At 38.9% G+C, this 123,463-nt stretch overlaps 4 protein-coding genes and 2 long non-coding RNA genes across 9 annotated transcripts; 1 reads left to right on the top strand and 5 right to left on the bottom strand.

The window, feature by feature from the left end:
* The first annotated feature begins 2,944 nt into the window (after positions 1-2,944).
* On the top strand, positions 2,945-4,620 carry sod3a (superoxide dismutase 3, extracellular a). The gene is made up of 2 exons (XM_079867592.1): positions 2,945-3,078; positions 3,822-4,620. The coding sequence occupies exon 2, from the start codon at positions 3,837-3,839 to the stop codon at positions 4,488-4,490; it is 654 nt and encodes a 217-aa protein (XP_079723718.1). The 5' UTR covers positions 2,945-3,078; positions 3,822-3,836; the 3' UTR covers positions 4,491-4,620.
* A 10,532-nt stretch (positions 4,621-15,152) lies between these two features.
* ccdc149a (coiled-coil domain containing 149a) lies at positions 15,153-33,034 on the bottom strand. Of its 3 annotated transcripts, none has more exons than XM_079865439.1 (12): positions 32,511-33,034; positions 31,306-31,467; positions 31,165-31,203; positions 30,959-31,066; positions 29,319-29,435; positions 28,976-29,148; positions 25,698-25,770; positions 25,482-25,566; positions 25,201-25,345; positions 24,508-24,584; positions 18,220-18,321; positions 15,153-17,091 (listed from the first exon to the last, which is right to left on the bottom strand). In XM_079865439.1, the coding sequence occupies exons 1-12, from the start codon at positions 32,559-32,561 to the stop codon at positions 16,580-16,582; spliced, it is 1,644 nt and encodes a 547-aa protein (XP_079721565.1). In that variant the 5' UTR covers positions 32,562-33,034; the 3' UTR covers positions 15,153-16,579. The 3 variants fall into 3 exon arrangements, with proteins under 3 accessions (XP_079721565.1, XP_079721566.1, XP_079721567.1); XM_079865440.1 differs by having other exon boundaries at positions 29,349-29,435; positions 32,511-32,691; XM_079865441.1 differs by lacking the exon at positions 18,220-18,321 and having other exon boundaries at positions 15,159-17,091.
* On the bottom strand, positions 32,850-79,517 carry LOC307155080 (uncharacterized protein). The gene is made up of 7 exons (XM_079865435.1): positions 79,343-79,517; positions 64,182-66,162; positions 63,947-64,110; positions 35,094-35,314; positions 34,740-34,869; positions 34,411-34,511; positions 32,850-34,184 (listed from the first exon to the last, which is right to left on the bottom strand). Exons 2-7 carry the CDS (start codon positions 66,136-66,138, stop codon positions 34,052-34,054), a joined length of 2,706 nt encoding a protein of 901 aa, XP_079721561.1. The 5' UTR covers positions 66,139-66,162; positions 79,343-79,517; the 3' UTR covers positions 32,850-34,051.
* A 4,276-nt stretch (positions 79,518-83,793) lies between these two features.
* Positions 83,794-84,510, bottom strand: LOC307155086. The gene is made up of 3 exons (XR_013820459.1): positions 84,435-84,510; positions 84,111-84,211; positions 83,794-84,017 (listed from the first exon to the last, which is right to left on the bottom strand). It is a non-coding gene; the product is annotated as an uncharacterized lncRNA (long non-coding RNA).
* Positions 84,511-84,896: 386 nt separating this feature from the next.
* Positions 84,897-85,621, bottom strand: LOC307155084. Its single transcript, XR_013820458.1, has 3 exons — positions 85,381-85,621; positions 85,139-85,302; positions 84,897-84,965 (listed from the first exon to the last, which is right to left on the bottom strand). It is a non-coding gene; the product is annotated as an uncharacterized lncRNA (long non-coding RNA).
* Positions 85,622-117,628: 32,007 nt separating this feature from the next.
* LOC307155501 (uncharacterized protein) lies at positions 117,629-123,134 on the bottom strand. 2 transcript variants are annotated; one of them, XM_079866185.1, is made up of 7 exons: positions 122,992-123,134; positions 119,521-121,522; positions 119,279-119,442; positions 118,883-119,103; positions 118,575-118,704; positions 118,277-118,377; positions 117,629-118,183 (listed from the first exon to the last, which is right to left on the bottom strand). In XM_079866185.1, the coding sequence occupies exons 2-7, from the start codon at positions 121,496-121,498 to the stop codon at positions 118,045-118,047; spliced, it is 2,733 nt and encodes a 910-aa protein (XP_079722311.1). In that variant the 5' UTR covers positions 121,499-121,522; positions 122,992-123,134; the 3' UTR covers positions 117,629-118,044. The 2 variants fall into 2 exon arrangements, with proteins under 2 accessions (XP_079722311.1, XP_079722312.1); XM_079866186.1 differs by having other exon boundaries at positions 119,521-123,017.
* Positions 123,135-123,463: the final 329 nt, after the last annotated feature.

Genomic DNA, 123,463 nt, shown 5'->3' with positions numbered 1-123,463 from the left:
GGTTCCCGTAGTGACCGCTCACGTGGTGTTTGCATACTTTACCACAGCTGAAGTGAAATAAATGCAATATTATTATCACCCATGAGTGCAAAATGAATGGGAGTCTATGGGGCTAGACGGCTAAATTTGTCTCTTTCACCCGATTGCCGTTGAGAAATCTCAGATTTGATTGTAGGTTTTGAAAGTTCAACATGGGTTATAGGTCGAAAGTTGAATGAACGAGTACTTATGTCCTTTCGATTTCTTACAGGTTGAGTTGTTGTTGCCCATAACACGCTAGCATTCTGCTAATGAACGCTGATTGGTCAGTGAAGGACTGATTATGACCAGAGATACCGCTTGATGGCATCCTGTGTGTGTGTGTGTGTGTGTGTATTTTCAGCGTGGCCTTTTAAAACAACAAAACAAAAACGTACTCTTCTAGCACGTGTATTTACCTGTGTCAGCTGTGTTGTCGATGCCTCGAGAGAAAAGAAAGTGCAGAGCGCGAAAGTGACTGAAGGATTGCCGTAAAGCAGTATCTCTGGTCGTACGATGTGTATGATGTCACTGACATTTTAAAAGACTTTTTAAAGCAAATAAGTGACTCTAAAAAATCTAACACCCAGCAATGTGTCATTTCTTTGCATCTCCTTTCGAATACAACATTCAAATTACTAGACAAAAAAATATATCCTGAGAAAAGTGGATTTTGAGGGGTATAGTCCCAGCTCGATGGTGTTTTAAGCCCCCAATGGCTCCTTAGAGGCAGCTAACCCTACCCTCAACCTTAAACCTACCCATCCCCTCGCTGCCTGGAAGGCGCCGTTGGGGGCATAAAACACCAAAGACCTATAGTCCCATAGACCTCCATTCTGCACTCATCCTGTGAGCGCCCTCATATGGAACCAGAGTGGAACTGCAACCAGTTCAGAAGCCGGAAGTTTACTGAGAGTGAAAGTTCTCCCCTTATTAGACATTCTCTGCCACAGCTGAAGTGAAATAAATGCAGTATTTGCCAAATAATACACAGATGTTTCAGAGACATTTTCATTCAATACTTTATGTACTGCTTCATTCAGCGTCTGTTTGAACAAGAATAAAGTTCAACATAAGCTACTATCAATGAAGTGGAGTCTACGTTTTTTAATCAGTTTTAATTTGATAAACATGACACAATATAACATCGCAACTACATGAAAAGAGTGTTTACTGTTACAAAAAACTGATTTGTGAGCTTTAGAGGAACTAAAGGTGTTTGAATAAACACGAAACACACGTGATCGTTGTCATGCGGTGAATCCAGCCAATAGTGGAACAGCTGTGTCGTCATCAGAGCTCGTGTAGCCCAGTGCCGCTGCTCTTGAGAAGCTGCGCTGACTGAGTTCCTCGGCTACTCTCGAATCGCTCTCGCAGTACTTTGATGGCATACGTCACAGTCACGTGGCGTCGGCGCTGTGTCAAGTCGGACAAAATTTCTAACCGGCATGCACTGCTTCAAGTCAGCCGCCGATCGGTCTGCGCAGAGCTGCATGAAGTCGAACAAGCCTGAAGCCTCGCTTTCTTACCAGTCACGCGAATGCATCACTTTGCGTGTCGGAATGTTTGAACCCAGACCATAGCTCTACAGGTTTTTGAAAGTTTAAGTCAATTTACTAAAAAAAAAAAAGAAGAAAAATTACAATATAAATAAGCCTATAGCCTATGTTACATGATCATATATTCTGACACATAAACAGCATATAGAAACCATAAAATAATTATACCAACATTTACTTGCATCAAGCAACTCTGTTGGTATTTTTATAATTAGTATTAATATAATTGTTACATTTATTTTATTGCTACACTTTAATATGAGAATTATATTATCAGAAAACTGAACATTTCGCATTGTCAGGCTTTTATTTGTGCTTAATGGGTAAAACAACGGCGCTGCGCACTCAGCTGCTCATTAACATGGCTGCAATATATTTGACCTGCCACAAGATAGCGCTGTTTTCGACACTCTTGATGCTTAGCATCTTTTCCCGAACATTCAGGGGAAAGCCACGGTGCTTCATTTGCCCACCCCTACCTTAAAGTTAACAAATTAAGAAAAGAAAAACAAAAAGTGGCCCACTATACCTAGCCTGGTCCTACCAGACTCTCGTACATTTCATTTGTACAGGGAGTCTGGCCACTCTCCATTGACAAGCGTTAACTTCCTTGAAGACGGGTACTCTGTTAAAGTTTAAAACTATCGGATCCACCGAGAGCCACTCTGGATCTGCCATAACCAATCGCTAACGTTTGGTCGTGACGTATGTCTATAACTCAAACTAGCGCACCTCAACGTCATCGTTCTCAGCCACTCCCTCTGTTCGCTGATTGGACCGCCAAAAAATTGGCCGGAGAAAACCCAAGAATATACCGTAAATCCAGACGGAGTACTTAAGGAAAATGAAAATGAGCGGAAGTACGTAGGAGGGCGGAGCCAGGCTACACTTTAACTGCATTCACTATACTAAAAGGGGATTTTAACATCGATGCCATAGAATAATCATCATAAATAACAGTCCAATTCCATGTGAAATATAGGCTTGTCTGGATTGGGACAGAGTCTGTAGAAATGGTTTCTTGAAAAATAACAACTTATGTGAGATGAATATCTGCTATAAGAAGTGATGTCAACCATGAAATTCATGTGTAACTGAATACTAACTGAGAACTAATGAGTCACAGTTGAGTTACCAAATGAAGAGGAGAGGAATCTATAACACAACTTCTTTTAATAAACACAAAACAATGAAGCAAATCTACACTGGAGAACACATTGTGCAATGCAAGACAAAGAACTGAATAAACTGAGTGTTATATATACACAGACAAACAAAGGGAGCTAAATGAAACACAGGTGAACTTAATTAGTGACTAACAGACTATCATGGTTAACTTGTAGCTCCACATGAGCTCCTAAAAGAGCAGCCAAAAGTGTGATTGCAAAGGAACATTCTCTCAACCCCAGTTCAGGACTGCACACGGATTAAGTGTTGTAGTATTTTTGTGACTGCAATATTCAGGCTCCACACGGATTGAGGACAACTTTTCAGCTATACGGTGATGCACCTTTGCTGTTTTAGGCTTGTTCTTTTTTCTCCATTCTTGCAAACTGACTTGATTTAATACAACTAAAAAAAGTTAAAGCAAAATTATAGATATTGTCTTTTTATTTTAACTGTCCTTGTACACTACTTGTACTTTAAAAAGCATGTTACATGTTATTGAAAATAAACCTATAAAAAATATACTTAAGTGCAAGAATGTAATGTTTTCAGACTTGATTGCATGTTTATGCATATTTTAAATGTATATTACACAGTCCTCTGTTTGACTGAAGTACATCTTTATTTGTAATCCATTTCATAATTACTTGTATTGTCTTTGAAATATGGTTAAAGTGTACTGATATTTACTGTGCATTTATGGTCAACTAAAATATATTCTAATATAATTTCTATTTAAACTTATGTAATGCATTTAAAAATATACATGCAATGAAACATGAAGTTGCAAGTACATTTAAGAAATGCATATAGCAATTCAAAAATTATACAGTTTTTCCAGACAGCAACATAGTGTCAGCCCACATCTGGTACACGTGGATTGCACACGGCCTAAATGTGGGCCGGATCTGGGCCGACACTGTTGCTGTCTGTGTTCTTATATGGTTGTGCTATTTTACCTAATGCAACTTCCATTCTCAAAGCTCCCTGCAACAAAGCTTTGACCTTTATTCTATCAAAAATATTACATTCTTAAACCAAACGGCATGATTTCATTGAATCCACTCTTCGTTGTAGGCTTTAAAGATCAACATGGAGAAAATCATCCTAATATTCCCTCTGATATTGCTGGTGCTGCATATACAAGGAGGAGAGTTCTCCAAAAGACCAGTATGTTTGCCTGCCGAAGCTCCACAGCCAGAAGTCGTGGAGTTCGACAACACAATCTATGCCACTTGTGAAGTAACTCCCAGCCCCAATTTGCCACGTAACCAGCCAAAGATCTTTGGGCAAATCCTCTTCAAGCAGCTCTTCCCCAATGGAGATTTAGAAGTGAAAATCAACCTCCGTGGTTTGCCTGCCATCGATCATCAAGAGCGTGCCATGCACATCCATCAGTATGGAGACCTCAGTCAAGGCAGCATCACTGTTGGTCCTCATTATAATCCAAACGGCGTTGACCACCCTCATCATCCTGGAGACCTGGGCAACTTTGCTTCCGAGCAAGGAGTTATAAGGCAGTTCCTGAAGCTTCCAGACGCCAAGCTCTTTGGGCCTTATTCCATTCTGGGACGTGCGGTGGTGGTTCATGAGAAGGAGGATGATCTGGGAATGGGTTCAGATGAGGAGAGTAAACTCAGTGGGAATGCTGGACAGAGAATTGCTTGCGGTGTGATTGGTATTACTACTCCAAATCTGTGGCAGAAGACTGAAGTGCTCCCCAAGAAACGATGTGGAGGGAACTGAGAGTCGGATATGGTGGAAGGGCAGATTCAAATAGGATAATCATGATTTTCCTTGTGTATTCTTTGTATGTGTCCTACATTAAAGTATATTTCATAACCTGAACATTCCCATGTTTTTTCTTGGTCTTTTCAGAGGCTTTTTGGCCATAGCTTCCAATAGTAAATGCACCCTTAAAAATAAATGTAGGGTGAATGCAGGTAAAGTGTGCCGCTTGGTTTGATTTACTGTGCTCAGTGGGTTAACACTTTAAGAGCATGACAATGGCCTTTAATTAAAGATCCACTATTTCTTTAAATGATAAAATGGTTTTGGTTGATGCAATATGACACTGGAGGGAGTGGCTACATCTCAAGGGAGGACACCCTTATTGTTATAAGGTAGACATAACCTCTGACATAAGATTTTTTCTAAATTATAAGGTTTCTCGCTAAATGTAAACAAATGGGTATATTATTCTGACAGTTTGATACTACAGTTAAAGTCCCCGTGAACCGGAAGTTGCAAACAACTTTTCTCCAGTGTTGTGACGTATTTCCAAGTGAATCGGAATATTGAATGGAGGGTGGGATTTTACTTTAGCGCACCTCCTCTCCATCTCTTGCTCATAGCAGACTAACGGTTTGAGGGGAGTGGTTAAGCGTTTTCAACCTAAGCCGTCAAACTGACGTCATCAGAAAAGGAACGCCATTCCAGACCCGGAAGTAACTTTTCAGATTTTGATTAAAGATTACCACGGCAAACTATTTTTCTGTGTATTAACTTGCACGGATTAATTGTTAACCACAAGACTAGTAATATGCGCTACCAAAGTAAATCGGGTCAATTTTGATTTCATGTCGACTTTAACAAGGAATCAAAATGCAAAAGAATTATTTTAAAATGTGTTGGTTTTCTTGTAAGGTGTTTAAAGCTACAATATGTAAGATTTTTGTAATAAAATAACCAAAAATCAATGGCAAAGTGTGATATTTCCTGCAGTTGTGTACTTGCAGTATTCAAAAAGTTCCCAAAGATTTTTTTAATTTAAGAGAAATTCCTATTTTAAATAATGGCTCGTCCATTCAAACATTATGGATCATGGCAATTAGACTTTGGGACAAAAGGAGAGCTAAAATGAGGATCAATATGAGCGTGGTGTTTTGGAGATGCCGAGAGCTCCACGTCCATGACAAACTTTGACTTGACAGAGACGTCTTGCATGTACTTTATTAGACAGGAGAGCAAATGTACATAAAACTAATCCATGTTAGCTCAACATGATGATATGTTAGAATATAATCAGTATGTTATTCTAATGTTCATCTAGCTTACTGATAGTCTCATACAGACAAACAAACACATAGAATAACATAACGTTCAACACACTCAAATGTAGTTTAGTGTGACAGTGTAGACCAAGTGAAACAGCGCTGCATTACCTCAAGTTTAATTCGCCAAATAAACTGACTTGTTACCCCTTTTCCACCAAGGCAGTGCTGGTGCTGGTTCGCAAGAGCCTAGTATCAAATCTGTTCTTTGTTTTTCAAAACCCAAAGCACCAGCTCTGAACCAGGAAAAGTTTTTTAAGTAGTGTATACTTTGTCTGTGTCCTACATTAAAGCAGTATTTAATACCCTGAAATTCCCTAGATTTATTGCCATTACAAACGCTGCTTTAAATGTCTCTTTCAATGCTTTTGAATGGTTTCCAGGCATCCAGCAATTCATGTATATATTTTGGTCTTTTCAGAGTCATTTTGGCCATCAGGGACGTGGCTATGGTATTCGGAGCCTCTGTGCAACTAGTTGCTGTGGGCCCCCTTGAAATCAGTTTTGGGGTGGGGGTTTTGGGTCTCTCTTGCTTCAAACCACGGGGTGCCCCTAAAGTTGGGATTGACTCTCTTTTGGAGGCCAGTCGATGAATTGCTGTTTGAGTCACTTCCTTGTTGGTTTCAAGAGAGAGACGGGAAGGTTGCTGCTTGGTTTCAATCGGAAGAATCACCAACAACTGTTTGGTCACTTTATAGTATCACTTGTTTCTTGTGATATTCATGTGCTTCTTAACCATATACATTTATTTTATTTTAGTTTGCCCACTATAAAATACTGACCTTTCTAATTCTGAATAGGGAAGTCCACATCCCCGCTACATTAAAGTTAGTATGAAATCAAAATTGAAAAATCTTGGGTTTTTTTGTTTGTTTTTTACTGGTTGCAAGGGCAGGAGAACCTGTCTCTCATATAAGATCTGATCAACCAATAGCAAACCACAAACATCCAACCATCCAGTCAACCCCCTTATGGACAAAATTAAATCCAGCCCTACTTTTTTTTTTTCTTTTCAGAAGCCATTTCACTCTGATATATGTTGCAATAGGGAAGCAAAGACTATCACAACTTGTGTTTTATGATGAGTTTAACACACATTTCAAAGTGACAGATACCAGCCACCAGAAGTGACATGACTTCCACTCACTAGTAAATATCTAAAATCCAGAAGTTTTCCTGGCTCGGTTTCATGATTTATGTACTGAACAACCACCGACAGACAAGCTGCCTCAATTCCCAAGGCATAAACAAATCAAACAGAATATAAATAAGGGCATAAAACGCAATGTGCCGTGCGCTTCCTCTTAAAGTCTGTTTGGGACACTGCTCTTGAAGGGAAAACTGCTGAAATAATTGGATGCAATGAATTTCAGAAGAGAGATGCGATGTCTGCTGTGAGAGGCTGCCATGGGCTAAGTGAACAGATTTGAATTTAGGATCAGTGCTATGCTTGAACTAATAATGTTTATGCATAAAGTCTGAATTGGGATTACTCTAGTGTTTGCCTGATATCGTGAACTGAAAAGAATTATAATATTTTACTGTGCGTTGATGTATTCAAAGCTGTGAGCTGTAGGCCTGTGTAAGTTCCACATGCCTGATGACAGAGTCACTCCAGCGGCTACTTGCTGGGAACATTTTGCTCCTTAAAATATTGGGAGATACAAACTTATAAGCGAAACTGTATTTACTGCTTCCATTACTCAGATCACAGCTCAGGACCAAACTCTAAAGCCTTCTGAGTTGTTACTGTATGTGGTACATTTCTTAAGAAAACTAACTGGAGGGTGTGCAGTTATCCATTTAAAAATTAATAAATTACCCATTTAAATTAGTTTTTGTAAGGAGTAGTGTGCAAGAACAATTTATGTTAGTCTAGCATTTGAGCCTTTAGATGAAACCTTATATATCATGCAAAACATCAATTCAGTCCAAGTGTCTCCACACAGTTAAATAAATAATGTTACATGAAAGCCATGTCAATATCCTGGAAAGCATGAGGTTATGAACCCCATGGAAGCATCAGTTATTATTATTATATTTCAGTTATTATAATCAATATTAGTTATTTTAATATGTTTAATTTTATTTAAACTAAAAAAAATGTTTATGGTTTTAAGTTTTATTTAATAACCCTGGTTGTAACACACAACAAATTAACATAACATAAAAAAGGCATCAAGTGCAACAGACTTTTCCATTTCACCTGCTGCTCTGGTGTCTTTTTGACCCGTCATGAAACATTGGCATTAGCTTATGCCAAATGTGAATAAATTCACAACAGTAATCCCAGCTTAATATGCTAAAGTCCCCCTGTGGTGAAAGTCAAGCTTTTAATTATGTGGCATTTTTATTATACTTTAAGACAAACCATGTGCAAATTCATAAGTCAACACCATTGCGGAGTATTTTCTCCTTAAAACTGCAGTGAACCAAAGACAGTCTCAAAAACATGGTTTGAAATCGCTGGTGTTTCTAACGTCACAAGCTACCTTGTAACCAATCACGTGTGATCGTCCTCAAGTGAATCTCTGAGCTGGTGCGAGTGAGTGGAGGTAGGGCTAATTTGCATATTCATTTAAATGAGGCAAGGGTGTAGAGTTACATTCAAGCTATTTTATGACATGATTTTTTTTTCAAGGAAAAAACTTTTAAATATGTATAATTTTGATGATCAAAGATGAGTTTTAAGGGAAAAAATTATTGACTACATAGGGGACTTTAATCTTCTAAACTAAACAGGCCTATGATAAATGTAATATAGCCTAACGTTTTATATTTCACCAGGAAGATAATTATTTACCTGTATATTTTTTTCTTCAGCAAAAAAAAAAAAAAAAAAAGCATGTGGATGACAAAAGTTATCACCATACTTCCATCGAAAGCCATTATTTTCATAATTTATGAGTAAGAACGGTACAGTACAGGCTGCTCAAAATGCACGCGCTCCTGTAAAATGAATCCCACAAGATTTCATACAACCACCCTATCACCTGCTTCTGAATATGTTTCTCAATGAATAATTCAACAATGTAGCCTACGTGCGCTGCGCATCCTCCTGTACAAATGCAGCGTTTCTTGTCTAATAGGACCAAAGAGCAAGAAAAAGCAGCTGGAGAATATGTGTAGCAGTGGGAAGACAGTGACTGACGACCTGCCATAAGGCAGCAGGGAGATGCCAGCGCACCGTGGAGTCAATCGGTGTGTCACGTCAAACTTCTGATTTTAGTCCTAGTTGAGAAGCTTTACAGTACTAGAGTGAAAGGTAGTCAGTGGCAGCAAGGGGACTGTGACAGGAGATGGTGGAGACGACAGATTTGCCTCCTATTGTGGAGAGATCCTACAGTGCCTCGTGCTGCACTGTAACACAAGAAGTTTTTTGGTTCTTTCTCTTGCTTTTACATTCTATATTCAGGTTATTTTGCAACCCCGTAAGACTTTCGTTCATCTTCGGAACACAAATTAAGATATTTTTGATTATATCTGAGAGCTGTCTCACTCCTCCATAGGCTTCTCTGTAATTGAAACTTGCCGGCGCAGAAAGTTAGTAAAGACAATGTTTAAAATAGTCCAAGTGACTACAGTGGCTCAACATTAAAGGGGTGGTTCAGGATTTTGGACATCGGACCTAATTTCCAAGTTAGCCTGGGTGTTATTTATCAGTGGAGACAGTTTTCAAAAAATTTCAGCCAGTCCTCCCAGTTGCATAGTTCGCCGGTGCTAGGCTAGCGCGAGTCAACGGTAACTGCTAGCCTGCCATTAAAACAGTTTTACCCACTCCACAGTACACCAAAAGCAAATAAATTATAACGCCAGACTATCGATGTAAATGCCAGTTGAGAGAATAATGTTAGAAATCAAACTACTCTTGCATCTCAATGATCGCATTACATTTACAGGAACTAGTTTCTCAGCAGCGGCGGAATTTTACTTTGCTCCGGTTAGTAGTACTGCGCCGAAAAGTAAACACAGAACAGAAGCGCACTACAGTTGGGACATCTAGCTAGCTAGTAGTAGTCTCGGTTGCCTAGGTAACTTAATATCACTCCGCCGCTGCTGTAGACTGTGCTAATAAATACAGGGAACAAAGTATAACTATTGCAATGCGATGAAAGGGTAGTTTGATTTCTAACATTATTCTCTCAACTGGCATTTACATCGATAGTCTGGCGTTATAATTTATTTGCTTTTGGTGTACTGTGGAGTGGGTAAAACTGTTTTAATGGCAGGCTAGCAGTTACCGTTGACTCGCGCTAGCCTAGCACCGGCGAACTATGCAACTGGAAGGACTGGGTGAAAAATTTTGAAAACTGTCTCCACTGATAAATAACACCCAGGCTAACTTGGAAATGAGGTCCGATGTCCAAAATCCTGAACCACCCCTTTAAGTTTATCAAGCGACAAGAATACTTCTTGTGCGCAAAAAATAAAATAAAAAAAATAACGACTTTATTCAACTATTCATTTTCTTCTGTGTGGGTCTCTGAGTGAGTTCACGTAGTGTAACAGCGCTTCTGGGTTGTACGTCAGAACATAGGCTCACTAGCGTCGGCCAATAGTGAGCCTACGTTCTGACGTACAACCCAGAAGCGCTGCGCTGTTACACTACGTGAACTCACGTCGTTATTTTTGGGGGGGTTTTGCCGGCAAGTTTCAATTACAGAGAAGCCTATGGAGGTGTGATCCAGCTCTCACATATAATCAAAAATATCTTAATTTGTGTTCCGAAGATGAACGAAAGTCTTACGGGGCTGGAACAACATGAGGGTGAGTAATTACTGACAGAATTTCATTTTTGGGTGAACTAACCCTTTAATACGGGAAATTGCGAAAACGCGAGTAAAACAAACGATTATCAGTTTAAACTTAAGGTTGGACTCGATATAGCGTTCCTTACAACTTACCAAAGATCCAGTGATCCATGGATATTGACATGCAGCCAGGAATCATGTTTCCTGACATTTATATATGTGCCTGATTTTGACGCAGGGGAAATACATAAAGCAAAGCCTGTGAACGCTTTATATAAATACAAATAGTTCTAAATCCATGTGATCACTTATGTTAATGTTATTTATATCATCATATCATCCAGCCCCAAAACTTAGTTTATTTAAAAACATCCAATTATGCAGAATATACGATGATAAATATTTAATTGATGAGTTGTCAATACAATATAACAATGCGCAATATATAGGGTTTGATTTTACCCCTAAGTAATACCCCAACTATTTGCCTTTTCAGCATATTGACACAAAATTATTACTGCAAATCCACCTTTCGCTGCCTGGATCAAGTTGTTTCTGTGAATCGCATCGATCCATTTGCTTCTCTGTTCTGTAGCTTTCGGCAGTAAGAATATACCTCAGATTTCTTGTCAAATCTATTTGTACAGACCATGGCAAAACTCTTTGCCGTTTTAGATGCGTTTCGTGTGTTTTTCGTGGCATTCACGCTGAAAACAAATGCTGCCGCTCAGTCTTTGTTTATTTGTGTTTTTTTTGCCGCTCAGTCTTTTTGCCACTCAGTGTGTGTAACCACAGTCACTGCGGCCTACGGTGACGTCGCGCGCAGACCTTATGTAGCCCCGCCCCTTTTCAGCACTGCGCTAGTCTTTTGTCTTCCGATTTGTTATGACATCTGCTTCAAACATTACAATGCTCATGATAACTTTTGTTAACTCTAATTAGGGACTGTTCGTTATTTATTTAAGGGGCCACCGGAGGAGTTTTGAGATCTGTTGTCAAAAAAGACATGACCCTCCCTTCGCCAGCAATAATTTTTTCTATGACCCTCCAAAATGATTGTGAAAAAAGGCATGACCCTCCCCGATAATTTATTGATTAGCCTAATTCTGTAGGCTACTGGTTTGCGCTTGGCAAAGATGTTCAGATAGCCATTGTTTGTTTGTTTTTTAAACCATAAACTCTTGCTTTCTCATCTGGCTGTAACGATAGACCAAACCTACGATTCGGTTCGTATCACGATTTTTTATTTTAGATTTGAAAAAAAATCATGTTTTCGGTGCTGATGCGGTGTGACTCGTTCAACATGTGGGTGGCGTTGCGAATAAAGCATCTAAAAGCTGTCACAAAGAACCGGCAAAAGTAATGATTATTAATATGTCATATATAGCTAGACATTTTAATTGTTTTTAATAAACAAGTGTTTTCTGTGTCTACTGCAAAGATGAAGTTGACGATGCGTCGCGATCTTCTCAGAACGCGCCAGAGAGAAATGCACATTTCATAAGGAGAAAGCAGTCTGTTTTCCTTCGTTTTGAATTGTTCTGCATGTTTAAAAGTAGACATTTCAAGCTTTCTATATATTTCTCAGGTCTATGAGGCAAGTAGCATACCTTACGCTGAGTTTCGGTTCATTTATGAGACAAGAGTCCAGTTCACTCGCCCGCGCCTCCGTGCCATGATTATCTATTTTCTACTATATTTAGACTACTTCTTATTTATTAAATCCAGATGAAACATTGATTAAAATTAAGATAAAATTAATAAAAAAACGAAATTCACTTTAAAGAAAGGCTTTGTGCTTTCTGTTTGAGGTCTCTGTGCAATTTTTAAAGTCGCTTCAGAGCAGTCATGTCCGTGCGTAATGGAGAACTGTCACGTCCGTAACATTTTTTTTTTTTTACATAAATGCAAACACGAAAAATAAAATAAAAATAATATAAAATTTAATTTTCTGTGGAGGCCGATCTTTATTCATCCGGTGGGTATATATATTTTGGTTTGCACAGTGTAATTTATAGAATTACTAAAAAATATTTTGCCACCTAAAAGTTAAAGATTTTTTTGTGTCACGTCACATGTGTATTTCCCTCATATTAAATATAAAACGCATGTGTAGACTGATATTTTTCTAATGTCTTGACTGCTTTCAGACGTTTCAAATAAATGCTTTTTCTGAGAATTTGTATTTTAAGTTTTGACTGCAAATGTCACGTCCATTCACTGGAATCGCCCAATTTTAACGAATTTATCCTCAACTAGTTTTTGTGGTGTAGGTCTATGTATTTTTTGTTAACTTAAATAATAGCCTACTAATAGTGATTTAAAGATGTGGTAGCGCTGCGAAGATCGCGAGTCGTCAACTTCATCTGTCTAGCCGACACTGATATAAAAAATAACTGTTTTATTAGTAAACAATTAAAATGTCCCCTGCTATATTGAACATATTTGCCTGTTCCTTACAAAACACTGACAGTGGGGTTTTTGGCTGTTTTCTTTTTTTTTTTTTTTTTTTTGAGCAGCTGCGGACAAATTATTTCGACACACACACACACACACACACACACAATATTGATAAACAGGATTTTTTTGTTGCTTTTTTAATACAATAAAAATTTCATTTAATTTATTGTTTAATACAATTATAAGCCTATTATTTTTAGTTTATTAACAGCAACAACAGCTGTAAAGATGAAGTTGACGATCGCCATCTCCGTAGTAGTGAACACGCCTATAGAGAGAAATGCACATCATTACATAACCAGAGAGTAGCCTATTTCTTTTCGTTTTAAATTGTTAAAAAGACATTTCAAGCTTTCTTAAGATATATTTCATGTATGTGAGGCATATGCTGAGTTTCGTTAAGTTAGGATGAGATGCGCTCCTGTTTACGAGCAGTGCAAGTGACCACGCGGGCGCCTCTATGATTGTGTCGTCTGCTATATTTGGTATTTGGCAATTGGTTGATAAAAAAAAATATTAAAATTAAGATACAATTTATACAAAACGAAATTCACTTAAAAAAATAGTTTTCTGCAAAACAAAACTTAATTAAGTGGTCAAAATCATGTCTGACCCGCTCCATGTCTCTCGATATTGCGTATACTCGTGTGTGCGGTTCACTTTTCATAATCAACATAGATGAAAAAATAACATTATTATATTTTAACAAAAATGAAACTAAATGAGCTTATTTAATGGTAGCAACACAGTAGGCCTACAGACTCTGTATTTGTACAAATTGCTGCACATTCATTTTATTCTGAATTTTGCACACACAAGTTGAAAGGCATTTGTTTGTGCATGCATGTAAAACATATCTGCAACATTGATCAAGTTCACTGATAATTATGCGTGCATTTATTAATTATTATCTTAATGAATAATGTAACAAGGACGAAGCATGTAAACTGTTTGTTTAGAATTTGGATCGATCATCGCAAATAGATCCGAATGAAGAAACGTACAAAACCATAGGCTATAGAAAATGGGTGGGCCCGGACCTAAATGCCCACCCGGGCCCAATGGTAGCGCCGCGGCTGGTGGTAGCCCTACATCTTACACATCGTAGAAACAAAATAAGAATGGAAACTAAAATATGCAGTATCGCCCAACAGCGCACATTCTATCAGCTGCAGTTCTGGCGCCTCAGTCCCAATACTGTTAAACTCGACGTACGTTCACATCACATGTTAATGCAGCGGTAGAGTTACACTCACATGACACTGTGCACTTAACAAAAGTTCATTATTTGCTCGTGCTTTAAAGCTTTGCCGGGTAAACATTTCTTTGGCATTCTGTTCTGACATGATGCACTTTTTCTAAGCGCGACCTGAAGCGCACACTGTCAAACAGCGCCAAACTGGATTTTTGTTGGGTCAGACCCATCTGATATCGAAGGGGGGCTGATAACGCGAGATCCACATGGAGCTAAATGGAAAAAAATAGCACAAAACAAGCCACTTTGAAATGTTGCTGTTTTAATGAATATAAAAGTTGGGTGACCCTCCCCCTAGACTAAAAAAAGTTGGATGACCCTCCCCTCAACAAAGAATAAAAAGACATGACCCTCCCCTATTTTCCTCCGGTGGCCCCTTCCATAAATACCGAACGGTCCCTTAGCTGGTGAAGTGGATTTACTTATTGTACTCATCGACAGCGAGGCCATAGAAATATGGAAGCGAACGGAGTGGCCAATGCTCTTGCCTCACACAGTCTAACGAACCCCAAACTTCTGTAACTCTTTTCCCCAGATTCCACCCACACATGCGCAGGATCGTTCTTCAGAAGAACAGCCTGCGCATTAAAGCCCCACACAACCAGAACACACGAAAGAACATACATGCACCTAAGTCTTTAGACTTACTACAATATACTTCCGCAAAAACGGAAGTTCAAACACAAAATTCTAAAGGTGACTGTGCGCTTGTTTCTCTGGAGCATAAGATCTATAGAAGTTTACCCAACTATGACGACTTCCACTTCTGAGAAACCCGGATATGTGAAAGGGTCCATAGCTTCCGGCGAGTAGCTGAAAATATGTTTTCAGACCTGAAAGTTTTTTTATTACCATGGATCATTTAAAACAAACAACCTAAAACAACAAGAACAAAAAACTTGATTTATTTGTTCACCCACTGATGTCATAAATCCATGTGTTTACCAGTGCCTCAATCACATTCATCCACTCAGTGGAGCAGAGCAGCAGCACAATACAACAATGTTCTGTCCAAAACATGATGCTATTCTATTCTTAACCACCAGGGGGCCATAATTAACAGTGTCTCTTTCATTTTTTAATGAAATATATAATTTGTTGTTTTTTCCTCCTGCTTCATTATTCTTGAACTAGTGAATGGGTAACCAGATTAACCTCAAACCTGCAGAGACTGTAAGCCTCATAACTCCATTAGTTCTGACTCCCATCTGTTTCCCAAAAGCCCTTCCTGCCGCATCAGCTGCCTGGCATCATGCCGCCCGATGTGCCCGGTGTATGTGTAATACTGAGAGAGATTAAATAAGAAAAAGCTTCTCTTCTGCAGAACAAGCAGTTCAAACTTTGCCTTTTGATGTATTTGCAGTCAGGAGCAGCTGCCAGCTGAGTCCACTCTGAGGTGTGTGACCGCTTCTCAAGAAGTATGGATGAATGTGTGTCAAAGGGACAGAAAGCAATAACTTATACAAGTCTATGCATGCATAAGGTCATAATCCTTCTAAGTATTTTCAGGGAGGTCAAAATGAATACGTTTTGTTTTCTGAATTAAATAAGATAAAACACAGTAAGAAAATCATTTTTTGCAGTGAAACAACAAAACATTCAAAATCGGGTTATTTGGCTTCAATTGCATACTGTATGTAATCTGGATTGTGTTATGGATTTTATTCAGATGCTTTGTATCTGACCAATACATTGACACATTATCTAAAGTAATTTCGCTTCAATTAAATGTATCTTGATTTTAAAGGGATAGTTCACCCAAAAATGGAAATTCTGTCATCATTTACTCACCCTTAAGTTGTTTCAAACCAGTATGAATTTCTTTCTTCTGCTGAACACAAAAGATAGTTTATTTGTAACTAAACCGTTGTTGGGCACCATTGACTTCAATAGTATTTTTTATTTTTCCATACAATGGAAGTCAATGGGGTCCATCAACTGTTTGGCTACCGACATTCTTCAAAATATCTTCTTTTGTGTTCAGCAGAAGAAAGAAATTCATACAGATTTGGAACAACTTGAGGCAGAGTAAATGATGACAGAATTTTCATTTTTGTGTGAACTATCCCTTTAAGAATAAATAAATATTTGAACAAGACAAATCTACTAAGTAAAAAAATATTTTTTTGCATTGAATGATACATAAAACTAACAGTCGAGGGGTTTATTTGCTTCAGCATTGCATACTATAAGTAATCTGGATTGTGTTATGGATTTTTATTCAGCTTCTTTGTATCTTACCAATAAATCACCACATTTTAGACATTTCTAAGGAAAGCGTCTTCAGACCCTTCAGACCTTCAGTTTCACCTCCTATTATAGAATAGAAGAGTCACTTGGTTCAATCGGCTCTTTCTTTATGGAGGCACCTTCCAAAATATTTTCAAAGTAAGCTCTTTGAATCCCCACAGAGGCTTGAAAGTTGACATTTTCACAGGCGGTTTGGTCAAAAGTAATTGAAGATATTTGCGTTGCTGGGGCCAGAACCAAAGCTGCATCTTCAGCCTCCTCCGCTATCAGGCACAGCTCCCCTAAAACCTCACCCTCGTTCACAGTTTCCCGACCGGAACACGTTTTTGTGCAGACGCCTGTCTTTTTTTCAACAGGACCCTCCTTCACCTCAGTCCCGACCTGCCCATTAGTCTGCCTCACAATGTCTGTCCCACACAAGACGATCTCTTGCCTGTTGTCAGGGGTGACAGGTGTGTCCACCTCCTCTCCGCCTCCATCTGGACAGGGGTGGGAGCCGCGCCACATGTTCGGGAAGCTGTCATTGCCAGCTGTGTCCTGCTCCCATGGCGATGGCCCTCCTCTTCCTGTCCTGTCATCTGAGCCAATCAGGGGGACAAAGAAGATTAATGGACATTGTGTTAGTGCCATGCTAATGGAATGGAGCCCTGCGAGGCAAATGTGTCGTTTACTACAGTAGTGAAGCTCAGTTAAGAATTCATAGCATGGTGAGTTGCGCTTGGCCAACGGGAGAAAACTGTGAGGGCCACAGCGGTACAATCCAGAGATCACATTAGAGATTTTGTTAGTGGTGTCTGCTAAAGGTGAAGTATGTAGTTTCTGTGACACTAGCGCCACCTAGCGGAATTACAAAAATAAAGCAACTTTTCGCGTATACAGTTCTTACGGGGACATAAAGGCATGTCTCAACAGGTAAGAATAGGCTACTTTCAATAAGGTCCAACATATTAAGAATACGTTTAGCCATGTTGCTATGTGTCATTGTCTAGAGCGAACACGAGCATCTCGCTTATAATAAACCCATTTAAAGTATCTGCACTGGACGCATTTTTTGACATAATGCGCCACAACTGTTTGATGTGGTCTAACTGGATGCATCAAAGACCCTGTTTACACCTGGTATTTAGATGTGTTTTGGCTACATTTAAATCGCTCACAATTCTTACATAGTGACAAAGCATGTGTAAGTTTCAAATAGCACACCAGCAAATAAAATACACACAACAAAGGCATCCAGCTGGGAAAAGGAGTGTGACGGCCTATCAGCGATGGCAACAGCTTAGTTCTGCCTCTCCTCTGCATCACTGATGCCTATTCTGCTGGATTACTGACCCATATTTGAGAGCATTCAGCTAAAAGGTTAAACACTGCATGCAGCTTATTTGTGGGACAACAGAAACGAGAAATACTACTTTACATAGAAGCATCCATATTTATGGGGCAGTCCTGACTGCAAAACACACCCCAAAAGTTGGTGAATGTCAGCGAACGAGAATTCACTAGCATTTGCCAAATGCCATGACATTTGAAAGGGATTGGGCGTGCATCTGGCCTGACCAATGAGAGTATGCGTGAAGGATAGGTGTGATAGCAAAGGGACAAGAGGGGTGGGCTGGTCAGAGAATTAGCTAATTACAGCTCTTCAACCTCTTGGCGGGATGATTAGCAAATGGCAGATTTGGTTACACACAATTACACACGCTCACCTGCAGGAGGTCGTGGGTTAGTGGTTTTCTGTGCTTCTGGCTGATGCGGATGGTCAATAGAGCACACCGGAGTGGCACTCAGAGTGATGGCATCTCTGCCTCCTGTTGAACGCCACAGAGAGGAGCTTGACATCATTTACAGTGTGAAAGGACTGTTATCAATGCAAACTACCAATAGATGATGAAGGGAATGAATCTCTTTTATATAACCAGATGTACAACACACTTAAAAAAGCAGTAAGCGATTTCTGAGAAACACTGTTGAAAGTAGATTGGACAGAGCACCACAGCACACTCTTAGCCAATCAGCAGTAGGGGGCGTGTCCACTCATGATGAGGGAGGAGAGAGAGCTAGAGGGAGATCAGAAGAAGGACTGTAGAAAGAGAGATAGCTGAGAGACATTACAAAAGAAAAAAGGAATATCACTTTAAAAAGAAGGGTTATGATCAGGCAAGAACTTTAAGATCAGTGTTAATATTAGAAACGCTTTCCAGCGCTGGAGAGACAGAAGCGGGAAGGCCTGAAAATGAATGCAGAGGTTGCGTTGTTTCTGCTCCATACGTGAGTAACATTGGTTTTGCTCTGTTTCACAGAATCAAGATATGCTGGTGTTGTGATGTTAGCTATAGTAACAGGACAGGTTTGAGTGTCATTGTTTGCCTGAAGCTGGTGTGCTTCTTGTGACCAACAATAAACAATGAACTCTTGCCTTTATATACTCTCGTGTACTGTATGTTAATTTTGTTGTTCTTCCTTGTCGTTTTTTCATCATCTTTAGCTTCAGCTATGATACAGAGACATCCACTCTTGCATTATGTGTTTGTGCATTTTGGGGGCGGAGCAATGAAGGGAGGGGTGTGTTTGTTTGGGCTGATCTCAACTAGCAAGAGTTTCTCAGATATCGCTTACTGCACCTTTAAAGTAATAAAAAAACAACTTCAATAATACAGTGTAAAAATAAATAGTAAAATAATAATAATAATAATAATAATAATAATAAATGTTATTTAAAATGAATTAAATGATAAACAAATTACATAATTATTAGTGCACACAATTTGTAATGCATTTCCATAAAATCAAATCAAATAATATTTATAAAAAATTGGCACATCAAATTATGTGTACAATAATTTTACTTTGAATTTAAAATAATTTATTTATTTAATTACATATTGTAAATAAAATACAAATATATTTTGTAAATGTAAAAAAAATAATAATGTCAATTTAATACTTTATAAAATTTATTACAGAGTAGGTGGCTTACGACCGCTCTGAACAGATTTTTTAAAAATGCAATGTGGCATAAAATTAGCACAAAAATGTATGGATAGTAAGCCATTAAAATGACTTAAATTATAATATGAAAAAAAAAATTATATATATATATATATATATATATATACACAGTGCTATGCATAAGTGAATACACCCATGCTAAAGTTGACTAAAAAGAGGAATAAAAAAATCATATTTTGGAAATTGAACTTAATGCCTTAATTTAAAAAATTAGGAAAAATCCAACCTTTAAGGACACCAATTTTCTTTGTGAATGAATAATGTATCGTAAATAAATAAATGTTCTTCCTTAAAATACATGGTGCATAAGTGAGTACACCCCTATGTTAAATTCCCATAGAGGCAGGCAGATTTTTATTTTTAAGTATTTTTTTTAAAAAAAATTTAGGATATTATGCATCCTGATAAAGTTCCCTTGGCCTTTGGAATTAAAATAGCCCCACATCATCACATAGCCTTCACCATACCTAGAGATTGGCATGATTTTATTTCAGTTAGCCTAAAAGCTAGTTTGATTTGCATTGAGAGATGATCTTATGGAAAGTACCCCATGCCAATCTCTAGGTATGGTGAAGGCTATGTGATGATGTGGGGCTATTTTAATTCCAAAGGCCAAGGGAACTTTATCAGGATGCATAGTATCCTGGATCCATGAAGTAACTGGCCTTTAAAAATAAAAATCTGCCTGCCTCTATGGGAATTTAACATAGGGGTGTACTCACTTATGCACCATGTATTTTAAGGAAGAACATTTATTTATTTACGATACATTATTCATTCACAAAGAAAATTGGTGTCCTTAAAGGTTGGATTTTTCCTAATTTATTTAATTAAGGCATTATGTTCAATTTCCAAAATATGATTTTTTATTCCTCTTTTTAGTCAACTTTAGCATGGGTGTATTCACTTATGCATTGCACTGTATATATATAAAAATTCACAACGCTCTCCTAACACAAAAGGTGACATTTTATAGAGGTACTGTACATACGGAGACTGAAAAGTTCAGACTGGCCACATACACTCACACACAGAAAGTGACTACAGCTCCCTCATCTGTCTTCATTAGTACTGGCTGCATGCATCACAGGTTAATGCCATATGTTGCCCACAGGGGACTGAGCACTATATGCTGGTGCCATCATAACACTGGCCACCAGTGCTTCCATGCTTCCACTGTCTGATCAGTTTAAACACTGCTTTCTAGGGCCACTGTGGTATGAAATATAATAAACAAGAGAGTCGTGCAGTGACTAGGAACCACGGCAGCGTAAAGCAGCACTGAGCTTAAGAGATCAACATGAACATGGATTGTAAGCCTTGTTGCCACAAAAAGTGTTTGGTTACTTAAAAGTAATATTTAACACTACAGCACGTACTGTATCAAATGTAATATGCCCATTTCTAAGAACTATTATCAATTTGGTTGCTGAAAAACCTGTTGCACACAATCTTCTACAAATCTTTTTGCTGTGAAATCGTGACGTTTATTAAGTAAACATAGAATACATTTTCTATTACGATTTCAAGATGAATACTTACTGGACTAAAGTAACTTAGGTTTACCTGATTATCCATACATCTTTAATTAGTTTTTTGTTGTTGTTTAAAAAAAAACATGTTAAAATATGAGTATCAAATATGATCCATCAGGCTTGTGAGGAACATTTATTTATTCATCTCTCAATCATCATTGCTTTTATGATGAAAGCTCTGCAGTTTCTAAGCAATGCAATACATTTAAATATCATCTTACTAAAACGTATTATTGGGTGTATAGAGTTACTACTGATAATTATGCATTTTATGTAAGTAGTCTGCTACACTGTTATAAACATCTCATTGATTTACTTTACAAGCTATCAGAATTTTATCTTTTTAGCCATATAAATATCAGCAACTGCACCAAATTTTTGCTCAGTTTGAGCATCTGAATAAAATGCAAGTGTTTTCTCCTCTTCAAACTCTATTATTTTTAGATTTTGTCTAAAAGTTCAATGAGCTATTGGATTTAAAAAAAAAATAAAAGATTTTTCTGACTATAATTTAATATGTCAGGCTTTATAGCGTTAAAAACATCATTGCATTAAAATAACAAAATTGGTATCAATAAAAAAATAACAAATAATAAAAAAGTATTTAACCAGTCAATGACGTCCAAAACAACATTTTACTGTATGTACAAACAAAACAGAGACATTTTTTCAAAAATCTCTTCATACAGGTATGGAACAATATGAGGGTGAGTACTGGTAAATGATGACAAAATGTTCGTTTTTGGGTTGACTATCCCTTTAAGAGTGGTTTGAGTGGCCAAAAACTTTTTGGCCACACTATGTAAATCTCCAGAAATGATCCTAGATTGACAGCTGACAGCAGCCGTGCGCCTCCATATGTTCCTCTGGACCCGAAGATCTCAAGAGAGGGTTTATTTTTAAGAGGAACTGAAATGATGCTTAAGCAGCTCTAAGCTCAACTTCCTTTGTTTGAAAAGGTCATTGTTGTGTTATGGAGACCGGCTTCTGAGCTAATTAAAAAGCCGGGCTAATTCTGTATGCCGAACAGCATGGGGCTTCACTGCGGCTGCTTCATGGCCCGCTGTGCAAAACAGGATGGATGGATGAGAGGCGATCCCCACCTGGCAGCTGCCCATCCATCCATTCATTCCCTGCTTGTCCCTGCCTCACACTGGGGAACAAAACCATCTAGTTTTATGGACAAACCGAGCTTTGCGTCACATCGTACGGCTTGAAGTCACAGAAGTCGCTGCAGAAGACTGCTAATTTCCTCTCATGGTGACTTCTGGCACATTTCAAACAAGAAATGATCTCTCCCACTTGTTGTTTTGTCATTGCGATGACAGGTAAGAGGAGTCGTAAGGGGAAAACAAGTTTAAGTCAGACAAGCTGTTCTGACAGGACTGCAGTAGTCAACGAGGAAACAAGTACAACCTGTCAACTAAACAGACAACAAGAAAAAAGGATGGGCATGTCCAAGATCTGAAAGAAAAACTCTTCTATTTTCTTTCTAAGCACACTTAAGCATACTTTTAAAAATAGTACTTATTACAGAAATAATATACTTTAAAAGAATATACTTATTTGATAGCTGAATGTAAAGTTTTCAGACACTTAAATGCATGTTATTTGCAATGAAATTAAAATGCAATTAGCTGAACTGTAAAGTGCTTTTTTGACCCACTTATTTAAGATTTTTCTTTATATCTAGGCCTAACTTCAAAATATCAAACAATCTAAAATACATTTCTATTGTAATATAGTCATGTCTTTGATAAATTTAGTATTACACATTTGTAATGATGAATTTGCAATTTAGAACTTTAAATGTAATATTGAATAACACACTACAGCTCAAATTACAATCAAGTACTTTACATGTGGTTTAATATGTGAGTCAACACATCAAAATATGTGCATTTCTTTAAAGCACGACAAAAGATTGTTAAAACAAAGCTTTAAAATGTACTTTAAAGTAAAACTTTTAGCTTGGCATTTACTAAGTGCACTTTTTAAAAGTGTACTTAAGTGTGTTGTAGTCTCTTAAACTAAAGTGGCTTTTTATTGCTATCATATTATCTGAAAGTATATAGTAAAAAAACAAAACAAACAAAAAAACATTTTAAGATCTGAAGTACACTTCAAATGCACATTCAATACAATTAAGTGCACTTTTTTTTCACAAGTGGCCAATATGTATTATACTGACACCTATTGGCATGGAGGCACACACCAAATCAGCTTTTATTAGGCTGCTATTAGTCTCCATCTCATGTGAGTGACTTTAAACATTTTGTACCAAAAGTACTATTCATTTCTTTAGAGTTAAAACTTCTTTAATGAGGGAATCAAAATTGCAAGTGCACTTTAAACTGATTTCCCCCGTTCTGCAGGCCACCAACTCTGCCATTCGATCACTTTCAAATACTGAGTTGTGATCCTCTCTCTCATCCACAAAGTTCCCTAATAATACCACATTCCCCAAATGTGTTTGTAATGTGGGCAATCAGTTTCAGTAATGGATGCCTGTCAGTTTTATGGGCAGAATGACAGTCTTATGACATGTGAGCGTGTGATCTGTGCTTCAGTGACAGTGCTTTACTACCCTCTTGTGGACGGCGACTGCAAGTACTTCTCTTGTACTGCCATTTTACAAAAGTAGGCCAATGTAGACACTTATTAAATGGCCCATATGCCATATAAAATTAAATGAGGTCCTTGAAACTAAACTAAAATCGTTTCATTAGTGGTGCTTGCCAAGTCAAGCATCACTTCAACTATTGCTCATACTTAGGGTTTGGGATTTGAACCAATGTCTAACTGTAAGAATTGTACCCATTACTTTTCTAAGTGACCAGACTTGCAAGTTTTGCCTGGTGAACAATAAAATGGAAGAAACTAGGGCAGGATATAATATACTTTAATGTCATTTCTATAGAATCTTGTGTCATGTATTTGTAATTAATTACACATTTGTAATTAAGTTGCAATTTAGTGCATTTAAATATATATTAACTTTAAATGCAATATTGAATAACACACTACAGTTCAAATTATAATCAAGCACTTTACATGTGCTTTAGTATGTAAGTCACCGCATCAAAATAAATGTACTTCTTTAAAGCATGACAAAACACTCTCAAAACAAAGATTTAAAAATGCATTTTAAAGTAAAACTTTTAATTTGATCTTAGAAAGGTTATAGGTTTGGTCTAAACCGTAACTTTTTGTGCTACAGAGAAGAATGACACCTCAAATCAAACATCTTGTTGAGTCCCATCTAGAGACTAGAATATCATTATTGCATTCAAAGCAACAATTCTATCCTACAAACACAAAGATATTAGATAATTAGATATCCGATAATGTGAGGGTATACGGACAAATAATTCTAGTAACAATAGAACAATACCAACAAATGGAAAATGGAAAGCACAAAAACATGATAAACATGCAAGAAACTCTTACCTGGGAGACTCCAAAGTCCCGAAATTTCCAGAGTCTTCAACTTCATCTCCAAATCAGCAACTCGGTTTCCCAGAATTCTATAATGCACAATAAATTCACCCAATACAGATTTATGTATAATATGAGACATCTTTCTTTCAACATTTTGTGTATGAAGCCTGCAGGTAAGATATTTAAAGGGATAGTTCACCCAAAAATTAAAATCCTGTCATCATTTACTCACCCTCAAGTTGTTAGAATTTCTTTCTTCTGTTGAACACAAAAGAATATATATCGAAGAATATGGGTTATTTTTCCATACAATAGAAGTCAATGGGGTCCATCAACTGATTGGTTAACGACATTCTTCAAAATATCTTCTTTTGTGTTCAGCAGAACAAAGAAATTCATACAGGTTTGGAACAACTTGAGGGTGAGTAAATGATGACAGCATTTTCATTTTTGGGTGAACTATCCCTTTAAATGTTGATTTAAAAAAAAAAAAAAATGTAAGTTGTAAATAAAGATTATTGGAGAACATTTTACAAGAAAATTTATTTCAGTCTTTCTACTTCAAAATATCATGTTTAATTCAACGTGTTACTTGCCGTCTGAAATTGTGAAATTTACTTGAGAAAATTATTTCTACACCAAACTTTTTTCAGTGTACAGGCTATTTCTGAACTGTTAGTGCAAATATAGTTACACACAAACCTGTTGGTCTGTCTTTGGTGTTGAATGATTATGTTCTTCTCATGAATGGTCTCCAGTAAGGCTGTCGCTAAAGACTTCAGGTCTGAGATAGACTGAGGTGTGGCTGGTAAACTGCAACCATTCTCCTCTGACAGCAACCCTTGCACTGCAAACAGCAGGAATAGAGGCGTATTTGAGTGAATAAACATACACAAGTGTATGCAGTCATTTGATATGCTGTATAGCAACATTTCTTTGCTTCTAAGCCTTCCAAGAAAAAAGCAATCACATGACTCAAGCACCTTGTTTAGGAGAGAGGACTCCAGTAAGAGCGCTGCTGTTAGACTTGCAGGAGATTTCAGGATTTCTTCTTCGATCCAGAGCAGTCTACAAGATATTCAGGAAGACAGCAATATTGCAAATACAGAGAAATATTACAATATTAACTATATAATTTTATAATAATAAAAATGAAACAATAAAATATTAAAGCCGTGTAAAAGACTTCTCAGCCTTACCTTATATTTCTGTATGTTACTCTTCAACAGGCTGACCTCCTCTTGAACTTGTTTTAATCTATCATGCAAGTATCTGCAATATGACAAAAGCTTTGTTGCATGGAAAAACACATCTCATCTAAACTGAAAAAAGACCACAAGCATGCAAACCACAACTTACAAAACACATTCAGTCTAAATCTCCTGATTTTTAGTTTTAAAGGGGTGGTTGATTATGATTTCACTTTTTTAACTTTAGCTAGTGAGTAATGTTGCTGTTTAAGCATAAACATCTCCAAAGTTACAATGCTCAAAATTCAAAGCAAAGGGAGATATTTGCTTTAAAAGAAATCGCTTTTTAAGGACTACAACAAAAGGCTGGTAGAGACTACATGACATTCCTCCCGGGTTAGTGACATCACCAACCCTAAAATTTACATAAACCCCGCCCCCAGAACACGATTTATAGATTATCAAGACAGAATATGCTAATCAATGACTAGAAGATATCTACACATAAGCTACATAAATTCATCAACTAACCATTCAGAAACGTCCTGTTGCTTTCTACATGTTCGAGTCTCTCCATCATTGTCTGACTCCGGTTTGAACATAAAAAGGCTAAAAGTTTTTGAAATTTCCAGTGCATGTCTTGGTGAGGTAAAAGGACACAAGCTGTTGAAGCTCCGCCCTCTGTGCTGGGAGCATCAGCTCATTTGCATTTAAAGGGACACACACAAAAACCGCAAGTTTTTGCTCACCCTCAAAAAGTGACAACTTTAACATGCTATATTTTGAGCTAAAACTTCACATACACACTCTGGGGACATCAGAGATTTATTTTACATCTTGCGAAAAGGGGATTATACCACCCCTTTAAAGGGGTGATGAACTGAGAAATCAAAATTTCCTTGAGCTTTTGACATATAAGAGATCATCATACTATAATAATATCCTGTAAGTTTCAGAACTGAAAACTACCTTGTTAGTCCAATAAAAGCTTTTATAGACATCAGGCTCAGCAAACGACTCGTTTTTCAAAGTGGGGAACTATGACGTCAAAGAGGATAAAACACCGCCTCCACAAAAGAAGATCAACGCCTACTTCAACACGGCCTGTTTAGCCCCGCCCACCGATTCGCCCAAACATGCTAAATAACATAGGACGACATGATAATTGCTACCGGATCGAGCTACTACAAGCAATAAACATGCTGTTGACTAAATATTGTGCAGTGCCTGTTTGTGGAAGAAGACAGTCATAAGCTTCCTTCGGATTCCAGCATGGTTAAACTTTATTAAATCAGTCAATCACAATTTCCCGACACGGATCTGCCAGCAACATGTAAGTAACCATGTGTATTCTAATGCCTGATCTGCGATCAGTGATTTCTGTGTAATTATTCAAGTTCAGATTCTCTTAAAATCGTTCAATACTGTTTATGCATCAGTGACTAAACGATCAACTTCACATAATTTCTCGTAGTATTATGAAAATAATCCTTTTTAAACTGTTATTAAATTATATACAGAAAGCGATCAAAGAACGATCCCTTTCCAATCGCCCAAGCTGTCAATCAAACAGCACAGCGCACGCCGCAAGAGCTTTTCTGGACACTTACCAAACTCGTGATGAAATAATGACACTGTTACACTACACAACGAAGCTCTTACTGTGTATTCACATCGTGTTTACATTGTGATTTGGAGTAGGCATTTGTGAGAGTGCAAAAATTGCGTTGCAATGATAAGATCTTTATTCACGCGATCAACAGACTGTCTGTCATCTGCTCAGTGCTCATCATGCTGTAACCTTTCATGTGATGGAATAGATTTAAATATAATGCTTTAAACGATACTTTTCACGATTTGTTATCTCGATAGCTGTAATAGTAAAAACGTAGTAAAAGTTTTCGAGAGAGTTCATGTAATACTAGCTATTTCATATGCAAGCATGTCAGCCAATCACAGCAGTGGGCATTTGCACTGCAGTCTCACAGCAGACACGCCCCTTAAAACTGAGCGTTCAAATCTGAGCCTGAAATCAGGCTTGGAAAAATGGCTTTTATTTATAAATTATGACATTTTTTGATGTAAAAATCATACTAACATTATAAGGGCACCCCAGGAAACATTATAAAATAATAAAACAATCCAGTTCATGACCCCTTTAATGGCTAAAACCTTGCTAAATGTCTAAATAAAACCAGCTTCAGATACTTTTTAAATGGATTCCAACTGGTCCTTTCTGGTGACTAGCTAGCCATGACTGGTCTAAATAATCAATCAGCTGCTGGTGGGGCTAGTTAGAGCTGGCAGTCCACCTTAAACCAGCAGCAAACCGCCTACAATGATTCAAAAACCAGTTTAAACACTTTAATATGATTCTTCACAAGAGAGCCTCAGAAAACTGTAGGCCTCAAGAGGACTTCAAATTATATATATAAAAAAAGCTAAAACAACTCAAAATCAAGCTAATTCTAATTTTAATTCATGCCCTCAATATCTGTTGTAGTTTTTCTTTCTCTCTAGTTTTTATTTACTCTCTCCAGGATTCTCATGGACTCTGAAAACCTGGATATACGAGGAAGTCTAATTTTAAAAATGTGATTTTTAGATGTCATGTAAATGTATAAAATCTTAAAATGTCATACGCTTTTTTTAGTGTTTATTTTTGTGAGTAAAACTATTTTTTAAAAATCCTTATCCAGTAAATTACATGCATCTAGAAAAGCTCAATTTATTGGTTAAAAAATATTTTTAAATATTCTTTATCCAGTGCATTATAAACATCTAGAAAAGATGTCAAATTCATTGGTTAAAAAGAGAGGTTAAAATTATTAAAAAAAAATATTTATCCAGGAAATTCCAACATCTAGAAAGGTCAAATTCATTGGTTAAAAAAAGATGGTAAAAATTGTAAGTACATTTTTATTTATTTATTTATTTTAATCCTTTATATAGTAATTTATAAACATCAAGAAGTCAAATTAATTTGTTAAGAAATGTGTTATTTATTTATTTATTTTTCCAGTAAATTCCAAACATCTAGAAAAGTCTAATCCAGCTCTTTCATTTTTGGGAAATCTGTAACTTATTTTAATTATAATTATTTTAGTTACTTATTTTAATCTATGGCACACATAGTTTCTGTAAATAAAACAAATATTTTTTGAAAAAAACTCATTACAGCAGATGAAACCTAGAAACCTACCCTACATGGGTGGGCCATATTATTGAGAACCACTGAATTATTAAACATAATGAAGATATGACAAGCTACAATAACACTCCCTAACTTGTTCTCCATGCAGAGGGCGTCCACGTCGATGATGCGCTTCTCCTGGCCTCCCAGGATGTGGTTCAGCTCGAGGTTGAGACGTTCAGCTTTCTCCTTGAACACGGTCCTTTCTGCCTTTATATCCTGCAGTTCGTCGCTCACCATCTTCAGACTGTGTTCAAGTTCTTCTCTCTTAAAAAACAGTACAAGTAGATATTCACACAAAGCGCCATATTTGATTTACTGTGAAAATATATGATTAGAACACAAGAAAGAACTAGAAAAATATGTTTTTCTCATTCACTAGAACTAGAGAAGTGCAATAAATAAGGATGAGAATCATATAAAACTTAAAGACGCACATGTAGTGCTGCTTTCTCCAGTTGCCTGACCAGATCCTCACGCTCATGAACAGGGAAATGTCTGAACCCGACTTCATCATCTCCAAGCCTCTGTTTTGTGATGGTCATTCTTAACAGCTATGAAGAGAAGATCACAACAGGGATAAGACAAGAACACATATACACTACCGTTCAAAGGTTTTAGATCGTCAGCTTTTTTATGTTTTTAAAAGAAGTCTCTTCCGCTCACCAAGGCTGCAAATAGAAACCTTTATTAATATTATCAATATTAAAAACAGTTGTGTACAATTTTTTTTCAGGATTCTTTGATAAATAAAAAGTTCAAAAGAACAGCATTTATCTGAAATAGAAAGCTTTTGTAACATTATGCACTACCGTTGAAAAGTTTGGGGTCAGTAAGATTTTTTTGGAAAGAAATTAAAGAAAATAATACTTTTATCCAGCAAGGATGCATTAAAATGCACTATTTACATGACGGAATTTGATAGTGGAAAGACCGAACGTGTCTCCAGAGCGTAAATGGAACTGCTGGTGCGCGAGGTTACAGCGCGCAAGCAGACCATCTACCGGACAAGCCAGATTCCACCATATCTTTATGTACACAATAATAATCTTTTACATTGTAATCCTTTTATTTTAAATATTTGGCATGTTTGTGTGCTGCTGAACGTGTGTCCCTGTGTGTTTAATAAGAAGAGCGCGTTGTGGACCCGCCTATAGGCGCACATTACTAACGTGCTCTTTAATTAACAAAAAAATATATTGCGCCATTGACTTTGGATTCAGTTGGTCAATGGCGCAGTCTATTTCTGTTGCCTCAAAATAGCAACATGCCAAAAATGCGCCTGAACACACCTCGTTTTCAGACCAGCACACCCATGGGCGCACAGATGGGCGCAAATGCATTTGCTATTTAAACAATGTGGCGCAGGACATGAAAATGATAACTGTGTCAGGCTGAAACTAGCAAAAAACACTTGAGTCGCGCTTGGTGCTGCATTTGTGCCGGGTGTAAGATAGGGCCCAAAATCTTAAAATGCGCATAAACATACAGATATGCGTCCAATTGAGGTGGATAATTTTTTTATTCTTCATAAAAAAAATTCATAAACTACAATGGAAACACATTTGATGGACAAAGTCTTGAATGTGCAACAAAAAAACTCACGTGACTTTACCTCAACAGAGGATGTGATTGGATAACTGAACTAACCAGCAGACCAATCACGTCACACAGCATCTCAAATGTTGTTTTAGTCATTCTGAAATGCCTGAGCATGTCTGTAATTAAAATGATTTGGTATAATGACCTCCCAGAACTATCTCACACGATTGCGTTCCCAAACATCAGGCATCCGCCTCTGAACGCAAGATACCATGACAGTGTTTGATACTGCGTTTCATCTGTGCGCTTTTGAGGCACAAAACATTTCAATGAAGGAAAAAAGTCACAGGCTTTTCCGGTTGCAGACGTCTTATTATTTTACTAATGGTACTTGACGCCAGTTTCCCAGGAAGAGAAGATCTCTTGAACACATGGGATGGAAACTGTGCTTTATTCACAAATGATATAGATGATATTTTAATTTTTTGAAAAGTTTGGATGCAAACATAGCTAATTTGAATAGTTTAATGGGTACCTTATTGTCTCCCTGGGTCTCACTGAGTCTCTGAGTCAGTTCCTTCACCTCTTCAATTAGCTGCTTATTTCTCTCCCTCGAATCCATCAACAATTGAGCCAAATTCACCTGAGAGAAAGGGAAAGACAGAAAAGCATTGAGAAAAAGAAAGTTATGACCTGCAAGAAATTGAAAAATGAAATAACACAAAGTATAAATCAGCTGACCTGATTTCGTTTTTCTGGGGGGAGTGAAGATTCACCATCCTGAAATACATTATAAAGCATACGGATGAACTAAGAAGCCAAGAAATGATCATCACTTTTAAATATAAATAATAATGAATAGTAATCGGTTAGATGACACACAATTAGTTCTCTGTATTTCTTCTTCAAGCCCTGATGTGTCTCTCGCAGCTGGTTGGCCATCAGTTTGTACTGGTCTCTCTCCTGCTGACAGGTGTCCAGCTCTTTGGACAGAATGAGAAGGCCGTCCTTCTTGCTCTCCAGTTTACGTTTGCATATCAAGAACTGCAGAAACAAGAAACCAGTGTGGACCTAAGCAGTACTGGTCAAAAGTTTGAAATAATGTTTTTGAAAGAAGTCTCTTATGCTCACCGTTCATTTTTCATCATTTATTTGATCACAAATACTGTAAAAACAGTCATATTGTGAAATATTATTACAATTCAAAATAACTGTTTTCTATTTGAATATATTGTTAAAATTAATGTGTTAAAATCCTGTAATGGCAAAGCGAAATTTTCAGCAGCCATTACTCCAGTCTTCAGTGTCACATCAGAATCATGGTTTCCACAAACATATAAAGCAGCACAACTGTTTTCAACATTGATAATAATAAGAAATGTTTCTTGAGCAGCAAATCATCATTTTAGAATGATTTCTGAAGGATCATGTGACACTAAAGACTGGAGTAATGATGCTGAAAATTCAGCTTTGCCATCACAGGTATAAATTACATTTTTAAAATATATTCAAATAGAAAACAGTTCATTCAAATTGTAATAATATTTCACAATATGACTGTGTTTACTGTATCTTTGATCAAATAAATACAGCCTTGGTAAGCATAAGAGAGTTCAAGCATTATAATGAGGCTTTAAATATTTAATTATCATGCATCAATAGGGCAGGCAGTTAAAAGTTAAATTAAAAAAATTGTGTTTATTTATAAAGCATTCATTTATAAAGTGCCATAAAACTAACTAACATAACTAACTAACTTTTAGTGAGATCAAAAATTTTGTGGCATAAAAAACACATTTCATCTAAACTAGAAAACCGGGGGTTCCCTATGGTCTTAGAAAACCTGAATATAGGAGGTACTTTTTAAAAAAATATTTAAAACAGAACACATTTGACATAGTTTCTAGATTTTAGATTAGGTAGAGCACTCTTAAACATAGGCAACATAAAATTCATACAGTTTTTAACAATTTAAATCGATTTTGTATTAAGCTTGAGTTCAGGTGGTTTTGGCAGCGATGCAGCACCATATGGAAACAGCTATCATCATCATCACCACCACCGTGTTTTAGTAACGCATCACTCACCTCGCTCACTAAACCTTGCCAGTCACTTTCACTTCTTTTGGACGAGTTCATTTCTTCCAGTGTTTGGCGATAATATTTGATGTTATTCAAATCTAAAGCTAGTATTTGCGCGAGCTTTCTGTAGAGGCAGAACTTCACCCTTCCTCTCAGCCACTGTTTACTCTGGGTCAGCTGGTGCACAAGATCCGGGTTTGTGAAACACTGATCCAACAGCGATATTCAGAATATTAGTGAGGGCGTGGCGAGTAACTGTGAATATCTAGTAGCGAATTTATCAAACAATGTGCAAGAAAAGTGTAGTTTCTCTTTCTCTTTTTTTTTTTTTTTTTTTTTTTTATTGTAGAGAGGCATTGTACATGTCCAACCAGTAGATGGCAAACATGGGAAACGTATTAAGACACACAATAGGCTTGTTTGAGATGAGCTAAATCTGCGCAGACATTCTCTGGCAGAATTGATCACCGGTGATCAGCGCGAGAAGCATGCCGGTTAGAAATGTGTCCGAGTGTGGTCCGCCTTGCTCTGATGTCATGCTGACGTATGTCAAAAAACTCTCGCGACCGCAAGGCAGACGTGTCGAATTCTGCAGTCGAGCGCAGTTGCTCTCCACTGACTGCGCTGATCAAAAGCATGATGGGAAACGACTTACTGACGACACAGCTTAATGCTCATTGGTTTAAACAATCGTGATGTATTGTTCTCTTTTAAAATGTTTGATTTTAAAACTCTGATATCATGTTTTATGTGTATACGTTATGTGTGAATATTCCCAAACTAGGCTATCTGACAGTGTGATCTCTATGGGTTATGCAATGTAATTTTTATTTAAAAAACAAAACAAAAGACAAACACATATGGTTGAATGCACTCAAAGTCGGCAAACTATTAAAAAGGTTTCATTAGTTCCTTCAAACTGTCCACCCAACAATTTTTTTAAATTACTGTTTTAGAATATTTTTTATTATGTATTTAACTATTAATATTTTAAAAGACGACATTATTTTCTTTTAACTTTTTCAATAATAATTTGAATTAGGCTACAAGTTAATTCAATAAAATCCTGCATGATACATCAGATGTTTTTTTGATGGGGAGTTTTACAGTAATATGCAATTGTCATATACATTATGTAACCAAGCTGGCTTAAAACTGTTTACTTCCTGTTAAATCTGTCCAAAGGGTTATCAAAAGGTGATAAATTAATATATGACACTGTTTTTTCTGTCAATCAAAGGTTAAGGCCATGTTTATTTAGTTTGAAAATAAAAAAATTCCCCCTTCCCAAAACACTAAAGAGCAACAAACATCACAACATCATGTTTCGTAGCACTGAGAAGGTTTCATGATCCATTAGGTCAATTGCATGCAATTACAAAATATTTATTTCAAACTTGTATATTTTATAGATTTATGTAACAAAATACTTTTTTAACAAAGAGAATACCTCAAGCTTTTCTCAGTGTCAAGTGTACAATTTGTGCTCAGTCACTATGTTGAAATTATTGGTGACTGCTGAATAACATTTTATCTCAGATTTACAATCATGATGCCGAGTTGATGTCCATCATGACACTTTCTCTGGCATTCCATCCTCTCTCCTTGGCAAACAGGTACACACTCCCAAAAAGATCAGGGAATTCAGTCATCAGGTTGATTTTCACAGCATCTGCTTTACTGTGGAGAGAACGTCACACAAACAACACAATTATTGTGCAAGAAAGTCTTATTTAAAATATAATTACTTACAAATCACTTCTTCCCTTCTGGCTGTTGATCATTATTGATCAGGTGTTACTTTATTTGTCCTCCACCTTGCATTGTAAACACATTACCAGCTCGGGTTGTTCATTTTTTATATGTATAATTTAACAGTCTGTCGTTAATTGTTTCTGTAACTTACTAATGCGTGTGTAGGTTGCGTATAAAACGCAGCAGGCCCAGTGTGTTCTCAGGATAGGCTTTCTTCTTACCATCCAGTTTCTGGACGAGCTCAGATGGCAACTGAGAAAACAATATTTTGACACATTAAAAATAAAATAAAAAAATAAAGCTGCAATGTATTAAGTTAAAGTATAAATAAGCCATTAGCAGGTTTTCCTGATTGTTTTTCACTTCAGGTTGCTCCCATGTGTCTGATGAAGCACCACTTAAACAAGAATATAAACTGCAGGACAAAACATCTTAATTAATATTCATAAGTTATATGGACTGCATTGCGGTTATACTTACTTTAGTTTTCCATTCAGAAAAGCTTTTCCCCTCTGTGTATTTTGCAATGGCAGTAAGGAGCTCCGTATCTGCATTACGACAATTTTCAGCCTCTTTCTCATTTCCCAAAATTTTCAGATACCGCACTCTCCTGGGATGATTTCAGAAACATTGTACAATAAGCTTTATCATCTACAGCTACTGTATATTATGACAGCTATGCCATCTCTATTGTGTCTCTAATAAATTGTGATTGAAAACATATTTAGGCTTAAGAGGAATATATTTGGATTAATGTTTCATGAACACTGGACATATTCATTCAAGTTTCATACTGTATTTCACCTGTAAAATGTCATCAAAATCATATTCTACCTTTCATCAGTCCAGAAGAAGGGGTGTGCAAGGGTTTGCTCCACGGTTGGTCTCTCATCTGGAGTTTCATTGATCATCCACTCGACGAGATCCTTCGCTACATCATCATCCAGATGTTCCAGTGAGTATCTTCCTCTTGAAATGTTGTACTCACAGTCCACATCTTCACCAAATGGATGTTGTCCTCCAGAGAGAATGTAGTACACTAACATCCCAGCAACCTTCAAAAAGGTGATGACAAAACATAACGAGTCCATAACGATGTCCACTGTGTACATCGCATTCATTAATTTTATTTAATATTAATGTCAGAAAAATGAAAAAATGGTGCCTTTTTTGTTTTTTAAAAATAACGAAAAAACAAGAATGTTTTTATATTCAGGGGTAGAAAATGGATAAACAGCTTGAATATTCCATTTCAAAGTATAGGCATGAATGAAGCACCCTTTTCCACTGATTCGTCAACCAAACTTTAGGCTTGTTTGAGATGAGCCAAATCTGCTCAGAATCGATCACCGGTGATCAGCGCGAGAAGCATGCCGGTTAGAAATGTGTCCGAGTGCGGTCCGCCTTGCTCTGATGTCATGCTGACGTATATGTCAAAAAACTCTCGCGACTGCAAGGCGCACCTGTCGGATTCTGCAGTCGCGTGCAGTTGCTCTCCACCGACTGCGCTGATCAAAAGCATGATGGGAAACGACTTACTGACGACACAGCTTAATGTTCATTGGTTTAAACAACCATGATGTATTGTTCTCTTTTAAAATGTTTGATTTTAAAATTCTGATATCATGTTTTATGTGTATACGAATGTGTGAATATTCCCAAACTATCTGACAGTGAGATCTCTATGGGTTATGCAATGTAATTTTTATAAAAAAGAAATAAAAAAAAACACACATACACTCACCTAAAGGATTATTAGGAACACCTGTTCAATTTCTCATTAATGCAATTATCTAATCAACCAATCACATGGCAGTTGCTTCAATGCATTTAGGGGTGTGGTCCTGGTCAAGACAATCTCCTGAACTCCAAACTGAATGTCAGAATGGGAAAGAAAGGTGATTTAAGCAATTTTGAGCGTGGCATGGTTGTTGGTGCCAGACGGGCCGGTCTGAGTATTTCACAATCTGCTCAGTTACTGGGATTTTCACGCACAACCATTTCTAGGGTTTACAAAGAATGGTGTGAAAAGGGAAAAACATCCAGTATGCGGCAGTCCTGTGGGCGAAGATGCCTTGTTGATGCTAGAGGTCAGAGGAGAATGGGCTGACTGATTCAAGCTGATAGAAGAGCAACTTTGACTGAAATAACCACTCGTTACAACCGAGGTATGCAGCAAAGCATTTGTGAAGCCACAACACGCACAACCTTGAGGCGGATGGGCTACAACAGCAGAAGACCCTACCGGGTACCACTCATCTCCATTACAAATAGGAAAAAGAGGCTACAATTTGCACGAGCTCACCAAAATTGGACAGTTGAAGACTGGAAAAATGTTGCCTGGTCTGATGAGTCTCGATTTCTGTTGAGACATTCAGATGGTAGAGTCAGAATTTGGTGTAAACAGAATGAGAACATGGATCCATCATGCCTTGTTACCACTGTGCAGGCTGGGGGTGGTGGTGTAATGGTGTGGGGGATGTTTTCTTGGTACACTTTAGGCCCCTTAGTGCCAATTGGGCATTGTTTAAATGCCACGGCCTACCTGAGCATTGTTTCTGACCATGTCCATCCCTTTATGACCACCATGTACCCATCCTCTGATGGCTACTTCCAGCAGGATAATGCACCATGTCACAAAGCTCGAATAATTTCAAATTGGTTTCTTGAACATGACAATGAGTTCACTGTACTAAAATGGCCCCCACAGTCACCAGATCTCAACCCAATAGAGCATCTTTGGGATGTGGTGGAACGGGAGCTTCGTGCCCTGGATGTGCATCCCACAAATCTCCATCAACTGCAAGATGCTATCTAGTCCATGAGCCAGGGGGGTCCATCGGTATCAACGGGGGGGCAAATGCTATCATTGTTTTTTGGCAAGGTATACACCCCTAGTATTAGAAAAATCACGATAGCAGTGCAGGGGTGGTAGCGAAATCACTTTTTTGAGCTCATGAAGTTACTAACCCCCTAAAATAAATTCCGTTTTTGAAATCTGGTGTATATCTGGTTTAGGCTCATGCTAGGGATATTATCAATATTCTATAATATGGTGCTTGGTATCGTTGGAAAGGGGACCTTTTAGGCTTTCATTTAAGCCCAGTACTGAATCTGTCTGACAAACACAGAGGTCACAAGACTTCTTTAAACCAGAAATAACACACATTTTTTCACAATTTCCGCCTAAACTGTATGCTTTCTTTTATCCCTGTGGCATGAAAGAACAACATGGACACAAAACTCAACAACTTCAATACTCAAGGCACTCTGATGACTCAGAAAATGTATAATATACCCATACTATTTATTTGTGAGAGCCTTAAATTAGACTTGTGCAGCCAGCACAAGTCTTCAAAATAGAATAGAGCCAATAGAATGGACAAATAGAATACCCTATTAGTCCAGGGCCAAATGGCCTATTTATTCATGTACAGTTGTAATAAAAAGTAATTGTTTCAATAGTGTAGTCAATGGTGTTGTAAACATAACACTTGTAAATGGTTTAACAAAATGTTTCTATCATGTATTTTGATATTCAGATATGATGTCAGAAAGTAGCTCGTGCACGGAATGTTGATGGATTTTGACAGTTTGACGAGGTTTTGTCAGTTTTGTGAAAAGATTGTTGGTTCAGTTGACTGGTTATAACAACACTACCAACTATGTCATCTTCAAACAACTTCCATTGAGTTCCAGGGGTATTAAATGTAAGTACAAAATACTTTTTCTCTTGTGCTTGTGAATTGGTGGGGAATAGTAGAAGTAGCTAATGTAAGCTTGGTGTTTTTAGCAGGCTAGCTATCTAGCAGGCTAGCTAGCTTGCAGGTTAAACAGTGTAACAGTAACTGCTACAGTGCAGTTAGGGCTCTCAAGTGTCACGTGACAGTCACTCATTTCGGTCTTTTGTCACGCCCTCTCGCCACACATTGTATTTCTAACGCGGAAAAACTATTTATAATATATTTAATATGCCGCAGTGCCCAAAATGTCTCTGGCCACGCCAGTCTCATTATGGAACCGGCAGGAATCAATCGCTGTAAAAATCTATTATTGTCTATCCATTATAAAAGTGCATCTATCCATTATCCATTATAAAAGTGCATCTATCCACTATTAAAGTGCATCTATCCATTATAAAAGTGCATCTATCCATTATAAAAGAGCATCTATCAATCATAAAAGTGCATCTATCCATCATAAAAGAGCATCTATCCATTATAAAAGAGCATCTGTCCATCATAAAAGTGCATCTATCCATCATAAAAGAGCATACCCATCAAAAAAGGGCATCTATCCATCATAAAAGTGCATCTATCCATTATAAAAGTGCATCTGTCCATTATAAAAGTCCATCTATCCATTATAAAAGAGCATCTATCCATCAAAAAAGTACATCTATCCATCATAAAAGTACATCTATCCATCATAAAAGGGCATCTGTCCATCATAAAAGTGCATCTATCCATTATAAAAGTCCATCTATTCATTATAAAAGTGCATGTATCCATTATAAAAGTGCATCTATCCATTATAAAAGTGCATCTGTCCATTATAAAAGTCCATCTATCCATTATAAAAGTGCATCTCTCCATTATAAAAGAGCATCTGTCCATCATAAAAGTGCATCTGTCCATCATAAAAGTGGATCTATCCATTATAAAAGTGCATCTGTCCATTATAAAAGTCCATCTATCCATTATAAAAGTCCATCTATCATTATAAAAGTGCATCTATCCATTATAAAAGTCCATCTATCCATTATAAAAGGGCATGTATCCATTATAAAAGTGCATCTATCCATTATAAAAGAGCATCTATCCATCAAAAAAGGGCATCTATCCATCATAAAAGTGCATCTATCCATTATAAAAGAGCATCTGTCCATTATAAAAGTCCATCTATCCATAAGTGCATCTATCCATTATAAAAGTCCATCTATCCATTATAAAAGTGCATCTATCCATTATAAAAGTGCATCTATCCATTATAAAAGTCCATCTATTCATTATAAAAGTGCATGTATCCATTATAAAAGTGCATCTATCCATTATAAAAGTGCATCTGTCCATTATAAAAGTGCATCTATCCATTATAAAAGTGCATCTATCCATTATAAAAGAGCATCTGTCCATCATAAAAGTGCATCTGTCCATCATAAAAGTGCATCTATCCATTATAAAAGTGCATCTGTCCATTATAAAAGTCCATCTATCCATTATAAAAGTCCATCTATCCATTATAAAAGTGCATCTATCCATTATAAAAGTCCATCTATCCATTATAAAAGTGCATCTATCCATTATAAAAGTCCATCTATCCATTATAAAAGTCCATCTATCCATTATAAAAGTGCATGTATCCATTATAAAAGTGCATCTATCCATTATAAAAGTGCATCTGTCCATTATAAAAGTCCATCTGTCCATTATAAAAGTGCATCTGTCCATTATAAAAGAGCATCTGTCCATCATAAAAGTGCATCTGTCCATCATAAAAGTGCATCTATCCATTAGAAAAGTCCATCTGTCCATTATAAAAGTCCATCTATCCATTATAAAAGTCCATCTATCCATTATAAAAGTGCATCTATCCATTATAAAAGTCCATCTATCCATTATAAAAGTGCATCTATCATTATAAAAGTCCATCTATCCATTATAAAAGTGCATGTATCCATTATAAAAGTGCATCTATCCATTATAAAAGTGCATCTATCCATCATAAGTGTATCTATCCATTATAAAAGAGCATCTGTCCATCATAAAAGTGCATCTATCCATTATAAAAGAGCATCTATCCGTCAAAAAAGGGCATCTATCCATCATAAAAGTGCATCTATCTATTATAAAAGAGCATCTATCCATCAAAAAAGGGCATCTATCCATCATAACAGTGCATCTATCCATTATAAAAGTCCATCTGTCCATTATAAAAGTCCATCTATCCATTATAAAAGTCCATCTATCCATTATAAAAGTGCATCTATCCATTATAAAAGTCCATCTATCCATTATAAAAGTGCATCTATCATTATAAAAGTCCATCTATCCATTATAAAAGTGCATGTATCATTATAAAAGTGCATCTATCCATTATAAAAGTGCATCTATCCATCATAAGTGTATCTATCCATTATAAAAGAGCATCTGTCCATCATAAAAGTGCATCTATCCATTATAAAAGAGCATCTATCCGTCAAAAAAGGGCATCTATCCATCATAAAAGTGCATCTATCTATTATAAAAGAGCATCTATCCATCAAAAAAGGGCATCTATCCATCATAACAGTGCATCTATCCATTATAAAAGTGCATCTGTCCATCATAAAAGTACATCTGTCCATCATAGATGTGCATCTATCCATCATAAAAGTGCATCTATCCATCATAAGTGCATCTATCCATCATAAAAGTGCATGTCTTCATGTTCATTTTATGAAGTATACTTAAGTAATTTTCAAGTATATTTTTTAAGTATACTTTATGTTGTAAGTATACTAATAATGTGTACTTGTAGTAAACGTGTGTACTATTTCAATACTGCTTGGGACTAAATTGGCCCACTTTTAGTATTTTTAGTATTTGTAAGAGTAAACTAAGTACACAACTAGTTTTCTCATTTGTATTGCATCTGTACTACAAGTGAACTTATAAGTATACTAGTAGTTTACTATTTTAATACAAGTAGTACATTTTTTAGTTTATGAAAGTACACACTGATGTGTGCTCTCAGTAAACTACTAGTTTCGTAGTTTATACTACAAGTATACTTGTAAGTTTTCTTTAATTGAACATAACATTATACTTATAGTTTACTATTTATATATTATTTTTGCACTTGAAAAATACCTTTAACTGTTCTTTAATTTTAAAAACATTTTATTAGCTTCATGCATCCTTTTTTAATCAACACTTGAATGTCAGTAAGTTTCATAAAGAAAGGCAACATTTTAAACAAAAAAGTAGAATTAGAGTAAATTGCTATACACTACCAGTGGACTAGCCTACACAAAAATTCAGATATGCAGAATTAGAAACATATCTGTTTTATATCAATATTATAATCAATATTTTCAAACAATGTAATAATTGACTTTAGACTGTAAAGACTGTCATAAGACTGTATATGAAAAACTATGTAAAAAAAGTATATTTAATTGACTACTCAATCAAAAGAGTTAACACAACTACAAGACAAGTATACTTTGAATTCTTAATTATTCTTTTAAGTATATCTGGATCAAAAGATTGAGTTCAAGTACAGGCCAAATATACCTGGGCCCGTATTCATAAATAATCTAATGCAAAGAGTAGCTCCTAGTGACAAAATTCTAAGAAAATTCTTAGAAATGTGGGCGTTTACTCTTAAAATTAAAGAAAAAATCCCAGTAAAGAAAAAAGTAATTCAGAAAGCATCTTAACCCTTAAAAGAAGTCTTAAGGTCAAAATTGTAAGGAGTACGGACGAGGACTTTTCAGAGGCTGAAGAGATTCTTTAGCAGAGGAGAACATGGCAGAAAGACGAAGAGGGAGAAAAAATGTGTTGCAGACAATGGATGACAGTGAGTTAATAAGACGCTATAGATTAGATCGTGCAGGGATCATGTTTGTGACTGATCTTAGAGACGCGCTAACATCTCCGACACAGTGCAGAAATGCCATAGCGCCAGAAATGAAAGTAATCACTACATTACGATATTTGGCAACTGGGAAAATGCAACAATGCAGCAGTGTGTAATGTACACAGTCACATGTAATTTCAAAGTGAAGGCTTAGAATAGACCCTATACTTTTCACTCTTTTTTTCCTTCTTCGACAACCAGCCAATCACAGTCTTCAAAAGATTGTGTCATACATAGCAACGGGGTCAGCCCCGCCTCCTCACTAAGATGAAAGTTTTTGTCTTTTCCTTGCTCAGAGTTGCTCTCAGATTGGCCCCGAATCGCTCTTAAGCTAAGACTCTTATGTAAAAGTTTTTAAGCTAAATTAAAGGACAAGTTCGGTATTTTACACTTAAAGCCCTGTTTTCAGATCGTTTCTGATGAAATAGAACAGTTAAGATTTCGGTTTAAAATTTTAAAATTTAAAATTTTCGGTTTCTGGGGTAGCACCCCCCCCACTACCATAGAAACCGAAAATTCTCGGGACAGCAACATGTGTCCAAATTTCAATCTTAACCATTCTATTTCATCAGAAACGATCTGTAAACAGGGCTTTAAGTGTAAAATACCGAACTTGTCCTTTAAGAGTTTTCTGAGAGGATTCTTAGAATACGGGCCCTGGACTTTTCTCTCAGTATAAATCAAGTAGGCCTACACTGAAGTGTAATTTTAAGTCTATTTCTGAGAAGTACATAAAAAGTAGACTGAAAGTATACTTTCTTATTTTAAGTTTAAAAGAAGTATACTAAGTGTGAAAAACACCAAGCTTACATTAGCTACTTCTACTATTCCCCACCAATTCACAAGCACAAGAGAAAAAGTATTTTGTACTTACATTTAATACCCCTGGAACTCAATGGAAGTTGTTTGAAGATCATAGTTGGTAGTGTTGTTATAACCAGTCAACTGAACCAACAATCTTTTCACAAAACTGACAAAACCTCGTCAAACTGTCAAAATCCATCAACATTCCGTGCACAAGCTACTTTCTGACATCATATCTGAATATCAAAATACATGATAGAAACATTTTGTTAAACCACTTACAAGTGTTATGTTTACAACACCATTGACTACACTATTGAAACAATTACTTTTTATTACAACTGTACATGAATAAATAGGCCATTTGGCCCTGGACTAATAGGGTATTCTATTTGTCCATTCTATTGGCTCTATTCTATTTTGAAGACTTGTGCTGGCTGCACAAGTCTAATTTAAGGCTCTCACAAATAAATAGTATGGGTATATTATACATTTTCTGAGTCATCAGAGTGCCTTGAGTATTGAAGTTGTTGAGTTTTGTGTCCATGTTGTTCTTTCATGCCACAGGGATAAAAGAAAGCATACAGTTTAGGCGGAAATTGTGAAACAATGTGTGTTATTTCTGGTTTAAAGAAGACTTGTGACCTCTGTGTTTGTCAGACAGATTCAGTACTGGGCTTAAATGAAAGCCTAAAAGGTCCCCTTTCCAACGATACCAAGCACCATATTATAGAATATTGATAATATCCCTAGCATGAGCCTAAACCAGATATACACCAGATTTCAAAAACGGAATTTATTTTAGGGGGTTAGTAACTTCATGAGCTCAAAAAAGAGATTTCGCTACCACCGCTGCACTGCTATCGTGCTTTTTCTAATACTAGGGGTGTATACCTTGCCAAAAAACAATGATAGCATTTGCCCCCCGTTGATACCGATGGACCAAATTTGGGGCCCTGGCTCATGGACTAATCCTATCAATATGGGCCAACATTTCTAAAGAATGCTTTCAGCACCTTGTTGAATCAATGCCACGTAAGGCAGTTCTGAAGGCGAAAGGGGGTCAAACACAGTATTAGTATGGTGTTCCTAATAATCCTTTAGGTGAGTGTATGTCTGTATTAAAGAAAAAAAGATTGATAAACATGTATTTGGAATGGAATTAAATAAGTACTACTTTGGGTGTCTTGTTCATTATATTTATTTTCATATAAAAGCAACAGAACTTAAATTCCATCCAGTTTATTAGCAACACTGTGCGCGAGCGTGAATCCCGTGAATCCCGCGATATCCATCTTTGATCTCACAGGTGTCTGATCCACTGCGAGAAGAGAGAACTGTCCAGCTTGCCTGCGCTTTTTTCACTCCTCCTCTCACTGCAGCCGCCTACTCTCGCATACATTTCAGCCGAGGCAAGGCGCATCTCAAACAAGCCTAACGCCGGTTTCACACTGCATGCATTAGCAGAGCGTAAGCAGCGCAGGAGCAGTGCATATGGTGAGCAGGAGCAGGACACGAGCGTTTTGCTTTCACACTGGCAGCGTTTGTCACGCGCGGCTGAACCGCAGCGTGTGTATAGACAGAGTACTCTATAATCAGGGTAAGTTGGCATTGCTTTATTTCGTTTACAAATACATTTAAGAGAAAAGACTTGTCAAGAAGCTTATTTTATTAATCATTTCATTTATATAACTTTTGATTCGTCTTTGTTTTTATTGTTCGGGCAACAAGTTTGTTTTTGGACATTTGTTTTCTTTTTAAATTGCTGTTGTTCATTTGAGTGACTGTTTAAAACACAATAGATATCATCAATGCGCTTTTGGGGTAAAACTGCGGTGTATTTTGGCCTTGATCAATGCGTGTCACTTTAATTCAGCGTAAGCGGCGCGTTAAAAATAGACTGGGCGCCGAAACTATCGCCGCACTGCTGTTCCTGCTCTGCTCCTGCTACGCGCTGCCGCGCCGCTTCTGCGTGCGGTGTGAATGCACTCATTGATTAACATGGACGCCGAAAAAAATACGCGCTGCTCACGCGCCGCTGACGCTTGCGGTGTGAAACCGGCGTAAGGCTTGTTCGACTTCATGCAGCTCTGCGCAGACCGATCGGCGGCTGACTTAAAGCAGTGCATACCGGTTAGAAATTTTGTCCGACTTGATACACCGCCGACACCACGTGACTGTGACGTATGCCATCAAAGTACCGCGAGAGCGAGTTGAGAGTAGCCGGAGAACTCAGCCAGCGCAGCTTCTCAAGAGCGGCTGCACTGGGCTGCACGAGCTCTGATGATGACACAGCTGTTCCACGATTGGCCGGATTCGCTGCATGACAACGATCACATGTGTTACGTGTTTATTCGAACACCTTTAGTTCCTCTAAAGCTCTCAAATCTGTTTTTTATAACAGTTAACACTCTTTTCATGTCGTTGCGATGTTATATATTGTGTAGTGTTTATCAAATTAAAACTGATTAAAAAACGTAGACTCCACTTCATTGATAGTAGCTTATGTTGAACTTTATTCTTGTTCAAACAGACGCTGTATGAAGAAGTACATAAAGTATTGAATGAAAATGTCTCTGAAACATATATTATTTGGCAAATATTGCATTTATTTCACTTCAGCTGTGGTAAAGTATGCAAACACCACGTGAGCGGTCACCACGGGAACCAGAAAGTGTCTGACTTCACGTCTCCGTTTGCAGCTCCTCCCCGCCTGCACGCGGCTAATCTCGCCGATCGGGTGCATACAGCCGCAGCCGATGTCAAACACACCTATTCTCTGGCCTTGCTCTGATGCCTATGCACTGATGTCATGCTGGCGTATGTCAAAAAACTCTCGCGAGCGCAAGGCAGACGTGTCGATTTCTGCAGTCAAGCGCAGTTGCTCTCCACCCACTGCAGCATGATGGGAAACGACTAGCTGACAACACAGCTTAATGCTCATTGGTTTAAACAATCGTGATGCATTGTTGTCTTTTAAACTATTTTATTTTAAAACTCTGATCTCATGTTTTTACTCTCTGACAGTGTGATCTATGAGTTATTTGATTGTTGTCATATTTCTATATATAAAACATGTCTGTAATCAGGCGCGCTGGAAGCTTTTTCATGGGAGGGGGGCTGAGGGCTGGGTTGGAAAATATGTGACGTCATTATGTTGTGGCTGACGACAAGACATGGAATTTCTCTGTAAGAAAACATTTTTAGTTTCATATTTATGTTTAAATATTATAGGCTAATGTTATTTTTTAATTTAATCAATGTTGATTATGAAAGTGAGCATATGTGCAGCATGAGAAAGATAATGATACATCATGAGATGCGCAATATGTCTGGAGACAACTAGAGAGAGGAAAAGACATGATTTTGACCACTTCATTGAGTTTTGGTTTGTAGAAAGACTATTTTTAAATGATTTTCGTTTTGTATAAATTGTATCTTAATTTTGATCAATGTTTTATCAACCAATTGCCTGTATTTAATAAATATAGGCCTATAGCAGACAATGTAATAAGGTGCCGGCACAATCACTTGCACTGCACGTGAACTGGAGGGCTCCGAAACTCAGCTTGTGCATCACAGATTTGAGAAATATAGGCTATCTACTATATATAGATAGATTTAAATGTCTACTTTTAAACTAAACTATTCAAAACGAAAAGAAATAGGCTACTCTCTGATTATGTAATCCATATGAAATGTGCATTTCACATGCATTTTCTCTCTAGCATTCATGGCGAGTCTTTGCTTGAGTGCAGCTATATCATGTACACGTTCATTATCCTGTATAGCCTATTTAAGTAATAAAATTAATATAAAGGGGCGATTTGTCCACTAATGGCTTAAATGAACAACTACTAGTCGACTAGGAAAAAACTTTAGTCGGAGGCAGCCGTTATTCCAGCAGGCCATTCTGGGTTGAGCGAGCGACCCTGAGCAGAATGAACGAGGGAGCAGAATATTTCAGAATATTCTCTCCGCTCACATGCTCGGATCGGAATAAAGCATGACAAATTCAAACTTTATTTCATTTTCTCCATAGCTTGAACACTCACTACATTAGGCATAAGAGAGTTAGTTAACGCTGTCCATTTATTTATTTTTATTTCACGTTTTTAAAGGGGTCATGCACTTTTACAAGTTGATTGTAATGAAATGTGTGTTGGCAGTGCCTGTACACAACCATCATAAAATGATAAAAATCCATCCAGTGTTTTTTTTTTTTTTTCTCCTTATATGTTTTCCCCTCTCTCAAATCAAGCTCTCGTGAGCGAGCTGTCAGTCATCATAGTCTGCGCTGTCAATGTTGACGCTGGAGCACTGTCTATGAGCAGAATGGCGTCTAAGCGATTGTGGTGTTCTGTTCTTGGGTGTAATAAGGAACACAGCAGTCATTTTGATATTCCTAAATCCGAACCGCTGAAGACGCAGTGACTGAGTTTGTTTTCGAAGGGAATATTCCCCACGATCAACGTCAATGCTTTCATGTTTCATGTTGCTTTCATTTCACACCAGACTGCTTTACAAACGAGGATCAGCATAAAGCTGGTTTTGCTAAGAAGCTGCTCCTGAAAAAAGGATCGGTACCAACTATTCGTGTTCCTGCTGCACCTCCAGAAGAACTGAAGTGAGTGTAACGTTTTATTAACCTTTATATTAATATTTATATTAATCTTTGCAAATCGCTTGCTGCACGCTTCACGATGAATGCGGCTGTTTACACTCAGGGTACATTACGGCATGTTTTCTATGTACGACGTTCTCAATATAATTCATAATCCCACGTTTATAATGAACAACGCGTTATGGTTATTGTGTTATGGTTATAACAAACGGTGTACGCACAGAACAGAGGGGCGGGGTGAGCAAAGTGCATTATCATTTAAAGACACATGCACTTAAACGGCGTGCTGAAAACAGAGCTGTTTTTGACCAGGTAACATGAGTGTTTTCTTACAATACTAATGAGAATTTTTAATTAAAGTATATTACAAACTTTTAATTTAGACCCTAAAGAATCATATTAGCTTGTACAAAAATGGCATTATATGACCCCTTTAAAGTACAATATTATGACAGCCCCACTCAACAGAACAGCAAGTGAAGCACGGACAATTTAATGCTCTGGTAAAAGTGTTAAGGTTGTTATAGTGGATGTCAGCGATCTAAGGAAACCTTTATTCCCTTGTGTACAGCATGCAGCCAACGAGGTATGCTGTTTTGTGTCTGTATTTTACTTTGGTGAACGTTATTTTACATGCTGCGCATGTCATTGTATGTTCATATTAAGCTAATGCGGTCTTTATTTTCTCGTTATACTGTATGTTTAGTTTTCACGGTGGACATGGAGAATAAGCTTCAAATAAACCTGTAGCAAGAAAACCACTTGTGTCTGCCAGTGCTTCGAGGGAATTACAGTGAAAACTCAGACTGTTCATCAACGCGAGTGGACATTAATCGACGGCGCGCAAGTTCAAAGGATCAGCATCAGTCGGTAGCGCGCAGAGCTGTCATCAAAGGACTGAAGCCGAAAACATGCACGCACACAGACAGAAGTAAGAGGACGCACAGATCTTAATGAACAACGTTTTCAAGACAAAGCCATAAAGAACTTGAACACTAATAAGTCAAGAGTGATCTAAGAAGAGGGCTTCTGTTAAGGTTTGCCAAAGAGATTTTGCGTCAATATAGCATCTGTAGTGTGTGTACTAAATGTTTTCACTTATGTGATCTAATATACATTGAAGCTTGCCATTTGTAGACACACAGTGCCAGAGTTAAAAGGAAATTATATTAAAGTTTAAATAGTGTGTTTGGAAATAAGTGAAGGTTATTGGCCATTTAATATTTAAGTGTCTAAGTCTATAAACTCTGCAGAGTTCATGCATAATGAGCACATTTTGAAAGGTAATATCCAAAGTTGAGTTTAGCTATTTGTTTTTTTTGCACATTTTCAATTTTCTAATTTGAACCTCATTGAAAACTGGTATTTGAAAACCTTTAAGTCATTTAAGCTTACAAGTAACAATATGTAAGTGACATTTACATTTGAGTAAGTGTTAAAGGCAAACATAACAGTTTAATTACACCCTTTATTTAGAAAAGTGGGTCAATTTAAAGGATTAGACAATGTCAGAGTCAAGTGAGCCTACAACCCAGGTCAGGGAAAGCATAGAAGAAGATCAAGTTGGTGTTGATGAAGTCCAGCAAGAGGAAGCGCAGCAACCAAGTCAAAGAGTCAGAACTCTAACCGAGAAAGGTAGAGAATTGCAAGATGAAAAAATTAAAGGGGCACCAGGCAACTCTTGAGTGTTTTTTCTCTACGAAGCTCCCCCTAGTGTCTGGTAGTAAATGCTTTCATACACTCTGTCTAAAAACGAACTGTTGTCACCCCACCCCCCTCGCCACGAGCAACCCAGCTGATCAGCTGTCAACCTAGCTGAGCAGAGGAACCGGCTATTTCAAAGCCAGTTATGTCTACCGAGGCAAGTAAAGCAATATTTTGTTTCCAACTGATGGCGATTTTTTTTTATTTTATTGTGTTGTCATGCATACTAGTATTTTTACCGGGAACGAACGATATGAACGAGGCGAACTACTGCTTTCGTGTTTGTTTGTTTTTGGGAGAATGGGCATGAGCATAAAAAATATATATATCGGAGGCTAATATTTGTCTAAAGTTATATTAGCAAGGTCTATAAGTTCATCTGGTAGAATGATGGTTTACCTTTGCTTGTCTAAGAAAACATCCGAACGTTTTTTCTAGCTCGATCATGATATGTGCAACATGTTTATTGCCTATTATCAGACGCGTTGACTTAGTGACATAAAATAAAAGTGTAAGTTACACAAATAAAACCGACAGAGGAACGGCCACACAACTACAGAAATCAAACGTGTTTGCTAATGACAATGCCTAACATCAAAGTTATAGTATCTAGCGTAACGTTCCTAGTAAGCCCGTAACAGACAGCGATCATAATAAAAAAACTTTACAGACAATAGCAAACATCCTGAGGTCACAATTACTTGAAATTTAAATATTAAACACAGTTTATTCCAAAGATACTTACAAGTGCAACAGCAATAAGGCCAGCCAGGTCAGCATCCGTTTTGCAGGCTTCTGTTTCTCTCAGTTCTCACCATTCTGAAAAAGCCGGTCCGATATTTAACTTTACTCGAGTCTGACTTATTGCTCGGTCAGTCTCCCGTTTCCTCTTTCGTTGGTCCTCCGACAAAGATTTCCTAGCTTTCTGCTTCTTTTTACAGGCTCAGCCATAACTAAATCTATCGTTGCCCTTTGCTTAGCTAGCCGGTGCTTGAATGGGGGCGTGTAATTACGTGTGCAGTGCCGTCAAGCAATTCGTTACATCGCGAGACCTGATATCACGCGATACTTCCTGGAACACGACCCGCGTCCCAAAGTTGCAAGTGAGTTTTTTCCGCTCTCGGGCACCAGGGGGGTGCGAAACCACCACCATTCAACCCGAAATAAGTAATATAACCATTCCACTGACTCCGAAGCTGTTCAGTTAAGTTTAAAAAGTTACCTAGAGCCCCTTTAAAGCGCTTCAACAAAGGTTCAATTAAGTCAAGTCAAGTCAACTTTATTTATATAGCGCTTTTCACAATGCAGATTGTATCAAAGCAGCTTCACAGTATTAAATAAAATAGTACATCAATGTTTGTTTCTAGTGTAAAACGTCCACGTTTGGTAATGCTGATCAATAGTATTGTTGATTGATTGATTAAATTAAGTATCCCCAAATGAGCAAGCCAAAGGCAACAGTGGCAAGGAACCGAAAAACTCCATCAGGTGACCTGATGGAGAAAAAAAAACCTTGGGAGAACCCAGGCTCAGTCGGGGGCCAGTTCTCCTCTGGCGTTTATGAACTAGAGACCGGATTTAACTGTAAGATTAAAAATATTATATAAATGCCTGGCTGAAGAGATGCGTCTTTAATCTAGTTTTAAACTGGGAGAGCGAGTCTGAGCAACGAACAGTATCAGGAAGGCTATTCCAGAGTTTTGGAGCTAAATGTGAAAATGATCTCCCTCCTTTGGTGGATCTGGATATCCTAGGTATGACCAAAAGCCTCGAATTTAGTGATCTTAAAGAGCGCGATGGATTAAAGGGCGATAGAAGATCCGTTAAATAAACTGGAGCTAAGCCGTTTAGGGCTTTATAAGTCAGTAGCAATACCTTGTAATTAATACGGAACTTTATAGGTAACCAATGTAGTGATGATAGAATTGGTGTTATATGGTCAAATTTTCTTGATCTAGTAAGAACTCTAGCGGCGGCATTTTGGACTAACTGTAGCTTGTTTATTGAGGATGCAGGACAACCAGCTAATAAAGCATTACAGTAATCTAGTCTCGAGGTCATGAACGCATGAACTAACTTTTCTGCATCAGAAACAGATAGCATATTACGTAGCTTAGCAATGTTTCTAAGGTGGAAAAAGGCTGTTTTTGTAACACATGAAATATGATTTTCAAAAGACAGGTTGCAGTCAAGTATAACACCCAGTTCTTTTACTGTAGAGGATAAAGTAACAGGACATCCTACTATGTTAAAGTTGTATTGTGAGAGGTTTTGTGGGCGGTTTTTTGAACCGATAAGTATTACCTCTGTCTTGTCAGGATTTAATAAAAGAAAATTGCGCGTCATCCAATCTTTTATATCTTTAACACACTCTGTCAATTTGGATAATTTAGCGTTTTCATCCGGCCGTGATGAAATATATATTTGAGTGTCATCAGCATAACAATGGAAACTAATTCCATGTTTCCTTATAATATTTCCAAGTGGCAGCATATATATTGAGAATAATAGAGGGCCTAACACAGATCCTTGCGGCACTCCATAGTTTACTGGAGTTATGATCGATTTTTCTCCATTTAAATAGACAAAATGGTATCGGTCAGATAGGTATGATCTGAACCAGCTTAATGCTTGTCCTTGAACACCAGTATAATTTTGTAGTCGATCTAAGAGTATTGTGTGATCTATAGTATCGAACGCAGCACTAAGATCAAGTAAAACTAGTATTGAGATACAGCCTTGGTCAGAAGCTAAAAGTAAATCATTTGTGATTTTAACGAGCGCAGTTTCAGTGCTATGGTGCGGCCTGAATCCAGACTGAAACTTTTCATAGATGTCATTTTCTTGTAAGAAAGAGCCTAGTTGGGCAGACACCACTTTTTCTAGTATTTTAGACATAAAAGGAAGATTTGAAATTGGTCTATAATTTGCTAGGTTATTTGGGTCTAATTGTGGTTTCTTAATGAGTGGTTTTATAACTGCCAGTTTAAATGTTATTGGAACATGACCTAAAGTTAAAGACAAGTTAATAATATTGAGGAGAGGCTCTTCCACTATAGGTAACACTTCTTTCAGTAGTTTAGTTGGTATGGGATCTAATAAACATGTTGTTGTTTTAGAGGAAGTGATAAGTTTATTTAACTCTATTTGTTCTACAGTTGTAAAGCACTGTAATTGTTCTTGCGGGGTGATAATCGAGGCTGAGTTATAAGGCGCGATTGAGGATTGAACGTTTACAATTGTGATTCTGATGTTTTCTATTTTCTCAGTGAAAAAATTCATGAAATCATTACTACTAAACTGTAACGGAATATTTTGTTCAGGTGACGCTTGTTTATTTGTTAGTCTAGCCACGGTGTTAAATAAAAACCTAGGATTGTTTTGGTTATTTTCTATTAGATTGCGGAGGTGCTCAGCCCTGGCTACTTTTAGGGCCTTTTTATAACGTGATGTACTGTCTTTCCAAGCGATTCTAAAAACCTCTAGATTAGTTTGTTTCCATTTACACTCTAAATTACGGGTTTCTCTCTTTAGAACACGCGTAGTATTGTTGTACCATGGTGCTTTAATTTTCTCTCTGACCTTTTTTTTTTTTTTACATTTACGACAAATGGAGAACCCAAGTTAAATCTTCAAAGAAGCCATTATCACAGTCAACAGAGCCCTTACCTGATGATCTGCTTAATGACATCATCGGTTGCGTCACAGGTCTTTCTGCAGACGTTCAGAGTGTTTATGATGAACTACGTGACGTCTCAATTCCAGAGCAAGACACACGTCGAAGAGTGGGTCTGTGTGTAGAGATTTCCAAGTTCATTGTATCCAGAGCCTTAAGTCGACTGGATGGAAAGATTCCAGAAGGAGAAAAGCAAGATTGGCCTGAAGCAGGCTCTCTCTTCGACTCAAGTACATACAAATCGGGTTCTATCACTTCTCTCTTGAAAGGCAACTCAGTGCATTCAAGTAGGTCTTCTGTTAAACGACAAGAAGCTGCCGCTGAAGCTGCTGCAAGCCAAGCTGTTCTGAAAGTGTTACAAGAACAAGAGAGAGAACAATTGGAAATACAGCGCCTAGAAGCAGAAGCTAAAAGGAAGATAGCTGATCAAGAAGCAGCAGCAGTAAGGCGTCGTTTAGAACGAGAAGCAGAGGAAGTGAAACGAAGACTACAGAGAGAGGAAGACGAATCTAAAATTAAGGCTCAACTGGAAGAAGAGTTTGGAGCTCTACAGAAGACTCTGGAAGAAAAACGGAGGAAGATACAGCATTTGGAGGCAGTAAAAGGTCTTAATGCAGCACGAGCGAGAATGCAGGTATATGATCAAGTGAAAGTCATAGAAGAAGAACGGAAAGACATACTAGAGCATGAGATGGTAGCAGATAACAAAGTCCCGGCTCCTTCAAGTCCTCAGTCTCTACGTATGACCTCCATCCCACAAGCTATGACCACCTCAAATGAAAGTAAATCAGAGCTCATTAAGGTGCTTGCAGGCGCTTTAAGTGCCAACAGAATTCCAGTTCCTGAACCTTCAGTTTTCAGTGGGGACCCATTGCAATACAACGATTGGAAACTCTCCTTTGAAACGCTGTTCGACCAGAAGAACCTTCAAGACAAAGAAAAGATATACTACCTTCGAAGATATGTGAGTGGACAAGCTAAGAAAGCCCTCGATGGTTATTTTCTTCTCGGAACTGAGTCTGCCTATGTTGCTGCATGGGAGATTTTGGAAGAGAGATACGGAAACCCATTCACAATTGCAAAAGCATACAGAGACAAGCTCCAAGCGTGGCCCAAGATGGGATCTAAGGACAGCTTTGAGCTCAGGGAGTTCAGTGATTTTCTCCGTAGTTGTGAGGCTGCCATGGTTCACATCAAGGCATTGGAAATCTTGAATGACTGTAATGAAAACAGGAAAATTCTCTCCAAGTTACCTGATTGGCTAACGGCAAGATGGAACCAGAAGGTTATCGAAGTAGAAGAAGAGAGAAACCAATTTCCCTCCTTTAGCCAATTTGTCAAATTTCTGGCAAGGGAGGCCAAAATTGCCTGCAATTCTGTCACATCATTGCAGTCACTAAAACAAGGTGAAGCTGAAAACCCAAAAGTCCAAAAATATAAAAGCTTCAGAGCAAAGACACTGACCACACGTTCCAGCGAACAGACTTTTACTACATGCACTTTCTGTAAGAAAACTGGGCATACCTTGCACAAATTCAGGAAGTTCATGGAGAAAGCAGTTTCAGACAGAATCAAATTCATTCAAGTTGAAAGTCTATGCTTTGGATGTCTCAGGTCTGGTCACCAGTCAAAGAGCTGCAACAGTAGGAGTGTCTGCGACATTTGCAACAAGCGGCATCCTACCTGTCTGCATGAGGAGCGAGACAAAAAAGAACAAAGACCGCCACAAGCCAAGCAAAATCCAAGTCAAGAAAGATACAGAGAAATACCTCAATCATCCCAACATGAAGAAACCACAGCCGCTACTTCCAATAGAGTAATACTTGGTGAAGCTAATGCACAAACAACTGCAGTAATTCCTGTCTGGCTTTCATCCTTAAAGCCTAGTTCACACTACAGGATTTTAAGCCCGATTTTAAGCCCGATTTAAGCCCGATTTGCAAGTTAACGAGCTCGCCGACCGGTCGGGCTGTAATCGCGTGCAAATCTGCGGGTGATCCGCGCTCGCCAATCTTTAAGTGTGAAATACTTAACGACGCATCAAAAACGCTCGCTGACACATCGCCGACGCCAGAAAAAATATCTAGCATGCCAAATATCTGGAATTGTCGGCCGACTGGATAGCCTGTGGTGTCACGTGTCGCGACGAGCAACAGCCAATGATCATCTTGTTATGACATTACAAAAGCCCTTTGTATTTGTAACCATCGTTACCAAACCACAACAGGCAGCTGCTTTTTCATTATAATGTTTTACTCACTTCCAACTCTCTCTGACAGACAATCCCTGCTGCCCGCGTGTGCTTTTTTTTCCTTTTTTTCTCGGGGTTCTAAACAGATCATTGCGCAAACAATATATATATATATATATATATATATATATATATATATGTTTGTATATGTGTGTGTGTGTGTATATATATATATATTAGGGGTGTGCCGGTTTCAGAATTGGTGTGACTGTTATGACGTGAGTCAAATGACAAAACTCATCGGTTATTATATTGCCTATTTGCTTTTTATTTATTAAATACATGCAATTGGTTGATGAAACATTTATTAAAATTAAGATACAATTTGTACAAAACGAAATTCGCTTCAAAGAAATGCTTTCTACAAAGCAAAACTTAATGAAGTGGTAAAAATCATGTCTCACGATTTACAAAACAAAACTTCATTAAGTGGTAAAAACCCAATATATTGCACATCTTATGATCCTATCTTTTATTACAATTGTTTTTGAGCTAAAATGTAATACACATCATATATACACACTATATGTTTCTTTTATCAAACATGTTTGGGGCCAGTCAAGGGGTAATTAAACTGCACGATCAGTTATCGGTAATGATACGTTGTTTATTATTGCAAATGTTTATTGCTAATGTTTATTGCTAATGTTTATTATTGGAAATGTTTTTCATTTGTTTAATAAATCTCATAATGATGACACATCACATATATCCGTCATAGCTTTTATTTCTATCTCAAACGATTGGTGGTCGGTCAGGGGGTACTTTGCAAAGAATCAAATACAGTTGGAAACGACGTAGACCAATAATAACGCAGACTGTCAACAATTGTTTTTAATTAGTATTTAAACATTCTCTATGATAGAAAATATTTGTAAAAAATATTTTAATAACACGTTTTTTTGCGGTTATAGAGTTCTAATGACGGTGTTCGACTATAACCGTCACACCCCTAATATATATATATTACATATACCGCCAATATATATATATATATACCGCCAATTTTGTCCCGCTGTCCATTCGCCATTGGAATGCGCCAAGAGTTGTTGTCAGCTTGTGTAGTGTGTAACCCCCTGTTGCAGAAGATTTATGTAGTGTCACATAGTGTGAACACCACAACGACTTCAAGACTCCAGAGCAAGTCATGTAGTCTGAACAGCACAGCGATCTGCCGACGTTTAAAGTTGTGTAGTGTGAACTAGGCATAACTCAACCAGAACAAGAAGTCCTTGTATATGCTCTGTTGGATTCTCAAAGTGACACAACCTTCGTTCTAAGTGAAGTAGCTGAAGCCTTGGAAGCAAACAAAGAACAAGTCAAGCTCAAGCTCTCTACTATGACCTCAAGAACCACAGTAGTAAGCTCTCAAAGAGTAAATAACCTACAAGTCAGAGGCTTTTACTCCAGTAAGAACATCCCCTTGCCACCAGACTACACGCGGGAGTTTATTCCAGCCAACAGATCGCACATACCTACAAACGAAACTGCGAAAGCATGGTCCCATCTAGAGCACCTCCAAGAAGAGATCGCACCTCTGCAGGACTGCGAAGTAGGTCTGCTTATTGGGTATAACTGCTCACAAGCTCTACTTCCAAAGGAAGTTGTGTTTGGCGAAGATTATCAACCTTATGCACAGCGTACGGACCTTGGATGGAGCATTGTTGGCCATAGGAATCCCACTGTAGACTACGGTGATGCCATCGGAATCAGTCATCGCATAGTAGTGAGACAAGTGACACCAGGTGTGAAGCCTTCTCTCAATCTCAAAACTGAAGTACACTATGTGAGCCAAACCAAAGTAAAAGAGATCACTCCCTCAGACATCATAAAGGTTCTTGAGTCAGACTTCTCTGAAAGAGCTGGAGAAGATGAAAATATTTGTAAAAAATATTTTAATAACACGTTTTTTTGCGGTGTCTCAAGAAGATCTCAAGTTCCTGGCAAAGTTGAGAGAAAACATCACACAGAAACACAATGGTCACTACGAAATACCATTACCGTTCAAAGAGGAAAGACCCAAATTACCTAACAACAAGACATGCGCAACCCATCGACTGCACTGTCTTGAAAGGAGACTAAATAAAGATCAACAGTATTACAAAGACTACGTAAACTTCATGGACCATATCATTTCACGTGGTGAAGCGGAAAAGGTCCCAGAGGAAGAAATTGATAACAATCCGGCCTGGTACATTCCACATCATGGAGTTTATCATCCACGAAAACCAGGAAAAATACGTGTAGTATTTGACTGTTCTGCCAAGTTTAAAGAAACATCTCTCAACGACTACCTGCTTACCGGTCCTGACTTGACAAATACATTGGTGGGTGTTCTATGTCGCTTCAGAAAAGGTTCCATTGCAGTCATGTGTGACATTGAAAGGATGTTCCACCAGTTTCACGTGAAAAGGGAAGATCAAGATTATTTAAGATTCCTTTGGTGGGAGAATGGCAACTTGGAAACCATACCATCAATTTACAGAATGAAGGTCTACTTGTTTGGAGCAGCCTCGTCTCCTGGCTGTGCCAACTTCAGCCTGAAACATCTGGCAGGACAAGGAAAAGGTCAGTTCAGTGAAGACTCCATACGCTTCATTCAAAGAAATTTCTACGTTGATGATGGTCTTGCAATCGTCCAAACTGAGAAGGAAGCCATTCTGTTCATCAAAGAATCAAGAGAACTTTGCTCCACTGGCAAGCTAAGACTCCACAAGTTTGTTTCCAACAGTGAGAAAGTGATGGCAACCATCCCAGAAGAAGAACGTGCCACAATCAAAGATCTAGACATGGCCTTGAGTTCACCGCACATGGAGAGAGCTCTAGGAGTAGAGTGGTGCATCACATCAGACTCATTCAAATTCAGAGTTCAAGTAAAACCTAATCCGCTAACAAGAAGAGGTGTGCTCTCTACTGTAGCTTCTGTGTATGATCCCCTGGGGTTCATGGCACCCTTTGTCCTTTTGGGGAAACAAATACTCCAGCAAATGTGCAGAGAGAAGATTGGCTGGGATGAGGAACTTCCGGAAAACCTAAGACAAAAGTGGGAGTCCTGGATCAGAGACCTACCCAATCTGGCTGAAATGCAAATCAAAAGATGTTTTTTACCTTCAAATTTCGGCAACGTGAAAGGATATGAACTTCACCACTTTGCGGATGCAAGCGTCTCTGGCTACGGTGAATGTACCTACCTGCGAGCCATTAACATGTCCGACGAAGTTCATTGCTGTCTGGTAATGGGCAAGTCAAGAGTGTCACCAACCAAGGTCACAACTATTCCGAGACTTGAGCTCTCTGCGGCAGTTGTTGCAGTTCGAACTAGTGACATGCTCACAAAGGGAATTAGAAATCCAAGATCTGCAAGAGTTCTTTTGGATAGATTCCACAGTCGTTCTTGGCTACATAAACAATGACGTCAGAAGATTTCAAGTTTTCGTAGCCAACCGCATACAGAGAATCAAGTCAAGTACAATATCTGAACAATGGGCTTATGTTGCCTCTGAGGATAATCCGGCAGATCATGCCTCTCGGGGTTTAACCGCAGAGCAACTTAAGACCTCAAACTGGTTCACAGGTCCAAAGTTTCTTCGGTGTAAAGAACTACCTAAAGAGAATCCAAGGTGGGAGAAATCAGACAGGATGATCCCGAGCTTCACAAGGTGCTTGTGTGTAATACTAAAGCCAAGGAAGACAGATCTTTTTTGGATCGCCTACAGAAATTCTCTGATTGGTCAAGAGCAGTAAAAGCAGTTGCCAGATTGAAACGACAAGTCAAAGAATACAAAGGTGTGAAGCAAAGAACCAACGAAGCTACAAGCCTAGAAGAAAGGAAAGAAGCAGAACTCGCTATCATCAAGCTAGTTCAAGAAGAAGCATTCTCAGATGAGATAAAGAGCTTGAAAGCAAAACGGGTAGTTACCAAGACCAAAGACAGTAAGCTGTATAAGTTGAGTCCTTTCTTGGACGAAGAGGGTATTCTAAGAGTGGGAGGACGCCTAAGTCAAGCCACGTTACACCCACATGAAACATCCGGAAATACTCCCAAAGAACTGCCACATATCAGTCTTACTCATTGAGCACTTTCACGAAAGAGTGCAACATCAAGGACGTGGAATGACAATAAACGAACTGCGAGCTAATGGATGGTGGATCCTGGGATACAGCAGTGCTGTCTCATCACACATCTCCAAATGTGTCAAGTGCAGAAAGTACAGAAGAGGTACTGAAGAACAAAGGATGGGTGACTTACCACAAGACAGAACGGAGATGACTCCACCCTTCACTTACGCAGGCATAGACTGCTTTGGTCCAATCTATGTAAAAGAAGGAAGAAAAGATCTCAAAAAATATGGTCTCTTACTTACCTGTCTATGTTCAAGGGCCATACACATAGAGATGATTGATGACATGACAACTGACGCATTTATTAATGCTTTAAGGGCATTCATTGCCATAAGAGGAAATGTGTGTCAACTAAGATGTGACCAAGGAACTAACTTTGTTGGTGCAAGGCGAGAGTTTGCAGAACTCTTGAAAGAAATGGATCAAGAAAGAGTAAAAGCTCTAGGATGTGAATTTTTTATGAACCCTCCAGCGGCAAGTCACATGGGCGGTGTCTGGGAGAGACAAATAAGAACAGTAAGGAGTGTTCTAACTGCTATACTTGACCAGTCATCGCGAAGGCTTGACAGCACCTCACTAAGGACATTTCTGTACGAGGTTATGGCTATTGTTAACAGCAGACCACTCACAGCTGAACATTTGAATGATCCATCTGGACCTGAGCCTTTGACTCCGAACCACATCCTTACAATGAAGTCAACCATTATTCTGCCTCCACCTGGACAATTTGTTGGAGAAGATCTCTATCTTCAAAAGAGGTGGCGTCAAGTGCAGTATTTGGCTAATGAGTTTTGGACCCGATGGAGGAAAGAATATCTATTAAACGTACAACCAAGGCAAAAGTGGCACATGGACAAAAGAAACTTGAAGGTCAATGATATCGTCCTTCTACAAGATGATCTGGTACCACGCAACGAATGGAAGCTAGCAAGGGTCACAGAAGTCTATCCAGGGTCAGATAGTAGGGTGAGAAAACTAAGGTTGCTAGTTAGTAACAATACATTTGACAAAAAGGGGAAACCCACAACTAAAACAGTTTTTCTTGAAAGACCCATACATAAAGTTGTTACTCTGCTTGAGGCAGACTAAGGTGTTTAATGTTTTTACTGAAACTCCATGCTAAATGGTTAAATACCAAAAGGTCAGAAGTTGTGTTTATAAGTTTATTTGCAACAACCATTATGTGTAGAGAAATCCACATTAAGGTTTGTGTGATTTGGTGGAAGTGTAATTGTCGCAACATTATAATAATGTATACTTTGTTTTCAACCAATGTTATAATTTAGAATTATAAATCGCATTTAGTATTATTTAGTGATTTTATTTGGAGAGAGAGTCGGAAAAGCTAACAGCAAGTGAAGCACGGACAATTTAATGCTCTGGTAAAAGTGTTAAGGTTGTTATAGTGGATGTCAGCAATCTAAGGAAACCTTTATTCCCTTGTGTACAGCATGCAGCCAACGAGGTATGCTGTTTTGTGTCGGTATTTTACTTTGGTGAACGTTATTTTACATGCTGCGCATGTCATTGTATGTTCATATTAAGCTAATGCGGTCTTTATTTTCTCGTTATACTGTATGTTTAGTTTTCACGGTGGACATGGAGAATAAGCTTCAAATAAACCTGTAGCAAGAAAACCACTTGTGTCTGCCAGTGCTTCGAGGGAATTACACAGCCCATAGACAGTAAAAAAAATGGACACAGCGACCCCATTGGGTTCAACGGAGAAAAGTGAAGTCAATTAGAAGCACTCACTTCCTGATGGCTGAGCGTACTGTGCAGACTCAAACTGAGCTTGACGACGTAGATGTGACGTGAGCAAACTGTCTGTCTTCTAGTAGCTGTGCCAAGAGAAATCTGAATCATTCCCTTCCGAAACTTGCAGAGACGAAGAGCGTGAGTAGGAGGTGTCCATGAGCTAGGTGCAGTAGAAACTTTTTCTAAGTATTCCGATTAATTATTTTGTCATTTTGCCTCCACGTCCCCCCGATTGCCCGCGAGCTTCTCCTCCTGTCCATACGGTAATTTCCATAGACGGTATATAAACTGGACACAGCGACCCCATAGGTTTCAACGGAGAAAAGTGAAGCACATTAGAAGCACTCACTTCCTGATGGCTGAGCGTACTGCGCAGACTCAAACTGATCTTGACGACGTAGATGTGACATGAGCAACCTGTCTGACAGTTGTAAGTCTTCTAGTAGCTGTGCCAAGAGAAATCTGAATTATTCCCTTCCGAATCTTGCAGAGACGGAGAGCGTGAGTAGGAGCTGTCCATGAACTAGGAGCAGGAGCAACTTTATGATTCTCTATGGGTTTCTCCCTTGACTTTATCGGACTTTATACCTCCACGTCCCCCCGATTGACTGCGAGCTTCTCCTCCTGTCTATACGGTAATTTCCTGAGAGTCGCGTGGTTATGATGCAATCGTCAGCCTATTTTTACAAAAACTGCTTCTACGGGGCCATAACGTAAGATACAAGGTAATGGAGCCTTTTATACATTGTCGTGTTTCTTTAGAAATAAACAATGGACAAATGGAGTCTTTAACCCTCTGGGGACTAAGCCCTTTTTGGTCCGTTTTCACTATTTTTACATTTGGGCTTATAAACCATATTTAATGGAGATGGAACACCATGTGTTTGGTATCTATGGATTCAGAAGACCCTAAGCTAACATAAGAATGCATGTAATGTGTTTATAAATGAAGTATTAGTAAAAAATGTACAATAACCTAGAGAATTTCAAAAACGAAAATTTTATTTTAGTCAAATATTACTGAAAATCACACCTCACAAAACAATAGTGAACAGTTTTTGAACAAAAAATATATATTTCAAACCCTTTGCTAGACAGATATTTGTAATTGTTCAATCAAAAGTGTAAAGAACAATGAAATAATGAACTTTATATACAGCATTTTTTCAAAAATCTGTCAGCTTCGGATCTCCACGTCACTTTCCAGTAATTGTTCCAGAGCTTGTTCTGAGGTACCGTAAATCTTTTACTGCTTGCCATCATACAAGTGCTAAAACTATAAAATAATAATGCCACCCCCATTCTGAGGGTGGTGATGGCGCAGTGGATAAGACACATGCCTTTGGTGTGAGAGACCCGGGTTCAAATCCACTGTGAGACACCAATGTGTCCCTGAGCAAGACACTTAACCCCTAGTTGCTCCAGAGGCGTGCGACCTCTGACATGTATAGCAATTGTAAGTCGCTTTGGATAAAAGCGTCAGCTAAATGAATAAATGTAAATGTAAATGTAAATGTAAATAATGCTATAATTGCTAATATGCTATAAATATGAAATATTGCTAATATATATAAATATTATAATCGTTCTGTCTCTCTCTCTCTCATATAAATCTCTGTGTGTAATACGCTGCTCCGTTCGCTCTCTGTCTCTCTCCTTCTCCACTCGACGCGGCTGTTTGCATCATATCACTTACTAAGTCCCACCCCTTGCAAGGCTACAGAGTCCTCTGATTAGCTAGAATAAGTCATGGTAACCTTCTTCTGATTGGGTAAGAAAAATATTCCTCCCAGCGGCAATTTTTCCATTGGTCTTTGCGCGTGGAATATTCCTAACAACATCGATTTCATTGGCCTTATACGCAGTGGTATTACGCAACAAGGAAGTGTGTATACCATATACCATTGTTTTCAGCGGAATCTGAGGAAGACGGCAAAAAAGACCGCATCTCTCTATCATTAATAGTTTTTAAGATAATTACACATTTGTAAAAGGATGCCATTTTGGGCGGTACCGCCCAATCCGTCCCCAGAGGGTTAAACGCCTCAGATGTAAAGTTATTCGCTGTCAAAGTGACGCCAAAAGTGCCGTAACGCCAACAGTGCCGTAAAGCAATTCACATCGCGAGACCTGATATCACGCAATACTTCCTGACGCTGAGTCTGACGGCCCGCCGGCCCAAAGTTGCAAGGGTGATTTTTCTGCTCACAGGCAATTGGGGGGTGCGAGACGACCACCATTCAACCCAAAAAAAGTCATATAACTATTACAATGACTCCGAAGCTGTTCGGTTAAGGTAAAAAAGTTACTTAGTTCACCTTTAAACCGCAGCCGCGTCAGTTCTTCCTCAAGCCGCCTTTCCACTGCACAAGACATTCGCATACGATTGTTGCATTTCGCCCCCTAGTGTCAGTCACACGGAACTTTGAAATTGGTTGTGAAGCAACCATTACCCTTGGCTATTCACTAATTATTTTAATGAATGTAATGTATGCATGAATATATTCACAGAAAACAAATGACCCTCAATACATCTAAAATAAAAACAGTAGATTTTATTGAGCTAATCAATATAAATATTGATTTAATAATTATAAAATATTAAAATTTTTCTGCCATAATTATTAATAACCGACATTTTACATAAATAGCGTTTACAGAATATGTCACACATTAAAATATTTGAAAAATATTGGTAAATTCTAGCTTCACGCTCATAGTTTTGATTAGAATACATCACATCCGGTCGACCGGTCGCTTACATTCTAGCCGCAGAAGTTCAGATATTTCAACGCATCCGAAGCTCAAATCGTATCCGAAATTTCCGCATACACATATGATCGGAACTCCATATCCGATCTATGCGCTCCCGTACTACTGTCCAATGGAAATTAATGACTAGACTGGCACAGAACAGAAGAAGAACCGCCGACGAGAAATAAGCTGAATTCTTGGTTGTTGTTGTTTGTATTAAAAAAAAAAAAAATGGAAAAGAAGTCATTTTCAAATGTTTCTGTTTTCAAAAGAATGTAAAAAAAACGAAAAAGAAAAAAAACACGAATGATTGCAAAGGATGGACTGAATATAGGCTACTTTGAGTTAATTGATTAATATTGAAAATATACCTGAATGTCAGAGCTCCTCTTGTACCCAGTGTTGACCTTCTCCCTTATGGTCTCTTTTGCCTTCCAGCATTTGGTTCCAGCAATGCTTGTTCGTATGGTGGTTTCGCCCTGTTTTAGTCTGCGACTTATGCCAAAATCAGCCAGTTTAGCCTTTCCTTTTATGTCTATAATAAACAAAGTTCATATTAGTTTAAGAAGTTTTTGATGATTTTAATTACTGAGATTTAACTCCTACCAATCAGAACATTCTGGGGTTTGATGTCCCGATGAAGCACTTTGGTCTGTGGTTGGTGTAAAACCTGTAAGCTGCAGAGAACTTCCTTCACCAGCTTCTTCAGAACCAAATTTCTCTCGGTGTTATCATCTGGTAAATGATCTTGGATATATTCCTCCAGTGTGTACTCACAAAGCTGAAGAGCAAGATATCCAAAATTATCATCTTCAGCAAAGTCCACATATCGCACAATGGAGAAACTTTCAAGTTCTGGAAGTCGTAGAAATTCCTCCTCATTTTTGAGAACTCGGTAATTAAACTTATCCATTCGTTTCACAGCCACTTCTGTGCCGTCATCCCTCAGTCCAAGGAAAACTTTTGTTCCATCACTTCCATTAGCAATCAGAAATTCAGGGTCCAGGACAAGAGTAAGATTTGGCAGCTTATATGTCTTGTTAGCATCCATCTTAGCTAGCTTCTCAAGCTTTGGCCTCCAACGAACACTGGTTTGATGCCACCTTCTTGAGTTCTCAGCAGGCTGTGTGAATGGCTGCACACTTGAGTTTGATTCCTCAATGGATTTCACTACAGTGTCTGGATACGGTTCCTCTTTATTTTGCAGCTCAGATTCTTGTGATCCCACTTCTTGCTGGATTTTTTTCTTCTTTTTCTTCTTCTTTTTCTTCTTCTTCCTGCTTGTTGATAGAGCAGAAGTCTCCTCACATAAACTGTCCACTGCACTTGAGTCTGTTGGATGTCTCAGTGATTCATCAAACTTTTGCAGCTTTTTTTTCATGACTTCATCCATCTCTGTCTCTGCTTTTATAAGTATCCTCTCTGGAATGGGAGACAATCCACACAATGCAACAAGTTCAGGAGCAAAGACATTTATATTGGCGAAAAGTCCATATGTCCACACTCCGATTAAACTTGAATAATCAGGACGTGTGAGAGGCAATAGACTTTTGCATAACTTCTCATAGACAGAATTGTTTGTACTTAGATTCTGCTCAGACGTCTTCTGTATCATGACATTGATTATCTTTAGTATCAGATGATTCACTATTTCTCCTTGTGCATTTCCAAAGCGCTGAAAACTGTTTGTTAGAACTGGCACAAGCTCACTGAATACCTGAGGAGAGATGCTTTCACTGACACACAAAGCAACATTTAAGCAGTTCAGTGCACTCTGCCAGTTTTCCTGAGGGATTCTTGGGAAGCGCTTGATGAGTCCCTCAATGTATCTGTCTGCACTCTTTGTGTCTTTTAACCACTTGATGGCGGTCTGACGATACTGCTCTGCACCATGACCAATGACACCAAAGTAGATCTCAAAATAAATCAAGTTATCAAAAGGATCCTCTTGAAAGAAATGTTCCTTAAAGTCTCTGTAAACTTCTGTCTGTTTTTTCATTTGTACAGCAGAATGAAACGAGAAAGATACACGTACTTTGTCAGACACTTCACCCTGTGAAGACAGTCGATTAATCATTCTCTCCACTTTTTTATCAAGTTCTGGATTCACCCCATAGTTCCTTGCGGGTGAAGCTCCAGCCTTTAGAAGTGCTTTCACGATGTCTTCACGGCCATGATCAACAGCATACTGCAATGGAGTAAAAATTTGTAATCCATATCCATTTGGGTTAGCTTTTGCTGCAAGTAATCTTTCCACAATACTCAATGGAACTCCAGGTATAAAACCAGCATAATGTAGAGGTGTTTGTCCATTTGTTGAGGGTTTGTTAGGATCAGCCGACTCTTCAAGATACAAGTAGATTTCTTCATTTCTGCATATAACTGCTGCTGTCAATAGTGTAACATCATCATTCCAGACTTCAGAAGAGTATAAACCATTAATATCTCTGCCTTTTAATAACTTTCGAAGTCTCTCTGCCTTGTTGTCTATGATACATTTTATTAGGGGGTCTGTTTTTCTAGGTACTGCTTGAACCGGAACTACTTGGAACTGGACTTCCATGGATCTTCAAATACTCATTCAAATCTGTCAAAAGATGTTAAACACTTGAAATTCAGGCACTGAATAGCATTATTACTTATTTTCTTATTTATTTACATTGATAATAGACACAGTGATAATCTTTACATAGTTGTTTAGTCCGTTTTTGTGTTTAGATGAAAATCTTCAAAGTCAATAAGTTGTCATGCCATAGCCTTTGCATTAATCTCAGTAAATTTTACTCTGATTACTCTGAAAATTTTGATTAAATCGTTTTATAAAATGTATAAACATGAAACTCTCCTATGTAATGCCATACACTGAAGTAGCCTATTATTTTTGGCAGCAGCTATTTGCAAAAGCAATAGATGCTATTTACACTGTGAAAATAACATATTTTCTTAGCCACAGGCTTTGCTATTTAAACTAAGTACAAATAGCAATATATTCTATTTACACTAACTGAAAATAGCAGTATTTTTTAGTGATATGCTTACACCAAGTGAAAATAGCTATAGATTCTATTTACACTGTAAAAATAGCAGTACTTTCTTTGCAATAAGTGTAAATAGTAGTTTGATAATATTTGCAACTCAGTATTTTAGTACATTATAAAACAGTAAACAATAATAACATATTGAGTGTAAATGATATATTTATTATATAAATGTCATCTTATTGGGACAATAAATCCCTCACCACACCTACCCATAATCCTATCCGATAGACACTTTAGAATTAAATAACAAGGCACTTTAATTCCACTTATTACATATTTCCTTTATATGTATTGACAATAAATGCCTTTCCAATCTTATGCGATGGGAAAAGGTAGAAGAGCGAGTTCGGCAAAAGGTGGATTCGAACTCCCCTTACGAAAAAGAAGTATACTTCAAGTATACTTCAAGTTCATTTTATGAAGTATACTTAAGTAATGTTCAAGTATATTTTTAAGTATACTTTATGTAAGTATACTAATATCAATGTGTACTTGTAAACTTGTAAGTGTACTACTTCAATACTTCTTGGGACTAAATTGGCCCACTTTTAGTATATAAAAGTATACGTTTAAGTGTAAGAATAGTAAACTACTTAGTTTACTATTTTAATACAAGTAGTACATTTTTGTTGATGAAAGTACACACTTAAGTGTACTCTCACTAAACTACTAGTTTAGTAGTTTAAACTGCAAGTATACTTGTAAGTTTTCTTTAAGTGAACATAACATTATACTTTTATAATTTACTATTTATATATTATTTTTGCACTTGCAGTAGGCTGTACTACTATGTTCAAATGTAGATATTATTTTTTATACTTGAAAAATACCAACTGTACTTTAATTTTAAAAACATTTTATTAGCTTCATGCATCCTTATTTAAGTGTTTTCAACACTTGAATGTCGGTAATTTTCACAAAGAAAGGCAACATTTTAAACTAAACAGTTGATCACATTTTCACATTTCACATTTTTGTCAAAGACTACGCCTTGATCAGATTCAGAACGATGATCAAAACACAGATGGAGTAGATCGAGTCCAACACCACAGTCGTTTTCTCTTCATGGGTTACGGTTCATTTCATTTAGTAGCCTAATATTAAGCAGTTTTGATTTACACGCTGTTTAATGTTTGATGATCACGTTATTTTACATTTGAGTGAGCAATCTTCTATCACTTGTTTCAGCTTCTTCTTCTACTGTGTTTTGATCCAGAGATTCTGTATTGAAGATGTGCCATATAGCGCCCCCTACCGTATAACATGGATAGCTGGAAAATTCAATCAATAGTGAGTAGAATTTTTTGTCCGGGTGTTAAAAATGTTCTTGCTTTAATAACATTGTTTCATGTTTACATATAGCACATAGGCCTACTCTTCCTGTCCATTCCCTCCCCCTCTTCACTTTGTCTCTAATAATATAGATTTTAAAATATATGCTAATGCTGCGTTCAAACCAAACGCGAATAGAGCGTCTGGCACGAGTGATTTCCATATTAAGTCAATGTAAAGACGCGATGTACGCGAATTATTTTATTTGGTGCTTTTTGTGCATTGCGTTTGACGCAAATTCGGAGATGGTCCTCACTGCAGAAATGAAATTCGGATCCAGATCCAACTCCTCCCACCTTACATATACCTAAACCTACCCATCTCCACCCCTTAATCCCTAAACCCACCCCTAAACCTACCCATCTCCACCCCTTAATCCCTAAACCCACCCCTAAACCTACCAATCTCCACCCCTTAATCCCTAAACCCATCCCTAAACCTACCAATCTCCACCCCTTATATCTGGATCCAACTCCGCCCCCCGGATCTCGTGTACTGCATTGAGGTGCTACTGCAAATTCGCATCTGACGCCCGAGTTCGTTGAACTTTGGCGTCAGTTCGCGCCGCGTTAACCAATCAGAAGCCTGCTTGCTGCTGTCACGTGGTGAAGTGACGTGATAAACGCTGGATAAACGGGGGAAGTCCCGTTTATGCTAGGTGTGTTCGACATCGGCTGCGGCTGGATGTATCCGATCGGCGAGAGTAGCCGCGTGCAGGCGGGGAGGAGCTGCAAACGGAGACGTGAAGTCGGACACTTTCTGGTTCCCGCAGTGACCGCTCACATGGTGTTTGCATACTTTACCACAGCTGAAGTGAAATAAATGCAATATTTGCCAAATAATGTTTCAGAGACATTTTCATTCAATACTTTATGTACTGCTTCATACAGCGTCTGTTGAACAAGAATAAAGTTAAACATAAGCTACTATCAATGAAGTGGAGTCTACATTTTTTAATCAGTTTTAATTTAATAAACATGACACAATATAACATCGCAACTACATGAAAAGTATGTTTACTGTTATAAAATGATTTGTGAGCGTTAGAGGAACTATAGGTGTTAGGATAAACACGAAACACACGTGATCGTTGTCATGCAGTGAATCCGGCCAATCGTGGAACAGCTGTGTCGTCATCAGCCCTCGTGCAGCCCAGTGCAGCCGCTCTTGAGAAGCTGCGCTGGCTGAGTTCTCTGGCTCCTCTCGAATCGCTCTCGCGGTACTTTGATGGCATACGTCACAGTCACGTGGCGTCGGCGCTGGATCAAGTCAGACAAAAGGCTTGTTCGACTTCATGCAGCTCTGCGCAGACCGATCGGCGGCTGACTTAAAGCAGTGCATGCCGGTTAGAAATTTTGTCTGACTTGATACAGCGCCGACGCCACGTGACTGTGACGTATGCCATCAAAGTACCACGAGAGCGATTCGAGAGTAGCCGGAGAACTCAGCCAGCGCAGCTTCTCAACATAGACAGTAAAAGAAATGGACACAGCGACCCCATAGGTTTCAACGGAGACAAGTGAAGTCAATTAGAAGCACTGACTTCCTGGGGGTCGAGCGAACTGCGCAGACTCAAACTGAGCTTGACGACGTAGATGTGACGTGAGCAACCCGTCTGTCTTCTAGTAGCTGTGGCAAGAGAAATCTGAACCATTCCCTTCCGAAACTTGCAGAGACGGAGAGCATGAATAGGAGCTGTCCATGAGCTACGAGCAGGACAAACTTTTGCTAAGTATTCTGATTAATTACTTTGTCATTTTGCCTCCACGTCCCCCCAATTGCGCGCGAGCTTCTCCTCCTGTCTGTACGGTAATCTCTCTACTGTGCGACAGAGAGTCGCGTGGTTATTAGGGATGGGACGAAATATCGTTTGACGAAATATCGCGATACAAAACGTGACGAAACGCATCGAGGTCGAAAAAAATGGATCGCGAAATAAAGATAGATGGCACTGCTGCATGATTTGCGTAGTATATAAATAATTTAGTGTATTATATGTGTGTGTATGTATATGGGGCAGACATACAGTCTATGGTGGCAGGCTGGCAGCACCATCTGCTGATCAAGCAGGGTAAAACTAAAGGCCATTGCACACTGAGTCCGAAATTTTCGTATGCGTTTTTTCGTGTTCGTCAGCCTTAAAATTCGTCACGCACAGAAACCTTGCACACTGAGTCCGATGCGTATTTATTAAACCTTTGCGGAAAAAAACGCAAAAAATACAAAAAGATTCGTCAAGCAGTGAGGATGAATTTGTTGCACTCTTTCTTCTTAAAAAGAAAAAAGAAAGGAAATATTGGGTCCATCCAATCCTGAGATTGCGCCGAGAGGAAGGAGAGTTTCACCTCCTTATCAAGGAGTTGCGAAATTATTCCGAGCGATTCAAAATTTACCTCAGAATGTCAGTGGAACAGTTTGATGCTTTGCTAGCGATAGGCTACTGGAGCCACATATTAAAAAGAAGACCACCAACTTCCGTGAACCAGTCGATCCTGAACAGGCAGTATGTCTATGGACGGACACACACACAAACACACACACGCGCGCGCGGCCGGCAGAAGCGCTGGGCAGACAGAACAGCTGTATACAGGTTATATTTTATTCAGTGTCTTTGTAATCCGCATTTTGTTTTTCATACAGTACTGCGAGACGAAGTGTATCAACTTGTCAGACGTCATTCTGGATTTTGTCGTTCGCTTACGGTGGCTCTGAATTTTCAAAAAAACTCTCAAAACACTGTCTGTGGATGCGAAAAACGCAGAAAACCGAACCCAATCCGAATTATTTTTTTACGGACGAAAGTTTCGTAGGTCAGTGTGCAAGCGTGATTGACATAACGTGAGGTCGAATTTTTTTTTAACGTGCGAAAATTTCAAATGCGAATTTCGGACTCAGTGTGCAATGGCCTTAAGACTGTGTGTAAGATATGCCATGCTGTCATTCCGTACACCACATCCAACACATCAAACATGAACCACCACCTTCAACGTCACCATAATAAGTTGTTGTTATACAGTAATATTTTTTTCTTTTTTGATATCGTATCGTGACGTATCGTATCGTGACCCTGGCATATCGAGGTGCATCGTATCGTGAGTTTAAGTGTATCGTCCCATCCCTAGTGGTTATGACGCAATCATTAGCCTATTTTTACAAAAACTGTTTCTACTGGGCCATAACGTAAGCTACAAGGTAATGGAGCCTTTTATACATTTTCGTGTTTCTTTAGAAATAAAAAATGGACAAATGGAGTCTTTAAATGCCTCAGATGTAAAGTTATTCACTGTCAAAGTGACGCCAAAATGAATGGGAGTCAATGGAATGCTAACAGCAGGTGATGGTCTGCTAATCAATGGGGCGCCCGGGGAAGCTTCAATAAAATATGAAACGCTGCCCCCCTGCTTCTCAAGAGCGGCTGCACTGGGCTGCACGAGGGCTGATGACGACACAGCTGTTCCACGATTGGCCGGATTCACTGCATGACAACGATCACGTGTGTTTCGTGTTTATTCGAACACCTTTAGTTCCTCTAAAGCTCTCAAATCAGTTTTTTTTATAACAGTAAGCACTCTTTTTAGTCGGGGAGCCAAAGTCTCAAAAGCTCAATAAAATGGGTTGAACCTGACATGGTCTGTCATACTTTTTATTTGTGTTTTTTCTGTTAACTTTGACCCTAAGAACCAATAATTGGAGGGTCTGATCTGCCGGAAATATCGCAAAAAAAAATTGTGGCCATTTTAGTGTATGCACCCTTTATTTTTTATCAGAAAAATGTGAAAAATGATTTTTTCCCTCAAATTCTCAGTGGGTTTGGTAGGCTGTTAATAAATGCATTCCAGATACAAAGAACACATTTGCTGACAACATCCACTGAAAAAATAACTCTTAAAACACATTTCTACATGATTTTGCATCAATTTAATGCAAAAAATTAGGCGTTTTCTCACTTTTTTCCAATATTTTCATCTTTACTTCATTGGCAATCAACTATTCCCCCAAGTTATGACATCAGTCAATATGTCATTCTTTTCACCAAACAGTATACTCATTCCACAGAAAAAAATCATAAAAATCCAACCAAAATCAATTGATCTGTGATGATTTCACTAATAGTTGATCAGCAGGCTCAGAACCTCAATAGAATTGTAGGCTACTCTCAAAATTCCGAAAGACATGTAGTCCATGAGCCAGGGGGGGTTGATCGGTATCATCGGGGGGAAAATGCTATCATTGTTTTTTGGCAAGGTATACACCCCTAGTATTAGAAAAATCACGATAGCAGTGCAGGGGTGGTAGCGAAATCACTTTTTTCAGCTCATGAAGTTACTAACCCCCTAAGATAAATTCCGTTTTTGAAATTTGGTGTATATCTGGTTTAGGCTCATGCTAGGGATATTGTCAATATTCTATAATATGGTGCTTGGTATCGTTGGAAAGGGGACCTTTTAGGCTTTCATTTAAGCCCAGTACTGAATCTGTCTGATAAACACAAAGGTCACATGACTTCTTTAAACCAGAAATAACACACATTTTTTCACAATTTCCGCCTAAACTGTATGCTTTATTTTATCCCTGTGGCATGAAAGAACACCACGGACACAAAAGTCAACAACTTCAATACTCAAGGCACTCTGATGACTCAGAAAATGTATAATATACCCATACTATTTATTTGTGAGAGCCTTAAATTAGACTTGTGCAGCCAGCACAAGTCTTCAAAATAGAATAGAGCCAATAGAATGGACAAATAGAATACCCTATAGTCCAGGGCCAAATGTTGTAATAAAAACACTTGTAATTGGTGTAACAAAATGTTTCTATCATGTATTTGTCATTACAAGTGCACAGCCATGTGAGCGCTGGCTGAATTATTATCATTTTTATTAATATCTTTCACATCTACTGCAGTCAGATTCACCGTGTTCACTCTGAAGGAATCACTCACATGACCTGTGCACTTCTAATGACACATCAAGGATGTTAAGAGGCTAAAAGCAGGTTTAAATATTGCCCCATTGAAGTCAACAGGGTGCAAATTTTAAAAAGAGGATAACACGGTGTAGGCAACACCGATTTTTGTCGTTGTTCTCTGTATTAACAGCACTCCAAATTTACACAAAAATGAGCTCAATGTTAAAATTGACCGGAGTTCTCCTTTAAAAACTTTTACGTAGGAGTCTTAGCTTAAGAGCGATTCGGGGCCAATCTGAGAACAACTCTGAGCAAGGAAAAGACAAAAACTTTCATCTTAGTGAGGAGGCGGGGCTGACCCCGTTGCTATGTATGACACAATCTTTCGAAGACTGTGATTGGCTGGTAGTCCAAGAAGGAAAAAAATAGTGATTTTAAGTATAGGGTATATTCTAAGCCTTCACTTTGAAATTACATGCGACTGTGTACATTACACACTGCTGCATTGTTGCATTTTCCCAGTTGCCAAATATCGTAATGTAGTGATTACTTTCATTTCTGGCGCTATTGCATTTCTGCGCTGTCGGAGATGTTAGCGCGTCTCTAAGATCAGTCACAAACATGATCCCTGCACGATCTAATCTATAGCGCCTTATTAACTCACTGTCATCCATTGTCTGCAACAGATTTCTTCTCCTTCTTCTTTCTGCCATGTTCTCCTCTGCTGAAGAAACTCTTCAGCCTCTTAAAAGTCCTCGTCCGTGCTCCTAACAATTTTGACCTTAAGACCTCTTTTAAGGGTTAAGATGCTTTCTGAATTACTTTTTTCTTTACTGGGATTTTTTCTTTAATTTTAAGAGTAAACGGCCACATTTCTAAGAATTTTTTTAGAATTTTGTCACTAGGAGCTACTCTTTGCATTAAGATTCTTTATGAATATGGGCCCAGGTATATTTGGCCTGTACTTGAACTCAATCTTTTGATCCAGATATACTTAAGTTAAAAGAATAATTAAGAATTCAAAGTATACTTGTCTTGTAGTTGTGTTAACTCTTTTGATTGAGTAGTCAATTAAATATACTTTTTTACATAGTTTTTTCATATACATACAGTCTTATGAAACTTACATTGTTTGAAAATATTGATTAGAAAATTGATATAAAACAGATATGTTTCTAATTCTGCATATCTGAATTTTTGTGGAGGCTAGTCTACTGGTCGTGTATATCAATTTACTCTAATTCTACTTTTTTGTTTAAAATGTTGCCTTTCTTTATGAAACTTACTGACATTCAAGTGTTAAGATTAAAAAAGGATGCATGAAGCTAATAACATGTTTTTAAAATTAAAGTACAGTTAAAGGTATTTTTCAAGTGCAAAAATAATAATGTTACATGTTAAGTGCAAAGTATAATGTTATGTTTACTTAAAGAAAACTTACAAGTACACTTGCAGTATAAACTACGAAACTAGTAGTTTACTGAGAGTACACATCAGTGTGTACTTTCATAAACTAAAAAATTTACTACTTGTATTAAAACAGTAAACTACTAGTATACTTATAAGTTCACTTGTAGTACAGATGCATTACAAATGAGAAACCTAGTTGTGTACTTAGTTTACTACTCTTACAAATACTAAAAATACGAAAAGTGAGCCAATTTAGTCCCAAGCAGTATTGAAATAGTACACAAGTTTACTACAAGTACACATTGATATTAGTATACTTACTACATAAAGTATACTTAAAACTATACTTGAAAATTACTTAAGTATACTTCATAAAATGAACATGAAGACATGCACTTTTATGATGAAGAGATGCACTTTTATGATGAAGAGATGCACTTTTATAATGGACAGATGCACTTTTATCATGGATAGATGCACTTTTATGATGGATAGATGCACTTTTATAATGGAGAGATGGACTTTTATAATAGATAGATGGACTTTTATGATGGATAGATGCACTTTTATAATGGATAGATGCACTTTTATAATGGATAGATGGACTTTTATAATGGATAGATGCACTTTTATGATGGATAGATGGACTTTTATGATGGATAGATGCACTTTTATAATGGATAGATTGACTTTTACGATGGATAGATGGACTTTTATAATGATAGATGTACTTTTATCATGGATAGATGCACTTTTATGATGGACAGATGCACTTTTATGATGGATAGATGCACTTTTATAATGGAGAGATGGACTTTTATAATAGATAGATGGACTTTTATGATGGATAGATGCACTTTTATAATGGATAGATGCACTTTTATAATGGATAGATGGACTTTTATAATGGATAGATGGACTTTTATGATGGATAGATGCACTTTTATAATGGATAGATTGACTTTTACGATGGATAGATGGACTTTTATAATGATAGATGTACTTTTATAATGGATAGATGCACTTTTATGATGGACAGATGCACTTTTATGATGGATAGATGCACTTTTATAATGGAGAGATGGACTTTTATGATGGAGAGATGGACTTTTATGATGGAGAGATGGACTTTTATAATGGATAGATGGACTTTTATGATGGAGAGATGGACTTTTATAATGAATAGATGGACTTTTAGAATGGATAGATGGACTTTTATAATGGACAGATGCACTTTTATAATGGATACATGCACTTTTATAATGGATAGATGCACTTTTATAATGGAGAGATGCACTATTATGATGGACAGATGGACTTTTATGATGGAGAGATGGACTTTTAGAATGGATAGATGGACTTTTAGAATGGATACACGCACTTTTATAATGGATAGATGCACTTTTATAATGGACAGACGCACTTTTATAATGGACAGACGCACTTTTATGATGGACAGATGCACTTTTATAATGGATAAATGCACTTTTATGATGGATAGATGCACTTTTATAATGGAGAGATGGACTTTTATAATGGATAGATGCACTTTTATAATGGATAGATGCACTTTTATAATGGAGAGATGCACTATTATGATGGACAGATGGACTTTTATGATGGAGAGATGGACTTTTATAATGGATAGATGGACTTTTAGAATGGATACACGCACTTTTAGAATGGATAGATGCACTTTTATAATGGACAGACGCACTTTTATGATGGACAGATGCACTTTTATAATGGATAGATGGACTTTTATAATGGATAGATGCACTTTTATAATGGATAGATGCACTTTTATAATGGATAAATGCACTTTTATGATGGATAGATGCACTTTTATAATGGATAGGCTAGATTGACTTTTACGATGGATAGATGGACTTTTATAATGATAGATGTACTTTTATAATGGATAGATGCACTTTTATGATGGACAGATGCACTTTTATGATGGATAGATGCACTTTTATAATGGATAGATGGACTTTTATAATGGATAGATGCACTTTTAGAATGGATAGACAATATTTGATTTTTACAGCGATTGATTCCAACAATCTTTTCACAAAACTGACAAAACCTTGTCAAAATCCATCAACATTCAGTGCATGCATGAGCTACTTTCTGACATTCTAACTGAAAGTGGGTGAATATCAAAATACATGATAGAAACATTTTGTTACACCAATTACAAGTGTTTTTATTACAACATTTGGCCCTGAACTATAGGGTATTCTATTTGTCCATTCTATTGGCTCTATTCTATTTTGAAGACTTGTGCTGGCTGCACAAGTCTAATTTAAGGCTCTCACAAATAAATAGTATGGGTATATTATACATTTTCTGAGTCATCAGAGTGCCTTGAGTATTGAAGTTGTTGACTTTTGTGTCCGTGGTGTTCTTTCATGCCACAGGGATAAAATGTGAAAAAATGTGTGTTATTTCTGGTTTAAAGAAGTCTTGTGACCTCTGTGTTAATCAGACAGATTCAGTACTGGGCTTAAATGAAAGCCTAAAAGGTCCCCTTTCCAACGATACCAAGCACCATATTATAGAATATTGATAATATCCCTAGCATGAGCCTAAACCAGATATACACCAGATTTCAAAAACGGAATTTATCTTAGGGGGTTAGTAACTTCATGAGCTGAAAAAAGTGATTTCGCTACCACCCCTGCACTGCTATCGTGATTTTTCTAATACTAGGGGTGTATACCTTGCCAAAAAACAATGATAGCATTTCCCCCCCCGATGATACCGATCAACCCCCCCTGGCTCATGGACTACATGTCTTTCGGAATTTTGAGAGTAGCCTACAATTCTATTGAGGTTCTGAGCCTGCTGATCAACTATTAGTGAAATCATCACAGATCCATTGATTTTGGTTGGATTTTTATGATTTTTTCTGTGGAATGAGTATACTTTTTGGTGAAAAGATGACATATTGACTGATGTCATAACTTGGGGGAATAGTTGATTGCCAATGAAGTAAAGATGAAAATATTGGAAAAAAGTGAGAAAACGCCTAATTTTTTGCATTAAATTGATGCAAAATCATGTAGAAATGTGTTTTAAGAGTTATTTTTTCAGTGGATGTTGTCAGCAAATGTGTTCTTTGTATCTGGAATGCATTTATTGACAGCCTACCAAACCCACTGAGGATTTGAGGGAAAAAATCATTTTTCACATTTTTCTGATAAAAAATAAAGGGTGCATACACTAAAATGGCCACAATTTTTTTTTCGCGATATTTCCGGCAGAGCAGACCCTCTAATTATTGGTTCTTAGGGCAAAGTTAACAGAAAAAAAAAACACAAATAAAAAGTATGACAGACCATGTCAGGTTCAACCCATTTTTGAGACTTTGGCTCTCCGACTATTTCATGTCGTTGCGATGTTATATTGTGTCATGTTTATCAAAATAAAACTGATTAAAAAACGTAGACTCCACTTCATTGATAGTAGCTTATGCTGAACTTTATTCTTGTTCAAACAGACGCTGTATGAAGCAGTACATAAAGTATTGAATGAAAATGTCTCTGAAACATCTATTATTTGGCAAATATTGCATTTATTTCACTTCAGCTGTGGTAAAGTATGCAAACACCACGTGAGCGGTCACTACGGGAACCAGAAAGTGTCCGACTTCACGTCTCCGTTTGCAGCTCCTCCCCGCCTGCACGCGGCTACTCTCGCCGATCGGGTGCATCCAGCCGCAGCCGATGTCAAACACACCTAAAATTTCTAACTGGCATGCACTGCTTCAAGTCAGCCACCGATCGGTCTGCGCAGAGCTGCATGAAGTCAAACAAGCGGGGAAGTCCCGCTTTTCAGTTTATAATGTTATTTTATATGTTTGGCCTCAATAACTTATTTTATAGCCTATGTCAATACATTATTTTTGTAATATGACTAATACCTGGTGTCGCACAACAAAGCAAATATTTTATCACATAAAAACTTGATTTCAATGAGACATTCATTTTGTATTGAATGCTATTTATTCCACATCTACAATTCCACAATATAGATTATTATGAAACATTATTATTCTAATGTAAAGACAACCAACATACTTATATAGAACAGTTCGTGTCTGGGCAGTGTTGTGTGAGGAAAAAATTACAGGACAGGTTAATTACTTTTGGAGGCTGGCTCCATTTCTCATCAAAACAAAAATAAATTAGGCTACAGATTAGGTGGGTAAGGGCGAGGGGGATCCTGGCTCCGATGCCGGACAACAGATCATCAAACTGTTGCGCGTGACAGGCGGAAGTACCGCTAAAAGCGACCGTCATCCAGGCGCAGCTCCTGGAGCAAATGGTGAAACTCGCCAAACTTGGTACGCCTCTGGAGGGTCTGGTGGACCCAAGTACGGCGACGATGACCCCTACGCCGCTGTTCTGCTCTCCAGAGCAAATACAGAGCGGTGATGAATGCTCGATCAACATCAGCCATCTTGCAAACAGACAACCGCCTGGCACTTGCCCCTCCCACAAGAAGCGGATTTCGCCAACGCGCGTCAATTTCGCTTAAACTTTTGCTTTTAATTTAATTCTATTTCGCTCTGGACGCGCGAATGGATTCAAAATGTTCATGCGTCCAACTAGACGCGGTAGACGCGAATTTGACGCTCTATTCGTGTTTGCTGTGTGAACGCAGCATTAGTTACATGTTTTCATGAAAATGAAACTCGGGGATGGGCGGACCGATCTCGATCAGAAGGATAGGCTACTTTCGGTGATGGGTCCTTACTTAACGAAAGTTGCTCACTTAAATTATAAATTCATTTGTTAAAATATTATACAGTAGTTTGTAGGCCTACAATGCCTCCTGCACGTCTGAACACACCTGCTGTACGCAGTCGATATTGTTCTACAACGAATGGAAATGTGACATTTAATAAACTTGTTTGTAGCCTATGATGTTTGTAATTAAAAGTTGCTCAAAGATAGGCAATGATCTGTGATTGATAAATGCTGATGAATGCTTTAAAATACAGTCTGTCTGTTAAAATTATGGCTTTCAAATATAATCTTGCTTAAATGGTTATAATTAGCCTACCTGTTTTATTCCCAGAAATCGCAAAAAATTTAATCCAAAATAAAATCAAAAGAGATTTGACTAAAAGAGAGACTATCGGTATTGGTAGATATCTATCGTCGAAACCTGAATGGTAGACTATCCGACAAAAAGAAAAGAAAAAGAGGTAAGGTCTTCCTGGTTCTATGCGTCATCCACCGCGCGCAAGGGTTTATGCAAGTAACCAATGTAATGGAAAAAATAAAAAAGTAACCAATGAAATGTTTGGCAGCTTCCTGTATAATACACTGTCGATCATGCTACATTACGCTAGTATAATATGGATAAAAATAAAACATCCTAAAATGAACACACTGAAATAATTCTATGTGCTTTGTAATTCTTTTTCAGTATTTGTTAAATGCACCAAATGAAGAAGATGGTAAAATATTGAAAATGAATGCAGGCCTACGGCCAATTTAATCCATTTGTCTTGACCCAGTAATGTTTATTCTTGCATAATTCAATGTAATCTTTATAATATCACCTGCATCATTGATGAAACATCACCATCTTTCTGAAAGCTAACCATTTTCATTATTTCAAAACACTAACTTTACATTTTGTCAGAAACCAAGAGTGATGTAGTTTTTTAAACAGCATATATTTAAAAATGTACTTTATTAATTATTAATCAAGTGCTAATCAGTGTTCATACACATTTATTTACAATAGTTTTCAAAAACATATGCCTAACATTCAGAAAACAATTTACAAAATTAAAATTATATTTTTGCATATGAGATTAAACTGGAATGAATAAGGATATTATCAAGTAAGAGTTGTTCTTTATTAATTTTTTATAAGATTTAAAGGAATATTAATAGCTGAATGTCATGCTTTAGCAGGCTGCAATAATTATTTAGGGTTGTGTTCTTCTCTCTGTATCCCAGCTTGCAAAATATGGAAAAGAGGTTCTTATTTTCACACACTTGTTATCAAAATAAGTCTGACATTCAACATTTATATCACTAGTAGCCTACTTAAAGGTGCAGTAATTGATTTCTGAGAAACACTGTTGATATCTGAAATCAATCTAAACAAACACACCTCTCCCTTCATTGCTCCACCATTAAAATGCACTAAAATGTAATGCAAGATTGTATGTCTCTTTATCATAGCTGAAGCTGAAGATGATGAACTAACGACAAGAACAAAAAATGAACATACACACAAGAGTATACACAAGCAAGAGTTTGTTGTTAGACACCAGCAGCACACGAGCTCCAGACAAACAATGACACTCAAAACTGTCCTGTTAGCTAACATTACAACACCAGCATATCTTAATTCTGTGAAACACAGCAAAACCAATGTTACTCGCATATGGAGCAGAAACAACACAACCTCTACAACCGTTTTCAGGCCTTCCCGCTTCTGTCTCTCCAGCGCTGGAAAGCGTTTCTAATATTATTGCGGATTCTAAAGCTCTTGCCTGATCATAACCATTGTTTTTCCAGTGATATTCCTCTGACCATTTCTCTTTTGTAATGTCTTTCAGCTATCTTTCTTTCCACGGTCTTTCTTCAAATTAGTGATTGGTCGATCATGAACAATTCATTCATTTTGACGTGACACAAGAACAACGAGTTGTCTCAGAGAGTGATTCGTTCAATTTGTGTTGACCGCACATGCACAACATCCTATAGGTTCTGTACCAGAAACAGCAATAATTAGTTTTGGGTTTGAGTTGTTCGTTCATCCTGTAACAGCCCAATAGGCTAAGGCAATGCAGTCAGTACCGGAAACAGAAATGAGTCTTCGGGTCTGAGTCATTCGTTCTTTTGTGACAAGAAGTCAAAAATGTACATAAGGTAGTCTAAATGTATAATATCCAAGACCATTGTTGGCCAACAAATATTGTAATCAATACATTTTATAAATGTTTTCATCTTTTCTGTTGAAATCTACCTCCATATAATTGACCTTTACCTATAACATTGTGAGTTTTATTTTATTTACCTGTTCAACCAACAGCTATTTTTTTTTTTTTACAAAAAAAGATTGTAATTCATTATATAGGCCTTGAAATGGTCAATTTCATAGAAACATAGACCATAGCAATTTAGATCAGTGTGAAATAGATTCAGTGTTATTTGAGCCAGCCACATCTTTCGGGAACAAAATTTTTGTTTCCACAGGCATAGCGAATAAATTGAATTAAACTGATGTTGCACTTACATAAATATGCATTTTTTATTTGTGCCAGTAAATAACATTTAAAATAAATGAATCAATTCTAATAGGGTCCGTCCTCACACCATCTGTATCGGGCTCTAAATAAAGGTTAGGACTTTAAAGTCTGCTTTATGACTGGCTCGTCCATTTTTATTAACTATTCATTGTTGATATCATCAATTAATATAGCCTTTAAATATTTTGCTGGTCATCACTGCAGCCGATTTTAAAGAGGCAAATGATCAGATCTGTGCTCTGTTTGTGATGCGTTAAGGAAAATGTAAAGTCAATTTGTGTCTTAACACACATTCATTCTTTAAAGCTTAACATAAAAACAAACAAAACATGATTAAAACAAGAAACAGTACTCGAGTAGCCTGTAACAATGACAAATAAAAAGAATACTTATGCACAATAGTTTTGTACTTTTTGAGTGTAATGGGGTTACAAACACTCTTCAGATTTGCGTGGAAATGAAACTATACACACTTCCTCGTTCTCACACCTGACAGAACACGTAATTTATTACAGGATCACCTGAGGAAAACAATGTGTTCGACAATTTGTTGAATTCACCATACTGTACATTTAAAATATAAATAGTAAAGAGTAAAAACTAAATAATATCTTTAGGGGACTGGTTCACAGAATTGCGTAGACCGCATGTTCTGCATTAGTTTAACAATAACAAAAGGATTAGAAAATATTTGTTAAAATAATATAACAATAGGACAGGTAACTGCTCCCCTGCTCCGTGCTGCAGCCCTGTATGTTGAGTTAGCTGTTATCATCGAAGCTTTGCCTTTTACGGCTGCTCAAACCACACCTGTCCAAAGTTCTCCTTAAGCAAAGTTTAAAGTCAAACCAGTTTTATCTGCAACACTGAAGAGACAATTGTAGGATTTTTCAAAGATGGGTTAGACCTACACTTCATTTCAGTCCACTTTAGACATTCTACTAAATATAAGTAACTTTGCATGTCAACTAACTCTCATTAATTTCCAACTACATGTCAGCTAACTCTTATTTGAGTATTAGTAGACTGTTAGATTAGGGTTAGGGTTAGGAGAATAAGTTGACATGTACTTGAAATGTTACTTATAGTAAGTAGTGTTTGTTGGGGAGCATCAAAATAAAAAGTTAGCAGAAATTAAGCAGACAAATTTCTCATACTCTAATGACTGATAGTTGACGTAGTTGCAAAGTTTCTTAAAGTTAGTGTCTAAAGTAAACTGTCGAAAGGTTTACCCAAAGATAAAATGAAGAAAATGAAAAAATGGACAGAACAACATTAATATTCCTATGTTATATATTTACAGATTAGAAAAGGACAAAGTTTGAGGTGGTTAGTGGGAAGTTTCACATTGATAAACTGATAACTGACTGCTGCAATTCATGGTGGGTTGTTTGAGTAAATTTTTTTAATAGGTAATTTTCATTGCCATTAAAATAACTGAACATAAACATACAAGCTTGATAAAAATGATAATTTTAGAGGAAAATTTCAGATGGCACTTAGAGGCTTTTGCATCTGACGTCTTCATATATATATATATATATATATATATATATATATGTGTGTGTGTGTGTGTGTGTGTGTGTGTATTTATATATATATATATATATATATAAATTCAATTTAAAAACTTCAATTCAAAAACTTAAATTCAATTTAAAACTTTTGAAAGTTTTAGGGTTTGCTGTGCCAGCCGAGGAATTGCCATTGTGGTTCACTCAACCATTCTGTGTAGATGTGCACTGGGTTACTGTGGGGTTTGCCATGGTTTAGGACAAAATGTTGCCCCAATGAATATTACCCCAATAAAATTGAGGCCACCCTTGCCTGTTTTTCATGCCCACAGGGGTGTTTTTAGTTCCTCCATTTAAATAGCTGAATTTAGACCTGTTATCTCCTCCTGCTTCACTGGCTTTGTGTTACAGTTTCTATAATTTAATGAGAAAATCAGAATATTTCATTGTCAATTTCATTAACATTTATCTTAATAAACTCGTTATTCACTCATACATTTCTTCTAATGCAGTATCTGTAAGATGTTTATTTTTATTTTTTTTAAAGTGTGATATTTTTTTTAGTACTGCCCAGGTTGCTTTGTAACAGATATTTACATATTTTCTGCAAGATAAAGCAAGAACTGAAATTACCCTGTTTAAAAATGTACTACTGACATTTTTTATCTGTCAATGTTTTTCAGTTGTCAGGGCCTCATTTCCTGAACAACAATAGACCTTGGCTCATCTTACATCTGTCTTTTTTAAAAACTCATTCATGAAATACATTGATGATGCAAAATAAATGTACATTTTTTAAAATAACAACAATCAAATCTGTGGAACTGAGCTGAAGAACTTTTTCAGACTCGCCCTGGAGTTCCATCCTCTCTCCTTTGCAAACCTGAACACACTCCCAAAGAGATCAGGGAATGAATCCATCAGGTTGATGCTCTCTGCGTCCTCTGGACTATGTAGAGAAAAGAGACACCAAAAAACATGATCTGACACACAATACTACTAAATTATTTAACAAATATGCCTCATGTCACATGTAACTCACTAATGCTCGTGTAGGTTGCGTATAAAACGCAGCAGGCCCAGTGTGTTCTCAGGATAGCCTTTCTTCTTACCATCCAGTTTCTGGACAATCTCAGACGGCAACTGACAAAAGAAATATTTACTTTATTACTTTTGCTTTACTTTATTTAAAGTAAAGCAGGCCATGAACTACATTCAAATGATTTGTAACAAGGAAAATCTTGAAGACATGAAATCAGATTCTTTAAGTTGTTACTATTTTCATTTATTTAATTATATTTAAAATGTTTATATTTACATATGTATATAAATATGTTTGAATATCTCTGCACAGAGTTAGACTCACTTTAGTTTTCCATTCAGAAAAGCTTTTCCCCTCATTGTATTCTTCAATGGCATGAAGGAGCTCCTCATCAACATTACGACAGTTCATTTCAACAGCCTCATTCTGGTTCCCCACTTTTTTCAAAGAAATCTCCTGACAGGATTTCAAAAACAGCACAATCTCTTCAGATGATAAAAAAGTATCTACAGTAGATGAAATTTCCTCTTCATTTAATCTAAAATCATAATAAGCTTGTACTATAAGTAGTACTGAACCTTTCTGGCTTGTTTAGACTGATAAATGTCATTGCAAAATCCATGTAATATTCTACCTTTCATCAGTCCAGAAGAAGGGGTGTGCAAGGGTTTGCTCCACTGTTGGTCTGTTGTTTGGAGTTTCATTGATCATCCACTCGACGAGATCCTTCGCTACTTCATCATCCAGATGTTCCAGTAAGTATCTTCCTTGTAGGATGTTGACTTGACAAAATGGACCTTTACCAAATGGATGGTGTCCTCTAGAGAGAATGTAGTACACTAACATCCCAGCAACCTTCAAACAAGTTAGTGTTAAGTTTAGAATTTTCATAAAGTACAATTTAAATTAATTGTATTTGTAATTGTGTATTTAAGTCAATAATTGAATTTCTAATAATATATTTTTAATTATTTAATTTAGTTCTAATAATTACAATATTGTTGACTTAAAAGAAGAGGAAAGATCACCTGAATGTCAGAGCTCCTCTTGTACCCAAAGTTGACCTCCTCATCTAAGGTCTCCTTTGCCTTCCAGCATCTAGTTCCAGCAATGCCTGTTCGTAAAGTTGTTTGGCTTAGGTTCAATCGACGACTAATGCCAAAATCAGCCAATCTAGCTTTTCCATTTATGTCTATTACAAACAGAAGTTTCAAATTAATGGAAGAAGAAAAAAATCTGATCATTTTAATTAATCAGGTTTAAGTCCTACCAATCAGAACATTCTGAGGTTTGATGTCCCGATGAAGCACTTTGGTTTTCGGTTGGTGTAAAACCTGTAAGCTGCAGAGAACTTCCTTCACCAGCTTCTCCAGAACCAAACTTCTCTCAGTGTTTTCATCTGGTAAATGATCTTGGATATATTCTTCCAGTGTATACTCACAAATCTGAAGAGCAAGGTATCCAAAATGCTCATCTTCTGTAAAGTCCACATATCGCACAATGGAGGGACTATCAAGTTGTGGAAGTCATAGAAATTCCTCCTCATTCCTGAGAACTTGGTAATTAGACTTAATCATTCGTTTCACAGCCACTTCTGTGCCGTCATCCCTCAGTCCAAGGAAAACTTCTGTTCCATCACTTCCCCTAGCAATCTGAAATTCATCACTAGGAACAAGAGTAAGCATATTGCCTTTTCCCAGCCAATTTTTATTGCTAATATCCATGTTGATTAGCTTCTCAAGCTTTGGCCTCCAATGAAGACTGGTCTGAAACCCACCTTTTTGAGATATTTGAGTTCTCAGCAGGCGGTGAGAACGGCTCCACACTTGAGTTTGATTCCTCAATGGATTTCAGTATAGAGCTGGTAAGTCCCGCCCCTTCCGCTAACCCCGCTTGGACCTCTAGGTTGAAAAATCGTCAATGCAAGTGAATGGGAGAAAATAATTATTTTCTGGTCCTGTTTGAATTGTCATGAATGTGAACATATGTTGTCTGTGAATTTTTTATATAATCTTTCGTGTGAAGAATGCTACAATTTAGCGGGTAGACGTTTGATACGGTTAGACTTTGTGTGAGAGCACTTTGTGGACTACAACTCATCTGCTTTCGACGCGTTTGAAACGTCAACACCATTCGCACACGGACACTAGCTCACGGATCCCGCTAAACATGGCTGTCTTTGGTGCACTTCACCGCCTTCTTTCAGGGAGAGGACAAAATCGTTGAGGTTGGTGAAAACCACGGGTAAGTCAACTTTATGGGGTGACGTCACATAGGCGACATGTAGTCTTTCTCGTTATGTCTTTTCCACAACTGCTAGCCGAAGAATCATACCATATACTGTCAAACTCGTAACATGAAAAGTTATATAAAAAATTCACAGACAACATATGTTCACATTCATGGCACAATTCAAACGGGACCAGAAAATAATTATTTTCTCCCATTCACTTGCATTGACGATTTTTCAACCTAGAGGTCCAGTGGGGTTAGCGGAAGGGGCGGGACTTACCAGCTCTAAAGTGTCTGGATACGGTTCCTCTTTATCTTGCATCTCCAAATCTTGTGATCCCACTTCTTGCTGGATTTTTTTCTTCTTTTTCTTCTTCCTGCTTGTTGATAGAGCAGCAGTCTCCTCACATAAACGGTCCACTGCACTTAAACCTGCTGGATGTCTCAGTGATTCATCAAACTTGCACAAAATTTGCCAGCTTTTTTTTCCTGATTTCATCCATCTCTGGCTCTGCTGTGATAAGTATCATCTCTGGGATGGGAGACAATCGACACAATGCAACAAGTTCTGGAGCAAAGTAATTTATAATGGCTAACAATCCATAGGTCAACATTCCAATCTGACATGAAATCAGGATGTGTGAGAGGCAATAGACTTTTGCATAACTTCTCATAGACAGAAATGTTTGTACTCAGTGTCTGTTCAGACTTCTTCTGCATCACGCCAATGAGTATCATAAGTATAATTTCAATTACGTTTTCTACTTGTGCATTTCCAAAGTGCTGAAGTCTGTTTGTTAGATTTGGCACAAGCTCACTGAATACATGAGGAGATATGCTTTCACTGACACACAAAGCAATTTTTAAGCAGTTCAGTGAACCCGGAAAGTTTTCCTGAGGGATTCATGGGAAGCGCTCGCCTGGATGCCCCGCACACAACATTTTTAGGTCGGGAAGTTCGATCTGGACTTGAATCCGTTGTGGAGCTATTATGCCCGAACCAGAGCTGTTTGGACCAATCAAATTGTCAGGGCGGCCTTTATACGATGATGGACAGATGATCAACAGTAACGCAATCATCTACGTCACCAACGAGCGCTTGGGTTGAATTCGTTTACAACAAAGATGTCTGCCGCTGGAGAATTGAGATTTCACACTTACAAATAAGTCAGATAGAATAAATACATATTTGGCGTGCTGTCCGAGGAGAGGGCTACGGGCTAGGTATTCGGCCCGAACCCAAAGTACTCCCCCCGTATTCCTGGCTGTGGAAGAACAAGAGTGAGTGGAGGGATGCTGAAAACTGTCAAGGAATGTTAGGTGAGTTGACAGAGTGTATAAATATATTCTTCCTCTCATGCTGATAGGGAAGACATGTTTGATGAACAGTTGATTGGATTGATTATTTGAACGTGCTCCTCCCGAACTTTGTTTATGAAACATCATGTGTAGATTCCGGCATCGCATGTTTATGAAACATCATGTGTAGATTCCAGCATCGCATCTGTTATAGAAGATATCGACAACGCATTAATTTGAAAAGAGGAACAGAGAACCGCGATCAAGGCATTTGTCGATCGGAAAGATGAATGAAGAACATACGTCACTTACTCCGTTGCTCTGATTGGTTGTAGGTCTATCCAATTGAGTGCAGAGGCATTTTCCTTCCTGGTTCGGATGAAGCACGCCCCATAATCACAGCCCAATGGAGCAGTATCAGACTCACATTCTGACTAGAATCTGAGTATGACGACGTCAAGCTAGGGAAGCTCCTGATGAGTCCCTCAAAATATCTGTCTGCACTGTTTGTTAACCACTTGATGGCGCTTTGCTCTGCCTCAAAACCAATTAAACCACGGTAGAGCTCAAAATAAATCAAAGGAACAAAAGGATCCTCTTCAAAGAAATGTTCCTTAAAGTCTCTGTAAATTTCTGTCTGGGTTTTCATTTTTAAAGCACAAGTAAAGGAGAAAGATATATATACCATGTCAGACACTTCACCCTGTGAATATAGTTGAAAAATCATTTTATTCACCTTTTTATCAAGCCTTTATAAGTGCTTTCACAATGTCTTCACAGTCATGAACAACAGCACACTGCAATGGAGTAAAAGTTTGTAATCCATGTCCATCTGGGTTTGCTTTTGCTGCAAGTAATCTTTCCACAATACTCAATGGAACTCCATAAAGCAGAATAATGCAAAGGTGTTTGTCCATTTGTTGAGGGTTTGTTAGGATCAGCCGACTATTCAAGTAGATAAGAGCAGATTTCTTCATTTCTGCATATAACTGCTGCTGTCAATGGTGTAACATCATCATTCCAGACTTCAGAAGAGTACAACCCATTAATATCTCTGCCTTTTAATAATTTCTGAAGTCTCTCTGCCTTGTTGTCTATGATACATTTTATTAGGGGGTATGTTTTTCTAGGTAGGCCTACTGCTGGAACTGGAACTACTTGGAACTGGACTTCCATGGATTTTCAAATACTCATTCAAATCTGTCAAAAGATGTTAAACACTTGAAATTCAGGCACTGAGTAGCATTATTACTTATTTTCTTATTTATTTACATTGATTATAGACACAGTGATAATCTGTAAATAGTTTTTAAGTCTGTATTTAGATGAAAATCTTTAAAGTTTGTCAATATGTTGTCATGCCATATGCATTAAATAATTTTACTCTGATTGTCAATGAAAAAAATGTGATTAAATCATTTTGATCAAATGTATAAACATTTTGAAAATGTATAAGCATTTACTAAAAAAACACATTCCAACTAAAGATTCATAAACATGAACCTGTGCTTGTGCTTGTGAAAACCTGAGCTCCTGAAATAATGGCAGGAGTACACTGAAGTATTATATTTGGCAGCAGCTATTTGCACTAAGGGCAAAAGCAATAGATGCTATTTACACTAAGTGAAAATAGCTGTATTTTCTTAGTGATATGCTTACACTAAGAGAGAAAAAAAAATAAATATATATATATATATATTCTATTTACACTATGTAAAAATAGCAGTATTTTCTTTGCAGTAAGTGTAAATAGTAGTTAGATATTTTCACCACAGTATTTTAGTAAAAATACTAAATAATAGTGCAATAATAACACATTGAGTGTAAATTATATATTTATTAAATAAATGCCGCCTTATTGGGACAATAAATCCCTCACTACACCTACCCATAACCCTACCCAATAAAGCCTTTATTGTTAAACAACAAGGCACTTTAATTCCACTTTTTTATTGAAAATAAATGCCTTTCCAATCTGATATGCGATGGGAAAATGTAGAAGAACGAGTTCGGCAAATGCGGGCTATTTGCACTTAGTGTAAATAGACACACCTATAGACACTACTTTTTCTTTCTTTTTTACTTGTGTTTACATGTGTTTGCTTTAAGAATTTAATCAATGTTTCATGTTTTACACTCTGTTTAGGATATTGCACTTTGTGTAGCCACTTGTTAGATAAATGCTATATTTTAAAAACTTTATTTATACATAGCACATAGCTATTTCTGTGCATTCCCTCCCAGTCTTCACTGTTTAGTTACAACTTTGTCTCTAATAATAGATTTTAAAATATAGGCCACTAGCCTACTTTGCATGTTTTCATGAAAATGAAACTCGGGGATGGGCGGACCAATCTCAATCAGAATCGATAGGCTACTTTCGGTGTTGGGTCCTCACTAAATGAAAGATCACTTAAAGGGATAGTTCACTTTAAAATGAAAATTCTGTCATCATTTACTCACACTCAAGTTGTTTCAAACCTGTATGAATTTCTTTCTTCTGCTGAACACAAAGGAAGATATTTTGAAGAATGTCAGTAACCAAACAGTTAACTGACCATTGACTTCCATAGAGGACAACATGTCAGTGGTCAGATAGCCCATCCCTGGCCCAGATGCCCTCTATATGCTTTCCCGCCAGTCTCTATGACCCCTCAGGTCATCAGACGGATCGAGGAGAGCGGATGCCCAGTCCTTCTAGCAGCCCCCCTCTGGAAAACCCAAGCGTAGTTTCCAGAGCTGGCGAAGATGGTTGACATTGTTCCCTGGCCAGTGCCAATGAGGAAGGATCTCCTCACACATGCAAACGGTACGATTTGGCACCCTCGCCCCGACTTGTGGGCCCTACATGTGTGGCTCCTCAACGGATATCCAGGGACTTCCCAGAAAAGGTCTTGAATACCATAACTGAGGCAAGAGCTCCGTCTACCAGGCACCTCTATGCTCTGAAGTGGTCAGTATTCACTGGCTGGTGCTCAGCCAGGGGCCTCGAGCCCCAGTCATGCGAGGTGTCGGTGGTACTCTCCTTCCTGCAAGAGCTTTTGGATGCGGGTCGCTCCCCATCCACGCTCAAAGTGTATGTGGCAGCCATAGCAGCTTTCCATGCTCCTTTGGCTGGCCGGTCACTGGGGAGAAACGACTTCGTTGTTCATTTCCTTAAAGGAGCCAGGAGGATTAACCCACCCAGGCCTCCTACTATACCGGCATGGGACCTCCCCTGAAGGGTCCCCCGTTCGAACCGCTACAGTTAGCTGATCTCAAATGAAAACTGAAAACTGCTCTGCTGCTGGCTCTGGCATCAGTCAAGCGAGTTGGATATTTGCAGGCGCTCTCTGTGAGCCCTACCTGCCTGGAATGTGGGATAGGTGACTCCAGAGTCACTCTCAAGCCAAGGCATGGTTATGTACCTAAGGTGCTCTCAACTCCGTTCAGAGCTCAGGTTATTACATTATCAGCACTTCCACCCTCGGAGGACGATGGGGAGGCTAATTTGCTCTGTCCTGTCAGGGCTCTAAAAGTCTACTTGGAGCGAGAGGCATGGACTCTTCGTGGGCTTGGTCTAGTGCTGTACCAATTCAAGACATATGTGCGGTGGTCGGCTGGTCCTCGCTGTCCACATTTGCGAGATTTTATAATATGGAAGTTCCTTGCCTGCAGGCTCGAGTCCTCTCAGTATGATAATTAGACCTGATGATGTCCGGTCTTATTATGGTAAAAATTCTGTACATTATTTTATTTTTATGCAACTTTAAATGTGTAAATAAAAGAGAATGAATTGTTCTGGACATTGTTTATTTTTGTAATGACAGTCATAATTTCTACATGAAACAAATTCTTCTTTACCTTCTTCTATACCTTCTATACCTTCCAAATAAAATTGGTAAATGAAAATCATTTGTTCTATAGGCTACGTAAAAGTACTTTTTCCATCTATTTACAACATACGTTAAACATATCAAAATCAACATAAACATTTAAATTTAAAGTACATAAAATAAGAAAAAATTATGTAGACTTTTATTCAGCTGAGCAGGGAGACCCTGCTGGACCGGGATGGGCTGCCACAATAGAGACCCTGGTAAGACCCTGGCCTCTCTACTGGTGGGACATCATCTGGGATAGTCTACAGAGTGTTTGAGTGCATATTTCCAATATCTACTAAGTTGTCTACCAACAGGTTTGCAGGGCTGACTCAATCGACGGCTGCCATGTCACTGAGATTTTTTTTATTGTTCATCAGCTGAAAAACAAAGAAAGAAAAAACATTTCTGAAAGGGATTCCAACGATATTGTTCCTCTGTGTCATTATATGTTAAATAGCTGCAGTGTGGACTCATCCTTGGTGTGAAGAGGCCTTTAAACTGCTTACAACAATACTGGTAGCATGTAATCACATTTAAAGGAATTCATATATTAATATAGCTTGATATTGAAGATACTGCTTTTTCTAATCCCACCTTTCTCTCATTTTGTAAAACTTACAGTGCGTGCAGAATTATTAGGTACGTTGATTTTCTGATCATATATTTTTATTATTTTTTTCAGGCACATTTTACCAATTCCAAATCACATTAATCTTAATAACTACAATTAATTGTGTATTTAATCATTTATAAGTGATATATAATTGTTCATGAAGGCTGGAAATGAAAAACACCCTATATTCAGGTGTGCATAATTATTAGTGGATAGCACGAGCTAAACCAGGTAGCCTATTAGCCAAATCGATAGTTGTTATTAATTGTTTTGTTTTAGAAATGTAATAACGTGTGCATTTTTATCGTAGGATTGGCACTGATTGTTATGTTTAATTTAGAGTTCTCTTACGAGAGGTCTCTCGTATTGCATAAGGTTAGCTTACGCATCGGGAAAGTCTTCTTTCTTCGAGATCTGAAGCCAAAAAATTATCCTTAATTTTGTATACATTGTCAACGCAGTGCAGCAGCCGACAGACCTAGGCAGGCTGTATAAGCGTGCTCATTGGCTGCTCGGCGGCAACTGCTTAAGCCTATTCGCTAGTTGCATAACAACGTAAATAGAATTTCCGGGTTATCTGCGGTGAGCTAGACCACTTCCGGCCACTGCTTCCGTCAATAGCACTCGCTTACTTTACCGACCGTCCAGAGTAGTGTAAAAACAAAACATGAGTATTTTTGGTATTAAAGCCGGTAAACGTTTGAAACTTCAGCACCAAGTAAAAAAGACGTCTCTTCACTGCTGTGTACCGCTATGTAATAATTCATCGCGGTATAATTCCGTCCTGAGTTTCCATCGTTTCCCTGCGGATGAGGAGGTGAACTCTGTGTGGAAAGCAAAGATTCGGCGGGAGAACTTCTCCCCGACTGACGGTATTCGAGTTTGTAGTGTTCATTTTCTACCTGGGGATTTTGAGGGGCCGAGACGTTTAAAGAAGGGTGCACTCCCATGTCTGTTCTCCTGGAACAGTTTTTCTCTTCCGGCACCCAGGCTCAATGTCTGGCAACGTCGCCCGAGACCTCCGACCCCAGAGTTACTGCCGGCGGACATGTCTGTAGAAGAGGACAGCGTTCAGCCTATGGAAGTCACCGTTGCCGACCATTACTGTGTCACTCCCAACACCTCCGTGGTCATTTATGAGCTGATGAGGGAAAACGAAAAACTCAGGGGGAGGGTTGAGGAGCTTGAACACCAGCTAGAGTCTATGGAGCTGCGGTCTACTTTTGGAATCCAACGCATCGCCGGATCCGACGAGGATATTCGCTTTTATACGAGGTATGTTTATTATACTGATTGCCCCTTGTGTGTGTGTGTCCACTCCACAGATCTGTTAATGTTAACTTCTGTTTATTATTATCATTGTTTATTATAACCCAAATGTGTTAAGGTCTTGTTGTTATTCACTTTTATTTCAGATTTGCATCTTACAAATCTTTCCTGGCCTTTTGGAAACAAGTGGAGCCAGCTGCAAACACAAAATTTGTCAGAATCTCCTCAGCAAATGCTGCCTCTGCCAATGCTGCCTCAGGTATCACCCCACACCGAGCTACAAAACTGCTACTCATCGATGAATTGCTGCTATTTCTGATGCATCTTTCTGTGGGTCTGCCTCTGAGGGATCTGGCCAATCGCTTTTCGATTCACCAGACCACCGTCAGCAGGATAATAACATCATGGACTCACTTTTTGTATCATCTGCTGGGTTCCATTCGCCTGTGGATACCACCAGAGGGTATCAAAGCATACCTCCCACCAGAATTTGCTGAATTTCCTGACACACAAGTGATCCTGGACTGCACAGAGATATTTTGTCAGACCCCCTCCTCTCTCCTTCTGCAAAGCGAGGTTTATTCTTCATATAAATCTCATACTACCTTCAAAGCTATGATTGGCATCGCACCCCATGGTCCCATCACCTTTGTTTCCCCGCTGTACGCAGGCTCAATGAGTGACAGAGAAATTTTTAAATTGTCTGGGATAACCAAATGCCTCACACCAGAAATGGCCATTATGGTGGACAAAGGCTTTCTAGTGGACAACCTTGTCGCTGGAAAGGTTTACCGACCTGCCTTCCTGGTAAAGGACACCCAGATGTCCAAAGAGGATGTCCAGCACACTCAGTCCATTGCCCGCCTCAGAGTCCACGTTGAAAGATGCATCAGGAGGGTCAAGGAGAACAAACTGTTTGGAAAGGTCATACCTCTGTCCATGTCTGGGTCTATTGACCAGCTGTTTTCAGTTGCTTGCCTCTTGGTAAATTACCAGTATGGGCCCCTTGTCAAGGCATGGGCAACCCAACAGTGATACGTCTCTATTCAGACTGGCACATCTGTTTGGACTTTTCTTTTTGTGCCTTGACACACTGTATTAATTGTAATTTGTACTGTTTTGTAACCTGTGATATACCTTTAAAAAAATAATCAGACGTTTACTTGATGTTTGCCTTGAATTTTATTGGCTCTTATACAATGGCTGGGCAAATACATAAATTACATAAATTATACATAATTAAATTACATAAATTATACATAAATTACATAAGTTATACATAAATAAAAAATCAAAAAGCACAAATACATCAGTCATCATTTTTATAAATAAATAGTTGCATTTGTAAATGAGCTAAACATACAACAGTAACATAAGACACCATATATAGGGTTGTACTGATAAATATATACACAAGTATGCTACAGTCATGTATATTTTAGTTATGTTTGTACATACATAACTGTATATCAGTACTAGATGAACATCATGGGTTTGTAGAGAACAGTTGACATTTAACTTCACAAATCATTGAAATAGAAAATAGCAGCATCTGTTTTTGAGCTGAACACATAATAACAAAAGCACCTTGTATAGGTTTGTAAAGATAAATATGTACATAAAGGCACCTTGTATAGGTTTGTAAAGATAAATATGTACATAAAGGCACCTTGTATAGGTTTGTAAAGATAAATATGTACATAAAGGCACCTTGTATAGGTTTGTAAAGATAAATATGTACATAAAGGCAACTTGTATAGGTTTGTAAAGATAAATATGTACATAAAGGCAACTTGTATAGGTTTGTAAAGATAAATATGTACATAAAGGCACCTTGTATAGGTTTGTAAAGATAAATATGTACATAAACAAAGACACCTTGTATAGGTTTGTAAAGATAAATATGTACATAAACAAAGACACCTTGTATAGGTTTGTAATAACCTAATAAACATTAAACTATTTACAGACACGTGCATGTGTACTTTGTAATGAGAACTATGAGATAAAATTTTACACAAACACGAACCTAGGGAGAATGGGGTGATTCAAGTTTTCATGGAACATAACAAGTAAAAGTAGAAAAAGAAAAAATCCCCCTTCTCCCTGATGACTGCAGCCACCTCTGGGTCCTTGTAGATCCTTTGAATGACCATGTCCTCCTCTGCAAAAACAACAAAGTCACACCAGTCCATACCTGTCAGCAGGAGTTGCCCTTGGACCTGCCAGTAGTAGCTGTGCTGCTTTTTCAGCTTCATTGAATCATTGTGGAGCTTCAGGTATTTGCAGTCAACATAACTCTTGACATTGGGGCATTTTACCTCCAACAGGCCAAAGGGTGGGTGGTCTGTGGGGTCAAAAACAACACCATCAGGAGAAGATCCTAACCAGGGGGCATCAGGGTGTATGACAAAGCCACAAGGCCAGTAGCTGTTGTTCTTCACTTTACAGTACTCTTGAATAGCCTGTGGCTCCAATGCCAGACCTCTTTTCATGACCGATGTTTGGGTCACACCCCTGAGCATTCTTTCAGCGAGATGTTCTGCTGATGTCTGACCACGAACATGACAAACCTCCCTAAAGTGAGATGATGTTACTCTCATCCTTCTGACCCGATGCCACACCACAGACATACTCTGGTCCCTTGTTGCCACTTCTATTCCCCTTGCCATTTCCAAGTTGGTCTGTAGAGATTGCAGATGCAGTTGCTGGTGGAGACTGCAGACAAACTGGCAACATGTGGGCTTCAATCTGTAGCCATCCAAGGGCAGAGGTGGGGGTGGAGGAGCTCCAGTGTGGAGTGATATGATGCGGCTGACTGACACTGGCTGCTGATAAGAGATCAGGCTGCCCTCCTGAACTTTACCCAAAGCTGACTCGACCAGTGGGACATCAGCACTGATGGACATGGTAGTAATAAGGGGTGACATGTCAGGTGAAAAGCCTTCATATGCTTCTGTCACTTTCAATACATCAAAATGGCTTTTTAATGCAGAATTTTTTTTTTTTTTTACAGAATAGCCCCGTTTACATGACACCTTTTTATTTTAAAACCAATTATGATGGGGTCCGATCAAACATCCATTTCTTAACCAGATTGATAGAGATAGTATGTGTATGTACACATCTATTTGATACGCTATTCCAATCAAGCAGGAAATTAGTTACGTTAAGATCTTGTGAACGGATTAACTTTCAATCCGACTAAAAGGAAGAGGTGTATGTAAAATAAAGTCACTGGGTAAAACTATCTAACTTACTATAATAATGAGAGATATGGCCTGTAACGTTAATTCACATAGGTGATTTAGTTAGCTGAGGTAACTTAACATCAAGCTACTGCTAGCCCTAGTTCTAGTCAGCGGTAACGTTAGTTTGCTAACTCTGCTGTCACCGTGAATATATGACGCAGTAAAAAAAAATGTAACGTACCTTCATAGTTGTCGATGAATTGTGAAATATACATTTTAAACCCCTTCTCTCTCTTACTCCTGGGAGCAGATGAAAAGGAGTTAATGATCCGGTGCAGATCATTGATGGTAAACTTAGGTAGATTCTGCAGGCTTCTCGTGTAAAACAGCTCCATCTTCAGGAATGAGGCGAGCGGAAGTGGGACAGCTTACCGGAAACAAACCGGATGTCGGCAACGTTCTATATATGCAACTAGCGAATCGGTGAGCGCTCTGAACGCGGCAACCAATGAGGGCGCTTCGCGCCCTCCACACCCTTCTAACCGTCAGAATGGGTGTGGCCAGCTTGTATATATTCAACGCTCATAGGCTAAAATTCTGATTTTCTTGTCTTCAGCGACGCTCTTCGCATCGCTGGATCTTGAGAGCCGCCGCCGTTGAAACCAGCGACCAGCAAGCTTAGGACAGCGCCTGAGGAAGCCGGCCGCCTTCAGCCATCCGTGCCTGCTACGCTATCCGGCGACATATCCTTTACATTATTACTGTTTCTGTGTGTACTCTAAAAGAGCACGAGGCGTTTTTGTAAAAATCGTTTTTGCGGCTCGTGCCGCGCCCCGCTCAGCAACGGAGACCGCCACCTCTCTGCGCTCTCCGCCTGGGCCGCGGGCACGCCGCCACCGCACTCTCCGAGTGCGAAGAGCTTTCAATGTCGACCCTGCGGGCTCGACTTGAAGCTTTCGACCAAGCTGTCCCTGCCGGGCCGCGCAATAAGAAGCGCCGCTCGCAGCGACCACCGGAGACTGTTGTGACTGAGGAGCTCGCCGGAACCTCTCCCTCGAGCTCTCTCTCGCCCTCTCCCTCCCGGCCGCTCAACCGCCGGCTCTCGCCCGCGCCGCCGCCGCGTCAGGAGATGAGGCGAATGTGATAGATACCCGTACTCTCCCTCTGTTCGAGCCGTGTAACTACGCCGCTCACAAGGGATGGCAGAAGCGGACGGTCTCGGAGCGAGTTTCCTCTCCCTCTGTTCGAGCCGCGCAAACTGAGCCGCTCACGAGGGATGTCAGGAGCGGACGGTCTTGGAGCTCTCTTTACGTTACAAGAAAGCTACTCCGTCCTCGCGCGTCACTCACCGGTGAAAGGGGAACAGAGTGTTTTCGTCCCGCCGTGGCCTGGACTATAACCTCCATTTCTCAGTCCCCTCTTAAGTTCAGGCGACTGGAATTGTTACTATTGCAGTATACGAGCCTGTTATAAATACACGCTCGCCTGCAAGCAAACGCCGTCACAAGACATGATGACGCTAACCGAGTACTAATGTATTCTCCCCTGTGGCTCAGTGGCGGAATCCTAGACTGTCAAGAGACCGGGATTCGGTCCCCGCTCTCGCGGCAGTTAAAGTTTATGCTGTTCGCTTCTCCGAGCTCGCGGCCAGTTTTTCTTACATACAGAAAACAAACCCGCTCTCTCCCTCGTTGGGCCGCGCAGATTGCGCCGTTCAAGGGATGACAAAGCGGACGGTCACGAGCAGCGTTCAGCGTGCGCGCCTCACTCACCGGCGAAAAGAGAAGAGAGTGTGTTAGTCTCGCTACGGCTGGACAACCGCCAATCCTCACACATTTCTCAGTCCCCTCTTAAGTTCAGGCGACTGGAAATATTACTATTGCAGTAAACGAGCCTGTTTTAAACACACGCACGCCTGCAAACAAACGCCGACGCGACACATGAGGTCGCTTTTTATATGCTCGCGTTAACTGAAAGCTTATGTGTTTTCCCCTGTGGCTCAGTGGCAGAATCATACGCTTTCATGCGAGAGATCCGCGTTCGATCCCAGCTCTCGGGGAAGATAAAAATTTATGCTCGAGCTCGCGGCCAGTCTTTCTTACTTACAGAAAGCGAACCCGCCTCTCGCACCACACCTTCTCAGGGTGCTCGAGTATTTTTGAGCGTCTAAACACGAGAGAAGAAAAGACGGTTAAATCCCGCAGCCCTGCGGCTGGACCACCGGCGAAGCTTAACGCTCTGTCAGTCCCCGTTGCCACGGCTACTGCAGCTGTTTACCCCGCAGTCAACGAGCCGGTATCTACCCGCTCGCCTGCGCGCATCCGCCGTTCTCACGGCAACCCAGAAAAATTTCAAAAGAGCATAATGTCTGGTTGCACGGCTGACGCCGTATGTGTTTCTAGTACAGTGAATGTGCCCACGTTCTGTGCTCACCCCTGTACACAAGCACTATACATCCCGTGTCTCTCACAGAGCCCACTCTCATGAAGCAGGCAAAAGCCGCTTTAGTGTTAAAAGTAGGTCACGTGTCCACTTCTCCGTGCCCACACCTACTCACTGCCCGCTCTGTCACACGGCCTCGCACGACCGGTCATGTTTTAAATGTAAGTCCTGTGCCCGCCCTCGAGCGCTCACACATACTAACTAACATTTTCGCCCCGACGCCGACATCGCGCGTCGCGCCTCACACTATATGTTCCCCGTCCAAAGCCACCGGGACACTGTGTGTAAAACGGCCAGCTATCGCTACGTGCGATCCGCCGTATCTAACCACCAAGAGCGCGCGCGCCGCGCCCGCCCCTGAATGTAAGTCCTGTGCCCGCCCTCGAGCGCTCACACATACTAACGAACATTTTCGCCCCCGACGCCGCCATCGCGCGTCGCGCCTCACACTTTATGTTCCCCGTCTAAAGCCACCGGGACACTGTGTGTAAAACGGCCAGCTATCGCTGCGTGCGATCCACCGTATCTAAGCACCAAGAGCGCGCGCGCCGCGCCCGCCCCTCCGTTTCGAGCTCTCGAGCCCGCGATGCGCGGCGATCGGAGCCCGGAGGCCATTCTGCCCCTGGCTGCACACGCAAAAGCGTGGGAAGCTATTCCAGGCGCATCAGAACGGGTGCTAAGCACAGTAAAACAGGGCTATACTCTGCAGTTCGCTCGCCGCCCTCCGCGCTTTCAAGCGCGTATCGAGACCAGAGTGAATGGGGAAGTAGCACATCTACTTCGAGCAGAAATAGCTACACTTCTGTGCAAAAGGGCTATAGAACCGGTTTCCCCTTCCATGAGCGAGTCGGGCTTTTACAGCCGTTATTTCCTCGTTCCCAAGAAGGACGGAGCTCTCAGACCAATTTTGGATCTGAGACGTTTGAACAAGGCTCTTATGAGAAGACCGTTCAAAATGCTCACAACCAGACACATTCTCGCGCAAATTCGCCCAAGGGACTGGTTTATATCTCTCGATCTAAAAGACGCGTGCTTTTCAGATCCTGATAATACCCCGTCACAGGCCATTCTTGAGATTCGCCTTCGACGGTCAGGTATATCAGTACACGGCCCGCCTGTCGACACAGCGCGCGCGCTGCATTCGACGCCTGGCCGCGTCCCTCCGGCCGGGCAGCACCGTACCTCTCAAAACATTTCAGAGGTTACTGGGTTGTATGGCCTCAGCCGCAGCAGTGCTTCGGCTGGGTCTTTTACGAATGCGCCCGCTACAACGCTGGCTGAATGCCCGAGTGCCTCACAGAGCATGGGCTTCCGGCGGTATCCGCATCAGAGTGACTCAGAGCTGCGTTTCAGCTCTGAAGCCCTGGTTAGCGGCCGACTGGTACCAGCGGGGAGTGACAATGGGAGCTATATCACACCGCAAAGTTATCTCGACGGACGCTTCCACCTCAGGCTGGGGCGCTCTGTTCGATGGCAAACCGGCTTTTGGCCTGTGGTCAGACCGGGAAAAATGCCTCCACATAAACTGTTTGGAGATGATAGCGGTCGAGAACGCGCTCAGGCGCTTCCTCCCATTCATACGGGATCACCATGTGCTAGTCCGCTCGGACAACACGTCCGTGGTATCCTATGTGAACCGACAGGGCGGTGTCAGATCCAGGAATCTGTGCAGGCTGACAGAACGCCTTCTCGTGTGGGCTTACCGCTCGCTGCGCTCGCTGAGAGCCGCGCACATGCCGGGCCACCTGAATGTCGGTCCAGACAGACTGTCCAGGGTCAACATTCCCCCGGGAGAATGGTCTCTGCACCCCCAGACAGTCCAGTTTCTCTGGTGCCTATTCGGCAGAGCGGAAATCGACCTCTTTGCGTCGAAAGACAATGCTCAATGCCCGAAGTTTTATTCGAAGAGCGAGGACGCGCTGTCCCAGACATGGCCCAGCCTCCCGCTGTATGCTTTTCCTCCGATCTCCCTGTTGCCACAGGTCATTTCGAGGATCAGAGAAACGCACCACTCAGTGCTGCTTATAGCCCCGCGATGGGAAAACCAAACTTGGTACCCAGAGCTAGTGAGGCTGTCGCACTCACCCCCATGGCCGATCCCGGTGAGAAAGGATCTCCTCTCCCAAGCCGGTGGATCGATCTGGCATCCCCATCCAGAGCGCTGGTCGCTGCATGCATGGGTGATCAACGGATACCCGTTGACCTGTCAGAAGGGGTCGTGAACACGATCACACAGTCGAGAGCCCCCTCCACGAGACGGCTCTACGCGTCTAAATGGTCGGTGTTTTCTAAATGGTGCGCTACTAAAAACTTGGATCCGCGCGCAGGCGGGGTCCCGCAGGTGCTCTCCTTCTTACAAGAGCTGTTGGAAAAGGGCACATCCCCTTCCACGCTCAAAGTATATGTGGCCGCTATTGCAGCGTTCGCTGAGACGACGCGCGGCCGGGCAATGGGAAGGAATGAGCTCATTATCCGCTTCCTCAGAGGAGCTAGACGGATGAATTCCCCGCGGCCCCCCTCGGTTCCCTCGTGGGATCTGTCCTTGGTCCTAGCGGCCCTAGAGGCTTTTCCCTTTGAACCGCTTGAATCCGCGGATCTAAAGTATCTGTCGCTTAAAACCGTTTTTCTGATAGCTCTGTCTTCAGTCAAACGAGTGGGTGATTTGCACGCGCTATCTGTTAGCCCTGCATGTCTTGAGTTCGGGCCGAATGACTCGAAAGTCATTCTCAGACCGAGACACGGTTACATCCCCAAAGCGATTGGAACCCCGTTTAGGGCACAAGTTATGTCCCTCTCGGCTCTGCCAGCATCCGACAGTGGGGACAGTGATAACCTCCTATGCCCTGTCCGGGCGCTGAGAGTTTACATCACGCGCTCCGCCGCTTTCAGGCGTTCAGAGCAGCTCTTTGTTTCCTTCGGCGGACGCACCAAGGGTCTTGCCGCCTCGAAACAGAGCTTGTCCAGGTGGATAGTGGACGCGATAGCAGCAGCTTATGCCTCCAGACACCTGCAGTGCCCTCTGGGCATCAGAGCCCACTCCACTAGAGGCATGGCCTCGTCGTGGGCCTGGTCCAGCGGAATTTCTAATCACGGTATTTGTATGGCGGCGGGCTGGGCCCTCCCCATCAACATTCGTGAGGTTTTATAACCTGGAAGTTCCTGCCCTACAGGCAAAAATACTGTCAGCATAAGTGACATATATGCTCTGCCCATTTCTCGTGTGCAGACTACGTTCATATGCTGGCGCTATTCTGGTACTATACTCAGGGTGAAGTGTTTGACTCAGACCGGCTGATCCGCTCTGTTTCCTATTTCCCGTTACGCGCTGTTGTCGGTGCTGGCCCGCGCTGCTGGCCGCCCGTATTATTCTCTGTCGCGCGGGAATTTTTCCCTTCATGTGAGACCGACTATGTCGTTTTTCTCCTACCCTTATGAGTGCTTATGTACTGTATGGGCTCGCTCTGCCGGCCCTACTGTTTGTACTGTTATATGTTTATAGACCGGCCGTGCCGCTCTATTTCATATCCTGCATGAAGTGCCTGTACTGCGCTGGCCCGTCTCTCCGACCGGCCACATTTCCCAGCAGAGTGTTTTCCCCGGTTTCCCTGGGATTCATGGGCTGGATGCTCGGCGCACACGGCGTTGACAAAGGGTTCCCGATGCGTAAGCTAACCTTACGCAATACGAGAGACCTCTCGTAAGAGAACGTACTCGGTTACTAATGTAACCTCGGTTCTCTCTAGAAGAGGGAACGAGTATTGCGTAACCTGCCGTGTCGCGCCACGAGCTTTTGCGCTTCAGACTGCGAAAACCAGAATTTTAGCCTATGAGCGCTGAATATATACACGCTGGCCACACCCATTCTGACGGTTAGAAGGGTGTGGAGGGCGCGAAGCGCCCTCATTGGTTGCCGCGTTCAGAGCGCTCACCGATAGGCTTAAGCAGTTGCCGCCGAGCAGCCAATGAGCACGCTTATACAGCCTGCCTAGGTCTGTCGGCTGCTGCACTGCGTTGACAATGTATACAAAATTAAGGATAATTTTTTGGCTTCAGATCTCGAAGAAAGAAGACTTTCCCGATGCGTAAGCTAACCTTACGCAATACTCGTTCCCTCTTCTAGAGAGAACCGAGGTTACATTAGTAACCGAGTACGTTTTGTTTTATACTGTGCTTATTTAATATGGAGTGTGGAGTCGAGTGAGTACCTCTTTTTGACTAGACATCTGTTGGGAAGTAATGACATAGCATGGTGAACGAATGATTGCTGAGTTGTTTGTTTAAATGTTGTTGTTTTTGTTTTGTTTGTTTTTTTGTTTTTTTGTTTTTTTTTTGGGGGGGGGGGGGGGGCGGTTGTAGTTTTCCCCAGGTAGTTTCATTTGAGGGGCAGTGAGCATACGTGTGGTGTTTCCTTTTATGCAGTAGTTCAGGGGCATGGGAAGTGGGGGTGCTGGAGCAAAAAAAAAAATTATAATTTGTTGGCAGCCCCTCTACCTGTCAGTGTTGTGTTTGTTGGACTCTAGGCAGGTTTTTTTCAATATTATGAAGCTGTAGACTCGGAGTCCCGCACCCAGAGTCCCGCATTCTCAGACCCCTCGTTTTTCAAGACAGCGCCTCCTGCTGTTCAGAAGATCGTATAACACCCTTATCCCAAATGCCATTGAAAACAATAGGATGCAATATTACGGTCTCGTTTTATTTAAAGTTATCCAAATAAATATTTGCGTTCCCTGCTTAATGCATGTGCCAAAAAAGCTCATTGTGTTCTCTGACTAACAAATTACCCAGTAGTTATTTGTTTAGCGTGGGTGTAGATGAAAGAAAATTACTGATGGAAGGGATACAATTACTATGGAAGCTTGTTTCCGCCACTGAATAATAAATAAATAATAATAATAGCGAATTTTTATCTCACAATTTTGAGAAATAAAGTCGCAATTGCAGATTGAACTATCTTATGAAAAATATTATGTGATATTATATTGCTACAATGTTTTTTTTTATTCAAATTCCAATTTTTCTTTCAGTTCAACCTATAATGGTCTAATTAACACTTTACCATGCTAACATTACAAAACCTGTTTTTTTTATATTTTGAATGCGAAGCAAAACTCAAATAAGAATAGACAAAACACCAATAATAAACAATTCTGTATTTAACTATCACCTAAACATCATCTTGCTGTAAACAGGACAAAGCAAAGAAAAAAGGAAAGAATTGTGTTAGTGACTTTACTTTTCATCTTCAATTGCATTAAAAAAACTCCTCATTTATAAGTCGCTTTGGATAAGAGCGTCTGCTAAATGAATTAATGTAAAATGTAATATAAATGTATAAGGCAAAATAATTTCTGGTAGGCGAATGTTCCTTCTATTTTCATTCTTTTTGCAATCGCTCTGTCAAATTCCTCGACTTCACTAAAATAAAAAAGATGAATGCCATTGTCAAAAATATTGTGTAATAATAAATAATATTCTTTTGCAAATGCAAATTACAAGCATACCTAGGGTGATAAGTCGGGCCATGGAGGAAATGGCTGGCAACAACTTCATATCACAGTTACATTAATATTGATTCATTTTAATACTTACGTTTTATAAGAACTAATTTAAGTAGTCTACATAAATTATATAAAGTAAAATAATTACTACGGCATTAATTAATTAAATTTATAGTTTTAGGAGAAAAGGTCCGGTAATTTAAAAAAGGTCAAATTAAACAATTAATGATGACATTTTTTGATATTAACACACTTAATGTATTTAATTGGTCTACTTTAATGTCAACTAATTTTAATCAAATTTTTACAATGGCTTGTCTACAAAAAGTCCAAGGTTAAAGGCTAATGTTAGCTATCAAAATATTTTCGTGGAAAAAAAGGCGAAAAAACATACATTACCGGCTCAAATATTGTTACAAACTATCTTTACAAATATTAAATGGACTATTCTGGTGTATCGATGAGCTATAAAGTAGTTTGATTAAAAAAGAAATCGAATGAGTATGATTCGCTAAATAAAATTGACGATACTCACGTTTCGGCTTAAAGGAACTGTATGTAAGATTGTGGCCAAAACTGGTACTGCAATCACTTTCAAATTACTGTAGAGCAGTGTATCTCCTCCCCCTCCCCCTGACTCAAGGTTGCCAGATAGGCTGCAGGATCCAGCAGGAACATAGGCTGCAGTTTGTAGCTGCAGCTGTGGTAACTAGAGCAGAGCTGGCAACCCGGATGCTGAAACACTACTGACTTCGTGATTGGTAGATAGGTGGAGGGTGGAGCATCAGGCCAAAACACAAGATGACAACATCAACATCAGTTGAGGGCTGCAACTATCACTTTTAAATGACAATATCCTGGCCGTACTACTGTTGTCAGTGATATAAGTATTTGAAATAAACATGATTTCTTAATGTCTAGTGACATATCAGGGCCATTTTATGATTAATTGAAATACATTTCTTACATACAGCTCCTTTAAGTTCTTCACATGTTTATCCGATCCAATTTGATAGGAGGCGCTGTCTCGAAAAACGAGGGGTCTGAGAATGCGGGACTGCAGCTTCATCCTACTCGTTTTTTTAGTTAATTTCCTGTCGCTGTGCTCTTTTATTGTATATGACAGTGTAAACAGCCCAATAACAGCTGTCGCAGATAAAGGCGGATTTTCTTTCTAAACCTTTTGTGAAAAGGTATTTTGTTTATTACAAATGTTGTGTAATGAATGTTCATTTGGAAATTGTATTTGAGTATCGCAATAATCTGGTAATAGCGACACCTACAGGTGAACAATGTGTAGTGTTATAACCACTTTGTCCATATCTATGGTTAACCATGTGATTCAGCTAGCTGTGTGAATATCAGAACCACGAGGAGTATGGCAAGCCGTTTTAACATTTAATCATTTAAACCGACTAGTCTCTATTTCCATGCTACTAGTACTTATTTTTTAGTTAATAGTATCTATTCCATTAAGTACTAGTACTTATTCATTAGCTACTAGTGCTTATTCTTTAGGTAGCCTACTAATGCCTGTTATTTAGATACTAGTGCTTATTCTTTAGGTACTAGTAAGAACTTAGATACTAGTTCTTATTTATTAGATACTAGTACTTATTCATTATAATCTAGTTCTTATTTATTAGATACTTATTCATTAGTTACTACTTATTATTAGATACTAGTACTTATTCATTAGATACTAGTACCTATAAAATAGATAGGCTACTATTACTTATTCATTAGATACTAGTACTTATTCCAATAGTGACTAGTAATTATTCTTTTGTTACTAGTAACAAATAATCTTTTTTGCCATTGACTTCTATGGGATCTGTCATTCAGATATCAACTATTCAGTTCTGACTAGTATGTATTCCAATTGTGACTAGTACATATACTGTACAGGGCTCGCAAAATCTCAAAATCGCTGGTAGCCCTTCGGGCAGGCACTCTCCAGATTTTGGTAGCCCGAAATGAATTTTACTAGCCCATATAAAAAGACTACATTTTTAATGTAGAATATTGGTTAGGAGTCAACACAATGAATCAAAAACTTTTTCAAAACACAAATATCAACAAATATGCATCTGATTCTAACTGAACTGAAATTTGTGTGACCAGTGTGGAACATGAATCAGTCTGTGTCGGTGGCTCAGCCCCCAATGAGGGTATGATAAAAAAAAATTTAAAAAAAGTAACTCTTTAGTTTAGGGTTTAATGCTCACTATTAACTTGTTTCATTAACATGCAGATGGCAGGGGTTTTTCATCACTGAGGTCCCGAATGTGAGATATGCTAGTTAGGGGGGTTCGGGGGCACCCCTGAGAAAATTTTGATTTCTCTGATCTACATATGTGCATTTTAAGATGTTTTGAAGGCCAAAGAAATTGGATAACAATAGCTTTAAAACCATGTAAGTGGGCAGCTGATTATTTTTCTCTCCTCATCAGCATCACACTCCTATTCTCTTTGTTTTTCTCTTGCTCTGTCTCTTCCCCTCCTAAAGCTGAGCTTTGACTGATATAGGCTTTTCATTTTTGTCTGTCAGTGAAGTAAACTTAGGGTCAAATGATAGGTTGATTTATGAATCATTTTCTCAATGCATTAATTTACTGAAAGCTACTAGGAAAGCTAGGTAGCCTAACTAAGTTTATTGAATTCATTCACAATATGTACACATTCATTATTGATCTTATTCCTAATACAGGGCCGTAGACAGGGCTTTATAATCAAAGAGGTCCTACATTTAAGGTTATAGGGGGTTTACATTTTTTATTTCTCGGATATGTCCATTTCAAGACGTTTGAAGGCCAAAAAAGGATAAGAAATAGCTTTAAAACCATGTCAGCAGGCAGTAGATGATACCTGCTCTCACTTCTTATCCATCACTCTTTCTTTTTCTCTCAGTCTCCTCATCTTGCCATCTCTTCTCCCTACCTAAAGCTGAACTTTTTTTAATTTACTGAAGGCTACAAATTGTATATTAATTCTCAACATGTACACATGTTCTCATTATTAATATTGTGCCTATGATGAAAACGGCTTTGTTAATGCTAATGTCCCCTCACAATGACAGTAAACTAATTATTAGTCACATTACATAGGCCTATTTTCAGTTCAAATGGCGAAATTCGACAAAAGTATATTCATTTGCCTGATTATTTTTGTCATTTGTTTCACATTTATGACCTAAAAAAGCTGTCAAATATGAAATGTTTAGTTTAGCTACATCTTATCTCGCACTTGACCGTAAACTGAAGCGTCGAGTCGCTCTGCTCAAATTCGCACTCAGCAGCTTCTTGTGAACATAAAGCCCGCCTACTTTGATTTGATTGGTCATTCTGACATTGACGAGCACCGCAGACCAATGAGACTCAGATGAACACACACACACACACCCTGTCCTCTCTGTTTCTGACGTGCTCGGCGCCGCTTCGGATTGAAGATGAAGAACGCGCTGAATCTGACTGAAGCGAACATTATTTCAGATAGCCCGTCGGGCAGGCCAGTTATGCATTTTGGTAGCCCGACTGGAAAACACAATAGCCCCGGGACGTCGGGCAGGCGATTTTGCCAGCCCTGCTGTATATTAGAGATACTAGTAGTTATTAATTAGGTACTAGTACTTATTTTTTAGATACTAGTACCTATTACTAGATACTAGTAGCCTAGCCTATGTATTCAATAAATACTAGTACTAAGTCATTAGATACTAGTACTTATTAAATAGATACTAGTAGCCTACTTATTCATAAGCTACTATACTTATTCAATAGATGTTAGTACTTATTCTTTAGATACTACTTATTCATTAGATACTAGTACCTAATTAGACACTAGTACTAATTAATTAGCTACTAGTAGCCTACTTATTCAATAGATACTAGTACCTATTTATTGCCAATCGAGAAGAATATTTTCATGGGAAAAATGTCTCTTAATGTTCCCTGGATTTCTGATTAGAAGGCGCACACAGTAGGTGTTATAATTTTGAATTTAGCTGGATCAATGTGCACTGACCGCCACAGTGTTCTTGTCAGAGAACTCAGAGTCATGGATAGATGATAGCCTTTTAATGATTGCTTTGGCGTCAACATAGATGGACATTTGCAAGGTTTTCTAAAACAATGAAAGAAAATAATAATCAACATAAATTCACGTAAGTGTTACATTGTAGATATAAAATAAAAAACTCAACATGAAGTATTTGCTTCCTTATACAAGTTATAACGATCGCTATTCAAACTTCAAATGATTGACGGCATATAATACAGAGTGCAATTCACGTGCGGTAAATCGGCCGCTTTAAAATAAACGAATAAACTTAGAAACACTATCTACAACAAATACTCTTGCACTATAACATTAATATTGAAATAACACTGGACTTACTTGTCCGTTACTCGTACAATGTCCTTATAATGCAAGCAATCCCGCAAACTTTCCAGTCAGAACGGCTGATGCAACTCTGTGGCGCTACGCTTATTCTCAGTCTACTAAATCAGCGTAGGCTCCGCAACTGCGCTTGTTGCGCACTATTCAGTGACGCACAGCGCTGATTCTGTGCTCATCTCCGTTATTATGCTAAACATGGAGAATTCAGAACAGCCGCCCCCGCATTTGAGAAGCAAATGTGATGATTAGTAGAATTCTTTATGTTTGCGGATTTCCTGTATTATCTGGCAGTCCGGGAAGTGGGATAAGACGGGCTACAGGTCGTGTGTAGATTTTATCCCGTACTTGAATTTCAACAGTTCGTACACAATCATCTCTGCTTGGAAGGAGTTTCACCACATGACCTATAGGCCACTGGGCTCGTGGTAGGTTGGGGTCAATTATCATTACCACAGTATCCAGTGCAAGGGGCTCTGTTGGATGCTGCCATTTGTAGCGGGGATGAAGGTTTGGCAGGTAATCTCGTAGGTAACGGATCCAAAACTGATCTATTAAGTTCTGACAATGCCGCCATCTACGTCTTCCTATGGTTTCAGGAGCGTAAACGGCTTGTGGCAAAGAAGCGTCCCGCCGCCCCATGAGGAGCATATTTGGTGTTATAGGGTCGGGATTTGCCACGTCAGCTGAAACATACCCTAGAGGCTTGGAATTGAGGATACCTTCCACTTCAACTAGGATGGTGTGAAGTACATCTTCTGACAATGATTGAGCTCCCACAGCGACCTGGAGTGCACTCTTGATAGAGCGAATCTCCCGCTCCCATGCTCCTCCAAAGTGCGGTGCATTAGGGGGATTGAATTTGAAATCAACCTGGTAATTTGCCAGTTGTTGTTGAAGCTGCGGTTCCAATTCCTTGAAAGCTGTTTGGAGTTCCCTGTCAGCTCCTTTGAAATTCGTGCCTCGATCCGAAATGATTTCTGCTGGTTTGCCTCGCCGGGCAATGAACCTGCGGAGGGCTAGTAGAAAGGCATCTGTATCCAGTGAATTAAGGAGATCCAAATGAATGGCACGTGTCGTCAGGCACTTAAAAATCACTCCCCACCGTTTCTCATTTCGTCTGCCTATCTTGGCAATGAATGGCCCAAAACAATCAACACCTGTTGAGAAGAAAGGTGGGCGGAAGATGCGTAGGCGAGCCTTTGGCAGATCTGCCATTTGGGGAACTTTAGGCTGTGCTCTCCATCTCTGACATTCTGGGCAGTGAAGTTGGTACCTTTTAATGACTTGTCGACCTCTCAAAATCCAATACTGTCTTCTGATTTCTGCAAATAATCTCACAGATCCAGCATGTAACAGCTGTTTATCATAGTCTTTAATTATAAGCATGGTAGCAGAATGACGAGGATCGAGGACAATTGGATGAATATCAAGGTCACTGATATGCTGTAACTGCCGTAGCCTCCCACCTACTCTTATGAGACCTGTTGTTTGGTCCAGCTCTAGTGATAGATTTCTAAGTCTACTGCTGCTATGAACTGGCTGGCCTGCTCTTAGAGAAACAAGTTCTTCCGGAAAACTTTGTTCTTGGCAGGCTCGCAGTAGAACAGCTTCTGCTTCACGGTAACTGTTTATCAATTGAGTCTGGTTTGGCTCTGCCGCCCCATGGCATTGCTGACGTACAGCCTCGACAAGGTCCTTCCATGAATCAAACTGGTTTACGTCTGGAATATTCTGTGGTACCGATGCAAAACTACAGAAAGTCAGACTTTTTAGTTCGTTGGACTTATGTGGCTGAGTGATGTGTGGTCTTTTAGGCCATTCATCTGAAGCTTGCAAGAGGAAAGACGGCCCATTACTCCATCTGCTCGGTCTAGTAAGCTCTAGAAGTGTTTTGCCCCTTGTCAAGTCATCAGCTGGGTTATTAAGTGAGTCAACATAACGCCATGATCGCTGATCTGTCAGTTCTTGTATTTCGGATACACGTGTGCCGACAAATACCTTGAACCGGCATGACTCTGACTGTAGCCATTCTAGAACAGTTGTAGAGTCTGTCCATAATGTGGTCTGTTTCAAGCAGAATGACAATTCTGTATGGATTAATTTTTTCAGCTGCGCTCCAACAAGCGCTGCGCACAACTCTAACCGTGGCATGGTCTGTTGACGTTTTGGGGCCACTTTTGACCTGGCCATTATGAAGGAGACATTGGTAGTGCCCTCATAATTTGTAGAGAGGTATGCCACCGCTCCATACGCCCTTTCCGACGCATCACAGAAAACATGAAGGTGGTGCTCGATTTCAGGATTATCCATTGCTTCAGGAACATAGCAACGCTGGATTGAAACTGAGCTGAGGTGTGGTAATTCACTCTCCCAGACATTCCAAGACTCACGCAGATCTGCAGGGAGGTCTGGGTCATCCCAGTCTCTTTTCTTTGACCATAGCTGCTGTATGAGAATCTTGGCTCTGGTGGTATAAGGCGTGATGAAACCCAAAGGGTCATACTGACTCGCTAGTATCTTGTAAACTGTACGCATTGTTAGTGCTGAATGTTTGATAGGTCGGTATTTGTAACCCAGTGTGTCTGTTCTACAATTCCAGCAGAGTCCTAATGCAGGTTCTTGAGGGTCACACCGATTGTATTCAAGCCACAGTTCCATGTCCTTGGACCTAGCATCAGATGGTAGGTGAGCCACTACTGATGATTGGTTGCTCGTCCACTGCCTAATTTCAAATCCGCCATCCGCCAGTATTGCACGCAAGTCATCTACTCTGGTCTTGGCTGCTTCAGCAGTAGGTAAACTCTCCAGACAATTATCAACGTAGAAACCGGATTCAACAGACTGGATGAGGTCAGTAGTGCTGCGTGGGTGTTCTTTGATGTGCTTTTGTAGTGCATAGATAGCACAGCAAGGACTACTGGTTGTCCCGAACGGTAGCACCTGCCATTCATATACTTGCGGTGGGATCTCCCGTAGTAAATCCCGCCAAAGGAATCTCAGTAAGGGTCTGTCCTCAGGTAACAGTCAAACCTGGTGAAACATACCCTTGATGTCTCCACTGATCGCAACACAGTGCTGTCGAAATCGCAGTAAGACCCCGAGCAGGGATGGTCCCAGGTTTGGTCCTGGCAGGAGCTGCTCATTGAGTGAAGTACCTTCGTAGACAAATGAACAATTGAACACCAGACGTGCCTTACTATTATGGTAGACGAGATGATGTGGCAGGTACCAGGATTCCTCTGATTCATTAGCTTCTTTAGCTGTGATCTCCTTTACATAACCTGCTTGAATTAGTCTATTCATCTCACCTTGATAGTCGGCTGCCTTCTCTGGTTGATCCCGGAGTCTCCTTTCGGTACTGCGGAGATTGGCAAGCACAGATTCCTGAGGAGCACGGAGCTTGGGGGAATCATCTCTTCTTAACAAGGGAGTGGCATAGCGCTGAATTCCATCGATTAACACCCTGCAGGTCTTGCCATCTAGGATCTCAATAGATTCTTGGTCATGTTTAGATCGAGTTAACAGCTTTTCACTGCGGTAAGGTAGAGAATCTAACTTCCACAATCGCTCCACGTCTCTATAGAGGGTATCATGGGCTGCTGCAGTGGTGATAAAATAACTCTGATGAGTGGAAGTTGACCGATATGAAAGACCTTCAGGACCTTGAAGAGCCCACCCGAGTTTTGTACGGACTGCAACTGGTCCAATCTGAGTGTCTACATGAATTGTTTCCACTGCAGTAATCAGAGAGCTATTATCTGAGCCAATCAGCAACAAGGGCTGAACATTCTTGAATGACTGCAAAGGAATATCTCTCAAGTGGACATATCGACGTTGAAGAGCTTTCACTGGATAGCTCTGTTCCACAAGATCTAATCCATCTGCAGTGAAGGCATTCTGGATTCTGTACTTGACTACTGGATTGCTTCTGGAGGACACATCAAAGGTAACAACTAAGCCAGTCAGGAATGTGACATCAGGACGGATAGTACGTAAGGCTAAAGTTTCCTCCTTCCCTTCCAGCTGAAGCTGTTGAGCAGCAGCAGGTAGCAGCATGGTACGTTCAGCTCCGTCGTCTAATATCGCAAAGGTCTCAATTGTTCTGTCCTTATTATGTAGAAGCACAGGCACAACTTTCAGTAGTACTCGACCTGAGGGACTGGAAGGTGTGAGATAGATCCTACTGTTTAATGCACTGGTGTGCTTAATCTTGGATCGCTGTTCAGCGATTCCATGGAGGACTTGGAGATGTATCTCCCCACAGATTCCACATGGTTTCTTTAAATTACAGTCCTCTGGATGATGGGAACGACCGCATTTCCAGCACCGTTTCCCTTCTGCTATCCATTGCATGAGGTTTTCTGTAGATTGCTCCTTTATTTCTGAGCACTGGGTTATGTAATGCTCTTTGCTGTGGCAGAATAGGCAATGGACTTTGGATTTCTTCCATTGAGAGGGCTGAGATACCGGCTTAGGTGATTTGACACTTTGGGGTTCTGTACCATGGTAGACTGAAGCACTCTGTCTTTTCGATCGGGTTGAATCCTTTCCCTGAAGTGAGTAGGAGGATTTCTCTTTCTGATAACGTTCAACTAGTCTACTGGATAGACGCTGTTGTTGAGCTTTACTCTGCAGCCAACCAGAAAAGTCCTGAAGATTATATGGATTGAGGCTGGCGACATTCAACTTGCCTTGCATCTGTAAGAACTCAATGAAATTGTCTCTGAGATACTTGGGCAGTTTGCTGAGGAGCCGGTCTACATGGGAACAACAGCTGAGTTCAATGCCTCTCTGGCCCTCCAAGGATAGTAACATACTCACAAGAAGATGAACTCTTAAGGCAAATGACTGGAAACTACTAGCTTCACCGACCTTCACATCTGGAGCGTTGAGTATGGCTGCTATTTCACTCTGTGCTAATTGATGTGGCTGTCCATAATGCAACTGCAGAGCCTGCATTGCTGCTGTATATGGCCGAGCTTCATGTCGACAAGACTGTCCAATCATTTGAGCCTCTGGAAGTTTAAGATGTTCAAGTAGCACGTGATATTTGTATTTCTCTGACAGCTCAGGATGTGGGTCTAGTAGATTATCCAAAGCTAGTTTCAGATTAGCGAAATCCCTTTCACTGTCTACAGCAAAGTCTGGTATGGAAGGTTTTGGCGCCCCATATAAATTAATGGGAGGTGGAGGAGCTGTCTGACAATTATCATATTGTGGCTAAGTTACTTGTTGTGCTGGGTAGTGAACACCATGTGCACCAGTATAACTAGGCTGTGCTGGGTAGACACCAGGATAATTAGGACGACAGCCAGCATAAACGGAAGGTACAGAGTGTTGCATCGTATGTATTGCAGTCTGAGGATTAGTGGCCCATTGCTGCTGGGACAAAAAAGGGCTGCCTTCAACTCCTAAGGACCTTCTAAGTTCAGGAGGTGACTTATCTTCATACTGCCTTTGTAGGAGTAACTGTCCTTGTAAAGCAGCATCAGAAGCTGTAGGGAGTTGTGGAGACACAAAGCATGATGATGGAATTGAGTGAACTGAACTCATACTATTCAGTGCAAGTGTTTGCTGGGCAGACTGAGCTCTTATGGTACCCTGTGCCACGTTTCGCATAACTGGAACTTGTAAGATTGGAGGTAATTCAGCTCCTTTTTGTTTAGCGCTCATTGCATCAGGCGGAGATTCTGGAAAGTCAACTGGTGTCTTTGTGAAGTGTGGAGCAGTCGAGGTAATGTTATGAACAGACTCAGGGGAAAGTGCTCCCTTCTGAGATGCTATATCTGCTTCTTGGAGTGAGAGGTTATCTGCTTCCTCCTCCAGTAGGAAAGCATTAATGCGTTTTAACATATCCTGTCGACGCTGCTGCCTTTTCTCATAAAGAGACAGTCTGCTTGTAAGCTGTGCAATCTCAGTTGACTCCTCCCTCTCAGCTGCAGAGATGTTTTCCATCAATTCTCTCAGGGACATTTTATTAGTTGATTGAACTCGTTCTGCTTTACGTACTGGTGTAGACATACTTGGCAAGGATGATGCTCTGTCCACAGCTCGGTTTACTGCTGAAGGCACTGTATGGGTTTCTAGTGAGCTTGGTGGGGGACTAGTTGACCTTGGAAAGTTATAATCCATAACATAGTCCTCCAGGTGCCTAGGAAGTTTACTCTGTCTCACTGGTCTCCCAGCTGACAGGTCTGAACTGGATGGGTTATCATCAGGCAATGACATATCTGTAGTAGTCAGTATCCGGCTCGAAGGACCATGTTATAATTTTGAATTTAGCTGGATCAATGTGCACTGACCGCCACAGTGTTCTTGTCAGAGAACTCAGAGTCATGGATAGATGATAGCCTTTTAATGATTGCTTTGGCGTCAACATAGATGGACATTTGCAAGGTTTTCTAAAACAATGAAAGAAAATAATAATCAACATAAATTCACGTAAGTGTTACATTGTAGATATAAAATAAAAAACTCAACATGAAGTATTTGCTTCCTTATACAAGTTATAACGATCGCTATTCAAACTTCAAATGATTGACGGCATATAATACAGAGTGCAATTCACGTGCGGTAAATCGGCCGCTTTAAAATAAACGAATAAACTTAGAAACACTATCTACAACAAATACTCTTGCACTATAACATTAATATTGAAATAACACTGGACTTACTTGTCCGTTACTCGTACAATGTCCTTATAATGCAAGCAATCCCGCAAACTTTCCAGTCAGAACGGCTGATGCAACTCTGTGGCGCTACGCTTATTCTCAGTCTACTAAATCAGCGTAGGCTCCGCAACTGCGCTTGTTGCGCACTATTCAGTGACGCACAGCGCTGATTCTGTGCGCATCTCCGTTATTATGCTAAACATGGAGAATTCAGAACAGTAGGCCTATGTTTGTTTATTTTTTGGATTTCGTCCGTTAATTTGCAAGTTAATGTGTGTTGATACTGATTTAATAAGAAACGGATTTGGAAACTGATATGGACAGAAATACACTCACATATTATGCATCTAAATGTAATTTTATTTGTTTTAGTTTTTCATGATCATGATTTAAAATGTTAAAGATGTCAAACAATTCCCCAAATGGTGTCACGATGTTCAAGTGGTGTTGACATTAAAGGGTAACTAAACCCTAAAACAACTTTTTTTAGTTAATGATCTGTAAGACTGGGGCTTTATTAATGCTGTTCTGTTCATTGATTCAAGTAAATTTTTTGACATTAGGGTATAAATTGTTTTAATTCTACAATGGTGTAAAAACGTCTGAGTGCTGTCCCCTTCAGGTTGAACAGTGGCTACTGCATTTTTGAATTTTGAAGTTGAATTTTCCTATTGGAAGTTGTGGTGCTCTGTGACATAGGAGGGCACCAGCTCACCACGCCCTTGCCTACAGAGAGACTGGTCTCAGGTGCACGAGTGTTAACGAGTGTTCTCACTGATTCGCTTGTTGTGATTCGCAGAGTTTTGACAAGTGTTATAGAGTTGATATTGTTTCTTGTTCAAAAGTGGTGATATTATTATTATTTTTTTTTTTTATTTTATTTTTTTTTATCACAGTGTTAAAGGTACTGCATATCACAAGGGACCCCTATACCATTCTGACAGCACAATTCATTTCTGTTTTGTCAATAGAAAGATTGGTTATACCTGAGTTAATTCACGTTGTGTAACAGCGCAGTGCTTCTGTGTTGTACGTGAACGTAGGCTTACTTTTGGCCGACGCTGGTCGTGTGTGATGCGTGTGACTTACAACACAGAAGAACTAGTTACACTATGTGGACTAACTCAGAGGCCTACAGAGAAGAAAACAATAGTTGAATAGAGTCGTTATTTTTGTGTGCGCACAAAAAGTATTCTCGTCGCTTGATAAACTTATGGTTGAGCCACTGCAGTCACTTGGACTATTTTAAACATTTGTTTTTACTAACTTTTCTGGGCCGGCAAGTTTCAATAACATAGAAGCCTATGGAGAAGTGTGACAGCTCTCAGATTTATTCAAAAATATCTTAATTTGTGTTCCGAAGATGAACGAAAGTCTTACGGGGCTGGAACAACATGAGGGTGAGTATATTTTACAGACAGACTTTTCATTTTTGGGTGAACTAACCCTTTAAGATTACTACTGTATATTATATTTTACAATCTGATTAGAAAAGGACAAAGTTTGAGGTGGTTTGTGGGAACGGTTTAATTGTAAGGTCTGTAAGAAATGCTCAACAAGCCATTCTCACATATTGAAAAGCTATAAAAAGTATGAGATCCTGATAATCTGACTGCTGTAATTCCTAGGTTATTGAGCTTTCATAACTGAAGGTGGAGGGTTGTTTGATAAAACTTTTAAAGAACACATCACAAAACAGAAATAGAATTTTGTGACATGAATTTTGTTCAGTTTAATGCAGCCTTGGTGAATAATTTTCATTCAAAATCAATTACAAACTTTTGAAAGTTAAATGTAGTTTTAGGGTTTACTGTGCCAGCCGAGGAATTGCCATTGAGATTGGCACAGACACTCTGTGTAGATGTGCAGTGTGGGTTAATCTGGGGTTTTCCAGGGTTTAGGACAATATGTTGTCCCTGCGTAGATTACCCCAATAAATATATTGCCTGTTTTGTCACGGCTATTCCTCCATTTAAATAGCTGCATTTAGACCTGTTCTCTCCTCCTGCTTCCTTGGCTTTGAATTACAGTCACAAGTTTTTATAATGTAATGAGAAGAGTAGACTCTTATGTCAGTTTTATTAACATTTATCTTAATAAACTCATTATTCACACATACATTTATGTCATTAGGTTTACATGCAGAATATGTAAGATCTGTTTAAAAAAAAAAAGTGTGATCAATATTTTTTAGTACTGCCACAGGGTTGCTCTATAACAGATATGTAATTTTTTTCCCACAAGATAAAGCAAGAACTGAAAAGACCCTGTTTAAAAATGTACTACTGACTCGTTTATATTGTGCCTCTTTAACTGTCAATGTTTTTCAGTTGTCAGGGCCTCATTTCCTGGAAAACAATGGATCTTAGGTCATCTTAGATCTGTCCCTACATTTAAACTAATTCATGAACTACATTGATGATGCAAAATCAATGTACATAATTAAAAATAGCAACAATCAAATCTGTGGAACTGAGCTGAAGAACTTTTTCAGACTCGCCCTGGAGTTCCATCCTCTCTCCTTTGCAAACCTGAACACACTCCCAAAGAGATCAGGGAATGAATCCATCAGGTTGATGCTCTCTGCATCCTCTGGACTATGTAGAGAAAAGAGACACCAAAAAACATGATCTGACACACAATACTACTAAATTATTTAACAAATATGCCTCATGTCACATGTAACTCACTAATGCTCGTGTAGGTTGCGTATAAAACGCAGCAGGCCCAGTGTGTTCTCAGTGTAGCTTTTCTTCTTCCCTTCCAGTTTCTGTACAAGCTCAGATGGCAGCTGACCAAAGAAATATATTAAAGTAAAATGATTTTTCAAACCATGATTAAAGCAGGAAAAAAGAACATCCTGAAGACAATAAATCAGATTCTTAAGTAAGATTCTTTCATTAATTTAAATATAGAATATTTAGAGTGTTTATATTTACATATTTATATAAATATGTTTGAATATGTCTGCACTGAAGTTAGACTCACTTTAGTTTTCCATTCAGAAAAGCTTTTCCCCTCAGTGTATTCTTCAATGGCATGAAGGAGCTCCTCATCAACATTACGATGGTTCTCGGCCTCATTCTGGTTCCCCACTTTTTTCAAATACTCCACTCTCCTGACAGGATTTCAAAAACAGCACAATCTTTTCAGATGATAAAAAAGTATCTACAGTGGATGAAATTTCCTTTTCATTTAATACAAAATCATAATAAGCTTGTACTATAAGTAGTACTGAACCTTTCTGGCTTGTTTAGACTGATAAATGTCATTGCAAAATTCATGTAATATTCTACCTTTCATCAGTCCAGAAGAAGGGGTGTGCAAGGGTTTGCTCCACTGTTGGTCTGTTGTTTGGAGTTTCATTGATCATCCACTCGACGAGATCCTTCGCTACTTCATCATCCAGATGTTCCAGTAAGTATCTTCCTTGTAGGATGTTGACTTCACAAAATGGACCTTTACCAAATGGATGGTGTCCTCTAGAGAGAATGTAGTACACTAACATCCCAGCAACCTTCAAACAGGTTACAGTGTTAAGTTTAGAATTTTCATCAAGTACAATTTAAATTAATTGTATTTGTAATTGTGTATTTAAGTCAATAATTGAATTTCTAATAATATATTTTTAATTATTTAATTTAGTTATAATAATTACAATATTATTGACTTAAAAGAAGAGGAAAGATCACCTGAATGTCAGAGCTCCTTTTGTACCCAATGTTGACCTCCTCATCTAAGGTCTCCTTTGCCTTCCAGCATCTAGTTCCAGCAATGCCTGTTCGTAAAGTTGTTTGGCTTAGGTTCAATCGACGACTTATGCCAAAATCAGCCAATCTAGCTTTTCCATTTATGTCTATAACAAACAGAAGTTTTAAATTAATGGAAGAAGAAAAAAATCAGATAATTTTAATTTCTCAGGTTTAACTCCTACCAATCAGAACATTCTGAGGTTTGATGTCCCGATGGAGCACTTTGGTTTTCGGTTGGTGTAAAACCTGTAAGCTGCAGAGAACTTCCTTCACAAGCTTCTTCAGAACCAAACTTCTCTTAGTGTTTTCATCTGGTAAATGATCTTGGATATATTCCTCCAGTGTGTACTCACAAAGCTGAAGAGCAAGATATCCAAAATGCTCATCTTCTGTAAAGTCCACATATCGCACAATGGAGGGACTATCAAGCTGTGGAAGTCGTAGAAATTCCTCCTCATTCCTGAGGACTTTGTAATTGGACTTAATCATTCGTTTCACAGCCACTTCTGTGCCGTCATCCCTCAAACCAAGGAAAACTTCTGTTCCATCACTTCCTTTAGCGATCTGAAATTCATCACTAGAAACAAGAGTAAGGTTTCCCAGCCTATTTTTATTGCTAATATCCATGTTGGCTAGCTTCTCAAGCTTAGGCCTCCAACGATGGCTGATCTGAACCCACCTTTTTGAGATATTTGAGTTCTCAGCAGGCGGTGTGAACGGCTGCACACTTGAGTTTGATTCCTCAATGGATTTAACTAAAGTGTCTGGATATGGTTCCTCTTTATTTTGCAGCTCAGATTCTTGTGATCCCACTTCTTGCTGGATTTTTTTCTTCTTTTTTTTCTTCTTTTTCTTCTTGCTGCTTGTTGTTAGAACAGCAGTCTCCTCACATAAACTATCCACTGGACTTGAACCTGCTGGATTTCTCAGTGATTTATCAAACTTTTGCAGCTTTTTTTTCCTGACTTCATCCATCGATGTCTCTGCTATGGTAAGTATCATCTCTGGGATAGGAGACAATCGACACAATGCAACAAGTTCTGGAGCAAAGTCATTTATAATGGCTAACACTAGATAGGTCCAAAGTCTAATTTGACATGAATAATCAGGACGTGTGAGAGGCAATAGTCTTTTGCATAACTTCTCATAGACAGAATTGTTTGTACTCAGTGTCTGTTCAGACTTTTTCTGCATCACGCCAATGAGTATCATGAGTATCATATCAATTACGTTTTCTACTTGTGCATTTCCAAAGTGCTGAAGACTGTTTGTAAGAACTGGCACAAGCTCACTGAATACCTGAGGAGAGATGCTTTCACTGACACATAAAGCAATATTTAAGCAGATCAGTGCAATCGGAAAGTTTTCCTGAGGGATTCTTGGGAAGCGCTTGATGAGTCCCTCAATGTATCTGTCTGCACTCTTTGAGTCTTTTAACCACTTGATGGCGCTTTGCTCTGCATCAAGACCAATTAAACCACGGTAGAGTTCAAAATAAATCAAAGGAACAAAAGGATCCTCTTCAAAGAAATGTTCCTCAAAGTCTCTGTAAATTTCTATCTGGGTTTTCGTTTTTAAAGCACAAGTAAAAGAGAAAGATATATGTACTTTGTCAGACACTTCACCCTGTGAATATAGTTGACAGATAATTTTATTCACCTTTTTATCAACTTCTGGATTCACCCCATAGTTTCTTCCGGGTGAAGCTCCAGCCTTTATAAGTGCTTTCACAATGTCTTCACAGTCATGATCAACAGCCCACTGTAATGGAGTAAAAATTTGTAATCCATGTCCATTTGGGTTAGCTTTTGCTGCAAGTAATCTTTCCACAATACTCAATGGAACTCCAGTTAAAGCAGCATAATGTAGAGGTATTCGTCCATTTGTTGAGGGTTTGTTAGGATCAGCTGACTTTTCAAGTAGATAAGAGCAGATTTCTTCATTTCTGCATATAACTGCTGCTGTCAATGGTGTAACATCATCATTCCAGACTTCAGAAGAGTATAAACCATTAATATCTCTGCCTTTTAATAATTTCTGAAGTCTCTCTGCCCTGTTGTCTATGATACATTTTATTAGGGGGTCTGTTTTTCTAGGTCCTACTGGAACTGGAACTGGAACTGGAACTGGAACCGAAACTACCTGGAACTGGAATGCCATGGATCTTCAAATACTCATTAAAATCTGTCAAAAGATGTTAAACACTTGAAATTCAGGCACTGAGTAGCATGTTAAAAACAGTGTTAATATTTACATAGTTTTTAAGTCAGTTTTGTGTTTAGATAATCTCAGTAAATTTTACTCTGATTGTCAATGAAAAAAAAATGTGATTAAATCATTTTGATCAAATGTATAAACATTTTGAAAATGTATAAACATTTACTTAAAAAAAAAAACACATTCCAACAGAAGATTCATAAACATGAATCTGTGCTTGTGAAAACCCGAGCTCCTGAAATAATGGCAGGAGTATACACTGAAGTATTATTTTTGGCAGCAGCTATTTGCACTAAGGGCAAAAGCAATAGATGCACTAGTGAAAATAGCTGTATTTTCTTTGCAATAAGTGTAAATAGTAGTTAGACATTTGATATTTATACCACAGTATTTTGGTAGGCTACATTATAAAACAGTATGTATGCAATAATAACACATTGAGTGTAAATTATATAGACCTAGGCTTAAATCCCTCACTACACCTACCCCTAACCCTATAATACTTTATTGTTAAATAACAAGGCACTTTAATTCCACATTTTTATTGAAAATAAATGCCTTTCCAATCTGATATGCGATGGGAAATGGTAGAAGGAGGAGTTCGGCAAAAGGTAGATTCGAACTCGGGTCGATCGTGTCAAAAGTATCAGCTTTACACCTTACTCCCTTTGCCACTGTGCTAACAAGTCCACATATTTTGTACTTTTGTCTGGTGGGTGGAGTTAGTGTAAATAGTTTATACCAACAATGCGGGCTATTGCACTTAGTGTAAATAGACACTCCGATTATACGTTACATGTTTTACGTTCTGATTAGGATATTGCACTTTGTAGCCACTTGTTAGAGAAATGCATATGCTATTTAAAACTTTATTTAGGCTAAACATAGCACATCACATAGCCTACTCTTTCTGTGCATTCCCTCACAGTTTTCACTGTTTAGTTACAACTTTGTCTCTAATAATATGAATATTAAAATATAGGCCTAGACCACTTGCCTAAATCTTTGCATGTTTTCATGAAAATGAAACTCGGGGATGGGCGGACCGATCTCGAAGAATAGGCTACTTTCGGTGTTGGGTCCTCAGTTAACGAAAGATCACTTAAATGATAAATTCATTTGTTACAATAGTTTGAACAATGCCTCCTGCACGTCTGAACACACTGTACATGCAATCGATAACAGCGCGCTCATTCATATAGAAAGAGTAGCCTATACGGCTTGGGCTGAAATTATTTTACATTGAATAGCCACGAATGGAAATGTAATTTAAAATAACTGTTTTTTGTGATGTTTGTTATAAATTCAAATTAAAAGTTGCTAAAAGATAGGCAATGATCTGTGATTGCTGATAAATCCTTAAAAACAGTCTGTCTATAATTAAATGTTAAAATTACGGCTTTCAAATATAATCTTACTTAAATGATTATAATTACCTGTGTTATATTCCCAGAAATCGCAAAAAAACTTAAATCAAAAATCAAATCAAAAGAGATTTGATCTCTTCGTTGATCTATCGTTGACACCGGATAATAGGCATGATATCCGATCAAAATGAGGCTTCCTGGTTCTTACACACTGTGCGTCATCCAGCGCGCGAAAGGGTTACAGTAGCTTGGCAGCTTCCTGTATAATAGAATATCACCTGCATCATTGAGGAAACATCACCGCCTTTCTGAAAGCTAACCATCTTCATTCTTTCAAAATACCAACTTTACATTTTGTCAGAAACCAAGAGTGATAGTTTTATAAACAGCATAAATTTAAAAAAATTGACTTTACTAATTATTAATCAAACGCTAATCAGTGTTCATAAGCATTTATTTACAATAGTTTTCAAAAACAAGTCATGATTTACAAAATTAAAATTCTATTGCATATCAGATTAAGCTAAAACTGGTATTAAGA

This window comes from Squalius cephalus (genome assembly GCF_949319135.1).
Source record: "Squalius cephalus genome assembly, chromosome: 3".
In the NCBI taxonomy this organism is placed as follows: Eukaryota; Metazoa; Chordata; class Actinopteri; order Cypriniformes; family Leuciscidae; genus Squalius; species Squalius cephalus.
This window is presented reverse-complemented; position numbering and strand designations above follow the sequence as displayed.

What these genes read in the sequence shown, in the direction of transcription:
- sod3a (XM_079867592.1), top strand. Translation starts at nt 3,837, where the DNA reads ATGGAGAAAATCATCCTAATATTCCCTCTGATATTGCTGGTGCTGCAT.
- ccdc149a (XM_079865439.1), bottom strand. Translation starts at nt 32,561, where the DNA reads ATGAACTCGTCCAAAAGAAGTGAAAGTGACTGGCAAGGTTTAGTGAGC. An exon ending in CCCCAGAAAAACGAAATCAG is followed by an intron (nt 31,067 to 31,164) that starts GTCAGCTGATTT and finishes CCTTTCTCTCAG; the next exon opens with GTGAATTTGGCTCAATTGTT. An exon ending in AGTCCTCTCTCCTAAACAAG is followed by an intron (nt 25,346 to 25,481) that starts GTGCTTGAGTCA and finishes TGCTGTTTGCAG; the next exon opens with TGCAAGGGTTGCTGTCAGAG.
- LOC307155080 (XM_079865435.1), bottom strand. Translation starts at nt 66,138, where the DNA reads ATGGAAGTCCAGTTCCAAGTAGTTCCGGTTCAAGCAGTACCTAGAAAA. An exon ending in TTTCTGAATGGAAAACTAAA is followed by an intron (nt 34,512 to 34,739) that starts GTAAGTATAACC and finishes TTGTTTTCTCAG; the next exon opens with TTGCCATCTGAGCTCGTCCA. An exon ending in CGCAACCTACACACGCATTA is followed by an intron (nt 34,185 to 34,410) that starts GTAAGTTACAGA and finishes TTCTCTCCACAG; the next exon opens with TAAAGCAGATGCTGTGAAAA.
- LOC307155501 (XM_079866185.1), bottom strand. Translation starts at nt 121,498, where the DNA reads ATGGCATTCCAGTTCCAGGTAGTTTCGGTTCCAGTTCCAGTTCCAGTT. An exon ending in AAAGGAGCTCTGACATTCAG is followed by an intron (nt 119,104 to 119,278) that starts GTGATCTTTCCT and finishes ACCTGTTTGAAG; the next exon opens with GTTGCTGGGATGTTAGTGTA. An exon ending in TTCTTCTGGACTGATGAAAG is followed by an intron (nt 118,705 to 118,882) that starts GTAGAATATTAC and finishes AAATCCTGTCAG; the next exon opens with GAGAGTGGAGTATTTGAAAA.